At 40.1% G+C, this 144,179-nt stretch overlaps 2 long non-coding RNA genes across 4 annotated transcripts; both read right to left on the bottom strand.

Moving 5' to 3' along the window:
• Positions 1 to 38,182: 38,182 nt before the first annotated feature.
• LOC110220614 (uncharacterized) lies at positions 38,183 to 51,071 on the bottom strand. The gene is made up of 2 exons (XR_002327921.2): positions 50,635 to 51,071; positions 38,183 to 45,050 (listed from the first exon to the last, which is right to left on the bottom strand). It is a non-coding gene; the product is annotated as an uncharacterized LOC110220614 (long non-coding RNA).
• A 1,626-nt stretch (positions 51,072 to 52,697) lies between these two features.
• Positions 52,698 to 102,015, bottom strand: LOC110220615 (uncharacterized). 3 transcript variants are annotated; one of them, XR_013485472.1, is made up of 4 exons: positions 99,795 to 102,015; positions 78,754 to 78,836; positions 67,900 to 76,421; positions 52,698 to 56,037 (listed from the first exon to the last, which is right to left on the bottom strand). It is a non-coding gene; the product is annotated as an uncharacterized LOC110220615 (long non-coding RNA). The 3 variants fall into 3 exon arrangements; XR_013485471.1 differs by lacking the exon at positions 52,698 to 56,037 and having other exon boundaries at positions 67,072 to 76,421; XR_013485473.1 differs by lacking the exons at positions 67,900 to 76,421; positions 78,754 to 78,836; positions 99,795 to 102,015 and adding an exon at positions 65,899 to 66,893.
• Between the last annotated feature and the right edge of the window lie 42,164 nt (positions 102,016 to 144,179).

The raw sequence follows: 144,179 nt of genomic DNA, 5'->3' as shown, positions 1-144,179 counted from the left end.
CCAGGACTGTTACCCAGCAGCAGTGCAATGGGCAATACAACAGAGTCCTTCACCTAGTGCCAACAAAGGGTCCTCTGCAATCTCCTGACCAGTTCTCTGATCTGGCTGAGATCTCTGGAAAACTATGGCACAGATTCAGTTGCCCCCAAGGCCTGCTGCTGGCTTGCCAGGGTGCAGCCTTGCTGGACCGTGTTTCACTCTCATCCCAGGAGACAGACTTTCCTGCTAACCAGCTAAGTTGTCTTGGTCTGGAAAATTGTTTCACCCCATCCTTTTGTTGGTTCTGGGGCTCCAGAATTTTGTTTTGAGGCAGCATTTTAAAGTTATTTAGAGGAGAATTTCAGGTGAGTCCATGCTTATGCTCTGCCATCTTGGCCCTGCTCCAACTACATCTTTCTTTTTTTTATTATTTTTTTTTATTTTTTGTTTTGTTTGGGGTTTTTTTTAGGCAATTGGGGTTAAGTGACTTGCCCAGGGTCATACAGCCAGTAAGTGTCAAGTGTTTAGTATGAGGCCATATTTGAACTCGGGTGCTCCTGACTTCAGGGCCGGTGCTCTATCCACTGTACCACCTAGCTGCCCCTAACTACAGATTTCTTAAGTCAGCCCCAAAACACATTAGCATTTTTGGTTGTGGATTACTTATGTCTACCAAAATCCCCTGATTTTTTCCAAACAAGATGCTGTCTAACTGCTTTTCTCATCCTGTAGTTATGAGGTTGACTTTTTTAATCCAACTCTAAGACTTTACATTCATCCCTATTGGGTTTCATTTTAGTCAATTCTGCCCAATACTCTAGCCTGTCAAAATCTTTTTGGATCCTGACTCTGTCATCCAGTGTGTTAGCTATCCCCTCAAAACTTTGTGCCGGTTGTAGATCTGATGATCATAGTATCTCAGCCTTTATCCCAGTCACTGATAAAAGTGTTAAGTAGCATAAAGTCAACCTCAGATCCCCGAAGCCCTCCACGGGAGGCCTCTGCTGAGTTAACATTGAACCATTGATGGCTATTCTCTGAATCTGGCCATTAAACCAGTTAGAAATTCATCTAATTGTATGCTGAATCACTATCTTCTCCACAAGAATAATAGGACATACTTTATGAAATGTTTTGCTAAAGTCTAAGTAAACTGTGTGTCTACAGCATTTCCCTGGTCAGCTAGCTTGATAACTCCAGCAAAAACAAAAATAAGCCAATCTGGTACAACCAGTTCTCAGTAGAGCCATAGGCTGTTTCTTTGTCACTATTTCCTTTTCTAAATGGTCATTAGCCACATATCTAATGATCCATTCTAGAATTTCCCTAGGAATTCAAGTCAAGCTCATTGGTTTATAATTTGCAGACTCTTTTCTCCCCTCCCCCCCTTTTTTAATCAGAGCACTTGCCTTTTGCTACTGTGGTACCTTTTCTATTCTCCATGATCTTTCAAATGTTACTGACAATGATTCAGTGATCCTCTAGTTTTTTTAATTCCTGAGTTCATCTGGGCCAGCTGATAGGAATTCATCAAGGCCAAGGAGGTGCTCTCTTACTATCTCTTTACCTATATTGGATTATTTTTTTCTAAGTCATTTTTAGTCTATCATTTGTAAGACGAAGGTAGTTTTCCTTGCATACATAGTCTCAGCTGCTCAGCTTTCCTCCCTGTTACTAGATTGTGGGCTTATCTCTTCAAGGCCTTCCAAGGCATCTCAACTCCAGGCTGCTAGGGTATAGAGGCTGGAACCTCTCCCTGGTTAGGGAAGGTGTTCCCATCAGCTCTTGAGTCGTAGTCACCACATCCAGACAACAAAAACCAGGCAGAATGTCCCTGGGCTATGATGAAGTCTTTTCTGTCACCTATGTCTGAATGGAGATCAAAGCCCTTATATTTCCAAGATCCCAGGAGGCCTCAATGCCCTTAAAAAAAACCTCCCCTTTTCCACCCTCATAAGAACCATTTATATTTGTTTTGGCAGAGTTTTGTTCTTGAAAATTTCTCATCCCTCTTGGGACAACTTCTGTAGAATCTTAGGCCATGGATCACACTTAACCTTTCTCTGAACTCTGATACCCACTCTTCTGAAGTCTTAGAAGTCTATCAGATTCTGCCCAATATTTCCCTTACTCATCCATCATAGACTTAAGATGGCACGGTGATTGTTTCAGTAATTTCTTCTTTGGCAAATGGTTCCGTATTTGTCACAATCATATTTTCCTGTTGCTTTTTATACCTTCTCAAGAATGAATTTATTAAGTCAAGTCAACAAACATTTATTTACTATTATGCTAAGCATTGTGTTAAGATATGGGAATACCAGTAGGAAGGGAGGAACCAAGCATTTATTAAGTGCCTGCTAGTGTACTGAGCACTTTACAAGCATCTCAGTTGATCATTATGACAACCCTGTGACGTAGATGTTATTATTATCCCCATTTTACAGTTGAGGAAACTGAAGCAGACAGGTTAAATGATTTGCCTGGAGTCACACAGCTAATAAGTGTTTGAGGTTGGACTTGATCTCAGGTCTTCCTAACTCCAGCCTCAGTGCTCCACTGTAATACCTAGTTGCAGAAAAAAATCAGTCCTTGCCCTCAAGGAGCTTACATTCTAATGGGGGAAGATAATACATTAAAAGGAGATGAAAAGGAAGGGGGAGAAGAGATGGAGGTACTTGGTGCAGGGCATTGTTTAAAAAGTCTGAGGCAGTCAGGTGTACTGCCCCGAGAAGAATAAAGACCTGGCTGTTTCCTGGGCTTTTTCCTTAAACTAGAAGGTCCAAGAGGAATCAGCCAATTAGAGAGAGAGGCTGTAGGGACTGGAGTATATTTCCATTTACGTGAAGGTCATGGGTAGGATATTGGGTGGAGGGAGCTTTTAGGGTACAAAGATTTTTGAGGGTGTTGTAGAAAAGGGCCAGGAGAGTGAAGAATGCAACCTAGACAATAGTGAAGAGATGGCTGTCCTGGGCCTCTTCCAGGATCAAGGGGACTCAAGAATTTCTCATGTCCTTTGCTCTTAATAGAGAGAGAGCAGGTATTTGAATAGCTAAAATCTCCACATTACTATTGCTTTCATGCCAACTATAGGAACTGCTTCTAGAACTTATCGTCTAGTTCCTCCTTCTGGCTGGGTGGCCTGTGATATAGTCTCCCCCTAGTATTTCCTCCATTCAGCCTCACCCAAACCAATATCATTCTCCCTTCTCAGTTTTGGATTTCCACATAGGCTTACACATCCTTAACAATACAATGCTATTTTGTTGCCCCCTTTTATATAACTTGTTCCTTTTAAATAAAGTATGCTTTTCCATTGCCATATTCTAGTTAAAAGTTGCATACCACCAACTTTCAGTAATGTCTATCTCTTTGCATTAAAACCTCTAGTTCACTTTAGGACAGTAGGAAGATGAATCAGAAAGTCTCTGATCAAGTTGATGAGTTCCTCAGCTTGATGAAATTATGGGGCATTGGTCTTTGGAAGTATTCTAAGAGGTATTTCTCCACTAAATATCAGCTTGCCTACTGGCACCACATTTACTAGATTACAGAGATAGGGGAAACCTTCTGATGACTGGCTAAGAATCAATGGTGCTTCCCCATGATCTATAAAAATAAGTTAGTTGGTCTGCCTTGCTCCGTTCAGGATTTTTTCTTCTCCTTTTCATTTTATGCCTTTTTATGGGGTGCATCAAGGGCAAGGAGGAGGGGATTTCCCCTCTCCCCCAAGGAGCAGTTAACAATGATTTGCAGCTGAAGCATATGGTGACAGTCATGTAGTTGCACGAAGCCTGAGAAGGGAGTTCAAAGACAGTTTCTGAATTCTAATCTTCTGTGTAGAAGAAGAGGAATTTTGAATTCCCTAGGCAGAAAGATCTTGGATTCTAATATTCTGATCAAAGAGGGGATGTTTTCCCAGGCTGCACTAGCCATGGAGTTGTCTTGTAGGTAACTCCAAGTTAGAGTTTAGGGACTGAAACCTCTGAAGAGAGATTTCTTGAATCCTGTTCTTAGAGAAGGAGGGTTGTCCACATCATCTGTGCAGTGTCCCATTTAGAAAGCAGAGCTAGTGAATTTTGAGGACAGTGCAGGTTTGACAGGGTAGACCCCAAAGCATGTTAACCATTGGAGAAGGCTAAACTATAGGGTGTCACTGTGAGTCTGGAAGGGACTGTGTATGATCTTAGAGGAGAAAGGGATTTCACTGGAATGTCATGGAATTTTTCCAAATTTCCTTTCAAAAGAGTTGATGGGATATTTGGGTGCTTCATATATTTCTGTATCTATTTATGTACTCTGCTGAGTCTTTTGTACTTTCTTTGGGGTGAAATTTAAGCTGTCTCATACTAGATAATGCTTTTAATTCCTACAATGCCTGTATGAGGGCCGGATAGCCTTTTATTCATATTTGGCTCACTTTTACTCACCATACCCTGAGTATATTAGGAGATTTTCCTGGAGCAATTCCAGGTTGGGGCAATGAGGCTCCGAGGATTGGACCTGGTTCTTGTGAACCCCGGGCCTTGGAGCAATGGCTGGGCCATGGCCTTCATGTGTATAGACGTTTAAAGGCATGAACTTCCTGGACATGGTCTCCTGTGAATTACTAGGCATCTCCACATTCATTAATGTCTGCAAAAGTGGCATTCAAGTGTTCAGTGTTATTATTAACTTAATGTGTTTGTTTAAAAGGGGGAGGCTGCCCAATTCCAGTGTATTTCTTGTGAGCTGACAGCCAGCCAGGTTTGATGGGAAATCCTGTAGATTGTTTCCACATGGGAGTCTACAACACAAATAATTTGTTGCAATGGTAGGAGGCCTTGGAGACAAATGATGATGGTTTTTGAGGATGGATTTTGCAGTCCTCCGTATGAAATACAGAAGTATTTCCTGGGTGGGGGGAGTTTTTGTGGGAGCAGAAGGGAGGCCAGGGGCAGATCTGGCATGGCAGGAGGCTGTCCTGAGCTTGTACATGTACAGGCCAAGCTCCCTTCTCCTTTTTGTCCCAAAGACCATGCATGCACAAACCACAGACAGCCCTAAGCACACTACACAGTGTGGCTTTGAACAGATAGCCCACAGGGTACATGCAGCTGCACGTGCTGCTTATGCAATACACGTAGGTAGAGTACCCACACATATGCATATCTTCTATTTCACACAGGTATGTTACAAGCAACTAAAGCACAATTTTATCTGAACCTGTTTAAGAGGTAGCTGTAAAATCAGGATCCCATATTCCAGAAGACTAAGGTTGCATTTGAAACCTGGTTACATGACAGTAGGCTTATGAAAGAAGGAAAAAAAGTCAGCGGAGGCAAACCCAAGTGTGAGCAGGCAGCTCCACACTCACTATTCTCAGTTTCTACTGGAGCAGGATTAGCGTTCTTTTGTCTGTAGCTAGCTCCCTACCTTCCTTCTCTCCCCACGTTCTTTGATCTCTTCTGGCTTCCCTTTCTCTGAGGATTGTTGTTTTCTTCTCCACTAACTCCTAGAGCCAATTCCTCTTCTCTTGCCTCTGGAATCCTCTGAGCTGCATCTAGGGCTGAACTGCAGGACCTCGGCCTTTGGAGGATGATGCCATCCAGTGTGGAGGCCCTTACGCTGCCATAGAGGAGGTGAGAGTTTGGTGTGGGGATCCTTGACCAACCCATCAGAGGGTAGGAAGATACTGATAGTGAGTTGTGGATATTGTCTCCAACACAATTCTATCATCCCTTTTATTGATTACCACCCAGCAACCCCCACCCCCCTCAACCCTTCCCAGAAGCTGTGCAAGTCCTCATTTGTTGTTGTTGGGTTGTGTGACCTCATTTGGGATTTTCTTGGGATTCCCCAGCTCATTTTACAGATGAGGAACTGAGGCAAACAAGGTTAAATGACACAGGGGTAAGTCACACAGCCTGTAAGTGTCTGAGGCTGGATTTGATCTCGGGAAGATGAATCTTCCTGATTCCACACCCAGCGCTCTATCCACTGCTTCCCCTAGATGCCCTGCAAGTTCCCCGCTTCTCCTCTCAACAAGGATTATGGCAAGACTCTTGCCAATAATGACTATGAGAGAGATCCCCTTGTGATTGTCACAGGGCAGCCCGCTTTCTTTTCTTTTATAGAGATGGACAATGGGGGCATCCTTAATCTCCCGGTCCTGATCTTCCTCTTGTCAGATAATCTGGATGATTAGAGTCAGCTTCTGTATGAGCAGCACACCCCCTTATCTAACAAAATTTAGATAAGAGGTCCCCAAAGTATTACTCAGGCCCCATGTAATAGAGGGGAGCCTCTGGCACAAGATTTATAATTTTTCCTTAATATATTAAGATAGTTTAAGAAGGATCAAGTAGTTGAAGTATATATTCATAATTTAACTTCTTGTGAATGGTTTTTTACTTCCATAGATGCCTTGCTCTAATATTGTATCATAAAATGGAGGTAAGTTTTTGTTTTTGAACATTATGGCTACATAATAAAAGTTGAACAAAGCAGAGTCTGTTTTCTGAGGTTCAGTTCAGCTTATTAGGGAAAGGCTTATTATCAGGTTGGATACTAGGTGATATATATGTGTGTGTATATATATATGTGTGTGTGTCTGTGCGCGCATGCATATATATATATTTGTGTGTGTGTGTGTTATACAGACACACACACATATATACATACATATATACACATATATACATATATACATACACATACATATATGTGTGTGTGTGTGTGTCTGTGTATGTGTATATATATGTATCTCTCTCTCTCTCTCTCTCTCTCTCTCTCTCTCTCTCTCTCTCTATATATATATATATATATATATATATATATATATATGGCAATGGAAACTCCCCAGATAAAGAAAAAATACAAAATATCCCCCACTCCTATGTGGCCTTTTCTGCTTTCACAGTGATAGTGGTAGAAAAGGAGGTATAAAGGGCTAAGAATCACAGAATGTGAGAGCCAAGAGGGACTTCAATGACCATCACACGACTCCTAAACAAAAAGGAATCCCCACTAGAACATGCCCAGCAAATAGGAATCCAGGACGATCTGGCAGCTGATTGGCTGCATAGGATGAGTGAGAATTCAATGCCAAGGTTACAAGAGAGGGCTAAGAATCACAGAATATGAGAGTTGCTAGGGACCCTCAGTGGTCGTCACATTTAACTCATCAACAAAAGAAATCCCCCCTAGAACATGCACAACAAGTAGTTCTTTATCTTGTACTTGAAGACTTCCCAGGAGGAGGAACCCATTTCCTCCCAAGTGGTCCCATTCCACTTGCAGACTGTTCTGATTGTTAGGAAGATTTCCTGATTATTAAACTAAATCTGCCTCTTTGCTCATGGTTCTGCCTTCTGATTCCTGCTTCACACAACAGCTCTTCAAATACTTGAACACAGCTATCATATCCCCTCCCCTAACTCCAGTCTTCTCCAGACAGAGCATGCTCAGTTCTTCCAATGGCTTTTCATGTAATATAGACTCCTATTCACCATCCTGGTTGCCATCCTCTGGACTCTCTCTGACTTATCAATGGCCTCCTTAAACTGTGGTGTCCAAAACTAAGCACAATACTCTAAATGGGTTTTGATGAGGGCTGGGTCCAGGGCATTGTCACCTCCCTTTTGCTGGAAGCTATGCCTCTCAATGCAGCCTAAGATTTTCTTAGCTTTTTTTTTTTTTTGGGCTTCCAGGTCACAATGCTGACTCATACTGAGCTTGCACTCCCTAAAGCTCCTAAATCTTTTTCAGAACAACTGCTGTGTAATCATGATTCCTTCATCTTCTGCTAGTAAAATTGATTTTTTTGGGGGGGGGCAAGACTTTACATTTATCCATACTGAGTTTAATCTTTATAGATTTGACCCCACAAACTCATCTTCTACTAGTGAAATTGATTTTTTTTGGGGGAGGCAAGACTTTACATTTATCCCTATTGAGTTTAATCTTTATAGATTTGACCCCACAAACTCATCTTCTACTAGTGAAATTGATTTTTTTTTGGGGGGGCAAGACTTTACATTTATTCCTATTGAGTTTAATCTTTATAGATTTGACCCCACAAACTCATCTTCTACTAGTGAAATTGATTTTTTTGGGGGCAAGACTTTACATTTATCCCTATTGAATTTAATCTTTATAGATTTAGCCCCACCAACTCTCTAACCTGTCAAGATCTTTTTTGGATTATGAGTCTGTGATTCAGTGAGTTCAGTATTCATCTCAGCTTTCTGTCAACTGTAAATTTAATGAGTATGGCAACCAAGCCTTTATCTAAGTCATCAATAAAATGTTTCAACAGATTTTTTTTTTTTAGGCAGTTGAGGTTAAGTGACTTGCCCAGAGTCACACAGCTAGTAAATTATGTCAAGTGTTTGGTCTGAGGCCGGATTTGAACTCAGGTCCTCCTGACTTTAGGGTCATCAATAAAATGTTAAACGGCACAGGGCCAAGCATAGATCCCTGGGGGGAGATCTGCCATGTTGACACTGATCCAGCAACAGCTACTCTTTAAGTCTGTCCATTGAAATAATTCTGCATTCATCTAATTGCCTAAAACATCTCTCCATGTTCTCCACAAGAATGGTAAGAAATAATATATCAAAGTTTTTGCTAAAATGTAGGTGAGCTACATCTCCAACATTCCCCTAACCTACTAGATTAGTTATCCTGTCAAAAGAAGGAAATTAAGTTAGTCTGGCATGACCTGTGGGTTTTTTAAAAAATTAGATTGTATTTTATTTTTAATTCCAAATTCTCTCTCCCTCCTTCTCCTCTCCCACCCATTGAGAAGGCAAGAAAAATGAAACCCATTACAAGTAAGCATAGTCAAGCAAAGCTAATTCCCTCATTAGCCACGTCAAAAAAAAAAAGTAAAAAGAGAAAAAGAAAGAAAAAAAGAGAAAATATGCTTCGATCTACACTCTGAGTGGTGATTGTCTTCCTGGTTCTTTCTAATCCTTGCTTCTCTTTCTGAGTGTTCATCAACCATGTCTTTAATGAGCCATTCTAGAACTTTCCCAGTTACCAACATCAAAGTCACTTGCCTACAGTTTGCAGCTGCTGCTTGCTTCTCTTTTTGAAAACTGTCACATTTGCTCTTTTCTAGTCTTGCGGCACTTTCATCATTTCCCTTGATAGTTCGAAGATCACTAACCGTTTTTTCAGTACGCAAGGATGTGGTTCATCTGGGTCAGGTGACTTGAAGTTAAATGATCTCTTACCTTCTCCTTATGTGTCTTAATTATCAACTCCCTGTGTTTTTTTGTTTTGTCATTTCCATTTCAGAAGCCATTCGTGGTGGAGAAAACAGAAGCAAAATTAAAATTGGGCAGCAATTCCTTCTTTCTGTTGTAAGTTGTTATCATCCCATCCACCCCAAGTAAAGGTTCTAGGCAGCTAGGTGGTGGAATGGATAGAGCAGTAGGCCTGGAGTCAGGAAGACGTGAGGTCAAATCTGGCCTCAGACACTTAGTAGCTCTGCGACCCTGGGTAAATCACTTACCCTTGGTAGGCCTCAGTTTCCTCCTCTTAAAATGAGGACAATAACAGCACCTACCTCCCAAGATCATTGTGAGGATTAAATGAGATTATGAAGCAGTTAGCACAGTGCCTGGCACAAAGTAAGTGCTATATAAATATTAGTTATCATCATCATCATCATCATCTCTTCTTTAATCTGATTTTTTTCTTTCAATATAACTTAAAAAAACCCTACAACCCTTTTTATTGTCCTTAGCTTTTCTTACTAGCCTCAGTTCATTCTGAGCATTAGCTCTGATGCCATTTTTTACCAGCTTGTGCTATAATCTTTATATTCATTTTCTGTTAGCCTTGCTTTCATCTTCTTTTTATGTTTATTTTTGAAAAATAAAACCTAAGTTGGTTAGTGAATTCCCTGTATGTTTGTCTTTTTAGACAAATTCCATTTTTATCCCTCATTTGATTTGTTTCCTTTTGGGTTACATAGAATCACATAATTCTTATATGGTCTATAAATACTAATTTAACTATCAGCGCTCTAAATGTGAGATTTTTGCTCAAAAATCAATGAGTTTATATACTACTAGTGGAATGAAGCCAAATCTCTGTTGACCCATTCCGACTATCAATGGATCCAGGAGATATAGCAGAAATTGAATCTCAATGGGGAAAGATTCACAAGTTCTTTAAATAAGGCAGATGGTGGTGTGAGTATTGGTTTTTGCACAAAGGCCTTAAGAAATTTAATTTCGTTGGTCATCTAGTGTCTTGGTCATAATGAGGAGCCTAATAAAAGACCACCATAAATATAATTACTGCTCATGAGCCAACATCTTATTGTAGAGAAAATATCTAAAAACTCCATAAAGAACCTAATGAGATCTTTGAAGTCAGCATATAGCTTGATTCTCAGAGTCTTCAATATGAAAATAGGCATAGAGGAAGATAACAAAAGCTGTATTGGAAAGATCAACAGCCCAAGTGCTTCACTTGCATCAGACAAATGTAAAAAGGGAAAGGCCTCCCATGTATTGGGTATATTCTCTATGCAAGATTTATTGAAGGCTATGGCCAAGAATTCCATAGGACCAGAAGGCATGCACGGATTGCTATCTGCATCCATGGAAGGAGTATCCATATTGCGGAGATTACATAGAAGTATCAAAGTGAGCATAATTTGTAGCCTAACATTTCCACAGGCCGTACTAATAAGTCTGCATTTTAAACAGATGACTGAGCACCTTGGGTGAGCATTGTTGGAGAATAACTACGTAGGAAAAATACTGGAGATGGAAAAGGAAAAGACTATATTTTGCAGGAGAACTCCTGAGCTGCTGGGTGGTTGTGATGGCAGAAATGTCACCCACAGCAAAATGCCAGGAAATTTTCCATGGGCATAATTTATCATAGAATGTATCGTCAGTTTCTTAATGTGAATCAATGGCAAGATAAGATTTATTTCATAGACTTGCTAAAATATATTCCAGAAAACATTACATAGAAAAGAAATACCTTGTATAAATATGCACTGGAATAATTCTACAGTGACTGAAACCAAGCTGAGTTAGTCTAGGAAGGCTTCCTGGAAGAACATAAATTTTGAACAGAGACTAGGTTTAAGATCCATATGCCTAAGGGGCAAATTCAACTCCACTTGAAAGGACAGGATATATAGAAATGTGATAGAAAGGGACAGGCTCTCATCCATTGCGGTGCACACGTGGAGTAAACACAGAGATATATGCAAGTGAAGAGAGGTAGGACGGGGCTGGGTGGGATGATTAATGGCTTTGCTTAGTTGGAACACAGATATGATTGGAGACAAAATGGTAGGGTCTGTAGAATCTATGAATTAGAGGTTCTTCTCTTCAATGGAGTCTGATTGGGAAGCATTGTAAACTTCAGAGTTGGGGTTGATATGATCTTAGGAAAGCTTTAGCTACCTTATTCTTGCTACCATAGGCAGAGAAAGGTTCTGTGTGTAGTGATACTGTTGTAGTTGTCCTAGTGGAAGGGGACTAGGGCCTGTTTCCCAGGCAATAGGAATGGAAATGTTGCAAATGAATAATCCATTTGGAGGTGGTGGTGGAGCACTCCTGTTGGTAGAGCTGTGAATTGGTCCAGTCATTCTAGCTCCAAAGTTACTAAAAACTGTGTGTTCCCTTTGATCCAGCTATACTACTATTATTCCTATATCCCCAAGAGATCAAATTAAAGACAAAAGGAAAGGAACCATATGTAAAAATATTTATAATAGTTCTTTTCATAGGAGCCAAACATTGGAAATTAAGGTGTTATCCTCCTATTGGGGAATGGATAAACAAATTATGATATATAGATATAATGGAATACTATCATACCAGGAGAAATGACAAAATGGACAGTTTCAGAGGAAATTAAGAAGACCTCTATGACCCGATGCAAAGTGAAGTGAGCAGCACAAAGTGAGTGAGGAGAATAGTTTATGCAGTGATAACATTATAGAGTAAAAACACCTTTGAAAGACTTCAGAACTCTTAAAAATGCAATGACAAGAGTCTCACAGCTCACCTTCTGCCAGAGAAATGATGAACTTAAAATGCAGCGAGAAGCATGAAAAATGAAGGAATTTGGTTTTCCGGACCATATGTGTTTGTGATTAGTGTGTGAAGACGCTTCAGTGGCTTTCTATTGCCTCTAGCATAAAATGCAAACTTCTGTTTGGAATTCAAAGCCCATCATACTGTGACTCCCACCTTAGCTTTCTAGGCTGGTCATTTCCTTTCATGCACTCTCTGGTCTAGCCGGACTGATCTACTTGTGTTCCCTGTACACAACATTCTATCTCATGCCTGTATAACCGATGAAATGTGACCGAGCATGTGATCTGGCCTCTGGCTGAAGGGCCAGTGCCACCAGAATCTCCTGGCTGGTTCCTTAAGCCCTGTGACGTAGAGGAGACGAGCACGTCCTCTGGCGACTTCTGGCCACATGCTTCTTCCTGTTCTTGTGCTCAGGGAAAGAAATGCCAAGCAGAAGCAGCAGTTAGAGGCTTGAGATGGAGTCTCGGGCTGCATACGTGCAATTGCTATAGCCGTCATCGAGGTGGGAGGAAAGACACCATCCCCTTTTTTAACCCTTCTCTAGAAGTCCAAGGGAGAGCTGCCAAGAGTCCCAACATGCTTGAAAGAGGAAGAGAGATTGAGAGTGGAAGTTACTCTTTCATCTAAGCCTGCTGGCTCAGCGGGCAGTTCTCTTCAGCATAGTCCCCCACCCTCATCCTCCACATGACCTAAGGGGTCAGCCAGCAGCAGGTCACGCATGCCCTGCAACAAGAGGTATATTCGCCACTGGAAGTGGCTCCAGTGCACAGTCAGCCCCATCCCTCCTGTTCCACTTGGAATACTCTCCCCATTTACTTCCATTTATCCCGATTTCCCTTTAAGGTTTAGCTCAAATGTCTCCTCCTTAAAAAAACACGTAAATAAATAAAAAGCTGGACATACACCTGTAATCTCTGCTACAGAGGAGCCTGAAATACTGTATTGTGGCATATTTTATGCCACAATTGTGGCATATTTTATGCCAATTTTTTTTTTTTTGCAAAAAAGTGGGCTGCAACCATTATGTGAAGCTTTTAAAACTCGTGCTGGTATTGCTTGTCTTTTAGTTTCTGCCAGTCTCACACCAACTTTTCACTCACTGAAAACTGTCTTTCTGCAGCTCTGTTCCCATTCAGTGAACACAATCACTTTTAGCTTGAAGCCCGCAGAATAGTTTTTATATTTACCCATAATCAGAAAAAACTGCTTCTCACGTTAACGTATCACTGGCAGATGAATTGTACAGTTTAGCTAGCGAGGGAAGATACAAGTCATGACACGTGACTTACTCATGGCAGCTTCGCCTGCCTGCCTGCCTGCCCGCCCCCGTTGCTCCTATGGCTCTTTGTTGGGTTGAGTGATAATACTGAGAATAAGTACTGCAGCACTCTAAACAAACCACACAAGTCAGCTTTCGGAGATGTACTGACAATGCGCACGTGCTAAGAATTCTAGGCTCCCAGCTGGCAATGTGTGAGAGATAGATGCATATCCATATGCCACCGGTGAATGCATTGTTGCTCTGTTTACCTTTTAAGTGGCATGACGAACAGAATTATACCATGCGATGATTACTATGAAAGGTTATAAACCAAGTTTTGGAAAAACAGGGTGTGATGATTATTAGATGGTGGCAAGGATCATGTGGTGGCGATGATTCTGTGGTGAAATACGGTAGGTGGATTGTTTGAGTTCAGGAGTTCTGAATGGCAAGAGAGCTAAAGCCAGTCAGGTGTCTGTACTGTTTGGCATGAATGGAATTTGGGGCTACCATGCTGCCAAAGGAGGGTCAAACCGGCCTAGTCAGACGTGGAGCAGGTCAAACCTTCTGTACTGATCAGCAATGAATTTAAAGCCTGCATTTCCAGCCTGGGTAAGATGGGGAGTTGTCGTTCAGCCATTTCAGTCATATCTGACTCCTCATGACTCCAGCTGGGGTTTTCTTGGCAAAGTTACTGGAGTGGTTTACCATTTCCTTCTCCAACTCATTTTACAGATTAGGAAACTGAGGCAATCAGAGCTAAATGACTTATCCAGGATTACACGGTAAATGTCTGAGGCCAGATTGGAACTCAGAAAGATGAGTCTTCCTGACTCTAGGCCTGGCATTCTATCCAGTGTGCCACCTAGAAGATAGGTCTCAAAAAAAAAATGAAATACTACTTCCTACAAAAGACCTTTCCTGGTTTCAATCCTCTGCCCTCTCAAAGCACATTATACATATTGTTTATCTATAAGTACATGTATTGTTTTCCCTAAGAATGTGAGCTCCTTGAGGGCAGAAAATGGTTCACGTTTTGTTTTTATATTCTCATCACCTAGCACCCACTGTATTTATGGCTAACTCTATTTATTAGGAAGCCTTCATTACATTGAGACAAATCCTCCTCCATTGTTAGACCTAGTATTGGTATCTTTTTCTTTCCTATGTTCATTGATCATCTTTACCTTATTGGTGTTATCTTAAAGTTTGTATTTTCCTTGAGTCCAGCATAGAGAGGCAATGTTCTAAAAGACTTGTATTTCACCCTGGAGTCAGAACGACCTGAGTTCAAATCCAGCCTCAGACACTTACTATGTCACCCTGAGCAAGTCACTTAACCCTGATTGCCTAAAAAACCAACAAAAAAGAACAGAAAGGAAGGAAGAAAGAAAAGAAGAGTTAGATTTGAAGACAGAGGACCTGACACTGCTAATTACTGTCAGTATGACCTTGGACAAGTCAGTTACCCTGCCTAGGCCTCAGTTTCCTCATCTGTCAAATGAGGGAATTGGACTGAATGACTACTAAGGTCTCTAAAGCTATTGTCCTTTGATCTGTGGCATAGACTTCAGGTTCCAAAAAATGCCTGACACCACTGAGGGGATCAGGAGACCATAGACTTAACAGAGGGAGGGTCATTCTGCCCCCACACTTTCCCAAACCACTCCCTGACTCCGAGTTCTTTGTTACCTTGGCATAGAACCCTTTTTGCCCTGAATCAGAGGCTGCCTTATTTATCTTTACAACACCTCTATCAGGAGACAGGGATGAAAGGGGCTTCCAGGGACATATGGGTGGACTGAGGACCTATTGGATTTAGGAATCCATACCCTATAGGTCATATTTCACTAACATGGAGTAAAGGGATCACTTTCTGTCTGTGAGAGCTGGAACCCTGAATATAACATCTTTGATTTCAAAGTGCTATGTCACAGGATCTTATCTATTTAGGCGTGGACCATCCCAGAGAGGTAGGAAAAAGCAGACCTTGTTCTCTCCCTTTGAAGTGAATACAGCCAGAGGAAGCCACTTCTACAGGGGTAGAAGTGGGATGAAAATTCAGGACTGATGAGTCCAATCCTGGGGTATTCCCATTCTACTGTCCTCCTAAAGGTTACCTTACAAAAATTTGCTGGGAGTCCTGCAAATCTTGATTAGATTTTAAATTGAAAAAGAAGAGGAAAGGGAAAAAATTGCTTCAGTAGATCCGTCAAGCTAGATGGCAGGTTAGTTACAGTGGAGCAGCAGAGACGGCCAGAAGTTAAGACCATACAAAATCCAAGAAATGAGCCTATGGCCTCAGCTGAGGGAGGCAGCATGGTTCAGTGGAAAGAATACTGGGTACAGAGTCAGAGGTTCAAATCCATTCTTTTCCATTTAATATAGGTGTGACTTTAGACCTTAAGATCCAAAGTTGGGAGACTTCAGTTTTCTTCACTGTGAAATGAGGGGGTTGGTCTAGTGGTGGTTGTCTACAGAACCCCATTAACCCTCCTTCCTGCCTCAATGAATCTCTGGCTTTTTGTCTCTAGCTCCTTCCCTCATACTAGAGGACTTCAACATATATATTGATTCTCCCTCAAAGACCCTAACAACTCAGTTCCTCAATCTACTCACCTCCCAAGAGTCACTCTTCCACTCCACCTCAGTCACACACAAAGATGGTCACATCCTTGATCTTGCCATCACCCACAGATATACCACCCCCAGTTCAAGAATTCTGAAATCCCTTTATTGGACCATAATTGGTTGGCTTTTCATTTCTCTGCCTTAGTTGCACTGACCTCTAATCCCTTGACTCCTCAATTCTCTTCTCTGCACTAGACACTTTCTCCTCTTCTCCCCATCTTGACTCCTTGGTGAACCAATTCAACTCTATGCTATCCTCCTCTCTTGAATCCCTAGCCCCCTTATATTGCTAATTAGACTCATCCTTGGCTCACTCCCACCAATTGTTGCCTCACTCTTACACATGTGCTGCTGAACAAAGGTGGAGAAAATCACTCAATCCTTCCAACTGGGTCCATTACAAATGTGTTATATAACTTCACCTAGACCCTCACTGCTGCTAGGCAATCCTTCTATACCTGCCTTATTAACTCACTATCCCATTCTCCATATCCCCCAAACTCTCAGCTGAGGACCTTACCTAATATTTTACAGAAAAAAATTGAGGCAATTAGCCACGAGTACTCTCTATTCCCCACTTCCTCATCTCCTATCACTCAGGGGCCTTCTGCTAACATCTCCCCATTCACCTGTCTCACATGATGAAGCGACCTTATTTCTTAACAAGATTAACTTCTATTATTCAAGTGATCCCATTCTATCCTATCTCCTCCAACAGATTCCCCTCTCTGCCATCTTTCACTTATTTTCAATCTCTCCCTCTCTACTGGTTCATTTCCCACTGCCTATAAACATCCCCATGTCTCTTCCATCCTAAAAAACCCTCACTTGAGCCTTCCATCTACTCTATCATCCTAAAATTTTCTTCCCTTTGTGACTAAACTCCTTGAAAAGGCTGTCTACAACAGGTACCTCCTCTGTCTCTGCTCTCATTCTTCTTAACCCCTTACAGCCTGTCTCACAGTCTTGTCATTCCACCAAAACTGTTCTCTTCAAAGTTACTAATGATCTCTTAGTGGCCAAACACAATGGCTTTTTCTCAATCCTTATTCTCCTTGACCTCTCTGCAACCTGTTTATTACTTGCTCCTCCTTGACATTCTGTCTTTACTAGGATAATTTGAAAGAGCATACATAGATAGAAGGCTTGGGGTTGAGTTATTATGGAATGATCTTAAAAAATAAAATTGGGTTGGGAGAGGCAAAATGGAGCAATTATATAAAGGAGGCATGAATGGAGGAACTGTTATAGTGGAGGCAGGAGGTGGTGGAGGGCTGGTAGTGCTAGAACTTTATTCTCATCAGAACTGGGTTAAAGAGGAAATTACATACACATTTAGAAGGGTATAAAAGTCTTAACTTACAAAAAAATAGGAGGATAAGAAGATAGGATAAGGGAGGGACTCTTAAAAGGGGTGCAGATTAGGAAGGCAGTGATCAGAAGTAAATTAGATGTCTGAGGAAGGACAGGAGAAAAAGAGGAGAAAAGGAAAAATGGTGAGGAAAAATAGAATGGAGGGAAATACACAACTAGTCATTATAACTTTGAATGTGAATGAGATGAATTCACCCATAAAACAGAAACAAAAGAATGAATCAAAATCCAGAATCTGACAATATTTAAATGTGTTTATAAAAAACACATTTAAAAATGAGGAACACACAGATAGTAAAAATAAAGGGCTGGGATAGAATTTATTATGCTGTAGCTGATACAAAAAAAGGCAGGGGTAGCAATCATGATCTCAGACAAAGTTAAAACTAAAATAGATTTAATTAAAAGAAATAAACAGGGAAACTATATTATGTTAAAAGGTACAGTAGATTAATGAAGTAATAGCAATACTAAATCTATATACACCAAATTTTTAAAGGAAAAACTAAATGAATTATGGGAGAAATAGAAAAACTATACTAGTGGGGGACCTGAACCTCCCCCTCTCTGGACTAGATAAATCTAACCACAAAACAAACAAGAAAGAAGTTAAGGAGGTGAATAGAATATTAGAAAAGTTAGGTATGGTAGTCCTCTGGAGAAAATTGAATGGGGATAGAAAGGAATATAGTTTTTTCTCAATGGTACATGGCACATACACAAAAATTGACCATGTACTAGGGCATAAAAACCTCACAATCCAATGCAAAAAGGCAGAAATATTAAATGCATCTTTTTCAGATCACAATACAATAAAAATTATATGTAATAAAGGGCCATGGAAAGATAGACTAAAAATAATTAGAAATTAAATAATCTAATCCTAAAAAATGAATGGGTCAAACAACAAATCATAGAAACAATCAATAACTTCATTCAAGAGAATGACAATAATGAAACATACCAAAACTTAAGGGATGCAGCGAAAGTAGCTCTTAGGGGAAGTTTTAGATCTCTAAATGTGTACGTGAATAAAATAGAGAAAGAGGAGATCAATGAATTGGGCATACAACTAAAAAACTAAAAAGAACAAATTAAAAATCCTCAACTAAACACCAAATTAGAAATATTGAAAACCAAAGGAAATTAATAAAATTGAAATTAAGAAAACTATTGAACTAATAAATAAAACTAAGAGCTGGTTTTATGAAAAAAACCAATAAAATAGATAAACCTTTGGTTAATTTAATTAAAAAAAAAAGAAGAAAACCAAATTACAGTATCAAAATGAAAAGGGTGAATCCACCACAAGGAAGAGGAAATTAAAACAATTAGGAATTATTTTGCCCAACTATGCCAACAAATTTGACAATCTTAGTGAAATGGATAAATATTTACAAAAATATAAATTGCCCAGATTAACAGAAGAGGAAGTAAAATACTTAAATAACCTCATCTCAGAAAAAGAAATTGAACAAGCCATTAATGAACTCCCTAGGAAAAAAATCTCCAGGGCCAGATGGATTTACATGAATTCTATCAAACATTTAAAGAACAATTAATTCCAATACTATCTAGGCTATTTGGGAAAATAGGCAAAGAAGGAATCTTACCAAATTCTTTTTATGATATAAATATACTGCTGATACCTAAACCAGGAAGAGTCAAAACAGAGAAAGAAAATTATAGACCAATTTCCCTAAAGAATATAGATGCAAAAATTTAAATAAAACATTAACAAATAGATTAAAGCAACTTATCCCAAGAATAATACACTATAACCAGGTAGGAGTTATACCAGCAATGTAGGACTGGTTTAATATTAGGAAAACCATCAGCATAATTGATCATATCAACATCAAAACTAACAGAAACCACATGATCATCTCAATAGATGCAGAAAAAGCTTTTGACAAAATATAACACCCATTCCTATTAAAAACACTGGAGAGCATAGGAATGAATGAAGTCTTCCTTAAAATAATAAGTAGTGCCTACCTAAAACCTTCAGCAAGCATCATATATAATGGGGAGAAGCTAGAAGAATTTCCAATAAGATCAGGGTGAAACAAGGATGTCCATTATCACCACTGTTGTTCAATATTGCACCAATATTATTTAATATTGTATTAGAAATGCTAGCAATAGCAAGAGAAAAAAATGAAATTGAAGGAATTGGAATGGGCAATGAGGTAATAAAACTATCTCTTTTTACAGATGATATGATGATATACTTGGAAAATCCTAGAGATTCGACTAAAAAGCTAGTTGAAACAATAATTTTTAGCAAAGTAACATAAACTCACATAAATCATAGCATTTCTATATATCACCAACTAAAACCCTGCAAGAAGGGATAGTAAGAGATATTCCATTTGAAATAACAATAGTCAACACAAAATACCTGTGAATACAACTGCCAAGACAAACCCAGTATCTACATGAACATAATTATAAAACACTTTATACAAATAAAATAAGATTGAAATAATTGGAGAAATATTAATTGTTCATGGGTGGGCAGAGCCAATATAATACAAATGACAATTCTACCTAAACTAATTCACTTGTTCAATGACACCCCAATTAAATTACTAAAAATTTATTTTACTGAGTTAGAAAAAAATAACAACAAAATTCATTTGGAAGAACAAAAGGTCAAGAATATCAAATAAATTAATGAAAAAAAAGTAAAGGAAAGAAGGCTAGTGCTACCAGATCTTAAACTGTATTATAAGGCAGCAATTATCAAAACTATCTGGCACTGCCTAAGAAATAGAATGGTAGTTCAGTACAATAGAGTAGATGTGCAATACATGGTAGTAAATGATTATGTATCCTTTTGTTTGACAAATGTGAGGATTCAAGCTGTTGAGATAAGAATGACCTATTTGATAAAAATTGTTGGGAAGACTAGAAAACAATCTGGCAAGAACTATGTATAGACCAATATCTTACATCACTTAGCAAGATATGGTCAAAGTGGATACATGACCTAGACATAAAGGGAGATATCATAAGTAAATTAGAAGAACATGGAACATATTACCTATCAGACTTATGGACAGGGGAAGAATTTATGAATAAACAAGAGCTAGAAAGCACAGTGAGATGTAAAATGGATATTTTTGATTACATTAAATTAAGAAGGTTTTGTAAAAATAAAACCATTGTAGCCAAGATTAGAAGGAAAGCAGAAAATTTGGAGAATTTTTTTTGTAGATAGTTTCTCAGATAAAGGTCTCATATCTTAAATATAAAGAGAATCTTGCCAAATTTATAAGAAGATGAGTCACTGTCCAATTGATAAGTGGTCAAAGGATATTAACAGGTAGTTTTTTGATGAAATCAAAGCTATATACGGTCATATGAAAACATGTTCTTAGAGAAATGCAAATTAAAACGACTTTGAGATATCATCTCACACCAATCCTGTTTTGTAAAATAATCGAAGGGAAAAGTGATGAATGTTGGAGGGGATATAGAAATACTGAGACAACTAATACACTGTTGGTGGAATTGTGGACTGATCCAACCATTTTGGAGAGCAATCTGGAATTACGCCCAAAGAGTTATAAAATTGTGCATACCCTTTGACCCAGCAACACCACTAGTCTGTTTTTCAAGGTGATCAGAGTAAAAGGAAGAAGAACCTATATGTTCTAAAATATTTATAGCAGTTCACTTTGTGGTGGCGAAGGACTAGAAATTGCAGGGAATTCCATCAACTGGGGAATGGCTAAACAGGTTATGGTATATGATTGTAATGGAATACTACTGTGCTGTAAGAAGTGATGAGCAGGTTCTTTTTATTTTATTTTATTTATTTATTAAAAAAATTTTTTTTTGAGCAGGTTCATTTTAGAAAACCATGAAAAGACTTTTATGAAATAATGAAGAGTGAAATGAGCAAAACCAAGAGAATGTTGGATACAGTAACAGAAATATTGTTCTAAGAATATCTGAACAACCAAGCTATTCTTAGTATTACAAATACTCAAATCAACTAGGGAGGGATTGACTTCAACTTGAGGTAAATGGTCAATGGCCTCAGCATGGATTGATGATGGTCTGTTGAGAACATTATAGAAGTGTTCAGCCCATCTCTGTAGGATCATGTCCTTATCACTGATCAATGTGGCGCCATTAACACTGAGTAGTTGAGATATACCATAGGTCTTTGAATGCCATTAGGCTTCTTTCATGTGGCAAAGCACTTGGTGCTGATTCTATTCCAGCTGAGATTTACAAGATAGGGGGTCCATTGCTCATACAAAAGCTGACTGAAATTTTCTAGATTATATGGCGAGTAGATTGTCCCCCAGGAGTTCAAGGATGCCTCCATTATCCATCTCTATAAAGGTACAGGAAATAGATTGTCCGTGACAACCACAGGCAGTCCCTCTAACTCAGTCCTTGCTGGCAAGATTCTTGTCAGAGTCCTCCTTAATAGGCTGCTCCTTCACCTGGAAGATGGTCATCTACCTGAGAGCCAGTGTGGCTTCAGAAAGGGCTGAGGAACAGTTGATATGGTGTTTGCTGTCTGACAACTCCAGGAGAAATGCCAGGAGCAGAAAAGAGGTCTGTATACAATGTTTGTAGATCTGACCAAGGCCTTTGATACTGTCAATCATGAGAGCTTATGGACAATTATGTCAAAATTTGGTTGCCTGGAGAAGTTCTTTAGCATTGTCCATCAATTTCATGACGGCATGCTTGCCTGGGGTCTGGATAATGGACAATGCTCTCATGCTTTCCCAGTCACCAATGGAATGAAACAAGGCTGTGTGCTTGCTCCCACGCTTTTTTGCATGATGTTTTCAGCCACATTGCCAAATGCTTTCAATGACGATGAACATGGCATCAAGGTCAGCTACCGCACTGATGGTAAATTCTTCAACTTGAAAAAACTACAAGCCAGGACCAAAGTGGAGGGAGTGTTGGTGCGTAATTTTCTATTTACAGATGATTGTGCACTCAATGCAGCCTCTGAAGCTGAGATGCAACAAAGTACGGATCTGCTGTTGTGCTAATTTTGGCCTAACAATTAACACCAAGAAAACATAGGTTCTCCATCAGCCACCACCTCACCATCCATACATGGAACTATTGGTCACAGCAAATGGAGAAGTTTGGAATGCTGGGGATAAGTGCACTCACCTTGGTAGTCTACTTTCCAGGGATGTACACATTGATAGTGAGGTGGATGCATGCATTGCCAGAGCTAGCTCCATGTTTGCGAGGCTCCAAAGGAAAGTATGGGAGAGAAGAGGTATTACCAAACTGAAGTTCTACAGAGCTCTTGTGCTGACCTCATTGTTGTATGCCCGTGAAAGCCGGCACAGTATACCAGCGCCATGCCAGGAAACTGAATCACTTCCATTTGAATTGTCTTAGGAAGATTCTGAAGATCACCTGGCAGGATAAGGTGCCAGCTAAACTGCCGAGCATTCAAACTTGTCTTCAGAGAGCGCAACTCTGATGGGCTGGCCACATTGTTCAAATGCAAAATGTATACTTGCCAAAAAGACTATTTTATAAAGAATTCACACAGGGCAAGTGTTCACATGGTGGAAGTGACACAAGGACACTCTGAAGGTCTCTCTTAAGAACTTTGGGATTGATTATGTGACATCAGAGACACTGGCATGGGACCATTCAGCATGGCGTGCCAACCTCAGGAAAGGTGCTGTGCTCTATGAGCAAAGAAGAATTGAGTTAGCTCAAGAGAAATGCAAGATAGGTAAACTTTGAGAATCCACCCCAAAGGTCCACACAGACTATTTGTGCCCGACCTGTGGTAGAACATCCCTAGCTTGGGTTGGTCTGGTCAGCCACAGTTGAACACAATAAAACTTGACTCTGGTATAGTGATGTCATTTTGGCTGTCTTTGAAAATGAAGGACAACAGCAAAAAAACCAAAAACTCAAATTAACTACAAAGGACCTATGAAGGAAGATGTTATCCACTTCCAGAGGAAGAATTGATAAATAGAAGTATGCACGGTATGGTTTTACACAGACACACATATACATATGTACATATATGTATAGATATACATATACAAATATGGGTGTGTGTATGTGCGTGTGTGTATTAATGGTGGCGTTCTCTAGCACGGGGTAGAGAGGGAGGGAGCTAGGAACTTAAAATGTAACAAAAATAATTTTAAAATTCCTGATTCTTTCAATCAATTGATAAGCTTATTAAGCACCTACTATGTGCCACACACTGTGCTAAGTTCTGGGGATACAAAAACAAAAGCAGTCTTTGCCCTTGAGGGACTTACATTCAATTAGGAGAGCTAATGTGTACACATACAAGTATATACAAAATAGTATGTACAAATAAATACTTGGTAATTTTGGAGAGAGTTAGTAGTAGCTGGTGGGATCAGGAAAAGCTTCATGCAGAAGATGACTTTTGGATTGAGCTTTGAAGGAAACTAGGAATTCTAAGAGGCAGAGGTGAAGAGAGAGCACATTCTAGGCATGAGGTACAGAGAATGGAGGTGGAATGTCAAGTGCAAAGAACTGTGAGAAGGAAGGAAGATAGGAAGGAAAAAAACTTTTTTAAAGCACTTACAAGTCAATCCTCACAAGGTACTATTATTATCCCCATTTTACAATTGGGGAAACTGAGGCAAGTAGAGATTTATGTGACTTGCCCTTGTTCACACAGCCAGAACATATCTGGGGCTAGATTTGAACTCAGGTCTTACTGACTTCAGACCCAGTACTGTATACACTGTAATACCTAGCCTCTAGATCTACAAAAAGAAAACTAGTTACACTTGCATTCTATAGACACTATGCCTCTATAACAGTCTTGACAGAAAAGGGGTTATACATATATGAATTATTATCCCTTTAAGGTCCTGTCCTTTCACACAGAGCAGTTTGGTATTGAAAGGGGCAGAAAAATTAGTTTCGCATAAAGAAAAATAATTAAATCAACTGGTAAAGGAATAGTTATTGCCTTTTTTGTGGGTGAATAGTTTGGTGTCTGAAAGGAGCAAGAAAAGAATTTAGGTTTAATAAAAACTGCTAAAATTTGTGTGTAAAAACCCCACAATTTTCAGACAAGCTTTGAGCAGTTTAGTTGAAAAAGGGAAAGAAAATGAACTGTGGCATGATTATAAAGGCTTAAATCACCTTCTTAAAGATATAGAGTGATATATGACAACACAATGGTTTTAAGGGAGCAGAGACAATTTATGTTAAAATTTATTAAAATTCAATCATGAAGAATGCTATTTGTCAGAGACACAGATTGCTAGAATTGAAGTTGTTTGAAGATTATAGAATGGCTGGAGCTATGGGGCACTGTGGTCTATCGGCTCATTTGTGTGTAACTGTTTTCAAGGATTAAAAGTTAAAACTTACAAAATGAAAGATTGTGTAACTGTTTGAAGACCAGAGGATGTTAAATAAAGGCTATTGATTTTGTAGGGGAGATTCAGTGAGTTATTGATTAGCTTATAAGGGAAAGGTGAGTCATTGAGCGCCGGGAGGCCCTGATTTAAGCCTTTGAAAGTAGTACATGAAAAGGGGGAAGACTGAAGAACTTGGCAAATGAAGATCAAAGAATGAATAAAATGGCAGGGGATTAAAAGACTAGCTCTTTTAGAGCGGGTGAAAAAGTGGCACTAGAAGAGTTGACAAAGCCTCTGTTGCTAGTTCCTGATTGGGCAAGGATGAGCTTTCTCTAGGGGAGGTTCAACTGCTGCTCAGTTTCTGGCTTCATCTGTTGAACTTCCTCATGTGAGGGAGCAGAGAAGGCAGAGGCATCAGCTGGCAGGCCCGAAGTTTGGCGAGGGGGGGTGGGGGGGGACTGCTTTCCCTTTGGTACCAATAGTAGTGACTTTGTAGGAGCCACTTCACATCATATTCTGCCCTGAGGGAGATCAGCTTAGGAATCAAATGTGGCCTGAGAAGCAACACCTTATCTATAATGGCTCCATGGCAGGAGACTGAGGCAAGGCCAGGGCAGGGAGAAAACACTCGGCCTCTACCACAGGGCCGTGCTTTTGTGGGGATGTCCCCACTCCCCCCATCCTGAGGACCTTTTTTTTCCCTTGAATTTCTGCCATATTTGGCTTTTCAAAACATTCTTACCAACTGGAGAATGTATGAGTTGTCTAAATTTGGAGTCAGGACAGTACCTCTGGACAGACAGTGGTCCTCTCCTCCTCACGTTCCTGGCCTGAGTGATGAAAACAGGACTGCTACCCTGGAAGGGCCATGCTGCTAAGGGGGGGAGAAATTTCAACAACATGGCTGAAAAAACACTAGAGATCTGGGTTCTAGTACCTTCCCTGACATGAACTCTGGGCCTCACTTTTCTCCTCTGTTGGATGAAGTGTTTGAACAATATGGTCCCTAATGTACTTTCCAGCTCTAACTTTGAATCTATAGGATTCAGGCTCCATTGGACTTTGTCTCAGCTTGGCCTTAATTTCACCAAGAGTTCTGTGAGTCTTCTTCTTCACTTCTCTGGAGCCTCACTTTCCTCCTCTGGAGAGTGAAGTGGGTCAGATGATTCCTAAGTTGCCTTTCAACATGTTTCAGCGCCTTGAGGATTGTTTTTTGGTGGGATTGTCTTCAAGTCCCTCTTTTAGCTTCTTTTGCCATTTATTTGCAGTAGGATTTATTATGCCACAACCACCCTCCAGAGATCAGACTTTGATACCGAGTGTGAAGAAACAACTGAACTTAGCACCTAGTTTCCAAGAAGAATTGGTTAAAATAGGAAGTTTTCAAAAGGCCATCTTCCTTGGGATCCCCCAGTCGTGGTCTTCTGGTTTCCAAGCGTCTTTGTCCTCCTGTGGGGCAGTGTACCTCCCCCCTTCATTCTATCTAAGAATTCCTTCTATACTACTTGCCCGGGGTACAGTCTGTGGAGGCAGCATGATGAACTAGAGAGCACTAGATTTGGAGTCAGGAAGACCCAGGTTTGCATCCTGCTTTGCATACTAGCTGTGTGACCATGGGCATTTGGTTAACCTCTCTGAACCTCAGTTTCCCTGTCATAAAATAGCACCTACCTCAGCAGAATTGTGAGTAAACGAAATAATATAGATATAAAATGCTCTGCAAATCTTAAATGTGGTGTGTCTGTTTTATTATTATTATTATTATTATTACTGTTGTTGCTCCACTTGAAAAAAATCCCTTGTTCTGGCTCTGTCCCACACCGGCCTAAGGACTAATCCTGCCACTGCACAGACTCCCTTTCTACCAACCCTGCCACCTGGTTTAGCTCAAAGGCTCCTCATGCCTTCTCCTACTTGTACAATCATGCTCTTCTCTCTTTTCCAAAAAGCTGTCCTCTCCAGTATGTTGCAATCTTACTCCTCTGCTGTGGGTAGATTAGATAAGTCAGGATTTTTCCTTGCATGTTTGTGCAGATTTTTCAAAAGGTCAACAAAGAACAAGAAATGTAACTAATAAAAGCTTCACCCTCCATTGGGAAGAAAGATTCCCTTCTTCCCTATTATTTACTATGAATACAGCTCATGCACTCAATACAATAAGCATTTCTAATGCTCTAATTTCTAGTTTTTTTTATGTTGAGTAGATGTTTATTTGCGGCATGTGGTACAGCATTATATATGTTCGTATATTGGAGGCAAATGCAATCTTTTCCAGCCATATCCCATTTTTCATGATCCCAATTGGGGTTTTCTTGGCAGAAATACTGGAGTGGTTTGCCATTCCCTTCTCCAGTTCATTTTACAGATGAGGAAACTGAGGCAAACAAGGTTAAGTGACTTGCCCAGGGTCGTGCAGCTAAGAAGTGTCTGAGACCAGATTTGAACTCAAGTCTTCCTGACTTCAGGCCCTCTACTCTATCCACTGTGTCACTTAGCTGTCCAAAGTTTACATTATCTATGTGCTTTTCTGAGCTCTACAATATGCTATTTTTTTAAAAAAAAATGTTCATTTTGTCTAATGTCAGAACTCTATTGGGCCTTAGAAATCATCTAGCACAGGGATCATCTAGGCTCCTGGACAGCTCAGTATATGGAGAGCTGGACCAAGAGCCAGAATGACCCGAGTTCAAATCCAGTGCTTGCTTATTAGTTGGACGACTCCTGGATAAGTCACTTAAACTCTGTCTATTTGAGTTTCCTCATCAGCAAAATGGGGATAGCAATAGCATCTACCTCCCAGGGTTGTTGTTGGGATAAAATGAGATAATATTTGAAAAGCTCTTGGCAAACCTTAATGTGTGTTATATATTATATTATTATTCTGAGGTCCATGGATCCCCAAGGGGTTTGTGGATAGATTTCAGAGGATCCATGAAATTGGATGAGAAAAACAAATTGCATCTTTATTTGCACTAACCTCTAACTGAAATTGGGCCCCCTCCATCAAAACGTGACCTCCATGACTACAGAGACAGTGCTTAACACAGGGACACAGAGAATAGTAAATCCTCAAAAAATGCTTATTGACTGATGGGTATTTTTCAACAGGTCAGGTTGGAGCTGTTTTAATACCTTCAATTATTTAGAAACATTTTTCTGAGAAAGGGTCCATAGACTTTACCAGACTGTCAAATGGGTCCAGGACACAATGATTCTGCTTTGGATACTTACTAGGCAAATGACCCTGGGCAAATTGCTTAATTTCTCTGAACCTCAGTTTCCTCATCATAAAGAAGCACCTACCTCAGCCACTTGTCTTGATCAAACAAAATAATAAGGTTAAGAACCCTAGTCTGGTACAACTTCCTCACCCCAGCTCTGATGCTTTCTAGCTATGTGAACATAAGCATGTCAAAGTCTACTTTCAGCTTCCTTATTTGTCAATAGGGATGGTAACTATTGTTAGTATTAAGGGAGCTCATAAGTTTTTTGGCTCATGCGTATATTAGAATCCACATATGATATGGGACCCTGGTGTAAAAGCTTTACTTTCAGGGGAAGATGGGGTCTGTGTTTGGTGCTGGGGTAGGACTAGAGAAAGCCCTAGGTTGGGCTGGGTTGGTGGCCACCAACTTTTATAGGATTCAGTTTGAAAAGATGTTGTTGAAACTACCCTATTTTTTTTTTGGAACCTTAATTAGGTAAGAATGCCTTTTGATGGGATCAAAAGGTATCAGAGCTAAAAGAGGAGGGAGAGTTTCAACTCTACTCTATAAGCGAATAAATTACATAAATCAATTAAGAAATAGTTTATTTTGAATGATGGTGCCCTGGGCTTCTGGTAAGATTGGATAGAATAGTCTTCTCTCCCCTTTACTCCTTCCCTCTCTGGGGAATTCCATAGGAAGTGGATGTCTGGGAAAAGAATGGGAGACCAGTCACCTTCCAGAAAAGGGGGAGAGAAAAGAAAAGTGTTAGTGACCAAGTGAGGTTAACTAAATAGCCCGCTCCAGCACCCAGTGCTTCCCCTGGTGCCCGGTCTTGTCTGATTCATGCTGTCGTTGCTCTACTCTCTTATCATTCCTTGAGCTCTGAGACCTTCGCTCAGGTCTAATGGAGGCCATTGGTCCCAGACATGAGTCATCTCCCTGCTAGATTACATTCTCAGCCACACGTAGGCTACCATCAGGGCTTTCATGCCTTCTCCGTTATCTCATCACCCTGTGTGGTCCCCTCTCCTTTACAGAAGTCCCTCAAGTTCCATGTTACTGGCATCAGGGAACCCTGGGTAAAAATATCTACTGGGCTACCATAGGCATATCCCACAGCCTGAGTCTCTATGGCAACACCATCAGAAACTGAAATGCGGGTTATGGGATGAAAGGGCTTTGTAAACTTTAAAGTACTATATACATTGAGTTGTTGAGCACAGAGTTCTTGAGCACAGAGAAGCATATGAAGAATATGATGGAAACTATGACTCAGGACTCAGAAACAAGAGGGACCAAAATTCCTACACACAAGCCTCATGCCAATATATTATAAATCCTTTCTTCAACAGGAGTCAGGAGCCACTGAAATTGAGTCTTTCTTTTGTTTGTGTGTTTGTTTTGACTGTGCCTGTGATTTTATTAGTTCCAGCAAGGAGCTTTTCCTGCCAGGCTGATCATGGGTACCTTCTCTGCAATGTATAGTCTTACGGAGCTGCCAGAGGCATTAACAGGTTAAGCAACTTGCCCTCCTGGGTCATACATTTCTTATCTAAAGGGATAAGAAATGATTGGTTACAAATGTGGGAGTCATTTTTGAATTAGCTATCTTGGTACAGACCATCAGATTGTTAGAGAAAAGATAAAAATTGATGGCAAATTAGAAGAAAATAAAAATGAGAAGATATTAAAACACCTCCAACCTGACCTGTTAAAAAATACCCATCAATCAATAAGCATTTTTTGAGGATTTACTGTTCTCTGTGTCCCTGTGTTAAGCACTGTCTCTGCCGTCATGGAGTTCACGTTTTGATGGAGGGGGCTAATATGTACATATATAGATTTATACATGATACATATAAAGCAGACATAAAATAATCTTTGAGGGAAGACACTAGTAGCTGGAAACATTGGGAAAGGCCTCTTCCAAAAGATGGTGTTTGAGCTAAGTCTTTCTAAAAATTCATTTTTAAGTAAGTTTTTATTAGTCTTTTTTATATCACTAGAGTTTCCTCCAGTATCCTTCTCCTTATTCCTCCCAGAGAATTATGCCATATAACAAATAGTATTTTTAAATGCTGAAAGAGAAAGAGAGGGGGAAAAATCAGCATAACTGATCAATACATTCAGAAAGTCTGAAAATATGTACAATGTTCAATGCTTGTGGACCTCTCCCCTCCGCAAAGGGGTGGGGTGAGGATGTCTTCTCATATCTCTTCTTTCACACTGTGCTTATTCTTTATAATTTCACAACATTCATTTTTGTTTTCTTTTATGTATGTTGTTATTTCCATTTATATTGTTGTAATTATTGTGTATATTGGTTTTTTGGCTGTAATTACTTGGCTGCATCAGTTCATGTAAATCTTTCCATGCTTCTCTGTATTCATCATATATATGTATATATATATGTATATATATACATATATATACATATATATGCATATATGTGTATATATATACGTATATATACATATATACATATATATGCATATATATGTATATATATACGTGTATATATATACATATATATGCATATATATATACATATATACATATATATGCATATATATATGTATATATATACACGTATATATATACATATATATGCATATATATACATATATACATATATATACATATATATAATTTTTAAAAAATAATACATTTATTTTTAGTTTTCAACATTCACTTCCATAAGATTTTTGAATTCCAGATTTTCTCTCCATTTCTCCCCTCTCCCCACTGCAAGATAAGCATGTAAATTGATATAGGCTCAACATGTACATTCATATTAAACTTATTTTCATATTAGTCATGTTGTAAAGAAAAATTAGAACCAACGGGAGAAACCATGAGAAAGAAGAAACAAAAAAAAAAAACAGAGAGCAAATAATGTGCTTCGATCTGCAATCAGACTCCATAGTTCTTTTTTTTTTTTGGATGTGGACAGCATTTTCCATCATGAGTCTTTTGGAGCTGAATCAGATCCTTGCATTGCTAAAGAGATAAGTCTATCAAAGTTAGTCATCACATAATGTGGCTGTTACTGTGTATAATGTTCTCCTGGTTCTGCTCACTTCACTCAGCATCAGACCATATAAGTCTTTCCAGGTTTTTATGAAGTCTGCCTTCTCATCATTTCTTACAGCACAATAGTATTCCAATTCCATTCACATACCACAACTTGTTCAGCCGTTCCCCAATGGATGGCATCCCTTCAATTTCCAATTCTTGGCCACCACAAAAAGAGCTGCTATAAACATTTTTGTACATGTGGGTCCTTTTCCTGTTTTTATGATATCTTTAAGATGCAGCCCTAGAAGGGGTATTGCTGGGTCAAAGGATATGCATGGTTTTATAGCCTTTTGTGCGCAGTTCCAAATTGCTCTCTAGAATAGGTGGATCAGTTCACACATACATCATTTCTTATGGCACAGTAATATTCCATTACATTCATGTACCAAAATTTGTTTAGCCATTTCCCAATTGATGGGTATTTACTTTGTTCCCATTTTTTTGCTATCATAAAAAGTGCTACTAAAAGTTTTTTGGTGTATATGGAGAATTTCTTCTTTTCAATGGCCTCCTTGGAGTATAGGCCTAGTAATAGAATCTCTGGGTCAAAGGATATGAACATTTTAGTCACTTTATTCACATAATTCCAAATTGCTTTCTGAAATGATTGTACCACTAGCAATGCACCAGTGTGCCTATCTTCCCACAACCCCTCTGGCATTAACTATTTATTGTCATCTTTGCCAATTTTCAGGGTGTGAAATGAAACTTCAGGGTTGTTTTGATTTGAATTTTTTATTATTAGTGATTTGGAATATTCTTTTGTGTGGTTGTTGAACTGAATCTTGAAGGAGGCTAGGGGCTTAAGAGGAAGAAGTAGGGAGGGAGCAAGCATTCTAGGAATGAGAAACAGTTACTGCAAAGGCACAGAGATGGAAAACTGAGTGTTACGTGTGAGGAACATTAAGTAGGCCAGTATTGTTAGACTGTGGAGGGTATGGAATAATGTATGATAATGTATGAGAAGAGTGGGAAGACAGGCACAGGACAAGTTGTAATGAACTTTAAATGCCAAACAGAGAAGGTGATAGGAACCACTGGATTTTGAGTAGTTGTGCAACATGGTCAGACTCACACTTTAGGAAAATAACTTTGGGAGCGTATGAAGGATGGATTGGATTGGGGAGGTACTTGAGACAAGGATACCAATTAGCAGACTATTGCAATGGTAAAAGTGAGAGGTGTTGAGGGCCTGAACAAGGGCAGTCAGTGACTGCCTGAGTAGAGAGGAGTCATGTGCCAGAAATGTGGAGGTAGAAATGACAATGGATGGGACACAGGATGAGAAAGTGGAATTGAGGATGCAAACTGGGATGTATCCTTTAGAACATGTGGTTTGAAATGTCAAATAGGCAATCTATGATTTGGCATTGGATATATAGATTTGAGAGTCATCTAAATAGAGATGGTGCTTGAACCTGGAGGAACTGACGACATCACTAAATGATAGACTATATAGAGAAAAGAAAACAGAGCCTAGAATAGACCCTTGAGGTACACCCACAGTTTGTGGGAATGATACAGATGAAGATCTAGCAAAAGCAGTCAGGCAGATAGGCAACAGGCCAAAAGAGAACAGGGCCACAAAAACCAAGAGAGGAGAGAGGATCTAGTAGGAGAAGATGGTCAATGGTGTCAGATACTATACAAAGTTCAAGAAGAATGAGAATTGAGAAAAGATCATTAAATTTGGCGATTAAGAGATCCTTGGAAATTTTGGAGAGTGCATTTTCATTGGAATGATGTTGTTAGAAAGCAGATTACAGAAGGTTTTGAAGAGAATGAAAAGGTAAGTATTAGAAGTCATGAATATAGACGTTCAAGTACCTTCGTCGATAAGGGGGATATAAGTCAATAGCTAGTGGGGATGCTAGGTTCTAGTAGGGGTTTATAAGGATAGAGGAAACTTGGGTGTGTTTTCAAGCAGCAGAAGAGCCAGTAGATAGGGAGAGATTGAAGATTAGAGAGAGGGGGTGGGGATGCCGGCAGGAACAATCTGCTGGAGCAGATGGTAGGGGATGGGTTGGCTTTAGCAAGAAGAGTGAGCTCTTCATCAGAAACTAAAGGGAGGGAGAAGTTAGTTGGTGGTGTCAGAAGAATGTGAAAAGAGAAGGGTGGAAGCAGGAGCTTAAAATGAATAGCCTAGATTTTTTGAGTGAAGTATGAAAGCAAAGTCTTCAGCTGAGAAGATAGGAGAAGGGGATGCTGGCTAAGACATGAGAAAAGAAGAAAAAGTTTGGAATAGCCTCTGTGATGAGTGGGATAGAGCAATGGTATACAAATTTACCTCATCAGTAAAAAAAACCCCAAACTTTATTGATCTTTCAGTCTCAATACATGTGTATTTACTTATTTACATTATAAAGCTTTTTTAGTTTTATTTATTATTAATTTATGGAATAAAACAAGCATTTTCATGACATAGTATAGGAAAAAAGTGCAAATCTATTGTGTACAACTTGCTATTCCTTTAAAATATATAATAAAGTTATCACGTAAATTTCTTTTTTTCTCATTCTATATATACTTATATTTATCAGTTCTAGATGCAGATAGCATCTTCCTTGAAATATATCCTTTGTAGTTAATTTGGGAATTTATAATAGTCAAAATGACTTATTCACTCAAAATTGTTCTTAAAACAATATTGTTGTTACTATATACAATTTTCTGTTGTTTTTTCATTTTGTTCTTCATTATTTTGTGCAAGTCTATCCTTTTTTTCCTACAATCATCAAGCTCATCATTTCTTATAGCTCAGATGCCATCACAATCATATACCACAACTTGTTCAGCCATTCCCTAATTGATGGGCATCTCTGCGATTTCCAATTCTTTGCCGCCACAAAGAGAGCTGATATAGACATTTAAGAACATGTAGATTCTTTTCCTTTTCTCCTGTTCAATGAATATCATCCTGTTACTTTACTCAACACCTTCTACCTCCTTCCACACAGGGGTGGGCCTGCCCTTGATCTTATCACCTACAAGTGTTGGCTTATATCTTCTTCTTCTTCTTTTTTTTTTTTAGCCAAACTCCTCGAAAAACCTATCTATTTTATTGCCTCTGCTTCTCTCACTCTTTTCTAAAACCTCTTCAGTCTGGCTTCTGATTTCAACTGAAATTGCTCTCTCCAAAGTTACCAATGATCTCTTAACTGTCAAATCAATGGTCTGTCCTCAATCACCATCCTTCTTGACCTCTCTGCGGTATTTACCACTGGTGACCTATCTCACTCCCTAGTCTTTTCTCTATTGATTTTCATGACTCTCTTGTCTCTTGGTCTACACCTACCAATTTGACCACTCCTTATCTCTCTCCTTTACTGGACTTTCTTCTATGTCATGCCCACTAACTTAGCTGTGTCTCAAGCCTATGTTCTTGGCCCTCTTTTCTTCTTTCTCTATATGCTCTCTCTAGATGATATACATCATCAGCTCCTATGAGTTCAATCACCATCTCTATACAGATGACTCTGTCTATCTCTATATCTATCCACCTAGACCTAATCTCTCTCCTGAATTCCATTTCCATATTAACTGCCTATTGGACCTTTTGAACTGGACATCCTATAGACATCTCAAACAGCATATCTAAAACAAAACTCATTATCTTTCCCCTTCAAACCTACTCCTCTTCAGACCTTCCTTATTTGTGTTGAAGGCACCACTGTTCTTCCATTAACCAGATTTTCAGCCTCTGTAATATTCTAAAAACCTTACTCTCCTGCCCCCACATGTTTAATTAGTTACTAGATCTGATCATTTCTATTTCTACATTCGATTATCTCTATTTTTACATCTCACATGTGCCGCATCTCTGGATTCAAAAAGTTACCACTCTAATCGAGGCCCTTATCACCTCTCACCTATTACTATTTTAATAGCTTTCTAACACGTCTCTCTGCCTTGCCTCTCTACTCTAATCCATCCTCTCCATAGATGGTAAAATGATTTCTTTAACATGCAAATCAAATCATGCTTCTTCTCTTATTGAATGAACTCCAGAATCAGTTTAGGATCTTCTGTTTGGCATTTAAAATCCTTCATAATCTCACCCCAAACTATCTTTCCAATCTTACTATGCATTACTTCCCTTTATGCATAGTCCAGTCCAACCAAACTAACCTTCTTACTGTTCCTCACACATGCTTTCTGTGGTCCATCTCCATGTCTTTGTAATGGCTCTTCCCTGTGCTTGGAATGGCCTTCCTCCTCACCCCTACCATTTAGAATCCTTAGCTTCCTTCTATATATGCATGCTATCTCTCCATAAGAGAAATGTCTGATCAGAATAGAAGATAAGCTGATTTAGTTAGAGAGCAAGGAATGAAAGGGAGTGCTCCGCAGATATCCTTGTAAGAGAAAGAGAGAGAGACAGAGAGAGAGAGAGAGAGAGAGAGAGAGAGAGAGAGAGAGAGAGAGAGAGAGAGAGCGCTCCGTAGCATGCTGGGTGGACCCCCTATGCCAAATTTGTGGGAGGACACAAGCAAGAATCCCATAGAATAGGCACTGGATGGATTTCCATCTGCATTTTTAGAGCGAATATCGAAATAGATGAGATCAGAAATCTCATATAATCCTATGATCTTATTTTCCCTATTAGATGATAAACTCCTTGAGGGGAGACAATGCCATTTTTCATCTTTGAGTCAAACTCAGCATAATTCTTTGCTGCAGCTAGACCATTGAATTCAATAATTATGGGTGGCACCTAGATGACAGCAGTGGAAAGTGAAATTCTTGGAGTTGAGAAGACCTTAGTTTGAATCCTGACTCAGTTACTTACTTAGCTATGTGGTCTTGGGAAAGTTACTTAACCTCTCTCAGCCTTAGTTTCCTCATCTGTAAAATGGGGCACCTAAATCACAGTTTGTTGTGATGATAAAAATGAATGAATGAATATATATATATGTGTATATATATATATATATATATATATATATATATATATATATATATATATATATATGAAGTACCTTGCAAACCTTATAATGCTATATAAATGTCAGCCATCATCATCATCACCATTATTTTTAAGGACCTATTGTCATTATTGCATGGTTGACAAAAGGAAAAGATACCTCTTTATAGACATGCAAATGCCAAATCCTCCATAATTTAGTTTGCATAATATTCCTTTGAATATTTGTGCATCTCCTTCAGTAGGATAAGAGCTTGTTCAGGACTGTTTGTTTTTGTCATTGAATCCCCAATGCCAATAGCATGGAGCTAGTAGCCACTTAATTGAAGTGCCTATTGAATTGAATTGAACTAAGTTTATCACACGCATGCAGTAAAAGCCGTATTACTGATGACTAAGTTGCCTGTCACGAGCATTGGAAGTGGAAAACAAACAAGTAAACATACAAGCTTTGACAGAAGAACTGCATGTGGGTTATGCTCTCATGAGTTTATTCCTGCCCTGGTTTGAAGACAGTCAGAGTACCCTATAAAATAGCAACAGGCGCTGGTGATCTGATTTTGATCCAACCTTTTGCTTCTTGGCTTGAGCTGAGGCAAATCATGGCATGTCAGATAAAACTGATGATCATGGGGAGCTTTCAACTATCTCAGGATTCAGTTCCATATTTCTTTGTGTGTTGGTTTTACTTCCTGAGTTTGGAGCTTAGGAAGCTGTGTCTTGTTTATAGATTCCTCAGAGCAGAGGCTCTCCCCGCCCCCCATTCCCCACCAGTGCCTGCGATGGCTTGTGACCTGCTCTAGGAAGTGGGAAAGGATTGAGAAATTGGCCTGATATGGTCAGATTATTTAAGAAGTCCTGATAAAGCATGACTCTAGACTAAGCAAATTAATCTGGCGTTTTGGTATGTTAGTCAATGAGCATTTACTGAGTGCTCACCATAGGCCAGGCACTGTTCTAAGAACTGGGGATGAAAAGAAAGTCAAGACAGTTCCTAATCCCAAAGAGCCCACAATCTAATGGGGGAGACAAGATAAAAACAACTATGGACAAACAAGATCTATACAGGAAAAATTGGAGATAATTAATAGAGAGGAGGCATTATCATTAAGGAGGATCAAGAAAATCTTTTCATAGAAGATGAGATTTTTGCTGGGCCTTGAAGGAAGCCAGGGAATCCAGGAGATAGAGAGAGGAGAGAGAGTATTCCAGGCATGGGGATAGGCACAAACATGCCCCAAGTCTCTGACTTTTATCCCTACTTTCAAGAAACATCGCTGGAAAAGAAAGGTATACCTTTCCACCTACTACATGCCTCAAAGGCATTAGTTGCAGTGAAAATGACCATTGATTCTACCCCTAATCTTAGTCAAATGTATGCCAACTACTGACCAAAAGGGCTGTTGTTATCCGTCCCTCATTTTCAAAGAGGACCAATGACATCATAGGGCGATGTCTTGACTTGTGCATGAATTGGATTTAAGTGAAGCAGAGCTGCACAAAGTCATCAGCCTCACTCTCTCCTCCCGAGTCACTAGAGTCTGAGGGCAAGACAAAAGTCAAGATGCCTGGTGATAGCCTGCAATGCAGGGGATGACTTCGGTGTCTGATGTCTGAGCAAGCTCTAAGTACTCCATGGCACCTGCTTCAGCCACTTTCATGGCCACTGTGATTATTCCACAGGAGAAAATCTTTACATACTTGGGATAGACATCCTGCTAACTCACTGACATGTTTGAGGCCTTTGGTTACCCTCAACCTGGCTTAGCCTGTCTGCCCAGACAGTTTTACTGGGGTGTGGCCATTGGATATGCTACAGCTTCTTGGAGCCACAGGTGAGAGTCAAGTGACAGGTGAACCCAAAGGTAGATGAGCAGCCTTGAAAAGGGCTCACTCAGCAAGCCCTCACAATAGAGGGGCTAGTCTTCCCTGAACACCCTATAAACCCCTCTGGCTAAGAGGGTTGATAGGGCAATATACCTCACTACTACCATGTACCTAGTATCCCACTAGAAAAACAACTCCAAATTGGTTGTGGATCATCGTCAGCATCTTGGTGTAACCATGGCTCACCATTTTAACTAGGGCAGCCACATCTCCCCCCAGTGTTCTAATGACAATCCTGAGGGATGGGAGTGATTCTTTTAATGGTATTGCTGAGTTTTGTTCGGGGGTATTCTTTCCCTCCCTCCCAAATCTGCAATGCATGCAATAGCTGCTTGTTAGTATCTCCCCAATACCTTTTGACTGCTTATTTCCTCCATATCATCAATAATCAATTAACATCATTTAACTTTTACGAAAGAATATTTACTGAGAAAATGTGGCAAGAACAGAAGCACAAACACATTTTCTTGAACTGGGACATACTCTCTCTTCAACCATCTCAGGTTCTGGAGAGAGTGGGCTCAAACTTAACTTGGCTGCTACGAACATTCTGCCTACCAAATTCACTCCCAAAGGTGACATAGGCAATGGGTGGGGCAGTATCTCAGCTGCTATGTTGAGTTACCACTAGGCTGGTTCACACAGGTTGCTCTTTGGGGGGGGGGCGGGGATGGCATCTTGCTTGATGTAGTGACTACCATAATCTCGTCCATGGACTTATAGGAATGTCGTAGCCAAGTTTCAAAACTCCCAGGTTAAGGAGAAAATATTGCATGCAACAAGAAAAAAAACAAGTTAAATATTACGGAAATACAGTCAGGATTTCATTATATTTCAAAGAGTAAAAGAGCTGAGGTTGCATCCAAGAATGACCAATGACTTCTGGACTTTTGAAACTCACAAGGTCTTTCCATCTTCAATACTCCTTCAGCTAAGAGGAGGAAAGAATAATTATAACAGGAACAGAAGAAATAGCAGGGCCATGGTCTCCCTGGCCACGTGCTGACCTGAGTGGGAAGATGTGATAGTTATAGATGAGCTTGCTGCTACCCTGCTGCCCCTGCTACCTTTCACCCCTCCTGAAGGTTCACAATATTTCTTCCTTTTCACTTGAAAGCCTCCTGGGAGAGAGAGGCTAAGTTCCTCCAGTGGAGTCTTTTATATGTAAACTCAGCAGCCGATTTAGAAGCTTTTCTTTACCATACAGAAAGCAGTAGAGAAGCAATCATGGAATACCTAAGCATGCTCTGAATCGAGGACAGGACCCTTCATCACACTTTCTCACGCATTCCTGCCAGAGTGCACTGCTGTTCATGCTTTAAGGTCTGGGCTCCTGTTGGCCAATAATCTGGGCTCCATGGGCTCATAGTAGGTAGGGTTGAGGATTCTGGTCTGGCAGCTGGTGAAGTGACTAGGGGCTTTGGGATCAGGGTGACCAAATATTCTTTGGTCTATGGAAGATTGTATTCGTAAGAGAAAACACGGGGGTGGCATATTTGTGTGAAAATGAGTGTTTATGATTGGGCATGATGATACTAGGTTCCCAGATTTATTGATCTCAGTTAGTAAAGATAGGTGTCATCCCTCTCTGCTAGCATTTCTATTTTCAGCAGATCATGAGTACGATCCTAAAATGCAGAAAGTCTAGAAGGCGTAGAGGAGGTGCTCCTTAGTTACTTATTGCCACGTGCCACACAGAGAGCTTCACTGGGCTGTGATCTTGTCACGATGAACCAGGGATAGGCCTATCAGTAAGTCGTTGAGAAGACACTTTAGAACACAGGCTTGGGTCTGAGAGGTAACATTAACAAGGAAGTAAGCCACAGCTGGGTATGTGAAATACTTAGGAGGGCACTAGCCTTTAGAAGACTCCTTGGTGCTGAACATTTGCATCAATTTTTACCACTCCAACTTAATAAGGTAAAAAAAAAACCCTCTTAAAACCAAAATCTCACAGCCTTTTCCTCCGGAACAATTTTCACCAGTGTTATTGATGATATAATATGTTTGGGGGGAAATGAACCTCAATTTAACAAACATTTATTTAAGGCAATAGGAGTGCCTATTTATCTTTGCTAGCTGGCATAGTGGATAGAGTGCTGGGCCTGGAGTCAGGAATGCCTGAGTTCAAATCTTGCCTTAGATGCTTACTAGTTGTGTGACCCTGAGCAAGTCACTTAACTTCTGTTTACCTCAGCTTCCTCAGCTGTAAAATGGGGATAGTAATAAGTAGCTACCTCAAAGGGTTGCTGTGAGGGTCAAATTAGAGAGTATATAAAGTGTTTTACAAACCTTAAAGTGCTATATAAATGCTAACTATTATCATTACTGTTCATTTGATTTGAAAATCTCAAACCTTACAGTTTAGTTTCTTCTTTAGTTACTCAGTAATAGAATAGTTTTATACAACTGGAAAACCACACATTTGATAGAATAAAGTTAGTTACCAGTTTCAGGTTAACTGCTACATATCTTATGTTGTCTATCTGCTGCTTTATTTGCTCCAGATAACATTTGAAGAGTTAATTAATTTTGCCTTTGTTTGGGATATTACTCTACAGTTTGTTTGCCTTTTTTTTTTGGCTAGGCAATGGGGTTAAATGACTCGCCCAAGGTCACACAGCTAGTAAGTGTCATGTGAAAAATAAATAAATAAATGAAATAAGGGGCAGCTAGGTGGCACAGTGGATAGAGCACCGGCCCTGAAGTCAGGAGGACCTGAGTTCAAATCTGGCCTCAGACCAAACACTTGATACTTACTAGCTGTGTGACCCTGGGCAAGTCCCTTAACCCCAATTGCCTAAAAATAAAATAAGTAAATAAATAAATAGTAAGTATCATGTGTCTGAGGCTGCATTTGAACTCAGGTCCTCCTGAATGCAGGGCCAGTGCTCTATCCACTGTTCAGGATATTACTAAAAGTGATGCAGTGGCTAAAGCACCAATCCTTGAGTCAGGAAGACTTGAGTTCAAATCCAGTCCCAGACACTTACTGGCTGTGTGACCCTGGGCAAATCATTTAACCCTGTTTGCCTCAATTTCCTCATCTGTAAAATGAGCTTGAGAAGGAAATGGCAAACCACCCCAGAATCTTTGCCAAGAAAATACTCTAAAAAGGGTCACCAAGAAAGACTCATGCACAACTGAAAGTCCAAATGAACCCTAAATTCAATTTATATTTAATCTACCATCACGAAACAAAAATACCAGCCAATAAAAGTTTTCAAATGTACAGTCAGGTCCCAATTCGTGAGAATAGGATATCTTATGAAGTGGTCACATTATTTGAATTCACACTGCACATTTCCATTGGACTGGAATCAGTGACCATATTTTGCATAATTATAACTGGAATAGTGTGAATTCAAATATATAAGACCACTTCAAGGGATTCGTTATTCACATATGGTTATATATGTATGTATATATACTGCAAATATTTATCTTTAAAATACTTTTCCTATTATTGTTATTAAAACCTGATTAAAAAAAAACACAAATAAAGGAAAGAAAAAAGAAAAGAAAAGAAAGAAAGGGATCTGTGATTTTATCTCCTGGTATGGAAACGCCCTCCTACACATACAGATTGGCAGCTCATTTGTAACTTATTTTCTTCTTTAGAGAGTTGCCCCAGGGCAATAAGCTTTAAGGGACTTGCCCATCCTCTCACAGCTAACAGGTGTCAGAGGCGGAATTTGAACAAAGGTTTCCCTGACTCCAAGATCACCCCTACTCTGCCATTCTATCTCATCCGGTTAAAGTATTATATTTAAAGTTGCCTATTGATTTTTTCTTCTTTGCTCTTTCTAATGATCACTTTTAACCCAAAGTTCCCTCTGTGCTCAACCTATTCTAAGATACATGGCAGAGACAGGAAAGCAGAAATTCATTTGGAAATTGGCAGTGGGAAAAATGAGAGGGAGGCACGGCTCTGGGGGCTCCCGCCTTTCTCCCCATTCACTGATTATCTCCTTAGCACAAGGAAATTGCTCTCCTCTGGTTATTAGTGTCTCTCTGCCTTTGCACTGCAGGTCTCAGACTGAGCAGCTTTTAAAAAGTTCTTGCATTTCATCAAGTGTCTTGGCTTCCATTCCAGCCCCAGAGAATGTTAACCCTCTCCTGAGTGAGTCACTCTTGAAAAGCACATGGGGCTGGGGGCCGAGGCGTGTGCGAAGTGGACAAAAGGGGTTCACTTCTAAATAGGAGTTGAATTAGGTGGACAGCAGTTGTCCTCGGTCCATCCTCAAAAGAGGATGGGTCCTTGTTTTTGTATTCTTTACATTTCTAGGGGCTGACTACTAATAAAATGTAACAAAATGAAACACTTGGCAGCTCAGGGGTTAAAAATGAAACACACACAAAGTGGGCTGGGGAAGGGGGGGTGGTGGAGGATTGGGGGGAAGAGGCCAGGCAGCTGCAGTGGTTCCTCAGAGACCCCTCCAGGCTGAACAGGGGGCCTCAGCAGCTCCTTGGAGACTTGAACCCTGTGCGATGGAATTTTCCCCAGAGTTAACACTATTGTCCTTGCAAAGGCCTGTGACCAAGAGGAGGGTCTGGGCATCTCGGCTCTCCCTGAATGCTTGGCTCTCAGGGAGCTCCCATGGGCTCCGTCTCCCCCAGCTGGAGTTAGGGGAAAAGGCAATGAGGATGCAGCAGACCCCCTCCCTCTCTGCCCCCAAATGGGCTTCCATCAGCACAGGCAACAGTTGCCACCTGGCCCTCTCTCTCTCTCTCTCTCTCTCTCTCTCTCTCTCTCTCTCTCTCTCTCTCTCTCTCTCTCTCTCACTCTCACTCTCTCTCTCTCTCTCTCTCTCTCTCTCTCTCTCTCTCTCTCTCTCTCTCTCTCTCTCTCTCTCTCTCTCTCTCTCTCTCTCTCTCCCCTCTGCACTACCCCATCTTTCCCCAGGCCAGAGTTACTGAAACAGAATAACAGGTTTGGTTGCCACAGCAACTGCCTTGCTTAAGTCCATGGTTTTTTCACAGGAGAGAAAAGAGGGGGTGGGGGTAAGAGAGGTAGGCTAAACAGCCTGTGGGAGGGGGAAGGGGTGGGGACCAGCCTGCTGTGCAGGACAATTCAGTCTTGGGGGAAGCTTCCTCAGGTCCTGAAATGTGGGACTGAAAACTCCCAACAATTGGGTATGATAAGGTTTGGAGATTGGGAGAGGGGTGGTGAGGGACAGAGGGAGTTGCCTTATCTGCTTTGCATTTTTTGTAGTAGAGCTGCTGCTCTTTGGGCACATATGTTCTGTGTCCCATGGTGGGATTATTAATGGCTTTGTCCTTACATAACTCAGAAACTTTGAAGGGATTATCTTTTCCACCTCAATGACTTCTATGCACACTGCTCCCCATGTTGGAGATGATCTTCACCCAAATCTCTGCCAATTGAAACCCTTCCTTTCCTTAAAGCCTGTTTCCCCAACAGTCTATCCTGTCTATCTATCTCTTCTAGCTATAAGTAATCTCCAGTCTCTTCTTCGTCTCTCTTTGGACATCTTCCATGCCCTTAACCATTGTGATAATTTATTATAGCCAGTGCAAAGAATAACATGAACCAATCCATGCACTCTAATAAGTGTCCCTTAAATGTCAAGACAATTAAAGGAAGGTCCCAATATGTTGGGGGAACCCTTGTGGAATCTTCTTAGAAGGTCACAGACACGAAAAGCTGCCTAGGAGGAATGAGCAGGGATGGGTTACCATGTGCAAGCCACCAATGTCCACACCACAGATCTATCACAATACCTTATTATTTGTGTATGATTTTTATCTCCCATGCAGAGTAAGCTCAGTCCCCTTGCTCAAATCATCGTAGCGGCGATATTGTAATGATGATCAACTGTGAAAGACTTAGCTACTCTGCTCAATACCATGATACAAGACAATTCCAAAGGACTCATGATGAAAAATGCTATCCATCTCCAGTGAAAGAACTGATGAACTTTGAGTGCAAATTGAAGTATACTTTTTCCACTTTCCTTATTATTCTTCCCTTTTTTCCCCCCACATGGTTAACATGGAAATATGTTTGGAGATGGGGGGTGGAACTGTGGCTTGTTTTATCTTTGTATCCCAAGTGCTCAGGTAAACTTAATAAACATTGCTTTAATTGAATGGAATCGGACTACGAGAATAGTGGTACGTTTTCATTATTTCTTGCATTATATTTTTTAAAAATTTGGAGTTCCAGATTCTTTCCCCCTCGCCCACCACTCCCCCACCCACTGAGAAGGCAAGCAATATGATATCAATTGTATGTGTGAAATCATGAAGAACATATTTCCATGTTATCCGTGGAATTGTCTGATCTTTGTATTGATCAGAGTAGCTGAGTCTTTCACAGTTGATCATCATTATTACATTGCTGTTACTGCGTATCTGAGTAAGTATTTTTTGCTTTTCTTTGTATTCCCAGTCTTTAGCAAAGGGCCTGATACATACGGTAGGCACTTAATAAACTGTTGATAGGTGACATCGGCTCCATTGGACGCCAAAGGAAGGACTCTAGAAGATAAATAAGATAAAAAGGCAGGTTCCTGGCTCCTGAAACTGCTCCTGAAGCACTGGGCAGAGACAAGTTTTTCTTACCAGGAAGGAGGAAGACTGAAATTCAGATAAGTAAAAAATGTAGACTCTGTTACTTGGATAGCACATTCAGTACTAGTTGGATGGCTAGACTCAAAGAGTGACTAATGTATTAATGTAAACATAGAAGGTCTCCAGTGAAGTACCCTAGGGATCTGGGCTTGGTGGCTCTCTGTCATTTAACAGTTGTATCCAGGACATGAACAAAGGCATATATTGTATGTTCATCAGATTTGCAGATGACAGTGCTAGAAGGATTAGCTAATATGCACTGAATGGTAGTCAGGATCCAAAAAGATCTTTACAGGCTAGAGCCTCTAATAAGGTGGAATTTACCAGGAAAAGTCTTACACTTGGGTACAAGAGATCAACTTAATATAAGATGGGGGAGGCATAGACAGATATCAGTTGCTCTGAAAAAGATCTGGTGATTTTAGTGACCAATATGAGTTACCAGCTAAAAAAAAAGACAACTTAATTTAATCTTGGACTGTAAGAAAAAAATAGCTTCCAAGAATAAGAACGTGATATTCCACTGTACCTCCCCTGGAGTATTGTGTTCAGTTCTGGCACCATAGTTTAGGAGGGCCTTTGGTAAGCTGGAGAATGTTCAGAGGAGGATCTTTAAGATGGTCAAAAGCTTTGAGTCCATGACATTGATTAAGAGACCTGGGCATATTTGACCTGGAGAAAAAGATACAGGGTGAGGGTGTGGTGACATGATAGCTGTCTCAAGCATTTGAAAGGCTGCCAGATGGGGGAGGGATTAGAGTTGTTTTGTTTGGACCCAGAGGAGAGAACCAGGCTCAATGGGTGGGAGTTGCAAAGAAGCAGGTTTAGGTTTGATGTGAGGGAAAACTTCTCAACTCTTAGAGACATTCAGAAGTGGAGTGGGCTGCCTCAAAAGGTGGGTGGGCTCCCCAATCTTAGAGGTCATCAGGCAGAGGCAGGACCATCATTGTCAGTTATGTCAGTGATGTGCTTGTAAATGTTTAACCATTAGATCACTGGGTGGGGTGGGGGAGGAGGGGTAGAGATGGACTCAAGATACACTTTTATGTTTACTCTGCATTACTAACGTTTTCTACATCATCATGCTCACAAGTCTAGGTGATAAACGACTCAATAAAGGAATCCCTGATTTGTAGTTTGCTAATTTCCAAAGTATCAATGCTCACACTGAAATCAGCCCCTTCTAGCCATTCTAACTGACTCCAGCACATTATGCTAAAGTGGGGATTTCTTTTGTGTATGAGTAGGAGTAGATAATCACTGATGTCCCTTCCTTTCAATACTCAAAAATATTCTATGACCTGTACAGATAGCGCTTCAATCTGCTGCCTTTGGGAGGGAATCTTGTTAAAACTCACAGAATAAAATGAAAACCTTAGGTTCTAGAAAAAAACAAATAGGTCGTAAGAGCCAAGGGAGATTGATAATACAATAATATATATTAATAATATAATTAATCATATAATTGAGAATACGATCATCTAAATATGACCCTTTGAGTCATGATGTTGGATCTTTTTAGTAATGAAGATATTTGTCCATTTAGTCATTGTAGCGTGCTATGGCCTGTGGAAGGAGGAATGGAAGATGCTTTAACCTTACTCTGTTTTCTCCTGTCTCCCCACTTTCTCTGTCTCTGTTTTATTTTCTGTATGCTGGTATTCCCAATTTTGCAGTGATATTACCCTTCTTCTCAAATACTCAAATATACCTGTGATCTTAGTGATTTGGGTTTTTCCTCCATGAATATAGATCACAATCCATCCCCTTTCTGACCATCTGTGCCACTTTTGCTTTCATCCTTCCATCAGTCTGCCCTAGATTGTCCATGCAATGTGCCGAAGGTCATCCTTCCTTTTCCTTGAAATCATAATGATACCAGTGGAAAGCTTGGGATGTCTATCAATGTGTCATCCTTTACTGTGACCAGCCCATGTTTTTTAATCATACATTTCCATAATGACATCTTTTACTCCTATTCTAACTTGCTTTCCCCCCCTTATTCTGCCCCCACCCTCATTCACCTCTCCGTTGCTCTGTGTGATATTTGTTTTCAATTCTTTGGAAGCTATTATGTTCCCTGTCTCAGAGTCATACCACAATACTGGTAGAATATTGAGACCAAACAGATAGGCCTTGGCTTCTGGGAGTTCAGAGTCATTTGAAGAGCTTTGCAGTTTACTAAAGGCAGTCCAGCCCAATCTTCTCCAATTCTAGGCCCAACTCATTATCCATGTCCATCTAATTGCATGTCATAGACTGGGCAATTGACATTCCTCATCCACTTGGTCTTTCCTGTGTGAATGGGCAGGCTAAACTCTTTTGAGTGCCTGCTAGATCATTTCCAAGAGACTTTGCAACGTTTCAGGCCTTAGTGTAATTGGAATTATGTCACCCCAAAACAGGAGCATCTGGAGGGCCTCATTAACCCCAGAAAATCTCTCCTCAACTTGGACTTTGTCCTGGGCTTGTACCATGGCAGTAGCTAATGTCTTTTGCAAGCACCTGTCTGATGCTTTGCCTGATGCTTGCGATGAGAGAATTGGTGAGTAAGTTTATCTCTGTTTTAACAATTTTAAGAAATCTCGAACAATATATGAATGAGACATACATTATTGGAAGAAAGTCTGTAAGGTGGCATTTTGCTCTGCTAAATCAAATGCTTTTTCATAATTAAGAAATACTAGGACTTCTAGTGCCAAGATGGCAAAGTGAGGAAAGGATCCTCTGAAGTCCTCCCAAATTCCCCTCCAAACAACTAGAAAACCACCTCAGAATTAATCTAGGAGCAGAGAAGCAGCTTACCAGCACAGGAGGAAAAGTCTGTCTCAGTAGGGTGGAAGGAGAATGAGATCTGAGAGCAGCAGCCAGCCTCACAGCAGGGGGCCTTTGGTAGGGTTCCAAGCCCTGCAGCAATCCACCTATGAGGACCCACCCTCCTGCAAACCAGCAACTCCCTAAGCTAGCCAGTAGTGTCTGAAGTAAGACCCCATTCCAGAAACCCCACCCCCAGCACAAGCCAGGTCATAATCCCTTTGCCGAACAGTAGAAGCTAATAACTCCATGAGACATCAAGATGTGATAAAACAAAATCAAAATGGTAAAAAAAAAAGGAGAAAATGTGGAATTTCTCATTGAAAAAACAACTGGCCTAGAAAATAGATCAAAAGAGATAATTTAAGAATTATTGGACTATCTGAAAGCTATGTTAAAAAAAAAAAAGCCTGGACAATGTCTTTCAAGAAATGGGCAAAATAGAAATTGAAAGAATTCACCAATCACTACCTAAAAGAGATGCCAAAATGAAAACTCCCAGGAACATCATAGCCAAATTCCAGAGCTCATAGATCAAAGAGAAAGAATTGTAAACAGCCAAAAAGAAACAACTCAAATATAACAGAGCTACCATGAGGATTACACAGGATTTGGCAGCTTCCAATTTAAAGAACTGTATAGGGTTTGGAATATGGTATACCAGAAAGCCAAAAAGTTAGGATTACAACCAAGAATCACCTACCCAGCAAAACTGATTATAATCTTTCAGGGGGGAAATGGATATTTAACAAAATAGAGGGCTTTCAAGCTAATTAAAAGATCAGAGCTGAATAAAAAATTTGACCTCCAGATACAAGACTCAAGGGAAACATAAAAAGGTAAAAAAGAAACAAGAAAGAGAAAACATAAGAAATTCAGTAAGGTTAAACTTTATATTTCTATATGGCAAGATAATATTTGTAAGTCTTAAGAAATTTATTACTGGAAGGGCAATCAGAAGGAGTATACATAGACAGAGGGTGTAGGGTGTGGATATAAGGTGACTTTGATGGGATGATACCATAAAAAACAAAATAAAGGGATGAAAAAGGAGATTGCACTGGAAAAAGAAGGAGGGGGAGATTGAATGGAGTAAATTATTCCACATAAAAGAGGCATGAAAGAGCTATTATAATGGAAAGGAAGATGGGGGCAGGGGTGGTATCAGGCAAAGCTTAAATCTTGCTCTCATCAAAACTGGCTCAAAGAGAGAATAAAATACACACTCGGATATAGAACTCTATCTTACCCTATAAGGAAGTGAAAAGAGATGGGGTTAATAGAAGGGAGGGGAATAAATGGGAGGGCAGACTGGGGGAGGCGGTCATCAGAAGTAAACACTTGTGAGGAAGGAAAGGATAGGGGCAAGAGAGAGAGGGGGCCAAACAAGGGGAAAATAGCATGGAGGGAAATACACAGTTATCATAACTATCAATATGGATGGGATGAACATGCCATTAAACAGAGGCAGATAGCAGAATGAATTAAAAAACAGAATCCTACACTATGTTGTTTACAAGAGACACATTTGAAACAGAAACATACACAGAATAAAGGTAAGGGGCTGGAGCAGAATCTATTATGGTTCAACCAAAGCAAAAAAAAGCAGGGGTAGCAATCATGATCTCAGACAAAGCAAAAGCAAAAATGTATCTAATTAAAAGAGATAAGGAAGGAAACTATACCTTGTTGAAGGGTAACATAGATAATGAAGTAATATCAATACTAAACATATATGCATCAAATAGTATAGCATATAAATTTTTGAAGAAGTTTCGTGAGTTACAGGAAGATATAGATAATAAAATTATACTAGTGGGGAACCTCTATTTTTACCTCTCAGAACTAGATAAATCTAACAAAAAATAAACAAGAAAGATGTTAAGGAGGTGAATAAAATTCTGGAAAAGTTATGTATGATAGTTCTCTGGAGAAAATTGAATGGGAAGAGAAAGGAATATACCTTTTTTCTCAATAGTATATGGCACTTGCACAAAAAATGACCAGGTATTAGGTCATAAAAACCTCATAACCAAATGCAGAAAAGCAGAAATAGTAAACATCCTTTCTGGGTCATAACGCAATAAAAATTATATTCAACGGGGCAGTGAGGCAGTGAAGTGGATAGAGCACCAGCCTTGGAGACTGGAGGACCTAAGTTCAAATCTGGCCTCAGACATGTGACACTTACTAGCTGTGTGACCCTGGGAAAGTCATTTAACCTCTATTGCCTCACCAAAAAAAAAATACATTCAGTAATAGTCTATTGAAGGATAAATTAAAAATTAATTGGAAATTAAATAATTTAATACTAAAAAATAAGTGGGCAAGGAGCAAGTCATATAAACAATCAATAATTTAATTAAAGAAAATGACAAAAATGAGACAACATACCAAAATTTATGGGATGCAGCCAAAGTGGTACTGAGTAGAAAATTTATATCTCTAATTGCTTACATCAACAAAGTAGAGAAACAGCACATCAATGAATTTGGCATGCAGCTAAAAAAAAAACTAGAAAAAGAATAAATTAAAACCCCCAATTAAATACCAAATTGGAAATCTTGAAACTCAAAGGAAAGATTAATAAAATTGAAAATAAGAAAATCATTGAACTAACAAAATAAAGCTAGAAGCTGGTTTTATAAAAAAAAAACCAATAAAATAGATAAACTATTGGTTAATTTGATTTAAAAAAGGAAAGAAAAAAACCAGATTACTATTATCAAAAATGAAATTGGTGAATTCACCCATGAAGAGGAAATTAAGACAATTGTTAGGAGCTATGTTGCCCAAGCATATGCCAATAAATTTGACAATTTAAATGAAATGGATGAATACCTACAAAAATATAAATTACCTAGATTAACAGAAGAAGAAATAAAATACTCAAATAACCCAATCTTTGAAAAAGAAATTGAACAAGCCATCAGTGAACTTCCTAAGAAAAGATCCCCAGAACCAGATGAATTCACAAACAAATTCTACCAAACATTTAAAGAACAATTAATCTCAATACTATATAAACTATTTAGAAAAATAGGTGGAGTCCTATCATATTCCTTTTATGACACAAATATGGTGCTGATACCTAAACCAGGAAGAGCCAAAACTGAGAAAGAAAATTATAGATGAATTTCTCTCATGGATATTGATGCAAAAATTTTAAATAAAATACTGGCAAAGAGGTTGCAGCAATTTATCACAAGGATCATACACTATAACCAGGTAGGATTTATACCAGGAATGCAGGGCTAGGTCAATATTAGTTAAGCTATCAGCATAATTGACCGTAACAATAACAAAACCAACAGAAATCGTATAATTATCTCAATAGATGCAGAAAAAGCCTTTGACATAATACAACACCCATTCCTATTAAAAACACTAGGAAGCATAGGAATCAATGGAGCCTTGCTAAAAAATAATAAGTAATATTTACCTAAAACCATCAGCAAGCATTATCTGTAATGGAGATAAGCTGGAAGTTTTCTCAGTACAGTCAGGGGTGAAACAAGGATGCCAATGATCACCTCCAATATTCAGTATTATTCTAGAAATATTAGCTATAGCAACAAGAGAAGAAAAAGAAATTGAAGGAATTAGAATAGGCAAGGAGGAAACAAAACTTATCACTGTTTGCAGATGATATGATGTTATACTTAGAGAATCCTAGAGAACCAACTAAAAAATTACTTGAAATTGTTAACAACTTTAGCAAAGTTGCAAGATTCAAAATAAACCAACATAAATCATCATCATTCCTATATATTATCAACAAAGTCCAGCAGCAAGAAATAGAAAGAGAAATTCCATTTAAAATAATTGTAAACGATATAAAATACTTGGGAGTCTACCTGCCAAGAAAAACCCAGGATCTCTATGAACACAACTACAAAACACTTTCTACACAAATAATGTTAGATCTAAACAACTGAAAAAATATTAATTGCTCATGGGTGGGTCGAGCCAGTATAGGTAAAATGACAATTCTGCCTAAATTAATCTATACAGTGCCATATCAAACTATGAAAAAATTATTTTATAGAATGAGAAAAAATAATAACAAAATTCATCTGGAAGAAAAAAAGGTCAAGGATATCAAGGGAATCAATGACAAAAAATGTGAAGGAAGGCAGTCTAGGCATACCAGATCTCAAACTGTATTATAAAGTTGTAATTATCAAAACAATCTGGTACTGACTAAGAAATAGAGTGATGGATCAGTGGAATAGATTAGGTACAAATTACATTATAGTAAATGACCATAGTAGTCTAGCATATGATAAACCCAAAGATCCAAGCTTTTGTACCAAAAATTCATTATTTCACACAAAAAAAAACTGCTGGGAAAACTGGAAAACGGTATGGCAGAAATTAGGTATAGACCAACATCTCACACCATATACCAATATAAAGTCAAAATGTGTACATGATTTATACTTAGAGGGTGATATCATAAACAAATTAGGAGAGCATGAAATAGTTTATCTGTCAGATCTATGGATATGGGAAGAAATTGTGACCAAATTTGAGAACATTACAAAATATAAAATAAATAATTTTGATTATGTAAAATTAAAAAGTTTTTGCACAAACAAAATCAATGCAACCAAAAATTATTAGGAAAGCAGAAAATTGGGGGAAAATTTTTTGTAACAAGTATCTCTGATAAAGGCCTCATTTCTCAGATATATAGAGAACTGAGTCAAATTTATAAAGTACAAGTCATTCCCCAATTGATAAATGGTCAAAGGATATGAACAGACAGTTTTCAGGCAAAGAAATCAAAGCTATCAATAATCATATGAAAAAATTCTCTAAATCACTATTGATTAGAGAAATGCAAATTAAAACAACACTGAGGTACTGCCCCACACCTATCAGATTGGCTGACATGACAGAAAATAGATGTTGGAGATGATGTGGGAAAACTAGGGTACTAATGCACTGTGAGTGGAGTTCTGAACTGATCCAACCATTCTGGAGAGGCATTTGGAACTATGCCCAAAGGGCTATAAAATTGTATATGCCCTTTGATCCAGCAATACAACTGCTAGGTCTATATCCCAAAGACACCCAAAAAAGGTGGGGAAAGGACTTATTTGTACAAAAGTATTTATAGCAGCTCTGTACAAAAATATAGCAACTCTTTGTGGTGACTAAGAATTGGACATTGAAGGGATGCCCATCAACTGGGGAATGGCTAAACAAGCTATGGTATGTGATTGTAATGGAGTGTTGTTGTGCCATAAGAAATGACAAGCAGGACGATTTCAGACAAACCTGGAAAGACTTAAATAAAATAATACAAAGTGAAGTGAACAGAACCAGGAGAGCGTTATACACAGTAACAGCAATATTTTTCAATGAAGAATTGTGAATGACTTAGCTATTCTCAGCGATACAGTGGTCCAAGAAAATCCTAAAGGAGTAATTAGGAAGCATATTATTTACGTCCAGAAAAAGAATTGATATTGTTTGAATACAGACTGAAACATGCTATTTCTCACTTTCTTTCATTCTTTTTTCTTTTATTCAAGTCTTCTTGGACAAAATGACTAATATGGAAATGTTTTACATGATTGCAAAAAAAGAAAAAAGAAAAAAGAAATACTAAGCATAGGAGGATCTTGTTTTCTCTATCTCTTTCTATCAATTGTATGATGGTACAGATGTAGTCCATTATGGAATATCCCTTGTGAAAACCTATCTGTGAAATTAACTCATAGGATCAAACACACTAACAAACCCGAAACCAACAAAAACCCCAGACACAACCTGATTCAGTTTTAAAAAAAAAAGAGCCTTAGATTTAGAGTCCAAAGACCTAGGTTCCTCTTTGACTTCTGAGTCTTTAAATGCTCTGAGCCCATCTCCTCTTCTGTAAAATGAGCACAGTGATACCTGCAGCATCTACTTCACAGACTAGTTTGAGAAAACATATGTAAAAGTACTTTGTAACCAGAAAGGGCTACTTCAATGTTAATTATCAATAATTATAATACCAACAAAACTATTATTTCAATATGGCTGTGTGAAGACCTGAGTGGAATATTCCATACCATTTCAGCAGGTAGCTGGATTGGGAGATGAAAGAGGGTTGCTAAATCTATGCAAAAAAATCCCTGAAAGCATTTCTTCTTAAAAAGCAATTTCAATCTATTATCAGACTCAATTGACAGGTTGGTAGGTTTTGATGAAACACGTTATTTTCTCTTTTTAAGAAAAAGTCTTTGTGACAAGGATAGAGGTGACATAAAAACTAAAGAAATCTATCTATATATATTTTTTTTAAAATGGTGCTTCTCAGTAGTGGTTTCATCATTTATGTATATGCAAATGCCACTTATGTATTTTTAAAAATTTAAATTCTTTCATTCCTTTGTACTACACCCACACTTTTTTTTTTAACACAACTGAAACAGTTCTAGCCAAAGTTACCAATGATTTCTTAATTGTCAATTCAATTATCTTTTCTCAGTCCTCATCCTTCTCAACTTCTCTTCTGCATTTGACCCTGTTGGCCACCCTATCCTCCTCCAGGTTTTCATGACTTGGTTTTCTCTCCTCATTCTACTTGTTTGACTGCTCCTTCTCAGTTTCCTTTGTTGGCTCAATATGTCAAGGCCTTCATTACCTCTCACTGAGACTATTCTAAAAGCCTCCTAAATGGCCTCCCTGCCTCAAGTCTCTTACCACTCCAGTTCATTCTATAAACTGCTGACAAAGTAATTTTCCTGAAGTACAGATATGACCACCTGTCTCTCCTATTCAACCAACTCCAGAAGCTTCCTATTGACTCTAGTATAAAATATAAACTCCACTGTTTAGCTTTTAAAGACCTGCATAACCTGGCCTCAGTCTACCTTTCCCACCTTGCTGGACATCATTCCCATTCCTACCCCCTGCAATTCAGCCAAACTGGCCTTCTTTATGTTGCTCACAGAAAATACTCCATTTCCCATACCCATGTCTTTGCCCTGGCAGTCTCCCATGCCTGGAACATATTCCCTTCTTAACTCTGCCTCATTGACCTCCTCAAGTCCTTTAATATACAGCTTGGGTATGATAAAGCCTTTCCTGATCTCCCTATCTGCCAGGGCTTTGGGCAGCTAGGTTTTGCAGAGAGTACTTGGACGTAGAGTCAGGAAGACCTGAATTCAAATGGCTTTAGGCATTTACTACCTGTGTGACTCTGGGCAAGTCACTTAACCTTTTTCTGTGTCCGTTCCCTCATTTATAAAATGGAGATAATAATAGTATCTACCTTATGGTGTGCTATGAAGATCAAATGAGACAATATCTGTAAAACACTCGGCAAATCCTTAAAAGATTGTCCTCTATCCCAAACTACCTTGTTTTTAGCTACTTTGGATATATTTGTATTAACTTTATATTTATGATCTCTATATTTTTATAAATACCTGTCTCCCTAATTAGAACATAAGCTAATTTCAAGTACGGATTGTGGCAGCATATTTAGCACATAGTAGGTGCTTAATAAATGATTGTTGATTGGTACAAGTGCTGACTGTGATTTAGTAATAGATATTTGACATAAAATATGTAGGAAGAAAAAAGGAATAAGGATGAAGGTCTCATTTATTTTACTACATGGATACCCTTGTAAAGCAGGTTTGGTTTTTTTTTGGTAAAGCACTTTTAATCTAAATAATTGTAATAAACAAATAAATCCACAATCACTAGAAGCAGAATTATGTTAACAAGTATTTACTAAACACCTACTATGTGCCAGGCACTGTGCTAAGTTCTAGGGATACAAAGAAAGACAAAATGGCCCTTCCTCTCAAGGAGCTCACAGCGTAATAGGGGAAACAACACTTAAATAACTATGTACAGATAAGATATAAGTGGGATAAATTGGACATAACTTCAGAGGGCAGAATTAAGGAAGACCAGGAAAGGGATCTGAGTTGAAACTTGAAGGAAATAAGCCAGGAGGTAGGAATGAAGAGGGAGAGAGTTCCAGACATGGGGGACTGCAAATGAAAACACCCAGAGTCAGGAGATGGAGTAATATGTTCCAGAAATAGTAAGGAAGCCAGAGTAAGATGCAAGAAGACTGGAAAGGCAGGAAGGAGCCAGGTTATAAAGGTCTTGATTGTGGAGGTAATAGGAAACTACTGCAATTTATTGGATTTGGGGATAGAGAACTGACCTCCCAGTTAGAATGGTCTTGCTTCAGGTACCACCTCTGGATGAATTAGCTGTGTGTCTCTTAACCCATCAGTATCCACAGTTAACTTTACTAGACCACAGGTTTCAGTGGATTTGACCATCTGGATTAGGAGGAGGAGCTTACTCACCAGGAGTTCCCCCTAGACTAATGAAATCACAAGTCTGGACCAAAAAAATCCCAAGCAGTTTGGTCTGTTGGTTCCAGAAGGCAGATGATAAAACACAACTCTCTCTTCTTAGGGGAGGGGGAGAGTAAAAATACAGATATAGGAGGTAATAGAGTAAACATACACGTATACTAGAGTTGCTCTATTGGCTGGTTTTGCTGAATAATTTTCCTGTATTACAACACAGGGTTCGTGAGTAAAAAGATTATGATGTAAAAGCACGAAAGCTTCCATAAAACTTCAGAAGAAATATCAAGGAAATTCTGAGGAGATGAGAGCCTGTACTGTGGCTGGCTTTCCCAGAGAAGATTTCTTCTCACTTTTCCTGAGGGGCTGGGAGTGGAGTCACTAAAATTTCCCAGCAGAGTTGCCAGGGTCCTCATCCATGATGTACATTTGTACTTCCTTAGTCACTGTTTTTGCTTATAGGCCAGGATTGGTTCCTTCCCAGCTGAGATTAGCTAAACCATTCTTATCTGGAAAAAAACAAAAAGACAATGAAGCCAGTTCAACAACCCTGTTAAACACCTGCTGTATACAGAGAACTAAGAGAGATACAAAATGTAGATAATAATTACAGTAGCATAGGGCCCTTTCCCCACTCCTCCAACCCCCCTGGAGCTTGCTTAGTTGTTATTCCAGGAAAGCTGTGGAAGTTTGGGGTGGGTTTGCTACGGGATGTGCATGATGGAAGAGAGGAGGGCCCTTCCTTCCCTGCTGTCCACTGCCCATTTCAGAGCGAGCAAGATATCGTCTGTTTCTAGCAGGCCATGATGTCTAAAAGATTCATAGTATGTGGTGACAAAAAGTTTTTTAGTTGACGGCTGAGTTGGAACTCCATGGATTTACTAAAGGAATGATACCTCTCTCTTTTGATACCAAGTTTCTTCCTGTTGGCTTTGAAGTATAAGAATGGCTATATAAGATCCAGAGGAGTCAACTCCTTGGGATGTACATCTCCCTGTATCTCTCCCCCATTTGTGAGCTCAAGGCCTCTTAGGCAAGCATGTGCCTGGAATGAGGTCACTTCTCATTTGTATCTTCTTTCTTTTGGTACAGAGCCTTATGAGATTTGAAAGACAGCTGACATCTTCCCCTTCCCAGGTACGCAGATATCAGAGTAATAGCTATCAGAGCAATTACATTTTCAACAGCAGCAAAGACAGACTGGCCAAAAGGGAGGAAGGGAGGGAGAGAGGGAGAAGAGTGATAAGGAGACTGTGGGGGAGGGCAGGGAGACAGCAGACAGGTTAGCCAAAAGGGTAAGAGTCACCAAGGGACAGATAAACATGCATGTGTATTCATATCTCTATCTCTAGAGAGAGAGGAAGAGGGATAGAGGGAAGGGAGGGGAGAGAGAGAGAGAGAGGAAGCACAGTGGAAAGAGCCCGCTTAGTATGAATTGGGCTGAAGTAGGTAGAGGGAAAATGTAAAATGGTTAATTAGTAACCCTAATTTTATAACCTCAGTTGAATATAATCATTGTGTGATTCTGTATTGCTTAGAATGCCTTCTCCTGTGTGGGAATAAAACTATCTGTTCCATACTTGATTCATGTTTGTACTCTGGGTCCCTTTTTTTAAAAAAATTGACCACCGTCTATCCCCCCCCCCTCCTTGCTAGGAAGGACTCCTTAGCCTTGAGCCAAAAACAGAACTGTTCCTCAGGAATTTGAGGTGAGCATGAAATGAAAGAACTGCGGGGGCTAATTCCCCAGCTGAGAAGGCAGTAACCCTAAAGCAGTGAACCCATATCGTTGCTGGTTTTCAAAGTCCTTTTGACATGGTGGTGCAGTTCCTCCTTTTCTACGTTTGTGAAGATAGTTTGTCAAAAGCAACTGGATTTACTTTTGGTGAAGAAACATCCGTTTTGGATTAACACTCGCTTCTCTTCAAATATTTGTAATTTTGAATGCCTTTTAGATCACTGTTCGAAGGGAAGTCTTTGGATTATTTGCTGACCGTTTTCCAACTCTGCTACAAGAGCAGGCAAAGGGCAGGGACTGGTTAAGGTTGTTAGCCCATGTGGTCTTAGCTGGCTGAACTGTGGCAATCACAACTTTAAGGTCTGCAAAATGCTTACCTCTTAAACTGCCCCATGAAGTAGGTCATGCAAGTATTATTTAACAGATAAAACTAAGATTTGAAAAGATAAAAGTGACTTGCCCAGGATCACAGAGCACGGTGGGGATTTGAATTCAGGTCCTCTGACTCTTAGAGTAGTACCTTTCTCTAATAAACAGCTGTGACTCCCAATTAAGACCCTCTCCTTACTTTTGTGGAGTTTAGTATCTGGTAGAAGGATACTGCATATACACAAATAACTCTGCTACAAAATGACACATAGTAAGTGTATAAGAGCTACAAAGTATTATGCCAGGGTCAAATCATTACCAACTTGGAGAATCAAGGAATTCTTCTTGAAGGAAGGTGGCATATAAATTAAGTTATAAAGGATGGATAAGAATTCAGCAGAGAAGCAGCATGGCATAGTAAATAGAGAATCAGAGAATCTATCATAGTGGATAGGGAATTGGGGTCAGAATAACCTGTGGCCAGACCTCCCCCTTCCAATAGCTCCCACTCTCCGGATAAAAAGAATAATCCAGCAGTTGGAAAGGAGAGGTATTTTCAGGCACAGGGAATTATGTGAGTAACTGTATTGTGGGGGAGAACATAAAAGTTTATTCAGATGATTGCAAACAAGCCAGTCTGATTGTAGAGTATGGAGAGAGGACTAAAATGAGATAAGGCTAGAAGGGTAGAATGGTGCCACATTTTGCAGAGGACCTTAAAGGTCAGACAAAGGAGTTTGAACTTGGTAGGCAATAGGGAGCTATCGGAGAGTTTGGAGGTAGAGAAGCACCCTGACTAGATATATGTAGAGCAGCCATATGAATGATTATTTCAAATCATTGGGGTTGAAGTTAGAAAATCTGTTCCAAGGTTGTGACAGTTGTTCAGGTGGTTATGGGAATATAGAAGAGATGTTTCTGAACCGGAATCAAAAGAACTTGGTTCTTTAGTTATGGGAAGTGGAGAAGAGGGATGTGTAAAAGATAACAGCAAGGTTTTGAACATGGGAGGATTGGTGAATGCTGGTACCATTAGCAGAAAATAAAGAGAGAAGAGATAGTAGGTTTGGGGGTGACAGTAATATGCTCAGTTTTGAACGTTTTGAGATTTTTAGGCAGTTAAAGATGAAGAAAAACCTGCATGGCAGATTTCAAGATAAGGAAATAATCCAGGTGATAAAATGCCACCTGGTTTGCATATACAACCTGTGGCCAATTAGATGCCAATTAATTTTTTTTAAGTAGTCAACTTGGCTGAAATAATTGGATTCAATTGATTGGCTCATTGACTGGCAGAGAAGCAAATCTATTGGTCAATGTAATCTGTTTTGTAAAAATACTAACATGTAACTGAGAAAAAAATATCAATGGGGATAAATTGCTTGCTGGGGGGTAGGGAGGACTATAAAGATAAATTAGACAGTGTAGACAGTACCCTTACCTTCTCCTAAAATCTCTGCTTGTGCCCTTGAACCCATCCCTTTCTGTTTCTTCTGGAGTTTGAACCTTTAAATATTCCCTAGGTCTCCCTAGTGTTCCTAGGTCTCCTTATTCACTGGCTGCCTCCCTGTGGCCTTCAAACATTCCTAAAAACTCCCCATCCTTAAAATAACCCTTACTTAACCCTCTCAAACTATCATTGTATATCTCTTCTCTTTAATATCCAAACTCATAGAGAAAAGTTGTGTATACTAGTTGCTTCCACTTTATCTTCCACTTCCCAACACTTTGCAATCTAGCTTCCATCCTACTATTCCATTGAAACTGCTCTCTCTAAGCCCAGCAACACTTTTTATTTCTAAATCCAGTGGCTTTTTCTCACTCCTCATCGTTCTTTACCTCTCTGCAACATTTGACGTTATTGACTACCATCTCTTCCCAGGTGCTCTCTCTTCTCTGGATTTTTGGTACTCTGCTTATATCTTTCACTAAGAGAGCTTGGTTCTCTTATCTGTCCGACTTCCTTCTCAGTCTCTTTGGTTGGATTATCATTTATATCACACCTTCCAGTTTGTGAATATGTTCCAAAGCCCTTTTCTGGGCCCTCTTTTCTGTTCTCTCTACCTTTTGTTTCTCTCTTGGCGACCTCAGTAGCTCTCACGAGTTTAATAATTGCCTCTGTGCAGGTGACCTTCAGAACTAAATATCTAACCCTAGTCTCTCTTCTAAGGTCTAGTCCCATATTATTGATAGACTATTTGATTTTTTAAACTAGATCTCCTATGGGCACCTCAAATTCAATGTGTCCAAAATGGAACTTATTTCTCCCCTTTAACCCTTTCCTTCTTTGAAGGGTATCACCATCCTTTTAATCACCTAGATTCTCAATCTTACAGTTATCAGTAATTCTCCGCTCTCATTCACCCCACATATCCCACTGGTTGTCAAATCTTGTTGATTTTACAGCATCTGTTGAATTTGCTCCCTTTCTCTCTACTCATACAACCCCTAGTTTGGTTCTTTATTTCCTCTCACCTGGTCTATTCAATAGCCCTACCTCAAGTCTTTCCCTTCTCCAGTCCATTTTCCATACAGCTATCAAGTTTATAGTCCTAAAACATAAGTCTGACCATTTCATTAAACTTCAGTGGCTCCCAAGGATAGAAGAATGACAGATAAAGGTAAGTCAAGTCAATAAGCATATATTAAGCACCTACTACAAAGTGCTAGGCACTTTGCTAAGCAAAAGAGATTAAAACAAAGGCAAAACAAACACACACACATACACACAAATACCTGTACAAACCAGTTCCTACTCTACTGCTAAGGAGCTCACAGTATAATTAATGGGGCTTAGCTCTAAAGCTGGAAGGGATCTTCAAGATCATCTCATCCAACTCCATCATTTTATAGTTAAGGAATGTGACTTACCTGAAGTCACCTAGGTAGTGACCTTCCTAAAGAGTAGGTGTGACCATCTCTCTCTCTCTCTCTCTCTCTCTCTCTCTCTCTCTCTCTCTCTCTCTCACACACACACACACACACACACACACACACACACACACACACACACACACACACACACATACCCTCCCTCAGTAAACTCCAATGACTCCCTATTACCTCTGGGATCAAATATTGAGTCCTCTGGTGTTCAAAGTCTTTCATAACTTGCACCTCCCCCTGCCCTTTCTACTCTGCTTAAGTCTTTCTCCCAAAATGACGTGTGCTCTTTTATCCAGGGACACTGGCCTCCTGGCTGTTCCTCAAACAAGATGCTCCATATTCTGACTTTTTCATTGGCTGTCCCCCATACTTGGAATATTCTCCTTCCTCATTTCTGCCTCCTGGCTTCCTTCAAGTCCCAGCTTCAATTCCACTTTACACAGGAAGCCTTTTCTAATCCCCCTTAATTCTAGTGCCTCCCCTCCCTTGATTATTTCCAATGTATTCTGCATATAGCTTATTTGTACATAGTAGTTTGCATGTTGTCTGTCCCATTATATCATTAGCTCCTTGAGAGCATCAACTGTCTTTTACCTTTCTCTGTATCCCAGTATTTAACACAGTTCCTGGCACATAGTAGGTGCTTAATAAATATGGGGGGGGGGTTTGACTGAGTAAGCATCAGAAGCAGGATTTTAATCTATGTCCTCACACCCCAGTGCCAGAGTTTTTTCCACTATGCTGTGTTTTGTTGTTGTTCAGTCATTTCAGTTGGGTCCAGCTCTTTGTGACCCTTTTTGGGGTTTTCTTGGCCAAGATACCGGAGTAGTTTGCCATTTCCATCTTCAGCTCATTTTACAGATGAGGAAACTGAGGCAAACAGGGTAAAGTGACTTACCCAGGGTCACACAGCTAGTGTCTGAGGCTGGATTTGAATTCATGAAGATGAGTCATCCTGATTCCAAGCCTAGCACTCTATCCACTGTGCCACCTAGCTGCCTTATTTATCCCCTTTTCACTGATCAAATCACAACCAAGCCATTCCAGACCTTCCTCCCCGATCACCTCACTACTGCAAACAGCCTCCTAATTGGCCTCCCTGCAGCCACCCTCTTCTCTCTTCAGTTCTTCTTCTGCACAGCTGCCAAAGTGATATTCCTAAAGCACAGGTGTGACCAGGTCACACCCTTGCTCAAGAAGCTCCTCTGGTTCTTTATTGCTTGTAGGATAAAACATAAACTTGGTTGGCATTTAAAATCCTGCACAATCTGCCTCCAACCTATCTTTACAGACTGATGCCACATTACTCCCCCTCACACGTGCTATATTTCAACCAAACTGGCCTACTCACTCTTCCCTGTACGCAATATTTCGTGTCCTGTTTTCAAAGTTTTGCCTAGGTTGGAATGCGTTGCCTCTTATTCTTGGCCTCTTGAACTTCCTAGTTCCCTTCAAATGTCACCTTCTTTGAGAAGCCTTCTCTGATTCCCTACTTCTTAGTGCCCCACCCCCATCATTTTGTATTTGTTTTGTGTATATGCTGTATTTGTGCTGTTCAGTCATTTTCGGTTGTGTCCTATTCTTCCTGATCCCATTTGGGCTTTCTTGGCAGAGATACTGGAGTGGTTCGCCATTTCCTTCTCCAGCTCATTTTACAGATGAGGGAACTGAGGCAAACAGGGCTAAGTGACTTGCCCAAGGTCACAAAGTTAATAAATGTCTGGGGCTGGATTTGAACTCAGGATGATGAGTCTTCCTGATTCCAGGCCTGGCACTCTATCTACCGTGCCACCTAGCTGCTGTATATGCTGTATTTACTGCTGTGCAAGTATACTATGTCTCCTCCCCTCCTCCCTTCCCCTCCGTAAACTCTCTGAGGGAAGGGACTGTCTTGATTTTTTGTTTATATCCTTGATGCCTAAGACAGGGTATGGAGTACTGTGACACAGAATAGACACTTAATAAAGTTTGTCCATTGACTGATTGACTCACTGTCTAGGGTCTGTACTCACTGGGCATCAATGGGGATATTTAGGAATCAACACCTATCTTTCCTGTTCAATAAATTGACTTATAAAATTACTAATATGCATTTGCAATTAATGAGACATTAAAAGCTGTTGGATCACAACTGATTGTATGACACATTGATCATTAAATAATAATAAATAAATCTGGATAAAATAATCCAACAGAAATTTGCTATAAACAGTAACATATACCTTCCAATACCTAGAGGAGTATAAAAAACAATTTAACCTAAGGACCAACTTCAGCCTTCAGTGTTTGCATGCCAATCAGCATGGCCCAACATTCCTACTTCTGATTTTCCCTTGGCTCTGCGGCGAATCAGTTATTTCTGTGGGCCAACATCTGATTTCACTGCCCCATTATTTCTGGGATAGGATCAACATTTATCAATCAAATCTCTTATCAGTTAGTCAGAGTTGGTTGCTAATAAGATAGGCTGTTTCTATCCACCTGTCTTTCCAGTATTACTTATTAAATATTTCCTCAAAACATTCACTATATCATTACGACTTACCCTTCACTTCTCTCCCCTTTCTCCTGTTCCTTCACCCAAATGGCAAAAGCCACCATCATTATTTTGAAAAAAAAATGTATTAAGTCTGTACTGAGTGGAATATTAATCAATAACCATTTATTAAGTGTATTCTACATGCCAGGCACTATGCTTGGCATTGGAGATATACAAATACAAAAATTAAACAGTCCCTGTCCTAGGGGAGCTTACATCACTCATCCCTGAATGTTAGTTTCCTCATATGTAAGATGAGGATGATGATACATTTATGAATAACCCTCAGAAAAATGATTTGTAAACCTTAAAAGGCCTATCAACATCAATGTGCAAAGCTTTGCACACACTTAAGAAGAGTTCTGTCCTGGATAACCCATAATCTAATCAAGGATAAGTGAGCCAGCATATTGACACTCTTGGGTGAAACTGGAAGGTTATATACATATCTATCACAAGAGTAAATCCTAAGATGAAGGCATAAATGCCTATCAAAGTAAAGAGAGGGTTTGTTGGTCATGGACAGTAAATAGATGTGTGAGGTATAGTGTGGATTATTTGTCCCTTTTTGTATTACATTGAACTGTCATTAGTGGAATGGGATTCAGGGAAATGTTAAACCATGCTGACAAAATCACTGGACAAAGCAAAACCCTGGACTGTTCTCAGTAGAGCCTGGGAAACATAAAGGAAGGAAAGTTAATAAGTCTTGGAGGGGCCTGCTGCTAAGAGCCTTAAGGCCTATAATTAAAATTTAAAGAATGATAGGGACCTGAAGCAACACTGGAGAAGGTCTGGCCATATTGGTGGTAGAAGAAGATCTTCTGTTCTAGTAGTAGTACTTAAGGCAAAGGATTTTGACTCTGCTTTTTGTATTGGTTGGACATTTGCCTTCCAATAATTCAAAATGCTTTTACTTCTACAGAGCAGGCGTTATTATTCCCCAATTCACAGATAGGACACCAAAGAATTAAGAGATTAGGTGATTTGTCTAAAACCTCACAGTTAGCTGGAAATGGTTTCCATTCCAACTCAGTACTCGTTCTATTAGACTGTGTAACATGAATATCAGCACAGATTGATTTAGCAAAGATTGATTCAAATGCCCTAGGTATTGATTAACTTTGCTTGGCCTCCCAAACAATTGAAGCGGCAGGTGCTGTGATAAGTCAAGTGAGACCTTTGTCTTGTTTTGATAGAGCTATTCAAAGTTTCTTCTATTACTGAAACATTAAATCACAATGTAAGAGTCCTTACCTGTGTGGGAAAGACCTCAACTTTCTATCTACTTGACCCGTGATGAATAAACCTTGAGAGGGAAGGCATAGTGATAGAATGTTAAGAGTAATGTCCCTGAATAAAATTGGGGGAAGGGAACTTTGCCTGCCAGCTGGGCTCCCTTCCCCCCAGGGAATCTTGAAAACCATGGAGAGGGGAGAGTAGTAGAGGGAGGTGGCCAAGGAACAGAAGTAGAGCAATCAGTATATATAGAGGTTGAAATCTGCATAGGCGGAAGAAGCACCTACCTCAACAAAATTATAGGTCATTGAAATATCTCTATATTTAAATCCCTAAGTGTTGAAAGAACTTGTGGAAGTGATAGTAGAGCCACTAATATAGTATTTGGCAGAAATCATGGAGACTAGTAGAGGCATCAGAACACTGGAAGTGGGAAAATGTCCTAATTTCCAAAAGATGGATTTTAGAAATGATAGAAACCTGATTTTGGTTCCTGACAAAATTATGGAACATATTACAGAATCAAGAGGCTGTCTGATCCAAATCTCTCTTTTTACAGATACAGAAACTGAAGTGCAGAAAAATGAAGTAATTTGCTCAAGTTCAAAGCTAGAATTTAAATTGAGTTATTCTGACTCAAAAGTCAGAAAGTCCTGTGCTTTTCCCACTATATCTTGATTTCAGCAAGGCATCTGAAGAAAATTCTGAGCATCTATCGTTGTGGACAGATGTTACTACAATTAAGTGGATTTATAGCTGGGTTAACAACCATGCCTAAGTAATATTAATTAATTAATCTTTTAAAAAATCATCCAGACAATTATTCTCAGAACAAGATCAAGCACATTAAAAAACATACACAAATACAAATGTCCCAGCCTTCTTATGTACCATGTTTCTTCCACAGAAATAGCATTTTAGGGAGTGCTCAAAGAAAACCGGAAATTAGGAGAAGGGGATGAAAGAAGCTTCCAGGAAAGATTATATTTATAGCACATACATGGAAAGAGGTAATAAAATTGTTACTTATATCTCCTATTTCTTGAGGTGGGGAGAGAGAGTCTTTTGTAGACTTTTCAAAGAGGTTATTCAGGATTTTTAAGTGTTCAAATACAAAAGCTTTTATTTCTCCTAGTAACTCATCTTTTCCCTAGGAAAGGTGTTAGCAACTTGGATTAGCAACTTGAATATTGACAGAGATGGCATGCTTATCAAATCTGCAGGTCAATCAATCGATAAGAATTTATTAAGTGCCTAACTATTTATTAAATGCCAGGCACTATGTTAGACACTAGGAATGCACAGACAAATGAAACAGTCAGTAAGAAGAGGAAAAAGCCCCAGATGACAGAAGCAGGATTTTATAAGATAGGTTCAAATCACAAATGGAATTCAGCAGGGATAAATGTAAATTCCTGCATTTAGGTAAAAACAAATCAATTATAAGATGAGCTCAACAAGATGGTAGAGTAGGTACCCACTCCAGTACCCCCTAACTCTTAAAAATTCTCCAGAAGAGGAATTATATACTTGATCTGGGGCAATTACAGTTGAATCTGAAGGACAAAAAATAAAACTTCAACAAGATAAAAGTCTTACCAATTCATACTAGAGGACATTCATCTTTAAAGAACTCCCTCAGCGCTTCTTCCCATCAGCGTCTGCATTCCAGGAAGAGACCTACAAACTGATGAAAGTTGAGCCAAGGTCTTATGCCTAGGACTCAGAATTGGATCTCCTGCTACAAAAATTGTTGCTACACCTTACTCACTGTTCCATCCGATATTGATCACAAGCTGTAGACACTGATTCTGCTAAAACATATGAGAAGGAGGAAGAGGAAGTTGAGGAGGTTATGAGAAATAGCTGAAGGAATTAGAAATAATTAGCCTAGAGAAGAGACGAATATGAAACCTTCTCTAAATATTTAAAGGGTGGTCATGTGGAAGAGATGATGATGATGAGACAATGGTGATGCTTGGTGACAATGGCAATTGAGAGAGACAGTGTGGCATGGAGAATAGAGAGAGAACCTCAGAGTCGAGGAAGAGCTGCATTCAAGTTTCACCTCTGATACATACTGGCTGTGTGACCCTGTACATGTCACTCAAACTTTCAGTGTTCTAGGCAGAACTCTAAGACTATAAATTACTCTGCATAGGCAAAGGAAGTTCCTCCCCAGGACCTCCCTACACCCATAAAGTCACAGATCTGGTCCTATTCCTCCTCCCCTTCCTCCTCCTTCTCCTCCTTCCTCTCTCTAATGAAACAAGTGCTATTTTTTTTTAAATAGAGTTGGGTTGGAAGAGGCTACTTGCCAGTGGAAATGTCTACAGAGAATTTGGTTAAGCATCTGTTGGGGATGTTGATCCTCATAACCTTTCACTAGGACTACTGCAATAGTCCCCTAACTTATCTCACTATCTGCAGTCCCTATACTGTCATGTCCACCCTCCATATACCTACCAAACTGGCATTTATTTATAAAGTACAGCTGGGACCATGCCATTATTCCATTATCAAGAAGCTCTAGTGGCTCTTTTCTTGCTTCTAGGATAAATATATGTGTGTGTGTGTGTGTGTGTGTGTGTGTGTGTGTGTGTGTGTGTGTGCATGTGTATACACACACACATATATATATATATATATACATATATATGGTATTTTTTAAACATTTATAATTTTAAAAATTGTGCTTTAATTAATCATTCATTTTTCCTTCCACTCACACTGCCTCCAGACACACACAAGAGAAAAGACATGCAGAAACCCTTTATTACAAAATTACAATCCAGCAAAACTGACTTATTATTTTTTTTGGGGGGTGAGGCAATTGGGGTTAAGTGACTTGCCCAGAGTTACAAAGCTAGGAACTATTATGTGTCTGAGGCCAGATTTGAACTCAGGTTCCCCTGATTCCAGGGCTGGTGCTCTATCCACTGTGCCACCTAGCTGCCTCTCCAGCAAAACTTAAACTTAAGTTTCTGGTCACACCCCCGCCTCAATATTCCTAAATGTCCCTGTCCAAGGACTGGAACATTTCTTTATCCCATTCTTAAGTGTTGAATGTAACACAAGAGTAAGAAAAAAAAAAAAGAAAGAAAGAAAGAAAAAAGAAAAATGTATCTCTAAAGGTTGCTGGTAGCTATTTGTTCCATATCAACAGTCACAGAAGCTCAACAGACCTTTACTTCCTTCCTCCACCCCTCCCATAGCATAATTGAGGTACCCTATTCTCTGATTCTGTTAGCATAATCCTATATTGTATTCCTATCTTAAGGGATCATCTGAAAATTCTTACCATGTCAGAATGCCTCCGTCCAACTTAACCTGAGAAGAGTAAACTTTCCCACTACAAATGACCCCATCTAAGGATTTGCCTTGATTTGTAAAAGACAGCCACAGGGGAGCCTTAGGACACAGACACAAAGCCCCCACACACACTTAGTTACTTTACATACTATGTCACCTCAACCCAGGTCATTCTGACCCATCACCACCAGGAGGTCTATATTAAAGACTGAACTTCTTAAAGGCCAGCAAACTTGGCATGCACTGGACAAAGAGGAAAAACAAATGCCAGAGGTGAGTAGTCCTCACCATGAACTCTCTTCAGTGAAGCTGCAAATTCTAAGAGTGAACAGTAACACGGCTGGTACTTCTAGCTCCTTCGTTTACCCATGCCTGTACACCTAGTTTGACTGTCCACGTTGGTTCGATGTCATAATTTCGATGTGTTCATAATTAGATGGTCATGGAATTTTTAGAGATGAAGGAACTCTGGAGATCATCTAGTTCTGTTCTCAAAGTATGGTCCAGGAACCCCCAGGAGGAGTCAATGAGGTTAAAACTATTTTCATAATAATGCTAATCCAATTTAATTTCTAATGTGGCAAATATAAATAAATACAACCCATATAAACAAAAACTCTTTGGGAGGGAGTCCTCAATAAATTTTAAGAATGTAAAGGGTACCTGAGACCAAAAACTTTGAGAACCACTGATCCAGTATAATCCTGTTATTTTACAGTAATTGGTCTAGTGTTCTTTCTACCATATTATGCTGTCTGTATGGGTTTCTTAATAAAGAATTTTTTTTTGTTAGAACGTTTATGTGTATGTGTGATATAGGTTATATGTTTTATATGAACATACATGCACAATGTATATACATGTATGTATATTGTTTGCATGCACATATAATACATCCACATGTATGTGATGTAACACATACGTATATAATATAGGTGTGTGCATGTGCATGAATATATGTATTGTGTGTGTGTATATGTATCCAGAGTCCCCTGGAGAGAGTGGTCTCTCTCTCTCTGTCTCTCTCTCTCTCTCTCTTTCTCTCTGTGAATATAAATACATACACATACATATATGTATACACATATATCTATATTTATCTGTGTTTATCTGTTCATTATTGATATCTATATATCTTCTGCCTCTGTCTTTGTGACCCCTAGACAAGTCACTAAAACTCTCAGTGCTCCAGACAATTATATAAGGTTATCTTCTATAAGGATTATTAGCATTATGAAGAAAATCGTTTTAACCTCATTGACTGACTGAAACGGTCTTAGGAGATTCCCCTCTAGGGGTTCCTGGAACACACTTTGAGAACAGAACTTGATGGTGCCTAGGGTCCCTTCATCTGTAATTGCAGAACAGTTGTAGAACAATTCTGATGTAGCTTGGTAGATCCTCCCTGGCAAATAGAGGGGAAAGAAATGGAAGCAGTGTCAGATTTTGTATTCTTGGGCTCAAAGATCACTGTAAATGGTGACTGCAGCCATGAAATTAAAAGACATTTGCTCCTTGTAATGAGAACTATGGCAGATCTGAACTGCATACTAAAAAGGAGAGCCATTACCTTACTGACCAAGGTCCGTGTAGTCAAAGCTATAGTTTTTCCAGTAGCAATGCTGAGAGTTGGACTATAAGGAAAGCTGAATGCTGCAGAATTGACCCTTTCAAATTGAGGTACTGGAAAATTCTTTTGAGAGTCCCTTGGACAGCAAGGAGATCCAATCAGTCAATACTTAGAGAAATTAATTCAGGCTGTTCCCTGGAAGGTCAAATACTGAAGCTGAAGTTGAAATACTTTGGCCACATAATGAAAAGATGGGACTCACTGGAAAAGACCCTGATGTTGGGAAAGATTGAAGGCAAAAGGAAAGGGGAATGGCAGAGGATGAAACGGATAGAGAGTGTTGTGGAAACAATGAACATGAACTCAGACGGATTTTGAGAGACTGGTTGGTTGCTGTCCTTTGTTCTTGAAGAGGACCAAAATGACATCATATGTTGGAGTCAAGATACAGTGTGTCTGACTGTGGCTAATGAGATTGATACAAGCTCAGAGCCTTTATCACAGGTCGGACACTGATAGTCCATATGAACCTTTGGTGGAGAGGTCTCTAAATTTGCACATCTCACTGTTCCTTTGACCCACTTCAATTCTGCTTTACTCAGAGAGCACTGCATCTACTTTGATGGAGGCAAGCCATGCCGGGCAGTCCTTTGCCAGTGTCTTCCATGTCAAGGAATCAATTCCAAAGTTCTCCAAAGAGTCCTTGAGAGTGTGCTTGTATTGCTTCTTGTGATCACCATGTGAGCACCTGCCTTGTGTGAGTTCTCCATGAAATAGTCTTTTAGGCAAACATATATTTGGCACACAACATGGACACTGGAGTTGCAGTCTCTGATGCTAGAGGTAATAGGAAACTACTGGAGTTTTTTGAATTGGTGTGTGTGTCTGTGTGTGTGTGTATTGGGGTGGGGGGTGACACAATCAGACCTATACATTAGGAAAATTACTTCAGCAGCTTTGTGGAGAATGGAATGAAGGAATGAGAGATGAAGTAAGGAATCCAAGTAAAAGGCTATTACAGTATTTCAGACATGAAGTGACTAGGGCCTTGACCAAGATGGTGGTTGTGTGAGTGGAGAGAAGGGGATGCATACTTGAGATGTCATGAAGTGAAAAAGGAAAAGACTTGAAAACAGATTGGAAATATGGATTGATTTTGAGACTCTTGAGGATGATACTGAAGATGAGTCTGGATGACTGGGAAGATGATAATGCTCTTGATATAATAGGGGAGTTATGAAAAAGAAAAGGTTTTAGGGAAAAGATAACAAATTCCATTGTAGACATACTGAGTTTGAGCTGCTTATGGGATATGGCCAGTTCAAGGTGTTCAATGGGTACTTGGTGATTTAAGACTGGAGGTCAGGGCTGGAAATATAGACCTGGGAATCTTTGGCATTGAGGTGATAATCGAACCAAACCCCTGCAGAGTTTGAGATTACCAAGTAAAATAATATAGAGGGAGAAGAAAAGAAGGCCCAGGACAAAGCCTTAGGGGATACCCAGGCTTAGTGGGCATGCCATGGTTGAAGATTCAACAAAGAAGATTAAAGCATTCTCCAACAGGGAGGAAGAAAACCAGAAAGAGCAGTCATGAGAGCCTAAGAAGGAGAGGGTAACCAAGGAGGAGAAGGTGATCAGCAGGGTCATAGGTTTCAGGGAGTAAGTGACCTCTCTGATGAAGGATGAAGGTTGAAAAAATATATCATTAGCTTTGACCCTTGAGAGATCATTGGTTACTTCTTCAAACAGGTGATACCTTAATGGCTTTAAACTTCACCTTCTCAGACAATGTTTCCCATTGGTTTTCGGGGGTTACTTTACACCAGGGACTCTTAACTTTGTTGTTTCATGGACCTCTTTGGCATTTTGGTAAAGACTATGGACCCCTTCTCAGAATAATGTAATTTTAAAAAAATTTGTAATGGGAGAAAATGGTAACTTTCAGTTAGAAAGCAGTAAAAATAAAAAGAATAATAATAAAAAAAAAGAAAGAAAGAAGTAAAAATAAAGAAGTAATTTCTTTTTCCATCCAAGTTCATGGACTCCCTGAATTGTTGTTGTTGAGTCATTTAAGTCATATCTGATTCTTCATGACCCCATTTTTGGGGTTTTCTTGGTGAAGATACTGGAATGACTTGTCATTTCCTTCCCCAGCTCATTTTACAGATGAGGAAACTGAGGCAAACAGGGGTAAGTGATTTGCCCAAGGTCATACAGCTAGGAAACGTTTGAAGCTGGAGTTGAACTCATGAAGTTGAGCCTTTCTGATTCCTAGCCTAGTACTCTATCCACTGCAGCACCTAGGTGCCTGAAAGCTATGCACAAATCCCTTCTGGGCACATGGATCCTATTTTAAGAGCATTTGCTATAGATAAAGCTCATTATAGGATATTCTATCCTTGGTATTTTAGGTCTTTCTGGTTGTTTAGTGGTCATCCTCCCTACTTAGTATACTTTTCCTCATTTCTGCTTCTTACAGTCCCTAGATCTTTTTAAAGTTAAGTTTAAGAAGCACCTCCTATATTAGACTTTTCCTGATTCCCTCAGTTGTCAGAGTTTTCCTCCCCATCTTCCCTCAAATTGCTTTGCCTTTACTTGGCATATATTTTTGTATTGCTTCTCTGTACATTATATGTTTATATATTTATATTACATATTATATGTTGTTTCTTTCCAGTAGGATGTAAACTCCTTAAGGACAAGAATTATTCTCATTTTTGTCTTTGCATCCCCAGTACCTAACATGGTATGTAGGACGTAAGAGGTTTTTTAAAATGTTTGTTAAATTGAATTGAATATGTCATGTTTTCTTCCTTAAAAATAACCTGTGAAAGAGGTTGAAGTGATTTTCTAGGTAGGAAGAATTAAAAAGTGTGTAGAGTTGGGAATTTGGGGATAGAATTTGCTAAGGGTAATGGTAGAGCTAATATTCAGTCAGCCTCTAAATTGCTAAAATAGGTCTTAGATCCCACAATCAGTGATTGTTCCTACAATTGATATAAAGGTTTCATCTCAGCACATGAAACTGTATACCATGGCTAATGTGCTTCCATGACTAAAGGCTTCCCTGATTGTGACTTGTGGTAAGGGCCACCTTAGACAGACAACTGGAAAAAGCAAAAAGAACACTGACCACAACTCTCTTCAACATTATTGAACAAGAAGGCCTCTGGGGTCTTTTGCAATGCTGTGATTCTGATACTAAATCAACTGAGTAGGCAGGCTGACAGGATACCTAGCAATTACCAAGACCTACATAGCCCAGGTAAGAATGAGTCACCTATGTCTGAGGGAGGAATGCTACTGAAAGGACCTCTCAGCCTCCAGTAATTGCTTTGCAAGCATCACAGGCTTAGGTAAATATGTACTTCTCTCTTACGGCCTTTCTAAAGTGCTCCACACTCAAACAAGGCCCATTGTAGCTGATTGAAAGCCTGGATTCCCTCTAAGAGGACACCTGCATTATAGGATCAGAGATTAAGATTCCTGTATCAAATGGCTGAAGGGTCAACAAAGCTTAAGCAAGAAGTCATTCCAGGACTGGGGAGATTATGGAGTCAGGAAATTGGGAGAGGAGTGGACACTTCCATTCATATTCCTTTCCCTTTCCCTCTGTGCCCCTCATCCCTCCACTTTTCCAATCAGTTGCAAGGTCTTGCTGATTCAATTTCAATAATTATCAGTTACTTCTGTTCCCTCTTTTTCATTCCCTTTGCAACTACCCCAGCTCAGGTGCTTGTCTGGTGACTATAGCAGCTTCCTAATTGTTTTTTGTTTTGTTTTGCTTCTAATCTCACCATTCTTTAGCCCATCCTTCACCACATCATTCTTCTATTCAAAAACCTTAGGAAGCTCAAATTCCCTGCCCAGGTAAGAATACATTCTTACTCCTGGCAAAAACCAGCTGTTGTCAAGGCAGGTTTGAGTTTGGGGGTAGGGAGAGAGGGTCAGTGCTCTGCCTTGTTCCCCACTGTCTACCGTGGAAGCCTTGTTCCCCAGTGTCTCCCTTTAGAATAGCCATGATGAGGTCAGAGGTGAGTCTCAACTTGGAGGAGAATTCTCTAAACTTTCCAGGGAGCAAGACAGTGGTGGCCCACAATCTAAGAAAAGCCAGGATGGTGACAAAGGAATGGGTGAGAGAATACGAACAGAATCATATCACCAGTATGCTATATGGGAGCAATACCTTTCTCCTAAGATCAGAGAGCCTAGGCTTGGATACTATCTCTGTCACAACCTGTATGACCTCGGGCAAACCATTAACCTTCTTATGCTTCAGTTTCCTCATCTGTAAAATGAGGGGTCAGACTAGATGGACCTTTAAGCTTCAGCTCAAAGCTCTAGGTCTGTGACCTTGGCCATTCCCTCCCCCCCACCCCTCCAGTACTAAATTCTTTGTGGAAATTACTCAGTGATTCCTTCCAACTTCCTCACGCAGTAGGGAGGGGGCAGGGATTATCAGAGATGAGGAAATAGTCACAGTAAGGTTTACGGACATGCCTGAAGTGTCATACACACAGGCAGGTTGCCTAACTTTTAGCCTATTAGAGCATCCTAGCTGCTCAGTGAGGTCAGCACCCTGGGCTCTGGGAGTGTGGGAAGAGACATCCACCATTAAGAGTGGTTGCACAGCCATGGGATTCAGGGAGGGTGTTGACAGAGTGCTAATGAAGAGTAATTCTTTCCACTTCAGGACAGCTCTAATTGTTAGGAAAGTTTTCATGATATCAATCCTAAATTTCTTTCTTTGAACTTCTATTTAAAGCTCTTGGCTTACTCTCTGTCTCTTGAGAGCCAAATAGAACTAGTCCAATCCCTCTTCCGCGCAGTAGCCCTTGACCCCAGCTAATCACATGCCTAACCCTGAGTCTTCTCTTCCCCAGTCTAACCCTCCCCATCTTCTTCAAATGACCCTCATATGGCACGGATTCAAGGCTTTTCACCATTCTTACTGTTCCCTCCCAGAAGCTCCCCAAATTATCAATCCCCTCATTTTACAGTTGAGAAAACTGGGGCTGAGAGAGGTGAACTGCCAAGGTTTCACAACTGATATTCAACCCCAGTCCTCTAACACTTCTCACTCTCTCTTATATCGTAATTATTTGTGTTTTTGTCCTCCACTTCCCTTTATGAAGGATCTACTGTATCTTCGTATTCCCAATATTGGGCACCATGTCTTGGCACTTAACAATATTTGATGAGATAAATTTAACTTATGTGTGTCATTGCCTTCCTACAGTATCATTGTTTTTCATTCCTAAATCCTCACCTCTGACCCGCAGCTCCTCCTAATATCCTTGTACTGAGTTTCAGCCTCTCCAGTTCTACCAGAATCAATTCAGTCTGCCACCATTCCGTTTTGACACTAATGCATCCCTTTGATCATCTCAGGATTCCTCTGGATAGACAGATGATAGCTAGCTAGCTAGCTAGAAAGATAGAGCAATTATTAAGTGTTTACTATGTGCCTGTCACTGTGCTAAGTGCTGGATACAAGGAATCAGAAATGTCTCTGCCCTGAAGGAATTCTATCCTAAAGGGGGGAAGACAGCACGTAAAGGATGGAGGGAGGTCCAGATGACCAGAGAGCAAGTGATGTGGTGTGGAGATAGCCAGGAAGTGGTTTGGAAGATCGCCTATTGGACGTTGGGATTCAGGGCGGAGTCCAACACTCATGCGGCAGAGAGATAGGTAGATAGATGATGGCCAGAGAGATGGTCACACGGTGTTGTTTGTCTTTCATTTTCAAAGAGAACCAATGACATCATGGGGTGATGTCTTGACTTGCACGTGAATTGGATTTAGGTGAGGCAGAATCGCACAAAGTTGTTGGCTTGAGGCATCAAAGTCCAGTAGCAAGGCAAAAATCAGAACAACTACCTTGGGATGCAGTGGATGACCTTGGCCTCTTTGATGTCTGACCAAGCTCTAAGTGCTCCACAGCAACTGCTTCAGACACCTTCATGGCTGCTGGAACAAACTGGAACAAATTGTTCTCATCCACCCATTCTGCCAGGGGAAATCTTCACATGCTTGCGATAGACAACCCCTCCCCCCCCAATCTTACCCATGGGTTTGAGGCCTGATGATTACCCTCTACTTGGTGTATCCCGTCTGATGAAAGGGTTTCCCATGGTGTGCTTGCCGCATATGCTATAGTTTCCTGGAGCCACAGGTGAGTTGAGTGCCAGGTAGACACCAAAGGTGGATGAGCAGCCCTGAAAAGGGCTGAATGAGCAAGCCACATAGTATAGAGATGGAGATCTTGTCATAAATAGAACATTAAATACGTCTCCCATGGTGAAATTATAAAAATTTCCGAGCTAGAAGGGATCTCAAAGAAATCTAGTCCAGTCCTTTTCTTTTACAGGTGAGGAAACTTGGGCTTAGAGGTAGTGAACCAAGATAATTTTCATCTGTTATAACACTATTCCTGCTTGTATTCCTCTAACATATTCTTGCTGAATGGTCTCTTTTGCAAACATCCCTAAAGAAGTTAGGACACTGTAGTGTTTGATGACATTAGTTATGCCTTACCACGGATAAATGAATTTTATTCTCCTGCTGGCCACATCAAACTTTTCCTCAAAGATTTCCAGTGGTTGCTGGTTATCTTTAGTATCATAGATGAACTAATAAAATAAGATAAAAAAAAAAAGATAAAATTGCCAGGAGCTACAGGGGAATTGGCAGACCCTGACACTCATAGGGTCAGTAGTTTTGGCTAGATTATCTTCTCAGAAATCCTGGCATGCAAACCAGTGGCAACCTGAGATTTTCCAAGACCCCCAGAAAAGGCAGAATTCCTGTAAGTGTGAGGTTTGCAGGCTCTGACCTGGATTTTGATTATAACCCTGCAAAAAGCTTTGTGCCAGTAGTTTAATCTGACTTTCCTTTGGTAGGAGGAAAATGTATAGGATCTGTGGTCGGAAGATCTGAACTGATAGCTGGGTGACCGTAACCACTGTAGGCCTCAATGTATCTGTAATCTTAGTCACCTCTGAGGTCTCTTACATCTCTCTCTACCTATGTTCTTGTATCCCCACCTTATTTTATATTCAAATGTAAATCAAATATAAGCTTCTTGAAGGCAGGGACTGTTGTCTCTGTCTTTCATTGCCTTGTACATTTTTGGTCCAGGTCTGTGATTTCTTTGGTTTAAGGAACTTCTGGTGTGGAATCTCCTTCTAGCATTGCAGATCAGCATCCTATCTGCTGCTGAAAGTCTCAGAGGCACCTGAGGAATTGAGAAGTTAAGTGAATTGCAGTGGACACAGAGCTGGCATACATATATCAGAGGCAACATTTGCATTCAAATCTTTCTGACTCCAGTGCCAACCAGGCTGCCTTTTACCTTATACAAACTGGCCTCTAGTGAATACTTATTGTATTGAACCTTCAGTCTCTCTATCACCCTGTGCCTCCCTACTTATCTACCCTAAATTTTCAGTGTGAACATTTATACATCAGAAATTGGCAAAGCTACAAATCAGGGCTTGATCTGTTTTGTCTGGTCTTAAGAGAGTGTCAAGTAATAAAAATGGCAATTCTACCTAAATTAATTTGCTTATTCAGTGCCATACCAATCAAACTACCAAATAATTATTTCATAGAGCTAGAAAAAATAATAACAAATTCATCTGGAAGGTCCAGAATATCAAGGGAATTAATGAAAAGAAATGCAAGGGAAGGTGGCCTAGCTGTACCAGACCTTAAATTGTATTATAAAGCAGCAATCATCAAAGCTACTTGGTACTGGCTAAGAAATAGAGTGGGGGATCAGTGGAATAGGTTAGGTACACAAGATACAATAGTCAGTGACTACAGTAATCTACTGTTTGATAAATCCAAAGACTCCAGCTTCTGGGATAAGAACTTACTATTTTAACAAAAACTGCTGGGAAACCTGGAAAACAGTATGGCAGAAACTAGGCACAGACCAACATCTTATACCCTACACCTAGATAGTCAAAATAGGTACCTGATTTAGATATAAAGGCCGATACTATAAGCAAATTAGGAGAGCAAGGAATAGTTTACCTGTCAGATCTATGGAGAAGGGAAGAGTTTATGACCAAACAAGAGATAGAGACATTATGAAATGCAAAATGGATGATTTTGATTACATTAAATTGAAAGGTTTTTGCACAAAGCCAACGCAACCAAGATTAGAAGGGAAGCAGAAAGCTGGGAAATAATTTTTACAGCCAGTGTCTCTGATAAAGGCCTCATTTGTAAAATATATAGAGAACTGAGTCAAATTTATAAGAATACAAGTAATTTCCCAATTGATAAATGGACAAAGGACATGAATAGGCAGTTTTCAGATGAAGAAATTAAAGCTATCTATAGTCATATGAAAAAATGCTCTAAATCACTATAGATTAGAGAAATGCAAATCAAAACACCTCTGAGGTACCAGTTGGCTAATATGACAGAACAGGAAAGTGAAAAATCTTAGAGAAGATGGGGGAAAATTGGAACACTAATGCATTGTTGGTGGAGTTATGAACTGATCCAACCCTTTTGGAGAGCAATTTGGAACTTTGCCCAAAGAGCTATAAAACTGTGCATACCTTTTGACCTAGCAATACCACTTCTAGGTCTGTACCCCAAATAGATCATAAAAAAGGGGAAAGGACCCACCTGTACAAAAATATTAAAGCAGCTTTTTTTGTGGTGACCAAGAGTTGAGAGGATGCCCATCAATTGGGGAATGGCTGAACAAGTTGTGGTACATGAATGTAATGGAATACTGTCATGCTAGAAGAAATGATGAGTGGGTAGACTTCAGAAAAAACCTGGAAGGACTTATGTGAACTGATGCTGAGTGAAGTGAGCAGAACCAGAAGAATATTGCACACAGTAAGAACCACATTGTGCGATGACTAACGTTCATAGACTTGGCTCTTCTCAGCAATGCAACAATCTAAGACAACTCCAAAAGACTTGTGATGGAAAATGCTATCCACATCCAGAGAAAGAACTATGGAGTCTGAATGTAGATCAAAGCATACTATTTGATGTCCTTTTTTCTTTTGTTGTTTTGTTTTGTTTCTTCTTTCTCATGGTTCTTCCCGTTGGAGGAATACGTCTTTACAACATGAATAAGTGAAAATATGTTTAATATGAATGTATATGTAAAGCCTATATTAGATTGCACGCCATCTTGGGGAGTGGAGAGAGGAAAGAAGGAGAGAAAATTGAAAACTCAAAAGCTTATGGAAGTGAATGTTGAAAATTTAAAAAAAATTAATTAAAATATTTTTTTAAAAGAGGGAATGTCAATAATGCAGATTAAAGGTAAAAGTTCATCTTGCATGCTTCTTCCAACTCCCCTTTCCCCCCAGCCAGCTGTTAAACATTTAACATCATACTCCTTGAGTCAGAGAATTTGCTATGGAGAAGTGCCCGTTACTGGAAAACTTCAATGAGAACACAATTGAATTTGTGGTATCTTAAACATCATGGTAGATTTGATTCTTTTAATATTTTTTTTTTCTGAGGTACAAAGTAATCTAGTGTGAATTTTGTCTTAGGTACCTACTGCCTATTTAGTTTATCACTACCTTATAGTTATCAAGCAATTTTCTTCCGAGGTGCTCCAGGTATTTTATAGATATTTATCTCACTTGTCCTTATAATGGCATCCCTGTAGGTAAGAGAAAGGCACAATTAGTCCCATTTTACAGATAAACTGAGGCACAGAGAAGGGACACTGAGTGGAACTAAGACTAGAACATCAGCCCAGTTCTCTGCCCTATGCTGTTGGTATTCATCTGTTCTCAAAGAGGGCCAGTGACATCATGGGGTGAGGTCTTGACTTAAGCATGAATTGGATTTAAGTGAGGCAGAGTTGCCCAGAGTAGGCACCCTCACTCTTTCTTCCACAGTCATTGAAGTCCAGCGGCAAGACAAAAGTCAGGACAACTGGCAGTGGCAGGGATGTTGATGACCTCGGTGTCTTCGATGTCTGACCAAGCTCTAAGTGCTCCACAGCGCCTGCTTCAGCTGCCTTCGTGGTTATTGGAAAAAATTGTTTTCAACCACCCATTCTGCAGAGGGGAGACACCCCTCAAATTCACTGACGGTTCTGAGGCCTGTTGGTTGTCCTTAACCTGGCTTAGCCCATTGGCCAAGACGGTGTTACCACTGGGTGTGGCCCCTGCACATGCTACAGCTTTTTGGAGCCACAGGGGAGAGTTGGATGCCAGGTAGGCACCAAAGGTGGATGAGCAGCCCTGGAAATAGCTCAGCAAGCCCTCACGCCACAGGTGCTGCTCCTCCCTGGACACCCCATACACCCCACTATGCAGTAAGCTGGGGTCCCACCCAAATAAATAGCAAGAATAATTTTTAACAACTCTTTTCAAGACCTCAAACATCAAGTGTAAGAAGGCATTGCTTCAGCTTGACCTACGGGAGGAATGAGATAGAGCTAGAAGCAATCAAAGGTGAAACCGACCGAAGGAAATTCTTCAGAAGTGGCTTAGAAGGGATCTGAGAAATAGAATAGATGGAACCATCTCCTGTGGCAGCTAGGTGGTTCAGCAGACAGAGCACCGGGCCTGGAATCAGGCAGTCTCATATTCCTGAGTTCAATCTAGCCTCAGACACTTACTAGCTTTGTGACTCTGGGCAAGTCACTTAACTCTGTTTGCTTCAGTTCCTGGTCTGTAAAGAGAGCTGGAGAAGGAAATGGCAAAACACTCCAGTATCTTTGCCAAGAAAACCTCCAATGGGATTATAAAGAGTCACACATGGTTGAAACGACTGAACAAAAAACAATGAATCTTTTCCTAACTCCTGAAAGTATTCCTCTGCTTTCTCCAACAGTACAGTCTGGAGAAGTAATAGGGTTAGAACCAGTAGGAACTGGGGTGGGGGGTGGGGCCTGGGAAGGATGGGAGAGACCTACAAATATCTTTTTGTCCAGTGTCTCATTCGCCACCCTGGGTGTGTCCGTATTCTTTACATTATACTCTAATGAAGGGTTGGGCTATTGGTGGTATTTTTTTTTATGAGCTGCTGATTTGCATAGATAAATACTATGATTGTCATGTGGGAACCAAATGGTAGAGCATTATGCAAAAAAGCATGAGGAGAGATGAGATTATGAAATGGATCCTTGCTTCAGGCCTGCTGCATCAGCATGGGAACTAGGCTGCCTGTGAACGCCAAGGATCACTAACCTGGGCCAGGAGGCTCATGACTGTACCTACTTGTTCATCTAATGACAGTACATGTTAATACAGGAAATGCTGGTTGGACCTTTTTCTTATTTTTCTATCCAGAATCTTCACAGGAAGTCAGATTTACTGGGGGATTCCACTCTGTGTTGCCTGCCCCAACCTTCCCTTTTTCATGGGGGTACAACTGTATGATATCTATCTGGTGTGGTCACTCACAAACTACTAAATAATGCTGCTGCTGCTGCTGCTTTGGGAGGAAGTCATGCAACCGAGTTGCCTCAGTCCACTACAAATTTATGTTATCTAATCTTGACTAGAAGAGAAGTAAGAACATGGTACAGTGAGCTTGCCTCTGCTACACATTTCTCTACAATCCCAGGCAAGTCACTTATTACACCTCCCCACTAATAATAATAATAATAACAGCTAATGTTTCCACATTTATATCATATATAATATTTATGAACTATGGGCCAGGCACTGTGCTAAGCCTTTTATAGTATTTGATTAAAATTATACGGCAGAGGATGAGATGGTGTCATGGAAACAATGAACATGAGCTTGGACAGACTTTGAGAGATAGCAGAGGAGAGAAGGGCCTGGAGTGTTGTGGCCCACGGGGTCACGAAGAGTTGGACATCACAAAATGACTGAACAACAATGACAATTTATAATCATTATTTCAGAGGATCTTGCTTTATACTTGGCTGAGAAAGAGGCCATCTATTCTGAGATCCCTCTTTTTCTTTCTGTTTCATCTCAAAACCTGTTGAAATCATTCCCAGTTCTTTCCTCCTTCACTCCGGTGTCTAATAAAGGGGTGTCTCTCCTCACCAAGGCCAACCCTTCTGCATCTGATCCCATTCATTCCCTCCCATCTACACCAACATATTGCACCAACAATTATCACCTCTCTTTAACTTTCAACCTCTCCCTGTCTTTGAGTGCATCCCTGCTGCCTATATCACATTCAGATCTCTCCCTTCCTTTAAAAAAAACAAAAACAAAAACCTTTGCTTGATCCTACTAAGCTTTCAAGCTATCTACCTATGAGACATTTCCTCCCTTTTACACCCAAATTCCTTTAAAAAGTTACCTATATTTGTTTTGCTCACTTCCTCTCCTCGAATTCACTTTTTAGTCTCTTATAATCTGGCTCCTGACTTCATCATCCAATTGAAATTGCTCTCTTCAAACAGAAACTGATGATTTCTCAATTATCAAATTCAAATACTCTTTCTCAGTCCTCATCCTTCTTGACTTGAATGAAGCATTTGGCACCACTGACCACTCTTTCCTCCTATGTATACTTTCTTCTTTGTCTTTTCAAGATGCAATCAGTTTTGCTATAACACAACATATGTATATTTGTTCCTACAGAGCACTGAGCTAGTCAAAATCAAGAAATAAAAACCACAGGGTTTGTGAGGAAAATGGGATTAGGGGCATAACACTCAAAAATTTTGTCAGTGACACATAAAAGATAGAAACCTAATAAAAAATAGTAGCACAGTTTTCTACATGTTAAATTGTCAAGAAACAAGTATATGCTACAATATACAGTGGCTGGGTGCAGTGGACAGAATGCTGAGCCTGGGCTTAGGAAGACTCAACTTCCTGAGTTCAAATTTGATCTTAGACACTTATTAGCTGTGTGACCCTGGGCAAGTCACTTAACCCTGTTTGCCTCAGTTTCCTCATCTGTAAAATGAGCTGGAGAAGGAAATGGCAAACCACTCCAGTATCTTCGCCAAGAAGATCCCTGCAGGGGGCAGATGCATGGTGCAGTGGATAGAGCACTGGCCCTGGAGTCAGGAGGACCTGATTCCAAATCCGGCCTCAGACACTTGACACTAGCTGTGTGACTCTGGGCAAGTCACTTATCCCCATTGCCTAGCCAAAAAGAAAAAAAATAAAGATCCCTCTAAAAGGGGTCATGAAGAGTCTGCAACAACTGAAAAACAAATGAATGACAAAAATAGTAGCTGTGTACAAGGCTTTAGGCTCATGTTCTGTCTGTGCCCAGGTTTCTACATAAGCCTATGGCTAGGAGCTAGAGGGTGACTTTGGTAGACCTCAGCTCTGTTATGAGAGGATGGAAGTGGAGTGCATCTGATCTGGACCAGTCCCACTCTGCCCTTAGTTCCTAAGCACTCTACCTTGAAAAGGCCCTGAAGTTTTCTTGTGGAAGTGGACATCAGAAGGGTTGCAGCTTGTGGGTTTTTGGGAAGTGAGACAGTTTTCTAAATTCTCACTGTTTCTCTGGAATGAAATAAAAAACATAAGCAAACTCAAAATTTGAGTTGTGTTCAAATTGTTCCCTAGTTTATCAATCATGCTGGAACAAATTAATGTTTTAAAAAACAAGTGTTATAGCAGAACTAACCATCCTTGTCTTTCTTGCCTCTCTTCTTGTATGGCCTCCAGTCTCCTTTATGAGATCACCATCCACGTCCTACCACCCCTGTGTACATGGGTGTGCCTGAAGACTTTGTCCTGGGTCCTTTTCTCTCTTTCTGTCTTGGGGAACCTTATCAGTTTCCATTGATTCAGTTTTTATCTCTAAGATGATAATTCCCAGAGAGGAGCCTAATAACCCTGCCCTTTCCTGGACTCCACTGCTTTATCACCAGCTTTCTATTAGACATTTTAAACTAGATGTCCCATAGGCATTTGAACCTCAATACGTCCAAAATAGAAGTTAATCCCTTTCTTCTAAAACCTACCTCATTTCCAAAATACACTATTTCTTTCGAGGGTATTCCCATCTTTTTTGTCATCCACTCGTTGCTAAAATGACATTGCTAAAGCAGAGATCCAACCCCACCTCTCTCCTGCTCAGGAAGGTCTAGTGGCTCCCTATTGACTTTTAGGTAAAATGCAAACTCCTCTAGAATTAAAAACCCTTCACAATCTGGCTTCAACCCACTTTGTTCTGAGGCTTATTATAGGTTATTGCTTTTCATGTGTTCTGTAGTTTAGACAAACTGGCCTACTTGCTGATTCTCATACAGATATTCTATCTCTAGTCATTCCTGTGGCTCTCAGGGACTATTCTTCCAACTCAAACTTGCAGTTAGAGATTGGGGTCTCACAAAGGTTTTGGACAAACTCTGAGAGGCTAAGTTTCTAGTACTATCATCCATAAACCCCCACCAATGTGCTTCCTACTAATAATCAGCCAGTAGACAATTTATTTTTAGCAAAGGCATTTACCAAGGTGGCATAGTGAGGACAATTGATATAAAATTTTTCTCTTAGATCCTGGGGCACATTCTTCTATAAATAAAAGGCACAGATACATGAGAAAAATGGGCTCAAACTCAAAGTACAATAATAGAGAGGCACACATATAGGATACATCTGTGGCAAAGGGATAATTCACAACTCCTGGTGTTTTATGACCAGGAATTCCTAGCCAGTATTCTATGATGGAAGCAGCCACTGCTACTTGTGAATGAAAGAATGACTGTCTTCTCTAGATGGTCTGCATCTGTTTGACTTTTGCATGTCATCATGCTCCCAAATGAATGTATTGTCTCCTACTGATTTGCTCTTTTTGAATCCTGCTGGATTCAATATCTGCTACTAGTCTTCTCTCTCTAATGAGACAGTCAATGTTTGGGGAGGGGAGGGATGTGGATGAGAGAGAGAGAGAGAGAGAGAGAGAGAGAGAGAGAGAGAGAGAGAGAGAGATTTTCCTTCTGTGATGACCAAGGTTCCTCTCCCCCTCCTCAGCTGTTTCTGTACAACAGGGATTAGTTCTCCCTCAAAGGCAACGAAACTATCCCCAAGACCTGATTGACCCCTGCCTCCCTTGATTCAGCTTCTTGGTTACCTAAGGACATAACAAGTCCCACCTATGTGATGAGTCTGCTTACCTCCCAGCTGATGGGTATCTGAAGACCACACGAGTTTCCTATCCTGCTCACCAGACTTATTTCTATACATAAATGAGGGGGAAGGTGCATAGTAGCTAAGTGGTGTTGTATTCTTGCTGTATATCCTTGCTGTGTTAGGGGAAAGCAAACTCCCTTTTGTTCACTATTCAGTGACTTTAGAGTACCTCATTTCACTCCCAAATCAAACCTGAACTGGTTGCTAGCATCATGTCTGACCCTAACACTTCAACCAAGACCAATAATTCCCTCTCTGAGCACCTGGCTTTAACCATAGAAATCCTCAACTCCCAAACTTGGGAGTCCTCTCCTATTGACTGACCAACACCGAAATTCATCTAACACTTAAAGCCCTCAGGCATAAGGAGTCAATTAGCTATTCTCTTCTTGACCCAACTGAAGAAGTTCATCCCTCATAAAGATGGCATAAAACATCTTTTTAAAAAACATTTAAAAGTGATTACATTATCTGATAGGGCAGATAGAAGGTTCAGGAAGACCTGAGTTCAAATCTGGTCTCAGACATTTAACCTGTCTCCTTCAGTTTCCTCATCTGTAAAATGAACTGGAGAAGGAAATGGCAAACCACCTTTGTGTCTTTGCCAAGAAAACCCCAGATGAGGTCACAAAGAGTCAGACACAACTGAAACAGCTGAACAACACATTGTCTGAACTGAGGTGTACTCATGGGTGCAGACAAAAATGAATAATTATTCTTATCTTTGCCTGGAAGTAAGGGCAGGTTGGAACTAGAAACTAGAAACTTCTTAGGGATCCAGAGAAGGAAGACCTGAGGTAAAAATAGGCTGAATTGAGGTATCCAACTGAAGGATCACTAAGATTCATTCCCTAAGCTGGACTCTGTGTCTACACCAGCAATCAGTCAAATCGTTAACTAATTAATTATTAATTGCTACATTAATTAATGTGTGCTGCTAATTGCCTCTCTCTACATATACATGCATATACATTATATATACACATATAATTTCCATTCAACAGATATTTACTAAAATTAATAGTTCCTGCCCTCAAGAGCTTACATTCTAGATTTTTGTCCTTTTCCTCAAACTACATTAGTTTTCACTGCACTCAAGAAAACTCGTCTGACTGTGTATGACTGTTGATGATCTATGGTTATATTAGTTCTGCAACTAGTTATCTTAAAGAGTTGGCAGGGACACTGAAAAATTAAGCATCTTACAGAGGGCCATGTATACCCAGCATGTGTCACAGGCAAAACTTCAACCCAGGGTCATTCTGACTTCAAGGTGCGCCCTCTACCCATTGTAAAACACTGCCTAGAAGTTGATGACTTTGACATAAGCAGATGCTAGCTTCCTAAGCTCTGGCCACAAGGAAGAGCCAGCCCCAAGCCCTTGGGTGGTGGCAGCCAGGGTAGGGAGCCTGTTGGATCTCTTTATAGTGAATTTTAATCCAGCAGAGAGAGATGATTGCTTCTTCCTTTCCTGAATGGCCATTCTGTCCACCACCTGCTGTACTTGATTTGCATCTCCATGTTGATAGACAGTTGGCTTGTACCATCCCATGACACATTGAACCAGATTTTTTGCTTTTTTTTGGCAAGAGTAGCTGGTCCCGAAAATTAGCACCTCTGTTTTTTCCTCACTATTTTTTTTACCCCCTTCCTGTTTTAAAGAATCACAGTGGCAAAAGGGATGTAGAGCTGGCCTCAGAGTCTTGCCTATGAACATACTGGCTGTTTGACCCTGGGCAAGTCCCTTAACCTCTTTGTGCCTTAGGCAAGTCCGTAAAACCAGAAGTATCAAACACTCCACCCACAACACACCCCAGAGCAGCAGCAGAACAAGGCTAAAATGTAATTCCGACCTGATTTTAATGGGTCGATATATTAATAAAAAAGAAAAATATAAATGCATGGTTTTCTAAGTCAATAGGGGGCCTTCAGGGATCCTTATGTATATACTTTAGCAGCCCCTCTGTCTCTGTTTGGGTTTGACACCATTGTCTAAGACTATAAGTTACAGAGAAGGTACCCACATGCAGCAGTAGAAGGAGTTTCCATATTTGGGAGTTCCCTGGACTAACAGATCCAGTCTCTAGCCCTAATCTCTTTATAGATTATGTCAATTTTTATCTGAGCCCCTCAAGGGGTTTCCATCTCCCTAATTCTTGAGCCCCTTGTAGCTGTTCTTGGAGCATCTCACCAGCTCCCCATGACTACCTGTAGTGCCTACTAACCGAAACGCCCAGTTCTTGTACCAAATTGTAAAAAAGACCATAAACAAGAAGAATGAAAATCTCTCTCCCTTCCCCCTGCAAATCAGCTGCCAGATCTTGCCATCTCTATCTTCATACCTGTCAAAACTGTTCTCTTCAAACTACCCCACAGCCACCCCCTCAGGTTAGGTCTCAGCTGGACTATTGAGAAGGGCCTTCTCATTGACCTCCTTGCCTTAAATCTCTCTCTCTCTCCACTCCAGTCCGTCCTCCATATAATACCAAAGTGATTTTCCTCCCTTGAATATAGGTCTGGACAATGTCACTCTCCTCAATAAGCTGTAGGGGCCCCTTATTGTTTCTAGGATAAAATCTGAACTCCCTTATTTGGCTTTGAAGCCCTCTACAACCTGGCCCCAACCTATCTTTCTAGCCTTTTTATAGATCACCCCCTTTCTGTACTCTCTCGCTGTCTAGTCATTTTAGTCATGTCTGATTCTTCGTGACCCTATTTGGGGTTTTCTTGCCAAAGATACTGAAGTGGTTTGCCATTTCCTTCTCTAGCTCATTTTACAAATGAGGTAACAGAGGCAAACAGGGTTAAGAGACCGGTCCAGGGTCACACAGCTAGTAAACGTCAGAGACCGGATTTGAACTCAGGAAGAGTTCTATCCACTGTATCACCTAGCTGTCTCCCTCTCCCCCCATCTCCCACTCCTCACTTTATTTCTGTACTCTGCGGTCTAGGTAAACTGACTTTCTGCCAGTGTGGCCCTTACACTTGGCTATTCAACTCCTTTTTCTATGCTTTTGCTCTGTTTGTCCTCCGCACCTCTACCTACCCTCCCTGGCTTCCTCCAAGACTCAGTTCACTTGCTGCCTTCCACATCAATTAACCAAATGAATAAGCATTTATTAAGCATCTATTCTGTGCCAAGTGCTGTGGATACAAAGACAAAAATAAATAGTCCCTGCCCTCAAGAAGCTTCATGAAGCCTTTCCTGATCCTTCCAACTGCCAGCAGTCTCCTTCCCCAAACTACCTTGCATTTATTTTGTATTTATTTTACATAGACATATATGCTGTCTCCCTCAGTAGAAAACAAATTCCTTTAGAGCAGGGACTGTTTGGTCTTTGTGTCTCTAGGGTCTAAGGCAGTGAGCGCTTGGGCACATTGCTGTTCAGTCATTTTTCAGTTGTTTCAGACTCTTTGTGACCCCTTTTGGGGGAATCTTCTCGGCAAAGATACTGGAGCAGTTTGCCATTTCCTTCTCCAGCTCATTTTACAGATACAGAAGCTGAGGCAAACAGGATTAAGTAACTTGCCCAGGGTCACACAGCTAGTTCTGAAGCAAGATTTGAACTCACCACTGTGCCACCCAGCTGCCTGCTTAGTATGTAGTAGGCATTTAAATACTTGGGTATATAAGAAGATGGGTCTGGTCTCTCTCTCTCTTCCTCTCTTCTTCCTTTCTCCCTCTCTCTCTTTTCTCCCCTCACCCTTCCTCCCTTTCCTCCCCCTCTCTCTCTTCCTTTCTCCCTAGCCTCCCTCTCTCCCTCTTTCTTCCTTTCTCCCCTCTCTGCCTTTTTCTCTCTCTTTCTCCCTCTCTCTCTCCATCTCTTTCTCTACCCCTTTTCTCTCTCTCACTCTTCCCCCACCTCAACCCCTGTGAATGCCTTAATGTCAATATTAAGTGTCCCAAGGAGATAAGGTAGACTTTTCCTTTAATATTTGTCTAGTTATACTTAGGACCTAACAGCTGGTTTATGCAAGTCATTTGGAGATTATCTGTAGGATAGCAGCCACCAGATGAGGCTTTTAAGTATGTGGAAACCATTTTCTCTTTGGGCTTTTAAGAAGAAGGGAAATTCATACCTTTTGACCTAGTGATCCCACAGCAGGACATATAACCCAAGGAGATCAAAGACAGATCCCATATATACCAAAATATTTATAGCAGCACTTTTTGTGGTAGTAAAGAAGAAAAAAAAAAACCAAACTGGAAACAAAGTAGGTTCCCATCAACTGAGGAATAGATAAACAAATTGTGGTATATGAATGTAATGGAATACTCCTCACTCCCTAAGAGAGGACAAGAATGGATTCAGAGAAACATGGGAAAATGTATAAATTGAATCAGAGCTGACTAAGCTGCCATAAGGTCTACACAATGACTGCAGAAATGTAAATGAAAACAAGGCAACAAGTCTTGGATTAATTGCAGTGACCAGTTTGGGTCTTGGAAAGCAGATGATGGAATAGTTCAACAGAGGGATGGGAGACTATTGGTATACAATGCTGCCAGATATTCATTTTGGATCCAAATATCAGTTTTCCTTAACCATTTTCTTTGGGGAGGGTTCAGTGTATGTGTGTGTGTGTGTGTGTGTTGGGGGAGGGGTTTGAAGGAAGTATAGGAGAAGTAGAATTTGATAGACTAGAACAGACGATGGTCTGAAAAACCAAAAGGCTGTAGTTTGCTGCCTTGCTACCCCCTCCTCAGCAGAATGTAAGTTACTTGAGGGCAGAGCCAAAAGAACCTGACTATTAAAAAATATTCATAGCTGCTCTAAATTTGTAATAGTGAAAAACCGGAAGTAACTTATATATTCCATGGTTGAGGAATGCTTGAATAAACTATGATATACTGATCAATAGAATTCTTGTGCTATGAAAATAACACCCCCCCCCATTAAGAATACAAAGCAATATGGGTAGACCTATACAAAGTGATGCAGGTAAAGAAAATAGAACAATATGATTACAATACTATGTAATAAAACAACACAGACATATTTGGAATGTGACAAAGTGAAAATGTATTGTCATTGCTGTTAACCTGGAGTTAAATCTAGCCTCTAGCTATGTGACTCTGGGCAAATCATTTAACTTCTTTTTGCCTCATTTCTTATCTGTAAAGTGGGGATAATAATAACACCTATTTCATAGAGTTATTGTGCAGATCAAATGAAATGATAATTGTAAAGTGCTAAGCACAGTGCCTAGCATGTAGTATGTATTATATAAATTTTAGCTAGTATTATTAATCAAAATTTTAATTTTAGGGTCTGGATATTTACTTAAGCTTTGGCCCAATTATTTATTAGTGTTTTTTGGGAGTGTTCCTGTCAAGAATCTGTGATTCATTGGTGTGGGCACTTCCTTCAACTAACCCCAGCCTCTTAGAGGTCACACAGCTAATGAGTATCAACTCGAACTCATTTCTTCCTGAATCCAAGCCCAATATGGAGACATTATACCATAATGCCTCTCATATTTTTTGTTATGCCTATAACATTTTTTGGGGGGGGAGGCAGTCGGGATTAAGTGACTTGCCCAGGGTCATACAACTAAATTTGATTTGAATTTAGGTCTTCCTGATTCCAAGGTGCTCAATCCACTGTGCCACCTAGCTGCCCCAACATTTTTTTTTAAAGAACAAACTGTATACTCTTAGATAAAGCCATTTGTCTTATTTCACTTATGGTACTTTCCCAACTGGAAAGTCTTCTTTACATTGGGTGACCTCAATGTCTAGAGGTCCTGCCCTTACTGCGTTACCCTGTTCAACTCAGTCTCTTGAAAGTATCTAGCCATGGCTTTCCTAGATGGTAACAATGCTGGATGGGCAGAAACTCAGGGTTGTATTACCAGAGATGATCCAATAATTTTCTGAACAAGTTCAGCATTTGGAGATAGACATGGTGACCCTTGAGGCTAGATGGCAGACTGGAAATAATAGAGCTGGGATGAAAGTTAAGAGGCCTGGGTTTAAATCTCATCTCTAAGGCCTGGGGCCATCTTACCATTTGTCCTGCTACTGGTCTGCTTCAGCACATCAGTAATAGCCCCTTTTGGACCATACCTCCATTTCCTGAATAGAGTAAATCCATTTGGCTTTTGGAGCTCTCTCTTCGGGGCTCAGTTAACTTGATGACTGACTGCCAATTCACCTAGCTTATTACATCTGTTTTTTGAAAACAATTTATATAATACTAAAATTAATTGTCCTTTAAAGATTTGATAGAATTCATTTGTAAATTTATTTGGGCCTGCCATTAAAAAAAAGGGGGGGGAACTTTGAGTTAATTGATCACATTTAAATTCTTTTTCTGAGATTGGGTTATTTAAATTCTCTATTTCTTATCCCTAATTTATATTTTTTATATTTGTGTAAGTATTTATACATTTGTTGACCTTTAATTTGGAAATGTAGTTTCTAGAAATTTCCTTTTTTTATCTTCATCTAATGTGAATGTTCTTTTCAGCAGTTGTTTTTCTTGATCAAATATGCTAATTGTTTTTCTATTTTATTAGTTTTTTTAAAGTCGCAGTTTTGTTTATCAATTCAAATTTTTATTGGTGTACAGTTGGGATTTTAAAAAAATACTTAAAATAAAAAAAAACCTGAATTTTTGTTTTAAAATTTATCTTACTTTGAATTTTCAGAATTTCTGTTTTGGACTTTAGTTTTTTGAGTTTTTTTTTTAATTTGTTACTTTTTTAGTTTTTTTAATTGCATGCTTAATTCTCTGACACATTTTTTCTTTTGTTAATGAAAGTATTTACAGATTCAAATTTTCTCTTAAGAACTGCTCTGGCTTCATCCCTAAAGTTCTCATATGTTCTCTAATTGTTGCCATTTTGTTTGACAAAATTATCTCTCATTTCTATAATTTGTTCTTTGATTCACACACTTTTTAGGATTATATTATTTAGTCTTCATTTCAATTTGAATTCTTTCTTCAAATGTTTCTTACTTATTAAAATTTTAATTATGTTGGCTTCAGTAAAGTACATGTTTAATAATCCTACTTTCCTGCATTTATTTATGAGTTTTTTATGTCTTAGCATAGGATCAGTTTGATTGTAAAGGTCTCAGGCAAAGCTGAGAAATATACATACTCCATCATCATACTTTGTCGTATCTAACATTTCTGAAATTCTATTTAGGTTCTTTCTTGTATAAGAGACTAGAGTTCCCTCCCCCCCCCCCAGACACCTCCTCCCTCCCCTTTCAATTCACAAGATGTTCTATGTCTTTATACCTTTATCAGGTGAGAATACCTCTTTGAGATACGGAAACAATCAATCAATTAATGCGCATGGTATATAAACAAGGTTGTCTACACCTTAAGATGTGATTCTCTTTGATTGGATTAAGAATGGAAAAAGCAGAGTTGCCTAACCAAGTAAGTAACCCACAACTCTGGGAACTTTAAATAGCAGGAGAACTTCAGCAGTTCCCCAGTCCGAAGGGCTTTGGCGCAGTAGTGGAAGATTTCAATTCAGGAATTGAAGATTACAGTTTAAGCTCAGCCCCCAGAAGGACACTTTCTTGGTCGGAGAAAATAGTTTATCTTTCTCTATTTTCTCTCTCTCTCATTTCTATTCATCTCCCCTCTTTACCTTATCCCTCACTGAACCATCTGCTCTAGTCTCCTAAAGATCTATTTCGTTCCTTTGTAAGATTATATTCAGTTTTGCTGAATAAGTTATTGTTGGTTGGAAGCTCTTTTCTTTTCTTTTCTTTTTTTATTTTGATATGGCATACACTAAGATTTCTTTTCCTTTTTTGAAAAAAAAAATTTATTTCCTTTATCATAGCTCCAGAATAGTCTTATGTGATCCTGACTATGGTTCCCTGGTCCCTAAACATTCTTTCTGATTTCTTTGACCTAGAAACTTTGGATTTTGTCTATGGCATTCCTGAGTGTTTCAGTTTAAGCTGTCTTTTAGGTGGTAAACGCTGGATTCTATTTTCAACTTGCTCTGGCAGTTTTCTTTAATGATTTCTTGACATATGGCATCCATTTTTTTCCATTGTTGTTTGATCATGGTTGTCAGGGAACTGGGCTTGGCTAGAACCTTCCATGTTTGCTGGAAGTCTAGCACACTGTGTCTAATTGTCTCCAGACCAGATCATCCTTCATATTCTATATGTCCATCTACCTGGATCACTCCTAAGGTATGTATGCTCTCCACTCCCTCTCTTCCATCTCTTATTTTGGCCACAGTAACCAAATCAATACTAACATTGCTTCTGGAAAGGGCATTAATCAGCTGTGCTTTGGATCAAATCACCATCTTTGTGACTGTCTAGACTAAAATTTTCTTCCCTGGCTACCACTTTCATATACGCTGTTGCCTTCCTCCATTATAATGTAAGCTCCTTGAGGGTAGGGACCATTTCACTTTTGGATGTGTGTTCCCAGAACTTTGCATTGATTCATTCACCCATTTATAATTATTGTTTATTATTTATACATAATGTTATTTATTATTAATATGAGCTTAGATAACAGCCTCAGCTCTCACTGAAAATGAAGCAGACTGTTCTGTGTGGGTCTGGTTCCCCACAGACAGAGAACATGGTGCCATAAGAAAAAATGAATATGAAGAATTTAGAAATGCATGGGAAGATGTATATGAACTGATGAAGAGTAAAGAAAGAAAAATCAGGAAAACCATATAGACCATGACTTCAGCAGGGAAATGGAAAGGGGAAAAAAAACGCCCGAAACTCAATGCTTTGCAATTTTAAGGACCAAGGTTGGCCCTGGAAAAGAGTGAGGAAATGCACCTCCTTCTCTTCTTTACAGAGGTGGAGTACTATGGATGTGGAACATTGCATATATTGTTATTAACGTCTTGGTTAGTTTTACTGTATTGTTTTCCTCTCTCTTTTTTTTTTTTAAATTCTTTGCTCCTATCGATAGCTCTCTGGACTAGGGGAAGAAACATTAAAGAATAATAATGTAAACTATATTAATTCTTTTTTTAAAAGAGAGAACACAGGTCTTACTCTTCTAGCAGCTAAACCAAAGACTTACTGTTTTTGAAGTACTTTGAGAACCTTGGAAAACAAAAGTGAAGCAGAGGAGGTTATTTCTCTTGACTTTGAACTCTCTTAACGCTTTCCCTACCTTCAGAACCCACTCCTGAAAAGCTTGTTCCCTTGCTCAGTCGTCATAGGCTTTCCTGCCAGTCTCGGAGAGGCAAAGGGAGGCCCAGAGAACTCTTCCACTTAATTCCTGGAGTCAGGAGGGAGGGAGATTAGATCCTCTGGCAGAGAATGAGATTGTGGAGTTTTGTTGCTCCTTGTCTACGACCTACTGTGCAGGTATCAGGGATGAAAAGTCCCCCAACCTATTAAAGTCTTTGCATACATCTGCTCTAGATTTCCTCACAGGAGTGTTATGGGCTGGCTTGCAAGATATCCCAGAAGGACCAGATGTTATGGAAAGAAAGGCTGCCATGTTGTCCTCTAAAAAGACACCAAAGATGGGATAGCTTAAAGCTGCAGGTGACAGATGAAAGGCAAATATGTTTTTCTGTAGCTAGAGCCATCAGTAACTTCCAGGCCCTATCTGAATTATGTGCAGAGCAATTGAGCCTTAATTTCTCCATCTGATTAATAGAGTCAACCTGAACTTGGTACTGAGCCTCTTACTGGAACAGCATAATAATCAGCTAACGCCAGGACAAGTTGACATTGCCATCAAGAGAACCTGGAGCAGTGAAGTGCTGGATTTGTGATCAGAATACTCGGGTTCAAATTCTGTCCCTGTTACTATCTATCTGACTTTTGACAAGCCACTTTTCTCTGGGACTCAGTTTCCCCATTTGTAAAAGGAGGGCATTGGACCAGGTAACCTCTAAGGTCCTCTCCAGGGAGCAGAGGGTAGAAACAGACCATTAACACTGTTTACCTTGTTTTCTTCTGTACTATTTTGTTGTTATTAAGTCAGTTTGGGGTTTTTCTTGTGCACCTGAGAAAGGAATTAGTGTTGGTGTGAGAAGGTTTGAATTCAAAGGAACTAGCATTGGGAAATGGAGGTGAGGCCTAGTATGGAGGTCACCCAGGTCCCTGAAAATGGCAAACCTGACCTCACCATCATTAGTTAATTATGAGCTCATCCAACAATGTGCTGTTAAATGTTTAACAACCAGCTCTCTGGGGAAAAAGTTATGTATGGCACACTTTCAAGTTTAATCGATATTTAATATATACTTCCTCCAACACTTTCTTAAGTCTAGACAATCAACAAATAATAGATAAAACTTTCATTTGTAGCATTTACCCATTTCTAAGGTGTAAATGCTCACACTGAAAATTTAATGATTAAAGAGCCAGTTTGAACTGGCTCGATTACACCCCAATTCCATCCCATCTGAACTTAATAGGACCCCACACAGAAGTGAGAGTGAAGATTGATAATGTGAGATTCATTGCAATACTGGATAGTGGATCTCTGGTGAACATCGTGTTCTAGGCCTTTCGTGAAAAATATCTGAGGATAATTCTAAGCCTATAAAAACGCTAAGTAAGACTCAACGTACCAAACTGACAGGACTATCTATACATGGGCTATGTCAGGGTGAGTCTAAAGCAGGGGTGAGGAAACTGCAGGCTAGAGGCGCACGTGGCCTTCTAGGTCCTTGGGTGCAGCCTTTTGACTGAGTCCAAGTCTTATAGAACAAATCATTTTATTAAGGGGATTTGTTCTGTGAAATTGGATTGAGTCAAAGGGCCACACTTGAGGACCCAGAGGGCCTTGTGTGGCCTTGAGGCCACAGATTCCCCACCCCTGCTCTAGAGTTTTCTAAGGGGGTTGGTTGTTTGCAATGGCAGGAAAGTGGAAACATTGGTTCTACGACATACAGAACTGGAGAACACTTTTTTGTCATATCAGCATTGATTGGGATGAATGCCCACTTGCCTAAGATACTAGCAGCATACTGTAAGCAGCAAGTTGGGACTCAGTACCTGGATGTTTTTATTTTTTAAAAATTTATTTGATTTTCAATCCACAGAACAAAACAAGCATTTCCATAACATGATAATAAAAAAGTTGATTGCACATAAAACATAAAATCTATCATATATGATTTGCTATTCCCTCCAAATATACCACAAAGTTATCATGTAAATCTTTTTTTTTTTTGTCATTTTTCTCCCACCTCCCCCCCATGGCTACCATCCATGAAGGTCTCTAAGAAGATAAAAGTAAGCGGTAGCCTAGAACACCCTCAGAGCACCAATTTCTCCAATTTAGGAATAGAATTGTAAATATTTAACTTTAGTAATTATCTGGTGCCTGAAGAATGGAAGAACTGGTTGAAAGAGAAGCTAAAAAGGTGAACAAAGGTGTTCTTATTGCAAAAGGATGATGTGAAAAGTGACTGAGGAGTAACTTTCCTTACTGAGACCTAACCTTTTCAAGGGTGATCGTGAGAAGATTCCCTTAGATCTCAGAAACAACTTGAATGAACTGCTGATCAGTATTATCATTATAGAGTCTAGCAGTCCATATACATCCCTTATAATTGAGGCACAGAAACAGACTAGGGAGATACGGATGTGCGTAGACTGTCAGACTTGGAATAAGAGAACAAAACTGAACCAGCACACCATGTGGTATACATGCACAATATGCCCTGGATGACTTAAGAGGCAGCTAGTTTTAGACTGACATAGTAGACTGTCAGATAACATGAGTAAGACGAAGAAGAGACAATTTTCTTGGGCTCAGGGGGTGTTGCCAGTCTGAAGTATGACCCCAGAGTGTCTCAGAAGCTCCCAAGTAGCTTATGGGATAGTTCAGAGATATGAACTACATGGAAGAATAGGTGACCCTAGGTTGCCTCAACTGTCTTCAGAAAGACACTGGAAGAGCATGAGGAGAGAAAGTGTTGGATAAGTTCTGTCTCCAGCTCATTTTACAGATGCCAGAACCAAGGCAAACAGGGTTAAGTGATTTGGCCAGGGTCCCACAGCTAGTGAGTATCTCAGGGTCTTCCCGACGCCAAGCCTGGAATTCTATCCATTGTGCCACCTAGCTGCCCAGAGTCAGGAAGATCTTGGGCAAGTCACTTAGCCCTGTTTACCTCAGTTTCCTCATCTGTAAAATGAGCTGCAGAAGGAAATGGAAAACCACTTCAGTATCTTTGCCAAGAAAACAACAAATGAGGTGAGGAAGAATCAGACACCACTGAAAAAATGACTGAACAACAATGCAATTCTATAATGCATAGCTATGTGGTTGGTGGCAAGTAACAGCCCATCAACTATCACAGACTGGGTTATCATGGAAGACTGATAATTTCCACATTCTTAAGAACTATGCCACGTAGACTTTGTCGAAACTCTCTGGTACTCTGGGGTATGCTTTAAAGTATAATGCTTGAGCCTCCCCAAGTCATCAGAGAGCTGGATAGAACTGGGAATATGGACAAATGTGTCCAAAGCACCCCAGTTCACTTGCTGGAGATAGCAGATATTTAACTAGGGGAAAAATGTATTGGGGTGATTAGGATATCCCTGATCAATTGATTTCCACTCTCTTCCATCAGCCTAGTTGAAAAAGTCACTGGGGGGAAGGGAGTAGCTATCTGTGACAGCAAGATGTGAATGTTTCAAACAAGTATAAAGAAAAGTTGCCACTTTTTCACCCCTTTATAAAGTGTTAAGAAATTCTCTTTGATGGAAATAGTTTTGGGCTCCTCTCCTTAGGGAAAGATAGTATAGGTAGTGATGAGGGCCATGACCTCCATCTCCCCAACAGTGAAGAGGGCCAGCTGTGGAGTCAGGAGAGAATTAGCACTAGTTGCGAGAGCTAAAAATGCTTAGAGAAGCAAGCTTCGGTAGCAACCTGCTAGCAGAGACACTGTACCCGGAGGAGGCGGTGAAGAACAGTATGAAGACACCGAAATAAGAAAAAATGCTGGGGCCCTGTAGTGATGAAAACATGAGTAGCCTTGGCCACATGAGTTCCTTCTGGGTGTCCCTCCCTACCAGTGTAATCTATTATGTGCTTGTGTTTCCCCTTAACGCTGTTTTTGTTTCTGTCTGTGGGAGAGTATGTGCCTTAGTATTTTACTAGGGCATTTTAGGAAATGTCTTTCTTCTTTAAAACTAATTTTATCTAATGGCTGACTATTAAGGGTAAGAACACTAGTAGGGGTTTGTGAGCTATAGTTTTAGGAGCCAGGACCCACAAAGTACCTTCATGGTTGTCATCTTCATTATCAACAAGCATTTATTTGCTCCAAATCACTAATAATTAGAGAAACTCAGATTAAAGCAACTTGGAGATTCTACTTAAAAGCCATCAGATCAGCAAAGAAGACCAAAGAGTAAAATTACAAATGTTGGAGGGACTGCAGGAAAACAGGCACAATCAAGCACTGTTGATGGAGCTGTGAACTGGTCTGGCCATTTTGTGAAGTTTTTAGAATTATGCCTAAAACGTTACTAAGCTGTACGTATACTTCCACCTAAATAGACCTTACTAGACCTAAACCCCCAAGGAGATCAAAGACAGAGGGAAAGGAACTATGTGCAAAAAAGATATACACAACAGATTTTTTTTAATAAACTGGAAACTTGGTAGTGTAGCTAGATAGAGTACTGGGCCTGGAGTAAAGAAGACTCATCTTCCTGAGTTCAAATCTGGCCTCAGATACTTACTAGCTATGTAACCCTGGGCAAGTCACGTAACTCTGCCTCAATTTCTTCATCTGGAAAATGAGCTGGAAAAAGAAATGGAACAACACTTAAATATCTTTGCCTAGAAGAGTTGGACATGATGACTGAACAACAAAAAATGGAAACTAAGGGGGAGGTGCCCTCCTATTGGGGAATGACTAAATTAATTATGGAATATGAATGTAATAGAACATTATTAGGTTATAAGATGTGATGAAATGGATAGTTTCACCAGAAACTGGGAAAGCGTCTATGAACTGATGCAGAATGAAGTGAGTGGAGCTAAGAGAATGATTTATACAATGACAAAAACGGCATTTGAAAGATTTAGAACTTTAGTCAAAACAATGATAACCCAGGATTCCAAAGGATAGAAGATGAAACATGCTGCCTGCCTCCTGAGGACGGGTGATGGACTCAACATGCAGAATAAGAGTAGAACAGGTGCCTAGTTAGAACTTTCCGGATATGACCAAAATGGGGATTTGCTTTCCTAGACCTAGACTATGCCTATTTGTTCTGGGTTTTAAAAAAACCCATTTAAGAGAGGGAGAGATAATAAATTTAAATAAAATGATTTTTTTCAAAAGAGGAAAAAAACTCAATTATTTATTAATCACTGAGTGCCAGATGCCAGCTAAGTTGTAGGAATACAAAGAAAACCCAAAACACTGTCCCTGCCCTCAAGAATCTCACATTCTAACAGGGAGGCAACACAAACCATGTACATATAAGCTATATAGGCCGTCGACATGTCTTAACTCCTGCCTTGCCACTGGACTTTGATGACTCTGGAGGAGAGAGTGTGGCTGACAACTTTGTGCCTGACTTAAATCCATTTCACAAGTGAGCCAAGGCATCACCTTGGGATGTCATTTGTCCTCTTTGAAAAGGAAGGATGAACAGTGGGAGATCATTTCAAAGGGAGGGCACTGGCCATGGGGATGACTGGGGAAGGCTTCCTGCAGAAGGCAGGTCTTTGAGCTGAGTCTTGAAGGAAGCCAGAAGCCTAGAAAAAAAGGGGAGAAGGGAGAGAATTCCTGGGATGGGGTAAAGTCAGTGAAAAGATGAGGACCCAAGAGACAGAGCATCATTTGAGAGGAAGAAGGCCTTTGCTAAATTGCTAAATGTTAGATTAGAGTACATAAAGGATGGTAAAGTATAAGAAGACTGGAAAGGTAGGAAGGGGCCAGGTTATGAAGGGTTTAAAAGCCAGAGAATTTTATATTTGACGCTAGAGGTGATAGGGAGCCAATGGAGTTTACTTAGTAAGCAAGGTGAAGAGTCAGATCTGTACTTTAGAAAGATCCCTTTGGTACCCAAGTGAAACATGGGCTGGAGTGGGAGGAGACACTTTTTTGACCCTCCCCCTTCCCCACCCAGCCAGCAATCCAGTGAGTAGTCTGAGTTGGAAAGGAAGCCCAGAAATTGAGGATCAGAGAGATTAAGTGATTTTTCCAAGGTTGCACAGGAAGTGGCAAAATCAGGATCTGCTCTCAAGTCCCATGATTCCTAGCTCAGTCTGTGCCCTTTATTTACATTGAACTATGCTCTAATAGAAATACGTATAGCCTAAAAGTCGAAAGAGATACAACCATTTAGGAGGATAGTTGTCTCTCGAGCCCCATTTGCTTTTAGGAGTGCCCTAATTTCAGGACCACCTTGGGTTATCAGACACACCTATCCCTTTCACCTCAGCATCACAGCCTGAGATCAGTGTAAGCTCCAATGCACACAAGGCCTGGGGTATTCATTTCCCCTGGGCTTTTCATGGTTGGATCTGTCCTGGGCTCCTAGCACACATTGTCCATGAGGCAATGCTTACCTGAAGTATAACCTGCAGGGGTGTGTAATCAACCCAGCATAAAGTCTCCCATCTTCAGTATCCACACACCACCACCTGGTGGCCTTAGGAGGCTCTCCTAGATGACTAGGAGAGCAATGATTTTAAGAGAGGTTCAAGTGCCTTATCAATCGGTAAGTACTCCTCTTTCCCTCTGGACCTGTACACGGACTGTTCTCCTGTTTCTAGGGCAAACCCTTCACCCCCAGAAGCCTCCCGCTCCTTGCACTTTTCTTGCTGAGTCAGCCAGATGACTCTAATTGTCACCAGCTGTGTTACCCGCAGTCCTGCCTTCTTTAAAAAAAAAAAAAAGACTGCCCCGTTATGGGAAACATCAGAAGCCGTGTGTGTCGGTAGGTTTGCATGGGAATTTGTGCTCCCTAACGGCAGCAGAACACAAGACTGTGGAAGACTTTTAGTAGCTCAGGAGCAGGATTATGCTATGGGCTGAGGGCAGGGCTGAAGAAAGAGAAATGAGTCCTGAGTCCAGAGGTGAGGAAGAACCCAGTATGCTCATTCTGATCCTTGGGCCAGTCAGAGAAGGAAAGCCCTGCACGTCCTGAGATTCACAGTAAATTCAGGAAGGCTGTCTCAAGATTAAAGTTTAACTTCAGTTGAGGGTAGGGGTATTCTGGTAAATATTTAACAACTGGCTTTGAAAAAAAAGGTACAATACACTCTGCATTATTAATACTTAAGGCGAGACAATCAACAAAACAAATCAACCTTTGATTTCTAGTGTTCACCAATTTCTGAAGTGTAAATGCTCACACTGAAAATTCAACAATGCGCTTTTCTCATCGAGTCGGAACGGGCTCCAGCACAGCCCTGGTTGAGGGCAAATTCACCAGGTGCCTCATTGTCCTCCTGATGATTCTTTGGGATTACCCTGGGTTGGAATAATCACAGTAGCTCACATTACTATGGGGTCTGGAGACATGTTTTGTCCTTACAACCACCCCATGAGGAAGGTGCTAACATTCACGTTTCACAGACAAGGAAAAACAATCTCAGAGAAGTTAAGGGCTTGCCTAGGGTCACACAATGAGTAAGTATCCAGGGCAAGATTTGTGATGTTCTTGTTTTCAAACCCAACACCGGATTGAGATTCCCCAAAGCCCTGCTACTTCACAATAGTCCCATTGCATCCTCCACCCGCCCCCCCTTTACCCTTAGGAGTGCTCTTCGTGGCCCATGTGGATTCCAGGACAACGCACGCACCCAACCCTTTTTATCTCTGAGCTATCAGCATGTATTGCAATGCACACTCGGCTTAGGGTACCCCCCCCTTCCCCTTACTTTCCAGGGTTTGGCTTAGATTCAAAAGTGTTTGAGAGCTAGCTGCTGAGCCAAACCTCTCCCCACATTTCATCTTCTCCAACTTCAGCCCCTAGTTTCAGACAGGACAGGGGTAGGGTGCCATTTTGCTGAATACCCTTATTCTCATTTAACCGTCCAAACAGGGTTTGAAGCGGAGCCCAAATCTGAAACAAAATATGCCAGAAGGGGAGCAAAAACTTGCAGTTCAGCAACTGCAAAAGGGAACAAGAAAAGTTTTTTTGAGTCCATCCCCTCTTTCTCTTGCTTTTCGGGAGGAGTAGAAAGGGTGACTGTGAGACTGAGGATGTTGAAGCATTCTGGGCTCTTTGGGAGAAAGAGGCTACTAGAGGACACGGGCTGTTTCTTGTAAGGAGGGTGACTAATGCTCATTATTATGATTCAGCCTCAGCCTGGAAAACACTAAAGCCCGGGGGGGGGGGGAAAGGAAGGGAGACGACAAATCTCAGAGGCCAACGTTCTTACACTCAGAGGGACACCCAGCCAATATTCCTTAAGCCCTTGAGTTGATTAAGTCGCTGGGAGGGCTTAGGGGGACCCTTCCCCCTTCCTTCCAGGGAGCTGCATTCTCTTCTTTCAAGTCTTTAAGACCCCGGGAGGAAGAGAGAAAGTGAAAAGTGCATATCGCCTCGTTAAAAGAGCTTCAGCCCGGGCTTTGGTTGCTTGCTGAACTGGAGTTTCTGGAGGCAGGCAGTAAACAGGAAATGGTTAAGTAAGAGCAGGTGGAGGGGCTCGCTGAGCTTTGGAGCACAGCAGGAAATAGCTGAGTGTCTGAATGGATTCAAAAGAATGTTTCGGCCCCTCCTTCCCCCAGCCTCTGGCCGGGACGGCTTAGCCGCCCACGCTCCTTCTCAGGAGCTCCTCCTCCCTGTCTTTGCCGGACGCCCCCCCTCCCCTACACCCCCCTCCCCACGCCTCCAACTCCCCCCCCCCAACAGGCAAGGTAGGCTCTCAGGCCATCGCCTGCGCCGGGCCTCTGGGACCCTCCCTCTCCAGGACCGCAGCCTGTTAGGGAAGGGAAGCAGTGCCTCAAAGGGGAAATGGCACGTAAGATTCCTAACCTTCCAGGGACCGGAGTCTCTAGCATGACTGGCCCCAAGCTGCAGAGCTGCCTTGGGGACTGGAACCGAGTTCTCCTTGGATTCTTGTTCCCCAGAGGCCCCCTTTTCCCCATTGCCTGGGGCGAGCTGCTAACAATACTTTGGAGGTTCCTCCAGGATTCCCGCCTCGGGAATCTTAGAGCCAGAGCTGGAAGGATCCTCAGAGGCCATCTAGTACAATTTTACAGGCCCATGAAGACATGTCCAAGATCATAAAGATGAGGAATTCAAGCCTGGATCCCTGACTCTGGGACTTCAGTGCTCTTTCTGCATTCCACAGGCCCAGAGAACACTAAGGAAATTGTGGTAAAAAATCCACCCACAACTTCACACACACACAACACACACACACACACACACATCACACATGCCTTTCCTGGAATAAAAGCAGTCGTGATGTCCTTGTATCTTTTTCAGCAGGAGCTAACCAGAGGTTCCCCAATTTCTCAGCCGCCGATTATAAAATGTACTTTCTTTTTGCTAGCTGATTTCCTTTGGTTCACACTGCTCGGTGGGGTGTCTCTTGAAATGTAGCAGCTCATTGATCCCTGGGAGGCAACCAGGTGTGAGCTCCCCAGCTGAGGGCCCATCAGGCTAGAGCTGCTTGGGTCCTGTGTTGTGTTTGCACAGTGTGTGTCTCTCCCTAGCAAACCTGCAGCAGGCAGCAAGAATTCTTCAGCTGATAATGCTGGACCAGGGCTCCCAGCATGCACTTGTGACCACGGAGTGGTGCCAAGAAGATAAGAAGTTGTAGCTATGTCCACTAGTGATCCTGCACCCAAGCTTGACAAGACCTCACAGGCTTGGTCAGGATGGCCTTGAAACCTGGTGTGTGTGTGTGTGTGTGTGTGTGTGTGTGTATTAGATTACAGGCCCTTAGACTCTCATACCTTTCCTTCACAACACAGGGGCCTAAGAATGTTCCCAGTGCCATTTATGATGGCTTAAACCACAGCTGGGATTCTAGCTGCTGCTGCTATCTTGGAGAACAGAGTCCTCTGAGATCCTTAAGGAGCTGTTATTGTTCAGTCATGTCCAATTTTTTGTGACCCCATTTAGGGTTTTCTTGGTAAAGATATTGGAAAATGGTTTCCCATTTCCTTCTCCAGCATATTTTACAGATGAGGAAACTGAGGCACACAGTGACTTGCCCAGGGTCACACAGCTAGTAAGTGTCTGATGCCATATTTGAACTCAGTTAAGAGTCTTCCAGACTCTAGGCCCAGCATTCTATCCACAGTGTCACCAAGCTGCCCTCTACAAATACGAATTACTATTGTTCTTATCAGTTCTGTTTTTGAGTTTGAGGTCATGACTACAATATCCAGATAAAGATGCCCAGTAGGAGGTTGGAAATGTTGAGGGAGAGACTGAAGATGCAAAGACATAGATAGAAGGGCAAGAATTATTAAGGAAAGGGACCACCTCTCTCTGAGACAGGGAAGGAGAGAATGGGTAAATATACAGGGATTAGTGACCAGACCTGTGGTTTTGTTGGTGTAGGGAACTCCCTCTACCAATACTGGACCAGGCACTGTCTGCAGCTTGTGGTCTTAGAGTTAACTGCCTAGAGAACAGAGTTTAAGTGACTAGTCCAGCATCACACAGCCAGGATACATCAGAAGTAGGGCTTGACCAGGTGTTCCTGGCTCCCTGGCTTCAGTTCTCTATCCATTACACCATGCTGCTGCCTCTCTGGGGGAATATGTGGGCTTTTTGATGTAAAAAAGAAGAGTTGAACTCTCAGCGGATGACTTCCTCAGTCACTGGCAAGTTGGTCTGCCAGAACCAAGAGGGAGAGGAAGGGTAAAATTTCACACTGGTTGAGGGATAAGGCTCTCTTGGACAAGCGCCTGGATAAGGCCATCTAATGACCCAAGAAAGAGGAGAGAATGGATGAAATATGGGTCAGATAGCTCCTCTAACTACTTCATTGGTGAAAGACATGAATCAGTATCCTCCCCCTCCTAACCCTAGTATATTCGCTGGACCCTGAAGAGAAGACCTGTCATTACCTCCTTGTCTTGAAGACCAAATAGAAGGATAGATTTCTACTAGGGGATTGCTTTATATAAAGTGCAGCTAGGGCAGAGGCCTGGCAATGAGAGAAAATCAACTTCACCTTTGTATCCAGTTTGCTATCCTGTCCCTACCTTTGGCTCTGTTCATTCTCATAGTTCCTGACATGTCATTTGCCTGTTCTTACTGAAATGAAAGGCAAATCCATATCTACACAATATGCTTATGTGCATACATGCATGTACATATACATGTTCTATATGTGCATATATGTCATATATGTATATATATATGCACATAATTTTTTCTCGTTCAGTCGTTTCAGTCGTGTCTAACTCTTTGTGACCCCATTTGTGGTTTTCTTGACAAAGAAAGTGGTTTTCCATTTCCTTCTCCAGCTCATTTTACAGTTGAGGAAACTGAGGCAAACAGGTTAAGTTCCTTGCCTAGAGTCACAAAGCTAATAAGTGTCTGAGGCTGGATTTGAACTCATGAAAATTATTTCTTCTGATTCCAAGTTCCTAAGCTCTATCCACTGTGTCACCTAGCTGCTACATATACCCCAAATATGTACATTTGTATATATACTTATATATTAATGTTGATATTCAGTTTGGTATCTGAGCTGGATATCCAGTTCATGCAGGACTTGGCAGCTTATCCGCAACTCCTACTGTTGGCAAGTTTAGTGAGATTAGGTTGGGCTCTGCAGCCAACTGATCCTCCCTAGATGATCACTCTTTAGGAGGTAGCAACCAGGAAAAAGGTGATAATGCATATCTGCACACACATTGGTCAGGGAAACTTGTCAATCTGAAGACTCTGAAACAGAGAGAATGCCTACTGTGGGATAAACCCACTTAACGGAGAGGCATATGTAATATGAGAAGCATTAGAAGGTCCTTCTTCTATCTCTCTCTCCCTTTGGTATTCTATAATGCTTAAGTTGCCATCAGTGAAGACCAGTTCATTTAGAAACTCAACTGGATTTGTTGCGAGTTCCCTCCAATGATGTAAACCCAGTGTGACTCTTGTTCATGTTCTCCCAAAAGTTTGCTTTAGGGAGTCTACCCAACACGCTAGAGGCTTTCCTTGCTTTCTCCTGATGTTTGAGATTACCAGTGAAACACTTGGCTGTCTTCCTGTCATTCCTTGCCCTTTCCCATCTTCTATTCCTGTGTGTGCTGATTTCAGTGTCCCAAAAATCTTGGTGCCATTTTAAGTTTAATAACTATTTTTTTTTTTTGGTGAGGCAATTGGGGTTAAGTGACTTGCCCAGCATCACACAGCTAGTAAGTGTTCTTTGTCTGAGGCTGGGTTTGAACTCAGGGCCTCCTGACTCCAGGGCCGGTGTTCTATCCGCTTCACCACCTAGCTGCCTCCTTTTTTATTTTTTAATTTTTTTAATAACCATTTAAGCTATTAAAAGCTTACTCCTGTTTAACTTTGGGTCGAGGTGGCTGTCAATGTGTACCATCAGTATTACATATGCATATAACTGGCTAAGCTCTATACAGTATCCATCCAAATATATGTTGAAAATTGAACAATACACATTCTTCATCCACTTTATCTTTCTTGTGTGGATAGACAATCCAGATTCTTTTGACTAATTACAAATCTCCTCCAGGAAGCTTTTCTGGGGTCAGATGTAATCAGGACAATGGTCTGCAAATAGGATCATCTGGAGGACCTTACCATGCACAGCTAATCCAATCTATCTTCAACCTAGATTGGTCTTGGATCTTCTCTATCGCAATGAGGCATCATCCTGGTAAGCATATATCTCCCTGTTTTGTGCTTCATCTGATTTTTCTTATCAGGGGGTTACTAAACAGTGTTATTTCTGTTACACCTTCTAAAGAATCTTGAATGATTGTGATTTATGAATGAGACTTGAAAAAAGTGTTTTGTTTCTAATGAAATAATCAACAAACAATAAGCAAAATGGACATTTATATTCTCTAAATCTTTCAGTTAATTGTGAGATGGGCAAAGATATGATCTGTTGTTAAATTTTGCTTGTGAAAGCCTGCTTGTACCCTACTGAAACTCCTATAGACAATATCCTTAGTTCACATATAGGTGACTAATAAAGATTTGGTGTGGATGGGATAGTAGGCATAAGGATCAGTAGATATTGATGGGCTCTCAATCATCTTTTTTTTTTTTTTAGTAATCTGTTGTTGTTCAGTCATTTTTTAATAGGGTCTACCTCCTTGTTTCTTGGCCAAGATACTGGAGTGGTTTTCCATTTCCTTATCCAGCTTATTTTACAGATGTGCAAATTGAGGCAAACAGAGTTATGTGACTTGCCCAGGGTCACATAGCTAGTTAAGTATCTGAGGCTGGATCTGAACCCAGGAAGATGTTTTCCTGATTCCAAGCCCAGCGCTCTGTCCAATGCTTCAACTGGCTGCCCACTTTGGGGTAATAAAGCTTAATAAAGAATAAAATCTTTCCCCCTCACGCCTTTAATACCATCCCCTCCATAAATGCCATAACCTTCTACATCCTCACAATTATATCATTTCTAGCACAGATACCTCTTGATTCAATCTGGCTGCTTTTTCCCATCTTCATTTTTTTCTAGACAATTTCTGCCTCCTCTTTAAACACACCTGGGACTGTCGTGTCACCATATATGGTGATTCCACTGTTTTTGGTAGAGAAGTTAAAATGGTTTTTGAAAATTTTCTCCATTTTCTTCTTCTTTTTTTTGCCTGAAGACCTCCTTCCATGTACATCTTTGAATGTCTTTGGGATGACTTACCAAGCTTTCTTTCAACTGGTTTTATCTATCACTTCTTTTTTCTGTAGGAGATGATGTTGCTTGTAATCATCCATCATGCTTCTCTGTAAGCTTTTACAAATGAGCATATGTTCAAGCTTACCTCTGGCAGGAATTTTGGCAAGTAAGTCAGATGTTTGCTGATGAAGGTGTTTTCTGGGATCATTTGGTCTCCTTATTGGGGCAATTAATTTTGTTCCTTTCAGTAATCTTCCTAAGAACAGTTGTAATGATGTCGCTGCCCTGTTCAAAAGCCTTCCCCATTGTCTAAGGAGTTTGGAATAAATTCCACTAGCCTGGCATGCAAAGGTCGCTATGATCTGTCTCACTTTGTGCCATTGCTTAAGTCATCCCTTAATATCTGTAGCATGACCTCTGGAAGGTCTTCTCTTACTTCAAGGCCCAACCCTGATGCTGCTTTTCTCAAGAAGTCTTATTTGATTCATTTGGCAGGAAGTACTCCTTCCCTCCTCAGAGTACTTTGTTGAGACCTGTCTTTTATGTTTATCATATTCTAATTTGTACTGTTCTTATTTGTGTGCTAATGCTTATTTAATGTTGTTGTTATTCATTTTTATCAGTCGTGTCCAACTCTTTGTGACTCCATTTGGGGTTTTCTTGACAAAGATACTGAAGTGGTTTGCCATTTCCTTCTCCAGCTCATTTTATAGATGAGGAAACTGAGGCAGAGTTAAGTGACTTGCCCAGGGTCACACAGCTAGTAAGTGTCTAAGGCAGAATTTGAACTCAGGTCTTCTTGACTCCAGACTGGGTACTGTATTCTGATTGCCACCTAGCTGCCCCTAGAGCTTTATCTCCGGTAGTAAGCTATAAACTACTTGAATGCAGGGATTTGTTGTTATTTCTTTTTGGTTATCTACAGATCCTAGCGTAGTATCTTACAAATATTAGGGCTTAATAAATATTTATTGAATTGAATTGGTTTAAGAGGCTTTTTTCAGTCTTCAGGAACCTTCTATTAAATTAAAACATTCTTAGTAAGAGTAATAGCTTACCCTTATCAGTTAATGCCTTGTAGGAATTATTTTTTTAATCCTTAGTTAGTACCAAGAGAAATGAGAAATAGATTACCTGAAAGGGATTCTCATCATTTCCCAGTACTCCCCTTTCTTCTTGCTGGGGAGTCCTAAGGGGGACCTCAGATCTCTGTGAACAAAGGGACCAGGCTTTTGACCAATTGCAAGGCTTGGTATTTGGAGAACCGGTGACAGGAGGGGAGGATATGGGAGAAGTACGAGTAGACAACCAGAAGAAAAGAGGACCCTGAAAAGAGGAAGGGGAAGACAAATGTTGCTTACTTTACAATTCTTCCTAGCACCAGCGCTGCCCTCTCACCCCCAGCCCAGACAACGGGGTAGTCAGTTAACATGGACCATGATTAGGATGGGGAGGGTTCTTGGACCACACTCATGTTCTGGGTCACATTAACCAGATCTTCCCCCAGATTCTGCCTCTGGGTCCTCAGCAGAATTCTCCTCCTACTCTCCTTGCCAGCAACACTGGGCCTCCTATTTAATCTGCACTTCTCTCCATTGTTAGCCAAGAGCATTCTCGTCTTGCAAACCGCAGCTTGCTTGCCTTCCCATCCCCTGGCATCTTCCTTCAGTGCCTCCCAATTATCCAATTCTCTTTACAAATTGCCCAGACAGGTTTGGGGGATTATTTCTTTATGGAAACTGAACACAAAAGACAAAGAGATCATCACCCAGTGTGTTTCCAAATCCCTGGGCCTTTTTGTGATTCTAAGTCCTCAAGCTTTTGCTGTCTTGCAAATAAATAAATAAATAACCCCAAAAGGATCTAGGCTATAAGAGAGGACCGAAGTGCCCTGAGTTAACATAAGAGCTCAGCAGATGTGCAGCTGTCTCAAGCCCTGCATCCTTGGGCAGGAGAAATACCCTGTCTGAAGGTTTCTTTAACTGAAGAGTTCTTAACTTGTGGTCTGTGAATTTCTTAAAAAATATTTTGATAGCTTATTTTAATAAGATTGGTTTCCTTTGTAATCCTATGTATTTTTTGTGCATTTAAAAATATTATGCTGAGAAGGGGTCCCAAGACTTCACCAGATAGCTTAAGGTGTCCATAATACAGAAAAAGTTAAGAACCCCAAGCTTATCCTTACCTGGTCTCTCTACAACAGAGAAGGTTAGAATAGCTCAGGAGATAACAAAAGGTCTTGGAGAGAAATTGAGCACTGGGGCTCACCTCACCTTCTAGTCTCTTCTTGCTTCTCAGATTGCAAGGCCCTAAGGGCCCATAGAGTACAAAGGTCCCACCATGCCAATCAAGAAGGCCCCCGGACAGAAGTCACCAGCTCCTGCAGTGTAACCCACAATTGCTATAGCTATAATACTTTGCCTTGTAGTGAGATGGAATAAAAAGGAAAGTGGGATTCATCCCAGTGGGGATCTTGCAGGCCAAGCAGCCTTAAGGAGACTTGATGAAGATAATACCAGGAAGAACTCAAAAGGTAGGAGGAAAGTGTATAAGTGATCTTTGTCAATCGATGTCCAATCTAGCCTCCATTTTCACAAGATAAAGATATAAAAAAAAGAGGTCCTGACCATTCAAGTGTCATTCTTGTGGGGGTGTTTTAGATGTGTGCCCATGGGAAGTTCTCATTCTGACTCATGGCATCAGATGTCTAGCAGCCTGTTTCAGTGTGCCACTTAACAGTGTGCTGTGTGTTAAACCAACAGTAGGCCAACATTCTTGGGCTTACAAAATCATTTGTCAGTCTCTGTTGTCTATTAAGCCAAAGGAAATAATTAATGAATAACATACCGTATTGTGTAACAAGCCATGGGGATGGTTAGTGGGGGGAATGATTCATTTTTAAGGGACAGAGAGTAAAACCAGCATTATTTCCTGTGATGTTGGAATCTGCCCCAACCTAGACATCATTTGCACACCTGCCTCAGTGTTACTGAATCAGAAATGTGGGCTATGAGGTGAGGAGAAATGTGACCTTATTGGAACTATGGAGGAGACCCAGTTAAAAGAAGGACATTGTCTAGGAGATTAAATTACCAAAGTCTCAGGTTTACAGAAGGGCTAGGCCAAACAAAAGGGGAGGAGGAGCAGTCCAGGTGAGAGGGAGTGAATATTGTGTCAACAGAGTGAAAGGAGATGAGTGTTTTGGTTGAGGCCACAAAATGCTTAGAGGGAAAAGATACAAAATGTGATCCTTAGAGTAGATTAGATTTCTCTTCTCTTCTTCTCTCCTTCCCCAAAGAGCTAAGACAGAGGAGAAGAGAAACCAGGAAATGAATCCCAAGATAAAGACAGCCTTTGAAAAGGCCAACCCTAGGTTCCTAAATTTCAGCTCCTTGAATTGTGTCCCAGCACATAGGAAGCTCATTTCCAGAACCAGATAAGTCAACTATTGGGAGGGCATAGTTAAGTTCTGAGCATACAGTAATGAAGATCCATCTGACTCCAAGTCAATAAGTATCCATGGAAAAGTAAAATAGTAAGGATTTAATATCAAAGGAATCTCCTTAAGGGTCAGGGGATATATTTTATGTTTCTGTACAGTATGGTACTTACTATAGTGTCTTGCTCAAAATAAGTTTCTCAGTAGAGTTTTGATGAGCAACAAAGGTCCTCAGTTTCTTCATCTGTAAAATAAGCAATTTGGACTAGGTATTCTCTAAGGTCTCTTGAAATACTAAGATTATATACTGTACTTTGAAAAAGAAAAGTACAAAAAAAAAAAGAATACCATATCACTAGAAGATAGTTAAGTATCTATTCAAGACAAATCATAAATCTAGAATTGCAAACACATTAGATTTGGGAATGGACGAGACTGCCTGATTGACAAATCTTATTTACAACAACCTCAAAAGAGGTCTTCTAGCCTCTGTTGGAAGACTTTACTACTTCAGGGGATGGTTTGAGTGGTGAGAAAGGTTTTCACTACATTAAAACAAAAACTGCCTCTCTGTAACTTCCTAGTTCTACCCTTTGGAGCCAGGAAGAATAAATTGAAATGAGAACCGTTCAAATATTTGACTACTGCTATCACATGCCTCCTAAATTGTCTCCTTTCTAAAGGTGACTGAATCCAGGGTAACTAAGGAAGTGATGGTAAAGGGAAAAGATCAGCAAATAGTATGAGCACATATTTCTCAAAAGAAGATTTAACAATCACATGAAAGATTACTCCAAACCCACAATAAGGGAAAGTCATTTGGAAAACAACTCCAGGCTTTTACTTGACACCCAGCAAACTGGCAAAGACGACAAAAAGTAGAAGTAGCTTTGGAGGCCTACAGAAAGACAGGCACATAAATATATGCTACCGTTCTTCCAAGTGCTTAGCAGTTATGCTAAAAGTTGTCTAAAGTGTCCACACCCCTTTATTCAGAGATACCTCAGCAAGGAATATACCCTAAAGAGATGAAAGACAACAAGAAATGTCCCACATATTTACCAGAGCCCTTTTTGTCACAGCAAAAAACTAAAGATTGCAGAATGGGGAATTGTGGTAGATTAATGTAATAGCATGTTACCATGCTGCAAGAAATGACAAATACGAAGAATTTAGAGAAGCAAGGGAAGGCCTACATGAATTGACACAGAGCAAGAGAACCAGAAACAGAAAAACTACATATACAATGTCTACAACATGTAAATAGGAACAAGAAGAACGAAACCAAAAGCTGTCTAAATACAAGGATGGTGCTTGGCCCTGGAGAAGAGTTGAGGAAAATACTTCCCACTCTTTTGTAGAGGTGGGGAGCTATGGGTGTAGAATACTATACATATGTAAATGTATATGTATATGCTATAGACTATACACATATGTATATGTTAGATACTATACATACATATATGCTATAGATTACACACATATGTATATGTTAGATACTATACATATGTATATATACTATAGATTATACACATATGTATATGTTAGATACTATACATATATACATACATATATACATATATGTGTATGTGTATATATCAATATATCTTTATCTAGTATCTGTACCTCTTACAAACTCTAGAGTCCTTTATCTCTCAACCTCCCATTAGCAATGGCAATTTGGGTTGCCAGAGGGCAACCCCATCTCTCACTCGGGCTTCTAGGGGTACCCTGAGGGGTTGGGAGTATCTGTATAATACTATGTGCTCAAGCCTCCATTGCTAGTCAATAACTCCTCAATATCATTGATACCAGTGATTAATATCCCCAGCCAAAGTATAAAAGGATCCCCTCAAATGGGAGGGAAGTACATTTTCTACTCTACCACTTCGGTCCCCGAGGAGAGGGGGTCATGTGTTAAATGGTTGCTATAAAGCATTCACCCCACCAAGTCCACTTCTGAATGCAGCCTAGCTGGCGGACAAGTCGCTGCTTTGCTGTAGTACAAGGGGTGTCAGCTAACGGGTTGATGCAGGGTGGGGATGGCACTTTACCTGGCTTTGCTGCCGGCAAACTCTGCTATGGACTTTTGGCCTGCCAGGAAATCACAAGGCTATGTAACAAAGGCAAGAAGATACAAATAGGAGGTTTCCATCTCAGAAACAAGCTTGCCTAGGGGGCTGTGTTGTTTCTGGAGCTCTGGGAGTCATCCTTCACCTCATGGCCACCAGAAAGGAGAGAGGGCAGTTTTCTCTTTTTGTTGTTGTTCAGTTATTTTCAGTCACGTCCAATTCTTTGTGACCCCATTTGGAGTTTTCTTGGCAAAGGTACTAGAGTGGTTTGTCATTTCCTTCTCTGGCTCATTTTTACACTGAGGAAAATGAGGCAAACAGGGTTAAGTGACTTACCCAGGGTCACACAGCTAGGAGGTGTCAGAGGTCACACTGGAATTCAGAATGAGGATTCTTTCTGACTGCAGGTCTGGCACTCTATCCACTGTATCACCTCTTTGTTGGGGCCTTTTTTTTTTTTTTGCTAGGCAATGGGGTTAAGTGACTTGCCAGGGTCACACAGTTAGTAAGTGTCAAGTGTTCGGTCTGAGGCCAGATTTGAACTCAGGTCCTCCTGACTTCAGGGCCGGTGCTCTATCCACTGTGCACCTAGCTGCCCTGGGGCCTTTTCTATACCCCCTGCCTTATCCCTTCTCCCCCACTTTCCACTCTCCAGTAAGTGAATAGTAAATAGTCAAAGAACACCTATGCATGCTCTGAAGTGGAGATCAGGACCCCTATATTTCATGTCGTCACATGTAGTCTTGGAAAGTCACCTGGGGCACCAAGAGGTTAAGGGCCTTGCCCAGGATCACATAGCCATTAAGTGTCAGAGTCTAGATTTTAACCTACCACTTCCCGATTCCAAGGCCAGTTCCCTATGCCTTATCCACTATAGCACAGCTACCTCTTCTAATCCCTTTTTCATGGGTCACCTCTTAATCTATCTGAAGACAGTTATCAAGTATATCCTGTCTTCTCTTTTCCAGGCTGAACATCATCTGCTTTCTTCAACCAGTTCTCCTATGATGTGGTTGAAGTCCTCTCACCATCTTGCTTCTTCTCTGAATCATGGCTTTCTCTTTACTTTTAGCATTCCACCCAAAGAAAGTCTGAAGAGGGAGGCAATGAGACTTGAATTTTCTATCTCATATCATCGGTCTTTACCCCAGGTTCTTCTCTAGTGCTTTGGACTTGACTTCTTAACCAGACTCATCTCACTTGGCTACCTCTTAGTTTTGGATTGGACTCCTCCAGGCCATACATACGTCTGCCTGCTGTGGGGTACGGACCCCAACATCACAATCTTCCGTAAGGTTGGAAGATCTTGAATGGTATAATCATCTGCTTCCCTCAAGAGACCACTCTCCCACTACTGACTCATTCATCGCTGGTTAGTATATTTCCACTCCCTTTCACTCTCTCCACCCCAATTATTCTGGACCGCTGACTTCCAATGTACAAGTGCTGTTCCCCACCCCCAATTGCTTGTTTCCTTGCTCCCATCCCTGTCAATCTAATCCCCACAATGTTTTACTCCAGATCTCATTGTTTCTTGCAGTATGCTCTCTTGAATGCCTGCTCCATAATTAATAAACTTGCTTTGTCTTTCTAACTCTTTCCATCTTCTGATACTGGTTCTCTCCTGATGGCATAACATACCTGTCTCCCCTCTGTAATACTGTTTGCTCTTTTACTCATACCCCCGACTTACTGGTCATGGTAGAGGAGCTGGAGTGCTATTTGCTAGCCAGTTCCAGATTCTCATTCTGTCATCATTTCTCAGATACCTCTCCTCCTTTGTGGTTCATATCATTCAAATTTATCACCCAATCCGGATCCTGACAGCCGTTACCTATAGATCCCCAGGACATTCTCCTTCCTCGGTGAGTTTGGTGTCTGACTCACAGTCTTTCTCTCCATTACAACTCCTGCCCTCATGATAGAAATGGATACTTCTTCAAATAACCTAACTTTCCTGTTCCTCCGTCTACTCAATTCCTACACTGCATCCACCTCATGCTCCATTCTGCCTCAGACAGACAAAGAGATGTTCATCCCTTTGGTCTTGCCCAGGGGTGAGGGCCCTGCAGCCTCGGGGTCACATGTGGTCCTCTAGGTCCTCAAGTGCGGCCCTTTGACTGAAGCCAAACTTCACAGAACAAATCCCCTTAATAAAAGGATTTGTTCTGTAAAACTTGGACTCCGCCAAAAGGCCGCAGCCAAGGACCTAAAAGACCACACATGTGGGCTTGAGGCCACAAGTTCTCCACCCCATCTCACCCGTCACCCATGAGTGTTCCACTTCTTTGTTCATTCGTTCCGACATTCCTTTATCTGATCATAATTTTTATCATTCCATTTTACCCTGTGCCTTATGACCACAAACTGTTTTTTTGTCCTCACTGTGACCTCCCATCCCTTTAGCCCTTAGTTTTTGTTTTTTCCCCAGGCCATCACCCCTGCACTGACCACACTCTCTTCCGTTCCCTATCTTAACCCATTGATGTATGTATCTGTTCAACCTTACATTAATCTCTACATTCTAATCCCTGTAGTCAATTGCATCTTGGCAAATCCCAGTCTTGAATTGTACTAACCATCAGCCTCTTTCACTCCTAGTCATGTACTGCCAAACAGAGCTGAAGAAAATCGTGAAACCATGTTGGCTGGGTCAACTACAAATTTGTGTTATATAATCTCCAATGGGCCCTCACTGCAGCAAGATAATCCTTTTATACTTTCTTTTACAACGATTCACTTTCCTGCTTACAACAGCAACTGTTCTAAATCTTTTCATCTTTTTAAAAAAATAATATTTTAGTTTTTCCAATACATATAAAAATAATTTTAATATTTATTTAAATTGTTTTTTGAGTTCTGAATTCTCTCCCTCCTTCCTCTCTCTCCTTCCCAAGACAGCAAGCAATTTGATATAGGTTATACATGTATAATCATGCAAAATATTTCCATATTAATTATGTTGTGAAAGAAAACGGAAAAAAAACAAAAAATAAAGAAAGTGAATAATAGTATGCTTCAATCTGCATTCAGACTTTATCAGTTCTTTCTCAGAAGGTGGATAGCATTTTTCATGAATACTTTGGAATTGTCTTAGATCGTTATTTTGCTCAGAATAGCTGTCAGTCACAGTTGATCATTCTTACAATATTGCTGTTACTGTGTACACTGTTTTCCTGGTTCTGCTCACTTCACTCTGCATCAGTTCATGTAAGCCTTTCTAGGTTTTTCTGAAACCATCCTGCTCATCATTTCTTATAGCACAATAGTATTCCATTATAATCATATACAACTTGTTCAGCCATTTCCCAGTTGATGGGCATCCCCTCGATTTCCAGTTCTTTGCCACCACAAAAATAGTGATAGAAACATTTTTGTAGATCCTTTTAGGTCCTTTCAATTTTTAAAAATCTCTTCAGGATACAGCCCTATTAGTGGTATTGTTAGGTCAAAGGGTATGCACAGATTTAAAGCTCTTTGGGGATAGTTCCACATTGTACTCCAGAATGGTTGGATCATTCACAATTCCACCAACAGTGCATTAGTGTTTCATCCTTCTTTAAGTCCCCCAGGATACGTCTTCTCCCATACCTTCTTGTCTCACATTTTACAGGGGAAAAAATAAAAACAAAAGAACTGAGACCATTCCCTGAGAGTTCTCTGTTCTTCTTTCCTTATCTTACATCATTCAGATATCTTCCCCTACTATCTCTTCCTTCACCCTTCTCTCACTTGAAGTGGTGGCCATTCTCCTTGCCAATGCAAACCCCCTTACGTGCATCCTTGATCTCATCCCTTCCCATCTTCTCCAGTACGTTGTTTCCCTTCTCATCCCCAATCTCGAATCTTAAGTCTTCCTCTTTCTCCTGCTTTCTACAAACATTCTTGTGTCTCCCCCATCCTTAAAAATATTCTCACTTAATTGGCACATCCCTGATATCCATCATCCTATATTTCTATTCTCCTTCTAGGTTCAACTTGTTCAAAGACCCCATCTATACTAAGTGCCTCCACTTCTCTCACTTCCTTCTACACCCTCTGCCCTCTGCAGAATTACCAATGATCTCTCAATTGCCAAGTCTAATAGTCTTTTCTTAATCCTCATTCTTCTTGATCTCTCTTGTAGCCTTTGTCTTAACACTAGATCTCCCTCGTTTGCCCATGTTGGAGCCGTAGCAGCCACTCACAGGCCTGATCTCATTGCTCATCATCATGGAAACTTTGACTTACTCTGTGTCTGACCTAGGCTGGTTTGACCCTCCCTAGGCATCTTGGTTGCCCTCTCCCTCCCAGGGGGTTCACCGTATTGGTGCCAGACTTAGTGTAGAGACTCAATCAGCTTTGGTCCTGTTACAGCTCAAAACCAGGAACCCCAACTATGTGCGTGACACTCTGCAGTCCTTGACGCTTGAATCTGCTCCTGAATCTCTTTCTTCTCCAGGTTATATGATGCTCTTCTCTACCGATGTTCCTCTCACTTGTCTGACCTTTTCTTCATCTTCTTTGTTGCATCTTCATCCAGGTCGTGGTAACTAGCCATGGGTGTCCCTAAGGCTCTGTCCTGCGTCTGTCTTGTCCCTTTATCCTCATCACCACGTTCAGTTATCATCTCTACCAGGATGATTCACAGATCCATATATATCTATATCTAGATCCCTAATCTCTACCCTGAGCTATAGTCTTGTGTCTTGAGTTGGATGTCTTGTATGTATCTCAACCCCAACATTTTCAAAACAGAAATCATTATCTTTTCCCTAAAACCATTACCTCTTTTCAATTTTCCTATTGCTGTTGAGAATACCACCATCCTGCCAGTTACCCAGGTTCACAAGTTGGTGTCATTCTCAACTCTTCTCTTACTCTCATTTAATATATCCAAGTTGTTCATTAGTCTTGTTATTTCTATGATCACAGTATCTCTCATATATGTCTCCTACACACAACCACTACCCTGGTGCCATCTCTCATCATCTCGCAACTGCATTACGGCAATAACCTTCTGGTTGGTATTCTTGCTTCAATTCTCTTTCCATTCTGATCCATCTTCCACCAAGCTGCCAAAGTAATTTTCCTAAAACTCAAGTTGACCATGTCATGGTCCTATTCAATAAACTCTACTGGATCGTTATTCCCTTTAAGATAAAAAATAAAATACTCCCTTTTTTTGGCATTTAAATCCACTTTCAAAATAACCCTTTCCTTGCCCTCAAGGAGCTTATAATCTTTCTTTTTTTTTTTAATTTTCACATTAGTCATGTTGTAAAGAAGAATTAGAACCAATAGGAGGAACCACAAAGAAAGAGGAAACAAAACAAAGCAGAAGAAAAAAATGGCAAATAGTATGCTTCCGTCTGCATTCAAACTCCATAATTCTTTCTTTGGATGTGGATGGCATTTTCCATCATGAGACATTTGACGATGTCTTAGATCCTTGCATTGCTGAGAAGGGGTAAGTGTATCAAAGTTAGTCATCTCACAACGTGGCTGTTACTATGTACAACATTCTCCTGGTTCTGAAGGAGCTTATAATCTAATGAGGGAAAAACAACACACAAAAGGAAGCTGAAAAGCAGGGGGTGGAAGGAGGAGGTAGGCTACCAGAGAATACTAGCATGAGAGCATGATACTCATACAATGAAATTGAACAAGTTCTGAGCCCTGTATAAAGGAAGGCTTTGAGAGAAATTAATTGTTCTACCATGTAGCCCTCCAAATCAGAGGGGAAGGTAACTGAGAGAACTGAAAGGTGTTGAGTATCAAACATGAATGAATTCTTTATGATGATGAGATTCTTTATGATTGCTGAGCTGATCTCGGACCAAGCTGATGGAAAATGAGAGCTCTACTCATTGTTATCCCTAGCTGCTTAATGTCATTTCCATTGATAAAATCATATCTGTTTCTGACTTTGAACCATTTGACAGAGCCCAGAACTTTCTTTTCCTGATCTTTGGTGAGGGTTGCAGCATCTACACAAAGATTGCTCCTCTAGACAATGGCTGTGGTGGCTAGATTGGAAGCAGAGATCTGAGAATCTCAGCTATTCCCAGGGATAGTTGTCTGGGAAGGGCTGCCATTCTCAGGGCGCTTAGGCTCAGGGTCCTAGGCTATTCTCACTGGGGCCTAAAGGGAAGTCATGGCTGAGGTGGTGTTTGTGGTTTGACCCTCCTGGCACATGCCTCCTCCTGTTTCTCCTTTGTTCTACTTCTTTCCCTATTCATCAGTTTCCCATTCTCATTTCCCTCTTTGCACTTGATATTATCACAATATCAGCAAGTGGGAAAAAAGACCACTGGTCTTGAAATCAGAAGATCTGAATTTCAGTCCCAGTGCTGACTCATTAGATATGTAACTCTGCTGTGCAAGTCACTAAGCCTCCGTGACATGGTTTCTTCATTTATAATACTTCCTCAGCCTACCTCAAAGCATTCTTGCAGACTTTACAAAAAAAAAAGCACTTTTCAAAGTGTTATTTATGTAAATGTAAGTTATTATTGTTATTATTATTATTAGTGGTGGTAGTAATATATTTGAGGCAGCTAGATGGGGGGAGGGGAAGACCTGGAGTCAGAAAGACTTATCTTCCTGAGTTCAAATCTGGCCTCAGACTAGATATGTGACTGGGCGAGTCACTCAACCCTGTTTGCCTCAGTTTCTTCATCTGTAAAATGAGCTGGAGAAGGAAATGGCAAACCACTCCAGTATCTCTGACAAGAAAACCCCAAATGGGGTCATGAAGAGTCTGACACGACTGAAAAAGGACTGATTCACAACAACCAAAAGTGATGTAGTGGTGGGGCGGTGGTAGTGGTACAAACAGCAATCCTTGAGAGGGTGAAGACCACCATAAGATGCACAATGCTGACCTTAATAAGTGCTGGTCAACTAACTGCCTATAAGCTTTTGTCATTAGGCACTCTCACTGATTCAGAGCCTAATCTAATAATATTCACCAAGGATTTTTCTAAAACACCTCTTCAGGTCTGCAAAATGGGAGACCCACTAGTGTATTGTTTCCAAATGCATTCAGTATTTAGCTAAAATAGATTTGTTCCCAGGCCTTTTTCAAACTGACATCCTTAAGAAACAAAACATGCTATTATGTGATTGTTTCCCCCCTATGTTTCTTCTTCTTAGGGAAACCACTATTCTTGACTCACATCTCCTATGCTAGAAATACACAACAGTAAGGGAAAGGAGAGTGCTACAAAAGGGAGAAAAAGACACCAGAAATTGGGCTGGACCAATAAGGTCTTTGAGGTCACAATAGAACTCAAGTTCAAATTCTGCAAAAGAAGGGGCAATAAGAGATCATCACAGACACAAAGGCCCTTTTTAGATTAAATTCAGAGCAAGGCAAGGCATTCCACAAATCAAGAAATTGCCCCTCTGAAGAGCAAAGTTTGCTTTTGTATGTAACATAAAGGAAAGAATCTTAGATAAAATGAGGAGATCCAAATTCCATTCCTGGCTCCACTGCTGGCTATCTGTATGACCTCAAGAAGATTCACAACCTTGCACTGTCAGTGATGCTAGCAGCCCTGCACAATGACCAAAGGCTCGTGTTTTGTCTGTAACATTTCTAATTTATGCATGCAATACTACCTAGAATGATGAATCGCACTTTGTACCATACATTTTGATCTCTGGGTAAGAACTGCCTGCCCATTGATGTATCTTGGAGTCTAAGAGATGGAGAAGATGTGGAGACTCACAGCCAGCAAGTCTGTCTGTCTGTTAGGTGAGAAATTGGCTAACAAGTTCCTATAGACAGCAGTGGCCTCAGCTCAGAAAAGTTCTCATAGGAACAGGCAACACTAGGATGCTTCAATTCAATGTCAAGATCTCCAGTGATGTGACGAAGTCTTTAAGTGCCTTCTGTGAGAAATCTTGGTGTACACAGGACAACACACAAGATAGAGCAATGGAAAGGCCCCTGATATCAGGGGAAGAGGCCCTACTCTTTTCTCCTTTTTCATTATTTCTTTTGAGATCCTCCAGATGAACTTTGTTATTATTTTTTCTAGTTCTATAAAGTAATCTTTTGGTAATTTGGTTGACATAACACTGAATAAATAAATTAATTTAGGTTGTATTTTTATTATATTGGCTCAGACTACCCATAAGCAATAAATATTTCTCCAATAATTTAGGTCTGTCTTTATTTCCAAAAATAGTGTATTATAGTTATATTCATATAATTCCTATGTTGTCTTGATAAACTCCTAAATATTTAATGTATTATGTAGTTACTTTGAATGGAATTTTTCTTTCTATCTCTTGTGGGGTTTTATTGGTAATATATGGAAATGCTAATGGCTTATATGGATTTTTTTTTATCTACTGAAACTTGGCTGAATTTATTGTCCCAATTAAAGAGCCAATTAATTGGCTCTCTTGAGTTCTCTAAGCAAACTACCGTATCTGCAAAAAAAAAAAAGATGATTTGTATCATCTTCAGAAAGTGATAATTGTGTTTCCTCTTTGCCTATGGTTATTTGCTTAATTCTTTTTCTTGTGTTATTGCTATAGCTAACATTTCTATATCAAATAATCATAGTAATAATAGACATCCTTGCTTTACCCCTGATCTTATTGGAAAGTCTTTTAATTTGTTGCTTTTCCATATGAAGCTGGTTTTTAATTTTAGATAGATAATGTTTTTCACATTAAGGAAAAGTATTTATTCTTTTACTGTTTCTTGTTTTCTTTTTTAAACAAGTGGATGTTGCATTTTGTAAAAAAGCTTTTTCTGCATTTGATTTTTATTCTTGTTATTAATATCATCTATTATGTTTGTGGTTTGCCTAATATATTAACCAACCCTGCTTTCCTATAGAAATCCAGCCCATTCAAAGTGTGCAATCTTTTTGATGTGTTGATATGGACTCATTAATAATCATTTAGGTCTTTTTGCCTTTATATTCATTAAAGACATTGGTCCATAATTTTCTCTCTCTGTTTTGTGTCTCCTTGTCTCTTCATCCTTCTATTCAGCCTGCCACCAGTCTTTAAAGGACAACTGAGGCAAATGCAGGTGATACACCCTTTGGTGGAAGTCCCAGTATACTTTTTATGTAACACAGGTCCATCCTTTGCATGCCACAGATCACCCTTATGGCTTCTATATAGGCAAGGAGATGGGAGGACCATGTAACTCCATATTTTTTTTCTTAATGTGAATTACTCACTTTCATCTAAAATGCAGAATCATGAACTCCTTTTTGTCCTTGTACTTTCCACCCTGTCCTAGCCTCTAACTAATAAGAGACAGTTCTTGTAATAGGCTAGTCAGTGACAAAGCTCTTCAGCAAGGCTGAAATGTAAGATAAGCACAATCACAAGGTTAATGCAAATAGGAACTAGATACTCTTCCAGAGTTTATTAAAAAACAAAACAAAACTCCTTCAAGTCATGTAAGTGGGGAGTTGCTTTTTTAAAGCAACTCTATGCCCCCAAGGTTGTCTGTGCAGGCATACCTTAGAGATATTGCAGGTTCAGTTCCAGACTACCTCAATAAAGTGAATATGGCAATAAAGAAAGGCACATGGTTTTTTTTTTTTGGTTTCCCAGTGCATATAAAAGTTATGTTTACACTATACTGTAGTATAGTAAGTGTGCAATAGTATTATGTCTAAAAAAACCCTCCAACAATGTATGTAACTTAATTAAAAATACTTTATTGCTAAAAAATGCTAATTGTCACTGGGGCCTTTAACAAGTCATAATCCTTTTGCTAGTGAAGGGTCTTGCCTTGATATTGGCTGCTGACAGATCAGGGTGATGGTTGGTGTTCTGACTGTTCCACCAACTAACTGTTCCCCTATATCTCTCCCTCTCCTTGGGCCTCCCTAACATAACAATATTGAAATTAGAACAATTAATAAATGTTCAAATGAAAGGAAGAGTCAATCCATGTGGCAAACTTCTTTGTTGCCTTTTCCTTCTCCAGCTCAGTTTACAGATGAGGAAACCAAGGCAAAGAGGGTTATGTGACTTGCCCGGGGTCATACAGCTACTAAGTGTCTGAGGATGGATTTGAACTTAGGAAGATGATCTTCCTGACTTCAGGCTCAGCACTCTATCCACTTCACCTCCTAGCTGCCTAATAATCCAAGACAATTCCAAAGGACTAATGATGAAACATACTATCTGCCTCCAGAAAAAGAACTGATGAGAGTCTGAATAGAGATTAAAACATACTATTTTTTGCTTCATTTATTTACTTATTTTGGTCAGTGTTTTCTTTTACAACATTGACTAAAATGAAAACACATTTTGCATGATTGCACAGGTATAACCTATATCAAATTGCTTATCGTCTCAGGGAGGAGGGAGGGGAAGGAAGGAGGGAGAGAATTTGGAAAATGAATGTTAAAAATTGTTTTTACATGCAATTGGGAAAAAATGAAATATTATTTTTAAAAAATAAATGCTCTGTCTTTCTATCCTATGAGTACAAGTAAGAAGGTCTCATGAATTGCTGATGGAGTCAAGCTTAGGGTCTTCAGTTTCAGAGGTGACCTTTATCCCTGACCTTACCATTGGTTCCTAAGAGTGGGTTGGTAGACAATAGCTTGTCTGCAATCCTCTTTTAAGTGTAGCTAAGTACACACATCCATCTTGACAACAGTTATACCAGAAGATAACTTGATGTCTTCAGCTGTGCTGTCCTTCAGCTGATCTTGCTTTAGGCTACTGTGACCACTGATCCCTCAAGCCTTGCCTGCCCAGAATAGTGTTTCAAACTTACCCTGAGCTCCTGAGTTGAATCTAGGTTGCTAGGTAGATAGATAGATAAACATATATAGATATATATGCATGTATGTGTATGTATATATGTGTGTGTATATATATGTATATATTCAAATATATGTTTTAAAAATAAATATGACTATATATTTTTAAAAACAAGAAAAATAAAGTGAAAAAATCATGCTTTGATCTGTACTCAGACTCCATCAGTTCTTTCTCTGGAGGTGGTTAACATTTTTCATCGTAAATTCTTTGGAATTGTCTTGGGTTGTTGTATTGCTGAGTATAGCTAAGTCGTTCACAATTGATCACTGTACAGTACTGCTGTTACTATGTACACTGTTCTCCTGGTTCTGCTCACTTCACTTTTGCATCAGTTCATATAAATCTTCCCAGGTTTTTCTGAAACCATCCTATTTATCATTTCTTATCGCACAACAGTATTCCCTTACAATCCTAAACCACAATTTGTTCAGCCATTCCCCTACTGATGGGCATATTTTCTGTGTCCAATTATTTAGCAAGACAAAAAGAACTGCTATCAACATTTTTGTAACATATAGGCTTTTTTCCTTTTTCTTTGATCTCTTTGGGATACAAACCTAGTAGTGATATTACTGGATCAGAGAGTATGCACAGTTTTATGGCCCTTTGGGCACAGTTCCAAAATGCTCTTCAGAATGATTGGATCAGTCCACAACTACTCCACCAACAATGCATTAGCGTCCCTAGTTTTCCACATCCCCTCCAACATGTCATTTTCTTTTTGTCGTATTAACTGATCTGATGGGTCTGAAATGGTTCCTTGGAGTTGTTTTAACTTTCATCTTGTCAAACAGCCCAGCCATATAAGGGTGTTTAAGCTGATGTTTTAGTCTTGGCTATGGTTTAGCTGAGTGTTTTTGGTGGTAATGTATTAGGCTTCCCTTTAAGAGGTTAACTTTCTGCTCAAATAGCGGTATCTTATTCAGCTACTCATTATACACAATCAGGCTCTTTTTGTTGTTGTTGTTTTTAACCATTTTGGTCCATCGGATATTATTGTATCTGCCTGCTTGCTCCCTGTCAATCCATTGCTCATTTGGGACAACCTGACACAATCTATGTTTCCTGGCTTCACTGCTCCCTTGCCATGTCAGTCTCTAAAGCAGACACTAAGAGATCCTGTCCTTTCATAACATAGTGTTGACAAATTTAGTATGAGCCTCCTGTGGGCTTTCTGCAACTACAAATTGCTTCTCCAGTTATTGCAAGCACCTTAATACTATGAACCTGGAGTTTTCAGCTGTCAGCACACCAGATTAAAAGGTGGCTCTGTGAGACTGTTCAGCGATCTCCCCCTTTTCTTGACTTTTATCACCTGTTGCTGGCACAGTGGATAGAACCTAGGCTTGGAATCAGGAAGCCTCATCTTCCTGAGTTCAAATCTGGCCTCAGACACTAGCTGTGTGACCCTGAGCAAGTCACTTAACCCTCTTTGCCTCAGTTTCCTCATCTCTAAACTGAGCTGGAGAAGGAAATGGCAAACCACTCCAGTATCTTTGCCAAGAGAACTCTGAATGGATTATCAAGAGTCAGGTACAACTGAAATGACTGAACGACAGCAACAGCTGCTACAAAGTCCCTTTGGCAGATTCTCTCCAGGACCTGAATGTTCTCCAGCCAGCTGAAGGTGGCGACTCAGCTGAAAACAAATTGAACTTGACATAAGAACTTGATAGAGCCTTGCTCTGGTTTGTATCCACCTTGCTTTACACCTCCAGATGTAAACTTTTTCTTAAAAATTCATTAGACCATACCAATCAAAAAATTATTTTATAGAGTTAGAAAAAATAATAACAAGATTCATTTGGAAAAAGAAAAGGTCCAGAATATCAAAGGAACTAATGAAAAGAAATGCAGGGGAAGGTGGCCTAGCAATTCCAGATCTTAAATTGTATTATAAAGCAGCAATCATCAAAAATTCATTAGACACCATCTTCAGACAGGCTTTCCTTTTAGAAGAGTCTTAATTTTTCTTTCTTTCTTTCTTTCTTTCTTTCTTTCTTTCTTTCTTTCTTTCTTTCTTTCTTTCTTTCTTTCTTTCTTTCTTTCTTTCTTTCTTCCTTCCTTCCTTCCTTCCTTCCTTCCTTCCTTCCTTCCTTCCTTTCTTTCCTTCCTTCCTTTGTCTTTTCTTCCTCATGGAGAGGGATAATACTGGTTTCTAGGTACTTTCCCTGGCTTTAATGTTTCTTGACATGCTAGAATGCATTACGGATGCAGGTAGCCTGCAGACTACAGGTGGGGCTGTGCCTCCTGCATCATCTCTCCCTAAATCATTCACCAACCCATTAAGATTCCTCAATAACTTTTATCTTTAGGGCCATGGAATTCTTCTTATAGCAAAAGTCCTTTGTGGAACTTTAATTCAAAAGTCTTACCCTGACACTTACTAGGCACTGAGGCTTAAATCACAATCCAAGGATACACCAATGCCACCAATAACATTACTTAAGCCCAAATAAGCAAGTTATATAGCTCTAGCATAAGAGGACTGCAGCTTCCTCATTAGCGTAAATCAAAGGAATATAAAACACAGGGAAAATTCCAAATATTTGTAGGACAAGATTAGGATATTTGCATAAATCCAGGTATAGCAAAACAACAACATTCCATTTGCAAGGGGATTTCCAGTAGGAAAACAAAAGAGAGAAAAATATTTTCCTTAAAAAAATCACAATATTTTCTTCAAGATAAAATTCTAGGAAAATCTGCAAAATTCCAGGAAGATGTATATGTTCGTTTACCTCAAGCCATTCAGGAAAGAAAAACAATTATTCACACATGCAACAAAATAGTCTCAGAGGGAGCCCTTAGGTTTTTGGAGAAACAACAAAGGGAATAACCTAGGGGGCTGTCTCAGCCTGTAATGACCGAGGTTTCTTTGAGCTGTAGGAGAGCTGTAACTAGGGTGGGGTTACCAAGGGATTTACCCTTGGGGGCCAGAATTTGGAGGGTACCTAGAGCACCATCTCAGGGTGTGCTTCCTAACTCAGCAGTTGCATTTTAAGTGTTTCTCCAAATACTGGCCCACCCTAAAATGTACTGATTTAGTGAATGGGATAAATAATCCTCTTTGAAATGCAGAAGCAACTTGGCCTCTTTTGATATGCAGCTCAGAAACTGGGCTCTCTAATCTTCCAACTTTATTGGTGGCAGAAAAAGGGAAGAGGGAGGAAGCCAAGAGTCACTGTATTGGGTATAACTTGAAAAGAATGGAATTGGTGCAGGGTAGATAAATTAAAAGAAAGGTAGAATAGGGTCTGGGAAAAGTATTCCCCTTATTTAAATTCCTGTTCCCATCTAGAGTTCTAAAGAGGGCTGGGAGACTCATCCTGCAAATGTGTTTGGTTGGGGAGGGCAGTTGCCTTGGTTACAGGAGGGCAAAGCCAAGGGCTAAGTTGGCAATTTCCTGAAAGAAATTTAAAATTAAAGGGAATATGTGTCCTATTCACTGTGTGGATTGTTATTTCAGAGCCATGGGAGCTGTTGTCTTATATTCAAGCAGTCATCTACCCTGTGTCAGTCCTGTGTAGCCTGGCCTTAACATTTGCTCTCTGATCCCTAAACTCCATTAAAAACATCTGTTCAGCACAGCACCCTGGTGTGCCGCATGGTGGAGTTTGAAGACCCCAAGGCTAAGTATGAGTCCCCATCTCCCCAGAGTCAGAGTTGGGAAAGAGAGAGATGGGCTGAGAATCTGGAGAAATGAGGAAATAGATATCCACAATTATGAACAAGGACACAACAAATTCGGGATATTAACATTTTAAATAAGAAAACTGAGGAACAAGGCAAGAAGGGGAAACTGAGGCCATTTGAGGCTTTCAGTGATTGAGTGTCATGCAGATGGTTAGAGGTGGTGAGATAGCCTTGTCCAACAGATGAGGAAATGGAGGCCCCAGTCAGTTACCTGATGGTTTCCCAAGTGCATTTCCTTCTGGCAGATAAAACCTGACTGAGATTTTGCTCTCCTCATAGTTTCCATCTCCCACTCCATGGCCCAGATCCCCCAAAGTTCTAGTCATAGCTCTGAGTTTCAGGGCCTGCTTGATTAGATTGAAAAATCTAAAGGGGGAAAAAACTGACAAATAGAATTAGTAAGTTCATTCATTATAGCAGTGTTCAAGATGCTGATGACATTGTTCCATTCACTCCAAGCTGAAGTCCTATCTTTTCATTTTGTTTCCTTTTTCTCTTAATATATTATATAGTTTAAAACAAAAACAAACGTAAACTCCTTTGTTGTCCTTAGTATGTCCCTGGCCAGCCTTAGCTCATTCTGACCCAGGATCATGCCATACTCATATTCATTCTCTGTTGCCTGGCTTTGCTTTCCCTCTTTTGTACTTCTATCTTTTTAATCTAAATTGGTTGGTAAGTTTACTTGAAGGTCCATATTGGTTTCTTCAGATAAATGCCATTTTTTCCTTCTCATTGGAATTATTCGCCTTTCTGTCTTCGTAAGACAAGATAAAAATTTCATTCTTGATCTACTTCCATTTCTCCTGTGCTGACTTTCCCTAAAGCATTTAAGTCCTTGGGATACTATCTTTCTTCTGTAACTTTTGAAAATTTTTTTCATGAAAAAAAAAATCTGTGGTTCATGCCAGAGTGTGCCAAGATTTCTTCTCTTTCTCTATCATAAACTCTTGAATAGAGTGGTCACTTCCCCCCAAGGCTCCTATCATTTTCACCACCACCCTCAAACCAGTTCCTTCAGTTAGTGAACATCAGATCCAGAATGCATTTTCCTTTTGTTGGTTCTTTCACTTTTTGAAGGATGAAATTATCACTAAGACAACTCAGCAAAGTATTGCCTATTCTGCTTTTGACAGAGAGAGAGCTAGCATATGTCTGGACAAATGAAGTCACTACTATACCATTCTTCTTTGCCAGGATTGTGTTTACCAAATTCCTCAACTATTTCTTCTTTCTGTCCAGGTGGTCTCTAGTCTACTCCAATGACAAAATCACTTTTGTTTCTTCCTCTTTTGATCTTCACCCAAATACTCTCCATCACACCTCATCTCACACATTTCTCCTCTGGTTCCTTGAGAGTCACATGAGTATATCTTTTAATACACAGGGTTTTATCTACTCTGTAAATTTTGAACAAGGTATACCGTCCAGAGCCATAGTCCAGTTATGGGTTTCATCTCATCAAGTCTCAGGGATACTCTTGAGTTCTAATTTGCCTCCAGTTCACCTTGTTTGTTGCCTAAACTTTGACTATTTTTGTATGGTCATTTGAAGATATGGGATTTTTACTTGACTTTTTTCTTGAATTTTTGCTTTCTGTGCATTTTAGGGCTTTTCAACTGTTCTTCTTTCTGTCTATCTTCTGTTCTATTTAAGTTGGGGGATATAGACAGGCAGTTTATTCTCTTCCCATTCTTTTTTAGTTTAAAGCCATTTTGATGAGATTTGCATCTTATTTCACCAATGAGATGCAAATGGCAAATATATTCTTACCAGCTTTTGTTAGGTACACTCCATCTCTGGCCAGAAACTGTTATCCCTATATCGTAAGTTATAGTGCAGAAATCCAAATCCCATTCTCAGATACTACCTTCTTAAGCAACTGTTCAGTTCCTCAATTAATTTTTCTCTTTTGCATCCCTGGCCTTTAATAGGCAACAGGAAGGGAAATACAACTTGTGCCCCTATGAGTTTTAGTTTCTTTCCTAAGACGACATAATTGTTGCCAATACTTAAGGAAGTGTCATTTGTACCCATGTGAATCAGCAGAAGTAGGTAGTTGTTATACATTTTGTTAAGTTTTGGGAGATTCTCTGTTGTGTCTTGGATACATTCCCAAGGAAAGTAACAGATATCTCTATTGTTTTCAAGTTGACAGATAGATGCCTTAGAAAGAAATTTCCTAAGAAAGAAATCACCAACTATTGCTATTCTCCTTTCTTTAATACCTACTGCATGATCTCTCACCTGATAATTGATGTTGGCATAAACTATCCTTCCTGCATGCTATGATCCCCAATGCCTAGCACAATTCCTGGCACATATTAAGCACTTAATAAAAGCCTAATAATTGACTAATTGACTTAGTAGCTACTTAAGGCAGCAGTTAAACTAGAAGTAGAACCTAGGACAGCTTAATCTCACTGCCCTTGCTCTAACCATTAGACCACATACTGTCAAGGCCCTTGACAGAGTTTCAAGGTGAATTTTCAAACTCACCATCAGACAGGGTTCTAATGTTGACTATCTTTGAAAGCCCTCAAGCCAAAGCATTTGATTAACACTAACCCTGGTGCATCTAGGAAAGCTCCGTCTCCACTGGCCATTAAAAACATTCAGGCAGGCTTTGATTAAGGTTATTCATTGGCCAAGCATTACACACTTCCCTGGTTCTCTGGCCTTTTCTAATTTCCTGCATATTTGTGTGAACTATTTGTCTTTTATTTGTTTATATCTCTTCTTTGTTTTCTCTCTGATGAAAGAAGAGCTACAACATAAACTTTGGTGTCTCCTATCAGGTCTCCTTTTCTCCAAGCTTTTTACATGAGAGCAAGGATTTATAAATTTATTCTGGAGTATGTTTCTTTCATTCCAAAAATTTGGAGCGGAAAAAGTTGAGATTTAGCAAACAAATATCTGCTGGGGGTGGGGTGGTGGTGTGACAGCGGTTCCCACAAGAAAGAGGTACTATAGGGTATAGTATTACCACTAATCCTCTAAAGCCAGGAAAGACTTGCATGAGCACTAGCATCTTCAGCTCTGCCAGTGCTAAGGTACCCTCAGGCAAAAACCCCACCAACCCCCTCCCTGCATATACATTCAGTTATTGGCTCATTTCCAAATATGGTTCTCTCTCCCCAAGTTAAAAAGGAAAAGCCTAGGATATGATCTGAATACATATGCACTCTAGAATGTTATTAAAAGAGCAGAAACTCTCTCTTTCATTGGGCTTAGTAAACTCTTTCCCAGCTTTCACAGAGGAAAAACTCCCTCCTCCTCTTGTTAAGTTTGGTTTCTTTCTCTCAGTTCTGCTCCATGCATTAATAGGTAGATAAACTCATGGTAAAAGGTCATATAGCCACTTCAAGTAATATAGAAACCTGAATAAGCAATTAAAAGTAATAACGCTTCCACATACCATCTTTATGGCCAGGAGAAGATCTTCCCTTCTTATCAGTCAGCGGCAAGGAGGGTAGGAGAAGAGTTGTGGTGGAATAGATTTCAGCATTGCTCTAACCACTCATCTGACATTTCTACTTAATCTGCTCTTAGTTCCTTGACCTTTGCCCTAGTCCATCTGTACCTCACTCATGTTTGGTCTCCCTCTCAGCTCCAGTCATGGTTTTGGTCTCCATTGTCTTCTGCTTGTGTCCATCAAGTAAACAATGGCCTCTGGACATCACTTCTGATTGGTTGCTACAAAAGTGGAAGGACTCCATACTGTCTTCCATGTGTCCTACATGACCACCTCTCAGAACTCTCTCATCTCCCCCTCCTCACATTTCACCCGTCAACCCTATGATCCTACATTTCCTAGTTCCCTTCCTGTGAGGAATTGACAAGGAGGGAGGGGAAGTGTCTGATACTAACTGAATTTCAAAGAATCTTTGTGATTTTCAGGCAGCCCTTACTTAGTCACTTATCTTTAGAAGTTCCCTCTTGCCTTGGGAATGAGGGCAGGACCAGAAAGAATTGACAGACCTCACAGTGAGATTCAGCAAGGTATAATGGAAAACAGAACAGAATAGATTATAATAAAATATCATAGAAAAAGCATTGCATTCAGAATCTATACCTTTTTTGTGTCATGGACCCTTTCGGCAGTCTGGTGAAGACTTCTCAAAATAATGCTTTAAAATTCATACACAGGAAATCAATTACTTTGAAATACAATTATGAAAATATTAAAAAACAAAACAAGAGTTCAGGTGAAGAATTTTGCCTGTTTTAGTTACCAGCTCTGCTGCTCCTTACCTATACGACTTTTAGGCCTCAACTTCTTCATCTGTAAAACAAGAGTTTTGGATGAAATGATCTCTACAATCCTTCCCGGTGCTGAATCCTATTGATTTTTTGACGACCAGGACAGAGGAACCATCTAGGTAGTGTAGTGGATAGAGTTTCCTGGACCTGGAGCCTGGACTTATACTCAAATCTAGCCTCAGACATGTACTAGCTGTGGGAACCTGGGCAAGTCATTTTATATCAGTCTGCCTTAGTTTCCTCAACTACAGGGGCTATAACAATTCCTACTTTGCAGGATTGTTGTGAGGATCAAATGAGATAATATTTATAAAAAGCACTTAGCAGTATGCCTGGCACACAGTAGGCACTTAATAAATGCTTATTCCCTTCCCCTCTCTTTCTCTAATTATAGTATGGAAGTTGGTGAATGGGACTTGGTGACTGGGGAAAGCCTGTTCACTCTTTGGAATCCTATGAAGGTGAATTAAGAAACACAGGCCAGACCAAACAGAAATGTGGTCTCTGAAAAGGTTCCTGAAAGTGGAATGAAAAAGGAGGGTGGGGGGAGGTGAGAGGCAGGTGGAGAACCAACAGAGAAAGGAAGGATATAAAAAGTCAGACTTCTGGCTGTGGAAAATTGTCAAAGCTAATCCCAGGTAAAATAGAGGGGAAATCAAATTCATGTTGCCAGAGGAGTTGATGGGGTGAGATCTCTAAGGGTGGATGTGTTTGTGTGTGTGTGTAAAACACTGAGCCTTAAGGTAGGTCTTTGCCATTGACCGCTGCATTCTTTTTAACCTTCTGAACATAGTCCTCTTTCTAAAATGCTTTCTCATTATGCTAAGGCACATTTTTTCCCCTGCCACCCTTAGCTCTTGTCTTTACATGCTTACTGCATACTAGCTTCACCCCCCTCTCTAAAAGCAACTGTAAAAACACCTGCATTTTATTAAAGCTGTTTGTCGGTTCATGGAGTCCCACTCCTCCCTTCTCCTCCCCCTCACACTCAATGAAATTGTACCATGGCCAGTGTTAACCCTGTGTGGCTGGGTATCCTGTGGGAGATTTTGGTTATTCAGCCTTCCTCTGTAAGGGCAATTCCAAAAAGATGGAGATCCAGCACCCAGATCAGGGACTCTTATTGAGAGATTTTGGCTCAATGTAAGAATTTTTTTTTCTTACCAGCAAAAAGCTATCCTCAAGTAGAAATGAGCTGCCTCAAGAGGTAATGAGTTCCTGACTCTTAGGGGTCTTCCAATGGAAACTGAATGACCTCTTGTCAAGGATCTTGTAGAATGGGGTTACTGTTCAAATATGAATTGGACTGTGAGGCTTCTAATTTTGAGACCATGAGTCTGTGATTGTATGTGACTCCTATTTCTAGCTGGGCCTTTGACTACTTCCTGTGACCACTCTCTGTACCTCTTTCCCCACCACTCCGAGTGCTTTATTTCTCTTTTCATGAAATAGAGATAATAATAATGCCTGAAGGGGTCTTCAAAGAGAAATAATTATCAACTTCTTTTGATATTCTTCAGTGCTGTGATTAAGCACAGTAGTTTAATCAGAATCTGAAAGTTATTTATCCTGCCTTTGGGCGAGATAAGTATAGGGACTAAACCTTAGATTGTGTTGCCTTAGAGAGGAAATTCCCTCCACCAATACAGATTGATACCTTCTCTGCAATGTTAGGAAGGGATGTAGCTGAACCAATGTCAAAAGTTAGCTGTTTACTATTTTCCGAAATTTTTGTCTGGAGTTATGTTTTGTTTGAGTTATAGCATCTGCCAAGGGGCACAAAATTGCTCTTCATTCCTTAGATTTTTAAATTTGTGTGCATGTTGCTTCTTCCCAGTAGAGTGAAAACCTCTTCAATACAGGGACTCCTTCATGTTTATTTTTGTATCCCTAGCACCCACCACGGTTCCTGGCATTTGTTGGATTAAATTTAATTGAGTTGCTTTCCTTTAAAATTGCACCTTATGAAGGGAGCAGGAGACCTTTTCTTTCTGTCCCTTTCTTTCCTATCTCAAGACAAAAGTGACTCCTTCCAGAGAGATGAGTATTTAGCCTAGTCTTAAAGATTTCCAGGGAAGAAGAGTCCTAACCTCACTTGACAGCTGGCAGTATCTTACAAGCACTAGTCAGGAAATTCCTCTAACCTAAATCCTTCTTGCTGAAATTTAAATTCATTTTCCTTTAGTCTGTCCTCAGCAGAGATGGAAAACAGCTGGATGCTTTCCTCTGTCCAATAACCTTTCACATACTGGAAGACTGTTATGTTATACTTTATCCTCATCATTTGAAGATAGCACGTAACTTGCATAGTGATTGTTGATAAATAGAATTTGGAGAACGTGGGGGGAAGCTGCTTTTCTGATTGTTTAATAACATTATTAATAAACATTACTGGGCTTCGGCTCCTCTGTCATTCATTCAGTCAATGAGCATGCAATGTGTTTCCTGTGTATCAGGCACCAATCCTGATGCCTAGGGATACAAAGAAAGGCAAAAATACAGTCCCTGCCCTCAAGGAGTTCACCTTCCATTTCAAATTCTTCTGCAGTGCATATACCTAATATAATGAGCCCTAGTTTCTTTTTTCAAGGTTAAGAGGTCTGCAAGCATTCCTCTTGCCTCTAAAATGCTATATACTTAGGTTTGTAGCACTCTAGAGTTTATAAGGGAGTAACTAGTTTTTAGAGATAGCTCATAAATCTACATCCGAACTTAGAGGCATCTGCCTCTTAGTGGCAGGGGCAAAAAAAAATATTGATTTTATTGCATATAACAAAAGAGAAGGGGGCAGAGTTGGCAGACCATTTTAGTACCACCCCATAGCACCATCCCCCCACTCTCTCCTGACAAGACAGCCTGACCTATCAAACAGTGTCTGCCTGTGTCTGGGAACTATCAAAGCTTCGAGATTTTTTAACATTAAAGAGGTTACAAGAAGAGAACAATGAGAAACAAGAGAAAGGCCTGCTGACCCAGGTGCCAGTCAACCGCAGACTGGAAAAATTGAGACATCTGAGCTCTATTGGTCAGAGCATATAGGAAAGAGTCCTTTCAGGTATAAGACAACTTCAGCCTTGCCCCTAGCAAGGAGAACAGGAAGAGGGAGGAGGGGGAGCCTCTGTACTGGTATAGCCCTCCCCACAAGTGACTCAGGTAAAAGTTCTACCCCCAAAAAATCTATCACAAGAGTTGGCTTCTCCACCAATACCCAAGTACAGAGTCAAAGGATAACATCTTTTATGATTGCAGATATCAGGGCTAGCCAATCAACAATCGGCAAAGAGCTGAATTGTTCCTGTGTTGACATTTCTGTTACCAGTTTACCCATAACACATTAGGGGTTCTAAGCTGTTTTGTTTTGTTTTGTTTAGAAAAGAATTAACTTTGAGAAGAAAAGTGGGAGTGCAAGGACAATTTACCACATTATCACACTCAACAGATACTATGTTGATGTGCAAATGGGCCCTTAATGAAGACAGCAGTTAACAGATAGATTTTTAAGAGAACATGATTCTGAGGGCTCCCTTATTATATGCAGGGGTGATCAGGAATGGTAAGTTCTTGTCAAATCAAAAATTAATTTCAGCACTTGGATGCTGCAGAAGTTTTTTATTTCTTTTTTCTAGCTCCTTTGACAGCTTCCTACTGGCTGTGATCTTGAATTGTTGCCCCATAATGCACTATTGTTAAAAATGGATGTGTCAACAGAAGCTTAATGTAGTAATTTGGTATTAATAGTTGGGTGTTTGCTATTTGAAGGCTGTTCATTTTGACTATGTAGATGTTTTTTATGGATTTTATTTTTTGCCTGTATGAAGCTAGAATCTCAAAGATTCTCTTAGGTTTTCATTATCTCCAAGATGTTATGAAGAACTTTTATTATCTCCTAAGTGTTTTTATAATATGTATATTTATATGGACCATTTCTTTTTCTTTAAAAAAAATCCTAAAATTTTTAATCCTTTCTATATAGGTTTACCTTAGACTAATGGTGTCAAACTCAAATAGAAACTGATCCTGGAGGGCCCGTATGGACTTAGAAAATCACAAATTAACATTATTTATGTTGTATCAAAAATTTTAAAAAATATTTCCCAATTACATTTTAATGTAGTTCACTCAGGAGTTTTGTGTGCAGGGCAAATCTGATACATCTGCCTTAGACTGCTCCATTAAGAAAGTTAGAAAGTTAGTAACAGCCACAAGTTAGGATGAGGGAGTGATACTTGTTAATTTTCCAAATGCTGTTGTTTAGCAAGGTGTTTGAGATTCACTGCTCTTATCGTGTGTTATGCTTGTTGGAATTAATAATGGACAATTGTAGTCCATTATTATAGCCCAACTTTAACCAATATTTCTTTGTAACTCTTCAGTGTTTATATTTATGGAGTTTTTATGGTCTATAAAGTATCCTCCAGCTTCATCAGCCCAACAGAGGTCCTCGGTTTGGGGATTGTTCACAAAGTCTAGATAAGTCAATCTGGACTGTTGGCCATATCTGTCATTAGTTGTTTGCAGATACACCTTCCCCTTTTCTCTTTGTTAGGATAGTTGGAATAGATTCTCTGTTGGGAAATTGGCTTAGATTCTGAAGGCTCCTTCCTTTATTATGTGAATGGGTGATCAGGAATGATAAGTTCTTGCCAAATCAAAAATTAGCTTCATCACTTGGATACTACAGGAGTTTTTCATTTCATCTATCTTCCTGCTGGCTGCCATCTTGAGTTGCTGTTCCATAATGCAATATGACTCAAATAGCCCTTCCTCTTAAGAAGGTACCTTCATAGGACTAGCATTAGAATTATCTAATTCCTAGAGTAAGAAAAATGGAGGGGGCAAAAGCCTAATTCACAAAGTGGTTAGTTGAAATTTCATAGCATGTAGTAGCACCAAGAAAATATTCCAATCCTCCTAACTCCCAAACAAATGTTCTATACCATAGAATACCCTGACTCTTTTAAAAGCACCATTTAAGTTCCTTGAGGTGTCAATTATGGTTCCCGAGGTTTGAAGGCAGATGACAGGTCTAGAGACAGGGTCTGGTAGTGAAAGTGTTCAGCCATCAAAGTTTTCATATTTCATCTTGTCAATGAAATGGTAAGTATATGGTCAAGGAAATCTAGAATCTACTTCCAGATTAAAATCTATTTTTGTTATATATAGTAGTGATGGTTCTTAATATTAGGCTAAGGAGCGCCTTAGTTAAAATGAATCAGATGGATTGATCATCCATCTTGACAAAATCTCAGCAGAACTCTTTGGCTGAAGAAGCCTAGAAATGAGGAGTTTCTTTTACTGATCATAAGGCCATAAAATCAGAGACTTAGAGCTTAAAGAGACTCAAATTGACTTGGCTTTGAACCCAAGAAATAAGAGATGAAGAAAATGACATCTAATATCATGGCAGCCATTTAGTCTAACTCCCTCATTTTATGGATGAGGGAACTGAGGCCCAAAGACACCTGAATTTAGGGACCTGAGTAAAGGCCACACAGCTAATAAGTAGCTAATAATATGACCCGAGTTTAAACCGAAATCATATGACTCCAGTGCACCACATTACTTCCATGCAAAGTTTGTTTCCTTTATGCCCCTGATTCAGAGAGCCAAAACATTGGACAGAGAGTACGAGGCTCAAGGATTCTAATTTAGGTTTTTGCCACATTTGCATATGGTTAACCACTGCATTCCTCCACTTACCCATAGATGGCTTCTTATCCACCTTCCTCTAGAAGGGTTGAAAAATGAATCCTGACAGCTATGGTAAGGCTGTTCCAAAATTAATTCACCTAGTCAGAGTCCTTTCCCTTGATTTTTCATTCTTCACCAGTCAGACTATCTAATAAAATCAGGGAGGTAGGGAAAGGTGAGCTGTGAGGACAGTAAGGCAGCAACTGGGCTGATAGCCCACTGAATGAAGCTGCTTGAAATCAGCATCTGAAAGGAAAGGTAGCTCAGTCCTTTGGACAGGCATTCCTTATAGTGTGACTGTAGAACTGAGTCCATTGAGAGGAGGAAAAGCAATGGAGCCAGGTAAGAACTGATTGTCTCTAGGGAATCTGGTTACCTGAGAAGCTTTTCCTATGGGTCTGATTTTCTCTGATGTTGTATTTGTCCCAGAGGAAAGTCTCATGCCTTGGAATGTTCTCGAAAGTGTTTGAGATCTTAGGCACATTAAAAGACAAAAACAAAAGACAACCTAACATGTTCCTCCCCCCCATTACCCTTCCTCCCTAAGAGTTGGGCAGTGATGACTGTTTTATGAGCTTAAGAACTCATCCTTGATCACACCTTCAGAGCCCTTCCATAATGTTTTGGATTTTCCTGTGTCAGAAGTCATAGAATCATGGCAATCAGGGGTAGGACCCCAACAGTAGAAATGTTCTGCCATCAAAGCTTTCATATTTTATCTTGCCAATGAGATGGTAAGTAATAGACATAGGATTTACTCTGCCAATGTGGTCAAAGAAATTTAAAATTTACTTCCAGGGATTCTAAAGGACAGCTTGTGGGTATTTTGGAAGTCTGAGAGAGGAGACAACTTTTCTTCTCTCTCCCTATCTTCCACCTCCCACGCCTAAGACTTATGCAGGCTGCCTCTGGCATCCTCTGACCCAAATAACTTTTCCTTAAAAAAGAAATCTCTCAATATTGAATGGGCCCAATTCCACTTCTATTAAGGATTTGTTTTCAAGAGGACTCTCTGCCTCCTGTACTAGTCTCTATCTACTGCCTTCTATGGCCCCAGGGTCTCCAAGACGCAGGGTATCTACTAAGACTGCTTCTTTCACAATGTGCTTATTTTTGTGAAGTGACTGAAGATCATTCACGGAGATTTTCTCTCTCTTTTTTTTCCTTCCCCTCACCCCCTTTTAAAGAGAAGTTGGGGAGGGGGCAGGGAGTGAGGAGCCCTCTGAGAAGTTGTCTGTTTCTTTTTATTTTCCCACTCTGGGGCTGAGACTTCTTTTTAATTTTTTTTTCCTCTTTTACAGTACATTTTGGCAGGCTTCATTTTTTTTTTCTGTCAGAAAAAAATAACAGGCATATTTTGGGCGATTACTCAACTGGGGTCCTTTGTGACAGGAAATACAGCTGCGTGACTAATGGAGCTGACTTTCTCCTGGCTTCCTTCCCCTTTCAGAGCTCTTGTTTACTGCCCTATACCCTCACACCCTCAACTCCCCCAAATGCCATAAGCTACAAGTTTTTAGGGGGAAAAATGCCTTGTGAGATACTCAAAAGCAATAAATCCCTCAGATATCCCAGAGCTTCACTCTCCTCCCCTCTCCCCTTTACTTTCAAATTTCCAATCTATTGACTCACGTCATATGAACCTCCTTCCCCCACCCCCACATCTCTGCTTCCTTCAGAACATATGTTCAGCAGATCTGTGTGCATCTGTATTTAGGGTGGGGGAGGGGAAGGTGATAGGGAACTGTATTTACAATGCTTAACTCAGCAATTGCTAAAGGAAGGAATAATGACTTCCAGGGACTCAGATCTCAGTGCATTGTTTTTTTCCCCCCAAGGCCTTTGTGTTTCCATAATTTATAACAATTTTGTGGTATAAGCAAAAGTTATTACAAAACAGGGAACTAGATTATCCAGGAAGAGCATATTCTAAATAGGGAAGGGCTGTCTCTTTAACTGGGAAATCCAAATGTGGTTGACTTTGGAATTCAGAAATCTTTGGGCTTTTTAGAGTAACTTGTGGAAAAGGCCCAGCTTGGTAAAGTTAGCAAAGTAGGAATTTTTTTAGATTTTCCTTCAGATCATGTTAGTGCTTTTGAATTTCAAAAGATAATTATTCTATGAATGGAGATAGCTAACTAGAAAGCCAGGTTGGAGGGGGAATGCTGAGTGCCCAATGGGTTGGTTTGTCTGAGCAACTTATTTGCTTGCTCATTAATTTGGGGTGGTGGTGGTGGTAGGCTGAGATGCCATAACATTTGGAGCAGGAAACATGCTTTTTATGCATCATAACAGGCTTTACAGCAAATAAGAGGATGTTATATTGATCTTTTTTTTTTTCCAGGCAATTGGGGTTAAGTGACTTGCCCAGGGTCACACAGCTAGTAAGTGTCAAGTGTTTGGTCTGAGGCTGGATTTGAACTCAGGTACTCAAGACTTCAGTACCAGTGCTCTATCCACTGCGCCACCTAGCTGGCCATAAGAGGACATTATAGACTGGATTCTGGTCCAACTATTTTTTTTTCCATGCCATTCATTGGGAAAAAGACTTTTACAGGGAGCTCTTTTCCTCCCTTTAGTTCTCAGAACCATCTTCCACCATCATCTTCCATGTAATCAACATTTTGATTATATCTCTTCTCCGATCAAAACTGAAATCTCTCTTCCATCTCATATCAGTTCGGACTTTTGGCTCTTTACCCATCTTGCCTTCCATTCTCTCCTCAATCTTTTTATGAAAACTATTACTTTTAGCTGAGCAAACCTAACTCTTATTCATTCCATACAACTTGCTGAATATTCCTTCCCCCCATTTGGTAAATGACATCTTTCCTTCTCCTCTTCTACCTCAAAGCATGTCCATCACCTTTTGATAAACTCTACCCAAAATTTGCCTCCTACATGAAGCATTCCCTGACTAATGTCTCCTAGTTTGTTCATTCCAAATGAGACCAGAACACTGGATTGTAGAAATAACACTGGATTTGGAATCCTGGCTTTGCTATTTACTCTCTATGCAACCTTGGGCAAGTCACTTCATTTCTTGAAGTCTTAGTTTCTTCAGGTGTTAAATGGGGGCAAATCTCTTTCAGATCTAAATCTTGTTGTCCCATCAATTAATAGGATCAATATGTGTCCCTGTTCTGGTTATTCTCTAATTCCTCCTTTGTTTTAAGTTTATGTGTTTATTTTTCAGGTATTAGGTTTAGAGCTGGAAAGGACATTAAAGTCTGTTCATTTCAATTGTCTTATTTTACAGATGAAATTGTAGAAATTGAGGCACAGAAAGGTTAAGTGACTTGACTATTTGATTCTGTCTTTTATAAATAGCATTATTATTTTAAGTTCCTTAGGAGTAGGGACCAGATTTAATTGTTTTCCTTTCAACCTTCAACAACTCCAAATTTAGTCTCGGGCATGCAGTGAGCCCTTGCTAAGGTTGGGTGACTGACTTGACAGAAGGACAAATTGAAATAGGGTATTTGACTTCTTGGAGCTAAAGGCAGATCCAGAAATAGAGAAAAAGCCTTCATTCTAACTTGTTCAACTTTGATTTGGGCACTTTAGCTTTAAGTAATATCCTTCTCCTGGGCTGACTGGCTGTCAAGGGATGTGCAGCAAGGGTTATTATTATTATTATTATTATTATTATTATTATTATTATTATTATTATTATTATGCTTTGACTTAACTCTTAAAAAAATACATCCCAACCCTCTAAAACCAGCTTAAGAAAACCTATTCTTCATAACGTCAATTGCTTGCCAAGTTTAAAACTAGTATATTACATCATGAATGCCCTCAGGCCTCTCTCTCAGCTTATACCAACACTCAGGTATCTGAATTCAGTTCAGAAATCACAGTTTTTATTGAAGGAAACAGATCATTAAGTCATTGCACTGGACTCTAGCCTTCAACATTGTTTATTTGGAGAAGCTGAGCATTAACTAATATTCTATTACTCCATGTGGACCTGAAATAGCCAGTGCTATTTAACAAAGGAATGTGGACATCACAACGGGAAACATACACTGGAATTAACAGAAAGAAAGAAAGAAACTTGCCTCTTTCGTTTGAACTCGTAGAGAAAAGAGATTTGAAATAATTTAAGAAGTTTAGTGGCCAATTTATTCTGCCTTGTTGTCAGCTCTAGCAAGAAGAAGACTAAACCCTGCGATGGTAGTCTTTTACATAAAAGAGAAAAAGCAATTGTGGACTATTTGGAATCAGTGAAGCCATGTTGACCTTCAGTACCAGATACTGAAGCAGGTTTAGATTTATAAAACACCAGGGTTTTATAGTAGTATTCAATTTAATTCAATAAGCATTTTTGAGGGCCTTCTATGTACAAAGTGTTGGAGATACAAACAAAAACAGACCAACAAACAACCAATTGCTGCCCTTCAGGAGCTTACATTTATGGGGGAAACAGCATATATAGGTAATGATATCTAGAGTTGGAAGTGTTTGGCTTAACAAGAGACCTGTCTACTCCCTCTCTGTGGCCCCCACCCATTCCCAACTTCTTTCAGGGGTAGCTCTGTTAGTTCCTCCTTTAGTCTCCATCCTATGGAAGAAGAGAATTCCTTGAACCTGTCTTAGGAAATGAAACAGTATGGAGGACATGTCTGGGGCAACTGGCTCAGAAGGAAATGGCCCAGCCTCCTTTCTGTTAATACCACCATTAGCTCATTCTTAGCCCAGGGGAATCTATGAATGGCTTGGATTCATTTTTAATCTCTGCTATTAGGGACTTTAATAATATGCTTTCAAGAAAAATCTCTTTGATTTGTTTGAACCCCCAGCTATACTATTTCCATTGAAATGGAAAGATTTCCTTCTCCCTCCACTCCCTTCCTCCCCTCTCTTCTTTTCTTTGCCCTTCTTTCCCAGTGAAGCTGACCATACTCTCTCTTTCAGCTGCCTTTGAACAAAAGAAATCTATACAAGTGAATAATGTTTTTGGATTACATATGGTTTTATCTTAATACCTGTTTTTAGAGAATAAGTGAATTGTAAAAAAAAAAAAGGTTAAAGAAACAGAGATAAGCTTTGGAAAAGATGGGCACTCTATCTAGGAGGAAGAGGCGCAACCACAAATAGATTTAGTCTCTTTTGTGTTGGCCCTGGGTGGCTTCTACAGTGTTTAGTCCCAATAGTGGCAAGAGTAATGGTGTCAGGGGCTAGTCCCTAGGAGTTCTGCCCATCTCTCTTGTTCTTTAGCCTACAATTGCCATGTAGTTTAAGCTATAGGGTATAGAGACTGGGAAGAGGGAGGGAGAGGAGGCTGAGAATCCCATGTAAGGAACCCTCCTTACAACTCCTCCGGTCTCTCAGTCTCTGTCTTTCTATCTCTGTCTCTTTCTGTCTTTCTCTTTCTCTCATATCATCTTTTAGCTCAAGATCTCTCCTTGTCTGGAGCTCCTGGGTGTTCCTGTCCCTCAGCTCTCTCTTAGGGAAGAGAGGAGCTGAACTTCCATTCTTAGTTGTTTAAGCAGACAAACATTGGTGAGACCATAGTAAATGGGGTCAGAAACTTTTCAATCTCTTGAAAAATCAGCTACAGTGTACTTGCTGTCTGCAATTCCATTTAACAATGTAATGGAGGTCTGGTTCATGTGTAGCTTAAATCCGTGTTGAGAGAGCTCCAAATGGTCTAAGAAGCTTAGTTTAGACCAGGTTCCCTTCCAAGATAGGAAGCTAGTTTTGACTTTCCTTTTTCTTTTTTTTTTTTTTTTTTAAGTTGCCTCCAGGAACAAATACAAAATACTCTTTGGCTTTCAAAGCCCTTAATAACCTAGCCTCCTCCTATCTTTCCAGTCTTCTTGCATTTTATTACCCAACAGATCCTTTTCCATCCAGCAACACTAGCCTCCTGGCTGTTCCACAAACAAGACAGCTCTGGGTATTCTTTTCAGCTGTTTCTTCTGCCTGCTGCCTCCTCCACTCCAACTGCTGAACTCCCTGGCTTCCTTTAAGTCCCAACTATAAACGTACTTTCCATAAGAAGCCTTCCCTAACCTCTTCAATTCCAGTGCTTTCCTTCTTTTAATTATTTCTTATTTATCTTTTATATGACTTGCGTTGTATATATTTGTTTTTATATGGTCTCTTCCATTTGATTTACAGGGCAGGGACTCTCTTTTGCCTCTGTTTTTCATCCCCAGTGTTTAGGATAGTGCCTGGTGCATTGTAGACGCTTAATAGATGTTTATTGATTGATTGATTTTGTGTGAAGGAGGACCTTTCAAGCACCAAGTCAGGTACTTAATAGAGTACCAAACAAGTAGTAATCTGTGGTATATTTTGTGAAACTTTTCTCATTTATTGAATCTGGAAAATGTTGCATTTAAACATGTTTGTGATTTTTGCCTCATATATGTAGGAATGCGTGAGTTGTGCCACATTGACTGTTTTGAGGCTTTTTTTCCCCATATGGCACTGGGGAAGCAAGTGAAAGGACATTGCTTATTCTTCCCCAGAGACACCAGAGGATTATTTTGCATGGAAGATATGGTTAATGTGTTCAAAATGCACCCTGCCTATTTGCTGAGAACAGCAAAATTTTTAAACAGGAGGGAGAGTGTAATGGGAGTCTGGCCCATATGCAAACTTCATTAGCCTGCTTGGTTAATGTAACCTCCTTGGGGACTTGCTTCTGGGAGAATCATGATGACATGTAAGGGTAGTGCCTAGGAGAAACTGTGTCGCATGGATGGACATTCTGTACTTGGTTCCAGTTGGCTAACCACATGGTTGGGAGGAAACTCTTTTGATTGGCCTACGTGGACAACGGCTAGGGACTTCTGGCATCTTCAAAACGGTCCAAGTCAGCTTTGGCTGCTCTTTGCTCCATTTGCATCTGGGGGAGTTTGGTGACTTTTTCACAGTATCCAGTGAGACACCATGTGGTAAAGAGAAGGTCCTTCCGCCCTTAAGGCCATATGGCCTCCCAGAAGTAGGACTGCATTTTTGGCCTTAATGTTTCTCCTTTTCCATTTTAAGGATAGTGACCTAGGGAGTCTGAAAGGTCATTGCAAAGGCTGGTATCTTGGTATTCCAGAGTTGAGATCTAGGCCAGGTTTAGCAGCCGGGACAGCATCAATGCCCCAAGGAGTGATCTTCAAAAGTGACTTTCAAGACTCCAATTGAGCAGGACTCACCAGATGCCACCTTTGGGCATGAACTTGGTGGGCATAT

Source organism: Phascolarctos cinereus, unplaced genomic scaffold, assembly GCF_003287225.1.
Source record: "Phascolarctos cinereus isolate Bilbo 61053 unplaced genomic scaffold, phaCin_HiC Scaffold_3;HRSCAF=262, whole genome shotgun sequence".
In the NCBI taxonomy this organism is placed as follows: domain Eukaryota; kingdom Metazoa; phylum Chordata; class Mammalia; order Diprotodontia; family Phascolarctidae; genus Phascolarctos; species Phascolarctos cinereus.
Note: the sequence above shows the minus strand (reverse complement) of the source record. Positions and strands in the feature narration are given on the sequence as shown.